General features: G+C 42.4%; 1 protein-coding gene and 1 long non-coding RNA gene across 6 annotated transcripts; one reads left to right on the top strand and one right to left on the bottom strand.

Annotated features, from left to right (window-relative positions):
- The first annotated feature begins 27,690 nt into the window (after positions 1-27,690).
- ARHGAP25 (Rho GTPase activating protein 25) lies at positions 27,691-121,518 on the top strand. 5 transcript variants are annotated; one of them, XM_021924898.2, is made up of 11 exons: positions 27,692-28,173; positions 67,093-67,292; positions 74,418-74,505; positions 80,196-80,312; positions 99,353-99,560; positions 105,357-105,489; positions 108,660-108,733; positions 110,254-110,375; positions 111,496-111,692; positions 114,721-115,253; positions 117,746-121,518. In XM_021924898.2, exons 1-11 carry the CDS (start codon positions 28,113-28,115, stop codon positions 117,951-117,953), a joined length of 1,941 nt encoding a protein of 646 aa, XP_021780590.2. In that variant the 5' UTR covers positions 27,692-28,112; the 3' UTR covers positions 117,954-121,518. The 5 variants fall into 5 exon arrangements, with proteins under 5 accessions (XP_031511102.1, XP_021780590.2, XP_031511101.1 ...); XM_031655241.1 differs by lacking the exon at positions 27,692-28,173 and adding an exon at positions 28,191-28,455; XM_031655242.1 differs by lacking the exon at positions 80,196-80,312 and having other exon boundaries at positions 27,691-28,173.
- Positions 35,134-36,860, bottom strand: LOC110741074. Its single transcript, XR_004178300.1, has 2 exons — positions 36,563-36,860; positions 35,134-36,414 (listed from the first exon to the last, which is right to left on the bottom strand). It is a non-coding gene; the product is annotated as an uncharacterized LOC110741074 (long non-coding RNA).
- Positions 121,519-121,896: the final 378 nt, after the last annotated feature.

Here is a 121,896-nt window from a genome sequence, read left to right on the forward strand (position 1 = left end):
CCCTGAAATGTATGATAGGCTGTAGAAGGGATGGTAAACTGCATATAATTAGGGTTCTGTTAGGAAAGAAGAAAGGAGGATTAAGAGGTTAGATAGTCAACACACAGCATCTGCATAGATTTTAAGGCAAAGTTTGAAGATCACATGGATTATGCCTGTATTCTATTTTCAATAGAAAACCTGGAACACTTTTCTTCTTAAAAAAATCTTCTTGACTTCAATATAAACCATCCATCCATCCATCCATCCATCCATCCGTCCATCCATCCATTCATCCATTTATCCATCCACCTATTTATCCATTTTTCCACTTGTATTGTTGTTTACACATGTTAATTGTCTTGATGCTGTGAATAGGCACAGAATCACCTAGACTCTGATTTATATGTATCTATTGTAAGTAGACTTTCATAGATGTTTCATTTTGTCACTAATCTTCTTTCAGATTCTGTGTCTAAGGGACCTGTCACACCAAGTGCAACTAATTTAGTTGTTGGAAGGCCATTCCTTTTCTCTGTGTGCCAATCCATTTAGTATCAGCATCCCTGCACGATACCGGCCAAGCAAAGTCAGACACTGGTGAAGCTTAGCCTCTTGATCAACCTGAAGGATAGCCCTGAATGCTCATATTAAGTAGGTAGCTTTAGAAGTTACCAAACATCCAAACTTAACAACTTGCTTTTAAAGAAGCGACATGTACAATTTGCCTACTTGATATTCCATCAATGACCTTATGGACTTTTCAAACTGAAAAGTCCAGGATGCAACTCTGGACCTCCACCCCTCCCCCACAAATGTGTTCCTCTTCCCAGTCTTCATCCTCTCAGTAAATGGCATTAAACACTTACTGCCCACTGTAAGAAAGGGGCAAGCATCTTATTCTCCTTCTTCCTCATCTTTATCTTTTAGTCCAACAGCAAGACCCATGACTCCTATTTCCAAAAATAGATCTGGAATCTGTCCCTCCATTCCTATTGCTGCCACTGTGGTCCCAGCCTCCAGGATCTCTCCCCTGAGTTACTGCAGTAGCTTCCTCAGTGGACTTTTTATACCTCTTCTTCTCTTCTTCCAGTGTATTCCCTTCACACCAATCAGGGTAATCTTTCAAACATGCAAATTAGGTAATGCTACTCTCTGCTTAAATCCCCTCCTGGCTATACAATACACTTTAAATAAACTTCAAACTCCTAATCACCTAGGAAGCCCTAAATGATCTGACATTTGCCCATCCCTACAAATCCATCTCAACCTGTATTCCCTTTAGCCAGCTGAAGTCTAGCATTGCTGGCCTTTTCTATTGGTCCATTTTCACACTGTGATAAGTGTGGGTAATTTATAAAGAAAAGAGGTTTAATTGACTCACAGTTCTGCATGGCTGGGGAGGCCTCAGGAAACTTACCATCATGGTGGAAGGCAAAGGAGAAGCAAGCACCTTCTTCACAAGGTGGCAGGAGAGAGAGAGAGAGCGAAAAAAGCCACACACTTTTAAACTATCAGATATTGAGAAAACTCACTCACTATCATGAGAACAGCAAGGGGGAAATCTGATCCCATGATCCAATTGGCTCCCACCACATCCCTACCCTGACACATGGGGATTACAATTCGACATGAGATTTGTGTGGGGACACTGAACCAAACCATATCCACCTTCTTCTCTCTTCCTAGAGCACATCAACTGATCTTCCAAGAACTCTGAGCATACCCTTCTCTTTGCCATTTTAACTAAGTCAGCTCCATTCCCACCCTCAGATCCACCTGTTGGACTCTTCCCCACAAAGTTTATAAGTGCATGACAGTGGGAGTTCATGCCCATGTTTTCTACCATTATATATCTAGTTCTAATACAATACCTGAAACCTAGAAGGTGTTCAATAAGGACCTCAAGGTCTTCATGTCAGTGTTTTCTGCTCTGAAGTACCCTTCCTCCACATCTTCACACCACTTGCTCCTTCATATCAGTTCCCTGGGCTCCTCTGCCCAGTCACCTCTTCCAAGAGACCTTCCCGTCACACTCACCCATAGCTCTCTTTACCCTTAGGTAAGCCTTCATTATGTGAACTATTTTATATATTCCCCTAAGGAACTTGAGCTCCATGAAGGCAGTGGCTTTGTTCATTGCTTTATCTCCAACACTGAAAGTAGCACTTAGAACATAGTGATACTTCACAAACATTTGTTGAATGAATGAATGTAGAAAGCCAGGGAAGGTAATGTTAAAATCCAAAATGAAATTGCTGTGAAGAAGACTAGAAAATAAGTTTGCATTCATTGCCAATTAAGCCCTAAACATTTGGGGATTTAGCCTCTTTGCTTACCCAGCTCCCGCTCTGTGCTACAGGAAGGGCAAAGGAAATGATCCATAGTGTCTCTCCTGAACTCCTTCTTAGTATCCAGTGTATTTGTATTTTAACAGCTTTGTATGTTGCATCCTTTGCATTGCCTTTTTTAGCTGTTGTGAGTGCGATATGAAGTGAGTGCAAGAATGGGCATTCAAATGAGCAAATATAGAGCATCACCAGTGCATACTTGAGGGTATGTATCAATTTTCACCTGGGAGAGTCACAGATGATGTGCCAAGCATTGTTGACATTATAAAGGAGAGTCTCCTACCTCTGGTGCATGGTGAACATTTGTTATATCTGTGATAATTTATTTAGTGAGACAGAGTCTTTCTCTGTCACCCAGGCTGGAGTGCAGTGGTGTGATATTGGCTCATTGCAGCCTCCACCTCCCTGGCTCAAGCAATTCTCCCACCTCAGCCTCCCAATCAGCTGGGACTGCAGGTGTGTGCCACTATGCCTGGCTAATTTTTGTATTCCTTTTTTGTAGAGACAGAGTTTTGCCATATTGCTCAGGCTGGTTTCAAACTCATGGGCTCAAGAAATCCACCTGTGTCGGCCTCCCAAAGTGCTGGGATTACAGGTGTGAGCCACTGCACCCAGCAATAAAAGTATTTTTTACAAAGAGGCATGCTTCTGAAAATCCCAGAGAGCTTTACTTACATTTAGCTTAGGGTTCTGTCTTCCACTTATTTTTTTGTTTGCTTGTTTTATTTTTAGATGGAGTCTTGCTCCATCACCAAGTCTGGGGTGCAGTGGCATGATCTCGGCTCACTGTGATCTCTGCCTTCCAGACTCAAGCTGTTTTTCTGCCTTAGCCTCCTGAGTACCTGGGACTACAGGTGTGCAGCACCACACTCAGCTAATTTTTGTATTTTTAGTAGAGACAGGGTTTCGCCATGTTGGCCAGGCTGGTCTTCAACTCCTGACCTCAAATGATCTGACCGCCTCGGCCTCCCAAAGTGCTGGGATTACAGGCGTGAGCCGCCACACCTAGCCTTCTTCCAATTATTGAAGCTAGATCATCTCAATATGTTGCCATTGGTATTTTTCAGATGACTACTCACAGGGGATTAAATTTGTGTTTGTGCATTGTGTCATTAATTGAATCTTTACAGATATTTTGAATTAATATTTACCAAAAATGAAACATTATTTTCAATAATCAAGGAACTTACCTTAAAAATGCTGATATGGTTTGACTGTGGCCCCACCCAAATCTCATCTTGAATTGTGGCTCCCATAATCCCCACGTGTCATGAGAGGGACCCTGTGGGAGGTAATGAAATCATAGGGGCAGGTTTTCCCCATGCTGTTCTCCTAATAGTGAAAAAGTCTCATGAGATCTGATGGTTTTATAAAGGGCCGTTCCCCTGCACATGCCCTCTTGCCTGTTGCCATGTAGGACATGTCTTTGCTCCTCTTTCACCTTCTGCCACGATTGTGAGGCCTCCCTAGCCATGTGGAACTGTGAGTCCATTAAACCTCTTTCCTGTTTAAATTACCCAGTCTCAGGTATGTCTTTATTAGTCTGTGAGAACAGACTAATACAAATGCAAACTCATTTTTCAAAAAACTCCCCTATTTAAAAATTATAGGCATATGTATAAATATATGTATATGTGTCCATATGTAGACACAGACACATAGTAACAAATTATAACAAACCAGTGTAACACATCAGCATGGTTTTGTAGTGTGACAGTTAATTGTAAAACAGTATTAACATGCTTTGTAAAGAATGAAGGGTTGTAGGAAGGTATTATATTATGTGTCTATAATATTTTCCTAGATAGAAAAAAACCATATAAATCTTTTGTTCCCTTGTCCTATGTGTGCTTTGACTGACCCATGACTATTTGGACAAATTTTGAACTGTTTCCCTTGGTAGGTAATAACCGAGACCATACATTTGTAAGGCATCTACCTGGCCAAGGCCATGGACATAGCCGAGAGCCTTGAAATCATTTTTCTTGGGGAGCTCTAACTAGGGTAAATAGAATTTGGGTGTAAATAATGCCCTGGCCAATGACAACCAACATTTTAGTCTCTGAATCAACATGACAAAATCTCTTCTTTTGCCGGGGGTAGGTTTGATCCATAGGCCTCAGGACTATGGGCTCAGTGTGCTCTGTGTGTCACTCAGCACTGTGCCCTGGCTTCCCAGCCATCACGCACAATGAATGGCTGTGAACAGATTGGGAGTTGTTGGGACAGGTTGGGAGTTGTTGGGAAGGGCTAAGACCTGTCTTCTCAGTTGATGTGGACTGGACTTTCCTACCAGCTCACATTTGGCAAGAAGGTGGCCCTCGATATGTACAAAGCTCAGATGTGATTTTGTCACTGGGTGAATGGGTAGCTGGCTGCTCACCAGCTTCAGAAAGAATGCAGTGAAACTAGGAAAATTTTTAGGGACAAGAAAAAAGAAAGCTCAAGATGAAAAAGGTGCAAGGTCTTTGGAAATTTGGGTATATTGCTGAAAAATCTCTTGGAACTGCTGTTATTGGTTCCTGAAAATCTTTCAGGAGGATAGGAACCATGAAGAAAAGATAATATAATTAATAACATTTTTGTTGTTGTTCGCTCAAGGAAGCAAAGCTATAGGTGCCATTTAAATAGCCAAGTATATTGGGTCAGGTTGATCAACTGTTCTCCATTTCTTTCCCTACCAAGCTTGAATAAGTGATATAGGTTTAAACTATGGCAGTCAGAGTTTGCATTAAACATAACACATAGCTTCAGGACCAGAGTAAACATGCCTGGGTGTCACCTCAGTCTTATTTCTTTGTGGGGTGGGCTGGAGAATCTGTGTTTGAATTTGGACTTGCCACGGGGAGGCCCCTCTTCCATTCTCATCTTTTGGATCACCAGGTTCCTTGAGAAGCTAAGACCTGTCTTCCTAGTTGATGTGGACCGGACTTTCCTATCAGCTCATATTTGGCCGGAAGCTGGCCCTGGATGTGTGCAAAGCTCAGGATGGGATCCTGAGGGGACAGGTGGTTTTCTGAAAGGCCAGCAGAGGGAGCTAAGAAACAAGAGTTTTTTCCTCTTGTCAACTAGTCCCAGTGGTTACCCGATGTGGAAAAACAGACTTTTCTCTACCAGATTATGATCTGGAACATATTAAACCAAGATCCAAACACCTCATAATTTGGCAAGTGAGTGTGCCTTGTGTTTCACTCCCACCGTGCCTCCCCGAGCCAGCCATGTGGTCTTTGTCTCTGAGTGCTAAGAGGACAAATGCAACATAGGCCAGCCCATGTGGACATCTGCACTGCTTTATGATCCTCCTGGGGTGCAGGCAAAGAGGGCAGAACCCAATCGTATTTTGGATTTTGAGACTATTTTGCCAATACATTTCTCCTCAATTTTTTTGTTCCAATAAAGAATGGTTTTCCTTAAGGTAATAGTGTTAACCTTTCAGAGAGATGCTTTATAGAAGAGTCTTATGGCAAGCTCTTCATAAAGGAAGCAGCCAATTACCCAGGGCAGATAGCATAAGGTTGATTTTATGTTAGGTCAGCAAATGGACCAATTAGGTAATTTACAAATTAAAAAAAAAAATGGCAAAAAAGGAAGGAAAAAAATGATACTTCAACCCAGAATTGCAATTGTAAAGAGAAAAAGAAATGCTTTTTTAAAAGAACATAAATTTGAATTCCGAAGAAATTCGTCCATGAACAGAATCCATTAAATCTCCAAGCAAATGGACTAATAACAATAATTTTGCACTAATGGAAGACCTTCAGATTATTTCCTGGGCATTAGTGGGGAATGATAACTAGAAGCAAATGGAACATAAGTATTATTTGAATCAGTCTTTATTCTTCAGATGTGAATGAAATAATGATTATGGACTGAATCAGGCTAAAAATAACTATAGAGCTTTTATTTATTTACTTACAGAGTCTCCTGCAATGATTCAGACTTGGCTTTTCTGACTTCTTCCATAGGTAAGCACTAGCCTAGGAGCTCTCAAAGTTGTTCCAGCTGAAGGACACACTCAGCTTTTGGTCTACAGTGACTTCCAGCCTAAGTGGCTCTGGACACTGCTGGAACCCCCCTGCTCCATCTCCCTCTATAAATATGTCTCTGTAGCAGATGAGTGACAGCCCCTTCTCAGAAGGTCAGAGTCCTCAGTCATCTGGCGATTTCACAGGGCTCAAATATTTGATCCCTGACATAAACTTGGTGGCTTTTTCTAGTTCCTGTATAACTGGGAGTCAGCTAGGGGGCTTCCTGCCACTTGAGATGGAGGTAAAATTGGCTTCAACTCTCTAATAAGTGGGCCTATGGAAAGTGAAAACCAAGATTTCTGCTACATCTCTCTAGTGTGGACTCACCTTAAATGGTTCTCAGAGTCTTTTCTGCCTCCTTGGATTTCCACTTCCTCCCTGGTTGTCTAGGTCATCCTATGTCAAACTTGAACTTGGCCTTTTTAGTTTCCACCACAACAAAATCATTCCTACAGAATGCAGCCCCGTCCCTCTCAATGGCACACATTTAACTTGCCTTCTTTTCTCTGCTGGATTTGCTGAGGAAATCCAACGTCTTCTCCTTTTATTTGTAGTACATTCAGCTCCTTTCTCTTCAGCCTCGGTACTGACCTTCATGAACATCCATGGTGCTGGTTGTGGTGGATGGGGGAGGCATGTAGGTGAACTTTTCCCCTAAGTCCTTCTCAAAATATTTCCAAAGGGGAAGAGTGACTTTGCTAAGATAAATTTTGGTGCAAGCCACAGGTTGATATTTTGCCAACCTCATTATGATGATTTTAACTCAATTATTAGTATTTATTTTTATTTTGAGATGGAGTCTCACTCTATCACCCAGGCTGGAGTGCAATGGCATGAATTATTAGTATTCTTGAAAGAATAGCTATTCCCACCTCCATTAAGCTTCATTCACAACCTCCATCTTCTTTTTTTTTTTTTTTTTTAATACTTTAATTTCTGGGATACATGTGCAGAACATGCAGGTTTGTTACATAGGTATACATGTGCCATGGTGGTTTGCTGCACCCACCAACCCGTCATTTACATTAGGTATTTCTCCTAATGCTATCCCTCCCCTAGCCCTCCACCCCCCGACAAGCCCCTGTGTGTGATGTTCCCCTCCCTGTGTCCATGTGTTCTCATTGTTCAACTTCCATTTATGAGTGAGAACATGCAGTGTTTGGTTTTCTGTTACTGTGTTAGTTTGCTGAGAATGATGGTTTCCAGCTTCATTCATGTCTCTTCAAAGGATATGAACTCATCCTTTTTCACGGATGAATAGTATTCCATGCTATATATGTGCCACATTTCTTTGTCCAGTCTATCATTGTGCATTTGGGTTGGTTCCAAGTCTTTGGTATTGTGAATAGTGCTGCAATAAACACATGTGTGCATGTGTCTTTACAGTAGAATGATTTATAATCCTTTGGGTATATACCTAGTAATGGGATTGCTGGGTCAAATGGTATTTCTGGTTCTAGATCCTTGAGGAATTTCCACACTGTCTTCCACAATGATTGAACTAATTTACACTTCCACCAATAGTGTAAAAGCATTCCTATTTCTCCACATCCTCTCCAGCACCTGTTGTTTCCTGACTTTTTAATGATCACCATTCTAACTGGCATGAGATGTGGTTTTGATTTTTATTTATCTAACGGCCAGTGATGATGAGCTTCTTTTCATATGTTTGTTGGCCGCATAAATGCCTTCTTTGGAGAAATGTCTGCTCATATTCTTCATCCACTTTTTGACGGGTTTCTTTCCTTATAAATTTGTTTAAGTTCTTCATAGATTTTGGATATTATCGCTTTGTCAGATGGATAGATTGAAAAAATTTTCTCCCATTCTGTAGGTTGCCTAATCACTCTGATGATAGTTTATTTCTCTGTACAGAAGCTCTTTAGTTTAATTAGATCCCATCTGTCTATTTTGGCTTTTGTTACCATTGCTTTTGGTATTTTAGTCATGAAGTCTTTGCCCATGCCTATGTCCTGAATGGTATTGCCTAGGTTTTCTACTAGGGTTTTTATGGTTTTAGGTCTTATGTTTAAGTTTTTAATCCATCTTGAGTTAATTTTTGTATAAAGTGTAAGGAAGGGGTCCAGTTTCAGTTTTCTGCATATGGCTGGCCAGTTTTCCCAAGACCATTTATTAAATAGGGAATCCTTTCCCCATTTCTTGTTTTTGTCAGGTTTGTCAAAGATCAGATGGTTGTAGATGTGTAGCCTTATTCCTGAGGCCTCTGTTCTGTTGCATTGGTCTATATACCTGTTTTGGCACCAGTACCATGCTGTTTTTGTTACTGTAGCCTTGTAGTATAATTTAAAGCCAGGTAGTACGATGCCTTCAGCTTTGTTCTTTTTGCTTAGGATTGTCTGGGCTATACAGGCTCTTTTTTGGTTCCATATGAAATTTAAAGGAGTTTTTTCTAATTCTGTAAAGAAAGGCAATGGTAGCTTGATGGGGATGGCATTGAATCTACAAATTACTTTGGACAGTATGGCCATTTTCACGATATTGATTCTTCCTTTCCATGAGCACAGAATGTTCTTCCATTTGTTTGTGTCCTCTTCTATTTCCTTGAGCAGTAGTTTGTAGTTTTCCTTGAAGAGGTCTTTCACATCCCTTGTAAGTTGTATTCCCAGGTATTTTATTCTCTTTGTAGCAATTGTGAATGGGAGTTCACTCATGATTTGGTCCTCTGTCTGTCATTGGTATATAGGAATGCTTGTGATTTTTGCACATGGATTTTATATCCTGAGACTTTGCTGAAGTTGCTTATCAGCTTAAGGAGATTTGGGGCTGAGATGATGGGGTTTTCTAAATATACAATCATGTCATTTGCAAACAGAGACAATTTGACTTCCTCTCTTCCTATTTGAATACGCTTTATTTTTTTCTCTTGCCTGATTGCCCTAGCCAGAACTTCCAACACTATGTTGAATAGGAGTGGTGAGAGAGGGCATCCCTGTCTTGTGCCAGTTTTCAAAGGGAATTTTTCCAGTTTTTGCCCATTCAGTATGATATTGGCTGTGGGTTTGTCATAAATAGTTCTTATTATTTTGAGATACATTCTATCAATACCTAGTTTATTGAGAGTTTTTAGCATGAAGGGCTGTTGAATTTTATTGAAGACCTTTTCTGCATCTATTGAGGTAGTCATGTGGTTTTTGTCATTTGTTCTGTTTAAGTGATGGATTAAGTTTATTGATTTGTTTATGTTGAACCAGCCTTGCATCCCAGGGATGAAGCCAACTTGATCGTGGTGGATAAGTTTTTTGATGTGCTGCTGGATTCGGTTTGCCAGTATTTTACTGAGGATTTTTGCACTGATGTTCATCAGGGATATTGGCCTGAAATTTTCTTTTTTTGTTGTGTTTCTGCCAGGTTTTGGTATCAGGATGATGCTGGCCTCATCAAATGAGTTAGGGAGGAGTCTCTCTTTTTGTATTGTTTGAAATAATTTCAGAAGGAATGGTACCAGCTCCTCTTCGTACCTCTGGTAGAATTTGGCTGTGAATCTGTCTGGTCCTTGGCTTTATTTTTTGTTAGGTAGACTATTAATTACTGCCTCAATTTCAGAACTTATTGGTCTATTCAGGGATTTGACTTCTTCCTGGTTTAGTCTTGGGATGGTGTATGTGTCCAGGAATTTATCCATTTCTTCTAAATTTTCTAGTTTATTTGTGTAGAGGTGTTTATAGTATTCTCTGATGGTAGTTTGTATTTCTGTGGGATCGGTGGTGATATCCCCTGCATCATTTTCTATTGCATCTATTTGATTCTTCTCTCTTTTATTCTTTATTTGTCTGGCTAGTGGTCTACCTATTTTGTTAATCTTTTCAAAAAACCAGCTCCTGGATTCACTGATTTTTTGAAGGGTTTTTCATGTATCTATCTCTCTCTTCTGCTCTGATCTTAGTTATTTCTTGTCTTCTGCTAGCTTTTGAATTTGTTTGTTCTTGCTTCTCTGTTCTTTTAATTGTGATGTTAGGGTGTCAATTTCAGATCTTTCCTGCTTTCTCCTGTGGGCATTTAGTGCTATAAATTTCCCTGTAAACACTACTTTATCCGTGTCCCAGATATTCTGGTATGTTGTGTCTTTGTTCTCTTTGGTTTCAAATAACTTATTTATTTCTGCCTTAATTTCGTTATTTACCCAGTAGTCATTCAGGAGCAGGCACAACCTTCATCTTGATACACAGAAATGCCTGATTGGAGAAGGGCAAAAAGTCGAGAATATTCTTTAGTAGAAAAAAAATGTGCACTAAAAAGTATTTTTTATTAAAGCAGTAATACAGAAGAAGAAAAAAATACAATGGGTTCAGATGGGCATATGCCAATAATAAAATGTCTCACTTCCCTTCCTCCCCTTCTTCTCTCCCAGCACTCCCCTGAGGTTGCCACTTTCCGACATTTCTGCTTTTAGCTCTTCTGGTGGTTAGAGTCATGACTTCCCTGACTGAGAGGCATGACTAGCCCTGAGCATGAGGGTGGGGCTTGTGCGCTGGAAGGCTTATCTTGAACCTTGTGAGCAGGAAGTTAGGCTAGAACCACTCCTAAAGTGCCTGGGGAGGATGGGCCTTTTCACTGTTGGTTGCTTCCTCAAATCCAGTGGTTTTCGAACTGGAACCCTCAGCATTGCCTGAAAAGTTGGTAGAAATGCAAATTCGTGGGCCCTGCCCCAGATTTATGGAATCAGAACCTTTGGAAGTGGCGCCCAGCAACCCATGTGCTATTTTAACAAATATTCCAGGCGATTTTGATGCCTGCTCAAGTTTGAGAAGCCCCGTTCTAAGACAGCCAATCAAACAACCAAACACCATCACCACCAACAACGAAGAGACAAAACTCATTTCTTCTTCCAGTGGTTGGTTTGGGGTGGGCACGTGACCCCGCTCTGGTTAACCTAGTGCAATGCGAGGCTTGTTTAGGGGATTCTGGGAGGAGGTCGTGCTCTTGAAAAAGATGCTTGGGAAGGGTAAGAGGCCTTGCACTGGGTGCGTTCCCGTGTAGGAGAGAGGCATGGGGCTGCTACTGCCATCTTGTGGACACACTGGGGAGGTGAACCGAGGGAAGACCCTGGATGCCTGATGAATGAATGCCAGAGCCCCAAGAGTAACCATCTTGGAGCCATCCTACTGTGGACTTCTTGTATGATATGTATTATTTTTTAAAGTTCAGAACATGTTGAATTTGGTTTAGCAGTCAGGCACCCAGAAACAGGTCCATTCTGGAACTGTACCTCCTCCCAGACATACAGATAAGTGGCTGTCAAGAACAGCTCTCTGGGTAGGCTGGGCCATAAAAGCCACTATTACAAGAACAGGTGAGCGGGGACGGAAGGAGAAATGAACCTACCTCACTCTTTATTCCATGGGTGTTTTCAGTAGTTTTCACACCTGCCATTTCTGAGTCCGGAGCCTTTCCGGCGCCCTGCCCTCACTCTTCCCTGGGCCATGTTCTGAGCTGTTGTTCCTTCTGCTAATGTTACTTCCTGAGTGTAATTCCACCCAGTGACGGGCTTCCAGAAGTTAATGAAAATCCTTGGCCTGCCCATCCTTTCCTGTGCCCACCTTTCCTCCTATCTTCCTTACTGCCATGTAGGTGGGATTTAGGGAGAGCAGAGAGATAAAGGAGTGTTTGGCTTGTCAACTTGAATTTGAAGGCCCAGATTGTTTCGTTGTTTGCTTTTACTGAGACTTGGTTATCATTGTCCCTTTTCAAAAGAAGAAAGAAAGAAATGAAATAGTGGAGGAGGAGAGCTGCCCAGCAAGATTACCTCTGGGACATCCATGTAACCCTCTTGGAACATACGCTAATGCTATGAAATGATTCTTAACTCTTCATTTCGTGACTCCTTCCAAAATGCAGACCATTCAAGGTAGACGGGGACACTGCGGTGAGTCCACTTGATGGGGAGGGCTCTCAGAGCTCCTGAGTTTGCCCTAGATTATGTCTATCCTTCACTGGAGCTTGGGTGGACATCTTTCCCTCTAAGAAGATGAAGAATATGAGTCCCTTTGCCTTCATAAGTCTGTGAAACTGAAATTTCAGTTGTCCAGCACAAGCAGATTGAGAATGTACATACACAGTTTTATTCAAACCTTCAACCACATGATGTTACCTTGAGGTAGCACTTACACTGGTGAGAAACCACCGTGGGATCTTAGGGTCATCTCAGATAGGCCTCCTTATTCTACTGTGTAAGTTTTCTCAACCAAACTTCCTTCATTGTGACGTGGTTTTGCCACAGCTGGTCTTTCTCTTTGATCCTGGTTGAATGATTCATGTAGATTCTATCTCTTTAAATGTCAGAATGTGACATTCAATATTTTTGGCAGTATTTGTTTTATGTGTATTCTTTAATGTTTCTGTTTTAGTTAAATACAGTCACACATCATTTAACAATGGAGATATGTTCTGAGAAATAGGTTGTTAGGTGATTTCATTGTTGTGCAAACATCATAGAATATACTTACACGAAACTAGGTGGTACACACCTAGGCCATATGGTACAGGCTGTTGCTCCTAGACTACAAATCTGTATAGCATGTTACTGTACTGTAGGCAATTGTAACACAATGGTAAGTATTTGTGCATCTAAACATATCTAAACATAGGAAAGGTACAGTAAAATACAGTATTATAATCTTATGAAACCACTATTGTATATGGGATCTGTCATCAACAGAAATGTCATTATGTGGCATGTGACTGAATACATTAAACCTTAGGTTCATTGCTGTGTGAATCAGGGACCCCTATGTTAAAGGCACAGTATGGCAGGAGCATTGTGATCTGGCCCAGGGTCAGGATGTTGAGGCTTTTACTGGCTCTTGAACTGAGTCAATTCACTCTTTTCTTTTTAAGCTTTAGACACTTCCTCTGCAAAAGACGATAAATTAATCACAGCCTCTGACAGGTTTGTGGAGTTGAGGCTTGACAAGAGTGTTAGGTAAAAACTGCAGTCTTGCCTATGTGAAGCCAAAGGTCTGAACTGCGAGCAAATCTATCATCACCGCTATTGAGTGACAGCAGTCACTCGGCCTTTCACATTCCAACTTAAAAAGCAGATGCATATTCCTATGGCTTTTCTTTGTATAAACACCATCCATAAAGCAGTGGCAGAAAAGTTCTGGTTTCTTTAAAGTGGGAGTGAAAGCTAAGACGTATTTTAAGGTGTTCCAAGTGTACAGGTTTTTATGAGTCCCCCTTCCACTTACCCACATGTGAATTGACATATTTTATGCCAATATAAATTTATTCTTCCTTTCCAAAGCCATTAACTTAATATTCATAGAGCTCTGTTTTTTCTTTTGTGCTCATATTTCATTGGGTTAAGTAACCCACTTTATCATATAATTAGAATAGTAAGTACAGTTCATATCACCTTGGAATGCATTAGCTGGGCAACAGATAATTCACTTGGTGGGAGTAGAAGTAAATGGTGTGCTACCAGCTGTGAACACTCAGCAGCTACTATGCACTCATCAAAGAGTGTTATGAAGGGTTACAGAGAATTGGGAACTTAGTTAAGGGCAGATTTGTTAAAAAAAAAAAAAAAAGTCTCTTCTTTGCCAATCAAATGTGTCCCCTCAAAGTGGACCTCTAAGGCCTGGCTACTCAGTCTGATCCAGTGACCAGCAGTATCACATCACATTTTCTTTTTCTGGAGGATCTAAGGGGAGAATCATTTTCTTACCTTTCCCAGCTCCTAGAGGCTTCCAGCATTCCTTGCCTCATGGCCCCTTTCTTGCACCTTTCTGATCTTTGTTTTGTACTCACATTTTCTACTTCTACAGTCAAATCTCTTCTTGCCTCCCTCTTATAAGGGCACACTTGGATAATCCAGCATGGCTTCCCCGTCTCAATATCCTTGACTTAATCCCATCTGCAAAGTACTTTTACCATGTTGTGAAATAATAAGAAATATATATATGTCTGTGTGTGTGTGTGTGTGTGTATAGATAGATGCCTAGACAGATAGGTAGATATATAGATAGATAGATAGATACACAGATAGATAGAGATGTTTGTCTCTGACCCTGGTTCCTGACATAGATTCCCTAAGAGGTACGGGTACTAGCAGCATCATTTGTTCTAACATTTGGTCTTTGAGTCCAGTTCCTGACACAGATCTCCTAAATTTCTTGGTATTTTCTGGGTGATAAGAGTGTCTTTTATTCAAATGAAGCAACTCTTGATGAGGCCTTGGATAGCTTTAGGATGGGGGCTTATCATTAGAAAGACAAAGCCTTGATTAGAAGCTTAGCACTTTTAATTCCCAACCCTCATTCTCTGGGCAGGACAGAGGAGCTAGAGATTGAGTTAGTAATAGATCAAGCCTACATGATGAAGCCTTCAAAAAAAAAAAAAAAAAAAATTCCCTGAAGTATGGGATTTGGAGAGCTCCGGGGTTGGTAAACACATCCATGTAGCAGAAGTGTAGTGCACCCCAGCTCCACAGGGATAGAAGCTCCTGCACTGGGAGCCCTTCCAGACCTCATCCTACGTACCTCTTTATGTCCTTAATTATAAAAGAAAATGGCAAACACAATAAGTGTCTCCCTGAGTTTTTAAAACTATTCTAGAAAATTATCAACCCCAAGAGAGGGTCATAGGAGCCCCAGTTTATGGCCGGTCTGTTAGAAGCACAAGTGAGAACCCTGGACTTTTGACTGGTGTCTGAAGTCGGGACAGTCTTGAAAGACTGAGCCCTTTGCCTGTGGGACCTGACGCTAACTCCAGGTAGATAGTGTCAGAAACAATCGAATTGTAGGACACCCAGCTGGTGTCAGGGAATTGGTCAATATGGCAAAAAAAAAAAAAAAAAACCCAAAACAAACAAACAAACAAAAAACCAACCCCCCCCCCACACAAAAACAAATGAACAAACAACAAAAACAAGAACAACACCCCCAACCACCCCCATCCCCCCACCATTTTGGTGACCAGCTGCAAAATGTTGAAAATGTAGAGGAAAAAAATAGCTTTTTTTCCCCTATATACATGTAAAGGAACCCATTCTCACGTTCTAGGGATTAGGATGTGGATATCCTCGGGGGCCATTATTCAGTCTACCACAACTTTGTCATTAGATACTGTTTTAAGGTAACTTAATGATTATTAACACTACTGTTTAACAAGTGCCTGCTATGACCCAGGCACTTTACATATACATGAAACCTACTTTTTATAAGAATACCTCACAGTAGATATGAACACCCTATCCATGTAGATGAGAAGTCTGGGGTTCAGAAATCACAGTGAGTAATGACAGAGCAGGCGTTGGCACCCAGAACCCCATGGGTCCCAGCCTCTGACCTTCTCTTGGTACCTGGCTCATGCCACCATCATAATCACCTGCTTTATTCCCAAACTCAGAATAAGGTACGTCTATGTCCAGGTTTGTCCAGTGACCTGTCATGTTCACTGATTTAAAGTCCATGCTTCTTTTGAAAAGGAATCTTTAATGTTATATAAAAACCAAATCGGTGGTTTCGGTAAAAAGCCAGAGCAACTTCCTGTGCGCTATCAGCTGACTGATCAGGGTTCTTTTCTAGAAATCACACACCCAGTTAGGGAAGGTCTCCATCTTTGAAATTACAGGAGTTAGACAGAAATGCTGTCCCGTGGCAGGAAGTGGCTTGAGAGATGCCGCTCTAATGGGCTTCCAGGATAAACTGTGCCTTAAGGGTTTAAGGGTTTAGTGGAGCCGAGGGATGAAACTGGGAAAAAACAGGAATCGCAGATATAGAAACATTTCAGTCAGGGGGGAAAAAAAAAAAGCTCCTATATTTGCTCTGGAAACTTTACTCTGTATGAAGATTAACTTCCTCTTAATTATGGAGCTATTATGTAGCATAATCATTTTGTTGTTGGTATCATCCAAAAGCACAAGTACTGGATGCATAATGGCCACCGTCTGTGTTTTGCCTTTTCTTCACCTCCCTGATTCCCAAAGTCCTACAGCAAGGTGGGCAAAAGTCTGTGTACTTTTAAAATTTGTAGGCTCTTTTCTAATAGACTTTCTCTACCCTAGATGTTTTGGGACATTTGAAGGTGATCCCAGTAGATTCCTCTGCTTGACCAAAATTATCTTTCAAAAGTGAAATAGATTTTCATCTGGGTGTCAGGATGATAACTCTCCCCTTTCCTACCTGCCCCTTCCCACAACACAACTTCCTTTCACCTGGTGTGTCTAAGCTGATCAAAGTGGTGTGCCATTGTTTGCACAGGTACTGGGCCACTGGGCAGGCAAGGAGGGGCTCCTTAAACCACACCAGACGTTTGTGGTCCAGAATTGGTCACCACCCTCAGCATGTCACCATGCAGTGCTTTGTGGACTGAAATCCATCTGTACTCACAGATGTGGCTGAATGCAGAAACACTCAAGGCACCCCCGGACTCCAAAGCCTTACTGTGGTATAATATCCTCATTGCTTTTTCCCTCCTTATGTACCTGGAGCTACACATGAAACTTCTTGGGGTAACTTCAACTAATGCCAACTTGATTAACATTGGAAATAGTTGTGTTTCAAATAAAAATGGTCACAAGTTTTAATTGCACTGGCTACTTCAAATTTTCTAAACAAGGCTTTTTTGCATAAGAGATAAAGGTTGGTGATGCCTTTTATGAAACTGGTCCAAACTCATCAGAACTAGCCATTGAAAATTAATTTCTCGTTTTATTTTGAATTTTATACTTTATTTTAACAATCGTATCGTATATTTCTGACCTGGAAGGGTGGCTTCCTTTCTTCCAGGGAGAAAGGCTCAGTCCCTCCTGGAATGGGCCCCAAACTCTCCACACTTCACACTGGACTGGGCCCCGAACTCTCCAGGTGTTAGGGAGTTGACATTTTCCTCCAACTCTCTAAACATCTGGTCCCTAAGCTTAGACTACCTGACACCCAAATCTATAACGTTTATTTATCCTGAGCAAAACCTCTCTCAAAGTAGCCCCTCCTGCAACAGCAGGCAGCTGCCTCACTGGGGAAGCTCTGCAGTGCATGACCTCTGTGGGATGCTAAGAGGATGGGGCCATAGCCACCTGCTGACCCTCAGGCCATTACCAATTGCATTTACTGATGTTCTTCCTGAGCCACTCTGAGTGACAAAAAATACTTAAGTTCGAGGAAAGAAGTCTTTTGACATTATTTAACTACGCTCCAATGGACCTCTGCCCTAAACACCAGACTCAGATCCAGCTGCCTACTGGGTGGCAGTAGGATCTCCATTTGGAGATGTTTACTGGGCATCTTTGGCCTAATGTGGGCCAGTCTCCAGCCTCTGTCCAGCCCGCTCCTTCCCTGTCTTTCCCATCTCAGTAAATGGGACCTTCTCCCTTCTATTTTCTCAGGCCATGCTCGACCTTGTCATTTCCCTTGACTTCTCTCATTCTGTCATGTCCGTCATCCAACCCGTTAGGAGAGCAGACAGGATTGATCCAGGATATACACAAAATATCAGCCACTTCTCACCACCTCCCTGGCTACCAGCAGAGCCTTTGCTGGTCTATATTGTGTTTCTTTTGTAAAATTTAGAAAAACACCACCCCCATGGCTGAATGGGTGGCAGAGCCTTTGAGTAGAGAACGATACTCCTTCCTTGGATGGCCGAAGCTCCACAGTTAGACTCTGGGCTGGTGCTCGGTGCCCTGACTAGACTCCAGCTCCACCTATCCATGAGGCTGGTGCCTTGCTCACTGCATCACCTGCACAACCATGCACAGTGAGCTGAGCAGGCCATGCTGGTGCAGACCTGCTGTCTCCCTCACCTTGAAACATTGCAGTCAGCTCTAAGGCCTCTGCTTTTGCCCTTGCCCTACCACCTCTCAGTCTATTCTCAATGCAGAGGCCACAGTGATCTTTTATTAGTTTATAATTCTTCTTATTATTATTGAAACAGAGTCTTTGTCTGCCACCCAGGCTGGAGTGCAGTGGTGCAATGTGGCTCACTGAAGCCTCAAACTCTTGGACTCACGCATTCCTCCCATCTCAGCCTCCTGAGTAGCTGTGGTTACAGGTGTGTGCCATCCTACCTGGCCAATATTTTTCTTTTCTTTTCTTTTAGAGATGGGGCCTCAACTATGTTGACAAAGCTGTTTAGAATTCCTGGGCTCAAGTGTTCCTCCTGCCTCAGTCTCCTAAAGTGCTGGGATTACAGGCATAAGCCACCATGCCCAGCCTGATTATTTAAAAGTATACATCAAATCAAGGCACTCCTCTGCTATAAATCTCACTCTAAGCAAAAGCCAAGGTCCCAGCAAGGTCCTATGAAGCCCCATACAATTCGTTCCCTATTACCTTGTTGACCCGTCTCTTGTTATCTTCCCCTTCCTCCCTTTGCTATGAACACAGGACCTCGCTGCTGTCTCTTGAATTCCTAGGCTTGCTCTCACCTCTGGCAGAGCTTTTTCACTCACACCTCCCTCTGCTGGAAGGTTCTTCCACATGGGTTTACCTGGCTCATTCTCAACCTGGCTCAGGTCTTTATACAAATGTCACTTACTCTGTGAAATGTCACCTTCACTTTCCAACTACTTAAAACTGCAATCTCCCTCCCCTCTCCCCTCAACCTGACACTTCTTTCACCCCTTCCCATAGCATGTTTTCTTTTTCTCCAGAGCACTTAACACCATCTAACACATTACATTTATTTCACTTATTTATTTTCTTGTCTCTTTCCTCATTAGAACAAGCTCCGCAAAAGCAGGCATTTTCATCTGTCTGGTTGTTGGCTGTGTTCTCAGCACCTAGAGCACTGCCTGATCCCTAAGAGGTGAGCGGTTCATTTTGTACATGTTGAATGAATGAGTGGCAGGAGGCAGAGTGGGCCTATTATGTGGAAATATATGAAATTGTTCTGGCCAGTCAAAAGCTGTCAAATATTGGCAGCTTCACGTGGCTCAAACTAATGTAATGTGATCCAGAACAATGGCCAAAAGGAGGTGTTATGTCAGGGACATTTGCTCCTGATTTGCTCAGTGTGCTCCTTCCTACTGGAAAACATGAGGTTCTTTTATAATCCCTTGGTAACGAATTTCCCGTTTAAATAGACATTTCCCTTCCTGACCTCCTGATTCACAGAGCAGCCTTCTTCCAGGTAGAGCCCCAGCAGCAATAATGCCAGTCTTGGCCTTCAGGCCTCCAGATATAAATTTTTTGGCTGTGGGACAATTTTTTTTTGGCTATGGGACACTTAGAAAAAATAAAGATCAATAGACTATCAAACTGTGGCCAGACATCAGATCCAATGCCAGGGACCTTGGCAAAGGTGACATCAGTGACGAGAGGGGGTGCGTCCAACTCACTGCTCAGGGCTGGGAGGAACAAGGCTCTGTGGTCTGAGCCCAGGAGCTTGCACCGCGTCGACTGGGCTCACACAGAGTGTTCAGAGCCCAGAAATCTCTTCCTCTGCCAGGTCTGCCTCTGCCGAGCTTGCAGCAAGGCATAGTCCCATTGCACAAATCTTTCTATTTTTTCTTTTTCTTTCTGGTTTTTTTTTTCCTATATACCCAAGAGAATGGGAATGAAACCTTGATTTTGTGCCTTGTAAATACAGCTTTTAAAAAGATACAGACTTAAAATCCAAATGAAAAAGAACTTTACATTTGGTGTCTCCAAATGCTACATGCCAGGATACACATGCTGAGGCATCTGTCAGTCAAGACCACAAGATGCAGCCATCCGGCCTATGCACTTAGTATTTGCTAAAAGCGTGGTTACTGGTTGAGTGCACCTGCAACACGGGGGCCCACATTCAAATGGCTGCACGAGCCAGGTGGGAAATACAAGCGAGTGAAACTGGCTGACTCACGGCCACAAAGAAATGTGTTTCCTCCCAACCTGCTTGACTTTAGGCCACCTTTTTTTCTCCTGACTTTTGGATAAGATGTGGGTACAAAAAGTATTATGCTTTTCTTCTTACATCTATTAGAAGGAAAATAACAATACAAGTGGGACTACAATAGCACCTGGCACAGTCCCCCAGGAATGTAAATGTTTGTGCCAATTTAGGGCACTTGATCTGCCTCAGAGGGTCTGCCTCTGCGGAGCTTCCATCTGCTGATTAACAGGACATCGCCCTACTGCACAAAGAACTATGTTCACAGAAACCTTCCCCAGCTTTGTGCCATGGCCAGGGACCTCCTGACAAAGGTCAACCCTCACATTCTGACTCTCCTGGAGTCTGTTCTTCACTCTGACCCAAACTGTGTCAAGTTCAGAAAACTGATCCCTGCTTCTCCCTCCATCCATTTCTCTGATGCTCATCAGTGAGGCAGCTGGAATAGGATTGCTCCATCCCCTGCCCAGGCATCATTTTAAATCCCTGCAGAAAACAACAGCTACAACCATCATGGTGATGAGGGATGACGGTGACAACCACAACCTGGAGTGCTCGATGGAGAAGGAGAGGGAGAGATCTGGTGACAAGTGACGCTCTCCAGCAGATCTAATCACTCCCAGAAAGATGTGACTGTCTTTTCATGCACAGCATCGCCTAAAAGTTCTAGAGAACTAGGCAAGGGGTAGGAGAAATGCAGCTGAAGTACATAGAAAAAAGTCTGCTGGAAATTTGAAATGATACTGAGTACAATGTACATTAGCAGGATTAAATGGAAATAAGACAAAAGTAGGAGAGTTTCAGTCAAAGTTGAAGGCTTGAGTTCTAGCCAGATGCGGTCTTGAGGAAATGCAGGTTCAGTGGGACTACATCATTGGATGTTTCACGAAGCAGGAATTCTGCTTTGGAAAACCAAACCAGCCAATAAGCAAATGAAAAGATGCTTAATATCATTAGTCATCAGGAAAATGCAAGTCAAAACCCCAACGAGATAATAACATTTCATCCTAAGCATTCACTAGAATGGCTAAAATAAAAAAGACTGATGATAACAAGTGTCGGGGAATATGTGGAAAAAACGAAACCCTCATACATTTCTGGTGGAAATGTAAAATGGTGCAGCTACTTTGTAAAACATTTTGGGAGTTCCTCAAAAGTTTAAATTCATAAAGTCACCATATAACCCAGAAATTCCACTGCTGTGTCCATACCCAAGAGAGATGATTTTTTAATAAAAAAATTATTTGCTTGTTCAATTGAAAATAATTTTCAATAAAAACAATGATAATGCCATTTTGTCAGGAAAAGATAACAGTTTATAAAACAGTTTATAAAACTTGTGCACAAGGCCAGTCATGGTGGCTCACACCTGTAATTCCAGCACTTTGAGAGGCTGAGGCAGGAGAATCACTTGAGCCCAGAAGTTTGAGACTAACCTGGGCAACATAGTGAGACTCCCATCTTTATAAAAACAAGTAAATAAATAAATAAATGAATACACAAAATTTTAAAAACTTGAGCACAAATGTTCATAGCATCATTTTTCTTAATAGCCAAAAGGTGGAAACAATGCAAATGTCCATCAATTAAATGAACAGATAAACAACATTTGATCTATCCACACAATGGAATATTATTTGGTCATGAAAAGAAATAAAGTTCTGATACATGCTGCAATATGAATGAAACTTCAAAACATGCAAAGGGAAAGAAGCCCTTCACAAAAGACCGTGAATTACAGTATATGATTTCATTATGTGATATGTCCAGAATAGACACTTTTGTCTATAGACGAATCTGTAGAGACATAAAGTGGTTGCCCAGCGCTGGGGAAAATGAGGAGGGTCTGCTAATGGGTATGGAGTTTCTTTTGTGGAAAATGAAAATGTTCTACAGTTGATTATGGCGATCATTGCACAACTCTGTGAATATACTAAATCACTGAATTGTACACTTTGATGGATGAATTGCATAGTATGTGAATTATGTATCAAAAAAGCTAGTAAAAAACAAGCAGTCAGGTGAAGTACAAACATGAGAAACTATCTTCAAATGAAGATGACAGTAACAGAGATGACAAAATGAAAGACAAGGAAGTGACAAAGTGGAGAGCTAACATGCAGATAACTGATGCTCCTGAAGAAGATCCTAGAGCCAGTGGGCTGAAAATCAGAAACAAAGATAGAAGAAACTCCCCCTGCACTGACTCCTTGCAAAATCACTCAGACACATCGACACCTAGACACATTCGACCCTTACAAATGACCAATAAAGCACATTAAAAAATAACTTTAGTTTCACTATTTAATAAAAAAAGATTTGCTTATTCAGCTGAAAATGATTTATAATAAAAGCAATGATAATGCTAACTGTGAGTGAGGTGCTGAGGGAACTGGGCTCTACATATATTGTTAAAGGAAACATGAATCGTAGAACTTTCTCGTGTTTGTTCTTCACCTGACTGCTTGGTTTTTTACGAGCTTTATTGATACATAATTCACATACCATGCAATTCACCCATCGAAGTGTACAATTCAGTGATTTAACAATTTGAGAGCACATAGCAAACCTTAGTAGAGTCTTATTCACTTTCCCAGCATTTATATCTCTAAGAATTCCCCCTGAGGGGAGAAAAGGACTAGATTTATCCAGATATTTAGCTATAAGAATATTATGAAAATTTATACATATCTCCAATGCTCAATGACACAGGCATTTGTTAAATTAATTTTGCTCTCATCATATAATTAAAAATCATGAGGCTACTGATGATGTTTTGGAAAAATGCTTAATGACAGATTCTTTTTCATGGCTTTTTTTTTTTTGTCAAGGGACGATAACAGTTTATAAAACAGCAGATGCACCATTTAAAATATTTACAATACATGCATACATACATTACATGTACAGATGAGTAGAAAGTGAGAGAGAAGTAGGAAACCAAGAATGGGAAAAGTTCTTATCACACATTAAGTGGTAACAATGATTTTTATTTTCTTTTTGCTTTTAAAAAACTTGTATGGTGATTTTGCACGGACTTCTGTAATGGTAAAAATAATAATGAAAGACGTTTCAAGAGTTCTCCAGGCCGGACACAGTGGATCATGTCTGTCATCTCAGCACTTTGGAGGCCAAGGTAGAAGGATCACTTGAACCCAGGGGTTTGAGACCAGCTTGGGCAACATAGTGAGACCCCTATCTCTACAAAATGAGTTTTTAAAAAATTAGCCAGGCATGGTAGTGAGCGCTTGTAGTCCCACCTGCTCCATAGGCCAAGGCGGGAGGATGGCTTAAGCCCAGGAGGTTGAGGCTGCAGTGAGCCATGATTGTGCCACTGTACTCCAGCCTGGTTGACAGAGTGAGACCCTGTCTCAAAAAAAAGGTTCTCCTCAGGCTAGAGTCCAACCCTTCAGCAAGTGCATGAGACCCTGGCCCCAGCAGCCCCTGCAACTTCTACTAGCAGGTATGGGGCTTCTTTGGGGGCCATACATCATTTGTGATACTTCCCTAAATGGGGGCTGTATTTGTGTTTTAACAACGATCTGCCATTTCATTTGCCTGGAGTGTTCTCCTTTCACTCCCCCGCCTGGCTTCCTGGCTATTCTCTCATGGGTCACCTTTCCTGGGAAGCCGCCTAAGCAGAGCTAACCATCTCCTGCTCTCACTTTACCCTGTGTATACACTATTTTCGTATCTTGCACGGCATTCCTATTATGTTTACACTTCTCTCTCATGACTCATTTGAGGATAAGGCCAGGTTCTTAATCATCCTTCTTGTTCAATCAGCATCCAACACCGGCCTGTATAAATGTTTACGGAGTAAACGAGTGAATGAATGAATGAGTCTGTCTGAGCTCTAGGTTCACATGAGCCTTGAGTGCAGAAGACCTGCACTCAAGTGCCCCTTGGATCCCTAAATCAACATGCCCAACATTTTCTCCCGGTTCCTCAATACTAATCCTCACTATTTTTGTGCGTGCACCATCTCTGTGATTAGAACTACACCCTTCCAGTGACAAGCCAGGATAGTGGGTGTCTCTTTTCTCTGGCATAATAATTCTCCTTTGGCTATCAATTCTGCCATTGACATGACTCCTGTGTTGTTTTCCATTTTTTCCATGCCCATGCTGCCGACCTCTCTCCCTCACTCTCCCTCTCCCTTAGATATCTGCCACAGCCTCCTCAATCCCTACCCTGCTGAAAACTCCCCAGTGACCTCTGTTTTCCCCAGGGCAAAGTCAGAACTCTTTGCCAAGGTTTACCTGCCCTGTGTGATCCAGCCCCGCTCAGCCCTGACTATCTCTCCAGCATCGCTTCTCCTCAACCCCACCCCTTTCATCCTTCTTAGGAGCAACCTGAAGAATTTTCTTGTCTCCGTGCCTCATTCATATTATATGTTTGGTCTGAAATCCTTTTTCCAACCCTCTTGCCTCCCTAACTCATTTGTCAAGCCTTACTTTAAAAGACACTTCTTCCAGGAAGCCTTCCTTCACTCCCCAAGTCCAGTTAGGCCCCTCCCATATGCACCCCCCTAGCTCCCTACACTTTCCCCAGCATAGCTCTCTCACATTGTATTTAATTGTTCACTTAATTGTTCTTCTCCTCCAACAGACTGTAAGAGACAACAGCCGGTGGCAGGGCGCTGAGGCAGGGAAGCAGAAACCAGGTCTGCTTGTTCATGAACATTCCTCCAATGTCCAGCAAAAATTTGGTCCTTAATAAAACCGCTCAGCATTCAACAAACCAATACAATAGATGGATGAATGTTTGCTTGTGCTACTGCAGATGCTAATTCAAACTTTGGGACCAGGCAAGGCATCTATCTGGCTCTTCTTTTTGTGAAGATCAGAGAGAGGGAGCAACAGTACCTAGTCGACTGACCGAGAGAGAGCTCTGTGGTGGGGGAAGGCTGCTGTGCTGGGCCCTTGCAGGGAGTGTGCTTTTCATCTGATTGCCTTTCCGCATATGCACAACTAACTTCCCCCATGGGTCACGAGTTTTTCCAAGACTGACAGGAACCTACCCTGAAAAGTAAAGGAAGTTCCCTGCGTGTTTCTTAATGCCACCTTCAAAATATTTTCAAAGTTCCTGGGTTTAAAGGTCCCAGGACTGAAATTTTAGATGGTGTCGAATTCCCCCGTGGAGATGCTGCTGGGCCTGGTCGGACAGCTGCCCCTCCCACACCCGCTTCATGAAGTCGGGATACGAAAAAGAGCAGTGGTGTTTGGGTTAGGCAGGCAGTAGCGCAAAGTCTCCAAGTGGCTGAGTCAAGTTCAGTGGAATCCAGCTCCCCGGGGAGGCTGGAGGGTAGCTGGGTAGACTGGGTGGGTGTGGTGGAGTCTTGATCAGCAAACACTCCGGCCCCTCTCCCACCCCTCCGCCCTTCTCCCTCCCTACTCCCGCTGAGGACTGAGTGTACCTCCGGCCTTACTAACTTTGAGCTTGGCCATGTGACCTGTGTTGGCCAATGGAATGCCAGCAGACAGGATGTGCGCAGAGGCGTTAAATGCACTTACAAGTTCTTCTTTCTTATGCTCCTTTCATGCTCCTTTCATTCTTGAAGAGAGGAGTACATCCCAGGTCACTACTGTTCCTTCAGCCTCCTTCTCTTGATATACAGTTTGGACACATTTAGTGTGAGATGGCTACTATAGATCTGAGCAGAGATCCATGTGATTCGGAGTTCAGGGGGTCTGAGCTGGAAATACACTTTGGAATCATCTGCAAATATGTGGCATTTAAAGCCTTGGGACAGACGAGCTCACTAAGGTGTGAGTGTGGATGGAAAAGGAGTCCAGTCGAGTGTTGGTTTCCTCCAATATTCAGAGGTCAGATAGATGAGAAGGAATCAGCAAGAAAACAGACACGGAAAAGCCAGAAAGGCAGGCAGATACGCAGGCCAACCGTGGGCCGTGGGAGCCCCAAGAACAGAGGCCTCAGAGTTGGAGAGAGCTATCAAATGTGTCCGTCATGGCGGATGGGCCTGCGAGATGAATATGAAGCACTGACCTGTGAGTTTAGTGACAGGGATGTCGTAGGTATCCTTGATAAGAATATATTTTGTGGGGTCATGGGGCAAAAACATCAGCTAAGGGATTCAGGAGAGAATAAGAGGAGAGATATTTGCAAGTTAGACAGTTCTTACCAAAGCTTGGTTCAGAAATGGAGAGAAATGGGACTCTAGCCCAAGGGGGTGGTGGCATCCAGAGAGTTTTTATGTGGGATAAAAAATAATAAATTTGAACGCTGACAAGAAGGATCCAAGAGAAAGAAGAAATTGATGATGCAACAGGGATGGGAGAGCGGTAACAGCCAGTTCACCCATTGTACCAAGAATAAGATTAGGGATACAGCTTGCATGCAGGTAGGTGAGCAGATAGAGTGAGGGAAACCTGGGGACATTCTCTCGCAGTTACATCGATTTTCTCAACGAAACGGGAACCCAGGTCGTCAGCAAGAGTAAGCAAGTGGCAGGTGAAGAAGAAAGTATAACAGAGTCATCTAGGAGAGTTGGAGAATAAATGGAGCAAGATGTGCAGCTTAGATGCTGGCTAACAGTGACTATTCTGAGCACTTTGTACTGGCTTTTCTACTAAAGCTTCACAACAGCCTGTGAAGTAAGCCCTATTATTTGCCCCATCTACAGATAAGAATTGAAGCACAAAGTGGTCAAGAAACTTGTCCATAGTCCCACAGCAAGAAAGCCAGGATTTGACTACCAGTGATCTGTTTCCAGGGCCCAAATGCTTAATCACTAGGTTAGGCTGACCCAGTTAAACATGAAAGCTTGTCACGTAACTGAACTAAATAGAAGAGAATAAAGGTTGAACTAATGTTTGTGGTGAAACCACTCTGTGTCAAGCTCTGCACTAGATGCCTTTGCAAAAACCCTTTGAGCTGTGGTTATTATCAACCCCATTTTACTGATGAGGACATTAAGGTCTGGAAAGATTCAGTTGCTTGTTAAAAAGTTGAAGAGCTAGCAAATGGAAGCCCACACACCTGATTCTAAAGCCCACACCCTGTGTACAATGCCAAAGAACCCTTATGATAAGTGAGTGGGTCGACCTAGCTTCAGTTGATTCATTAAAGCCAAATACATCAAAACCCTCCCTACATCAGGCTGAGATCACTTGCAAACTTTATCCTGAGCAGCTGGAGAGCTTGCGACATGGTCCTTAGAGCAGGAAGAATTTAAAAGAAGATAACTTTGGGGGAATGTTGGTTGTTTTTCTGACCATTTTTGGATGCTTGATCCATTAGGTGAGGAAGAGGAGAGCTTAGAGTTGAAGTAGATGATGGGAGTTTGAATATTTTCTTTTAATTAAAACTGTAGCCTTTTATAACAGAAGCAACCATTCTGGTTTTTCAAGCATTTCCAAAAACCATTTTCTCAAGAAAGGGTGCTCATAATGTATCATCTTTACTGAACGGCCACCCACTTCCTCAAATGCAAGGAAGCAGACAGTTAAACACACACACACACACACACACACACACACACACACACACACACAAAACCAAGAGGCAGCAGTTGTTTATCACGACCTCAACTCAGTGAGGCCTGAGATTCTTTCGAAAAGGAGTTTTGCTTCCCATGACGCAGAGGGAAGTGTCAATTGGGATATTTCTGGTAAAACTGAAAGCAAGAAAAGCAGGGTGCCAGCCCCTGTGGGACTGAGGGTGGAGGCTGGGGGAGTTTGGGTGCCATCCTCCAGTGACAGATGGATGGACCTTTCATCTAAGAGAAAGGAGGAGACACGTTGGCAAATCAATCTCAAGCCTAAGATTGCTTGTGAAGCAATCATAAGGAGCAACAAAAACAGACACAAAAACAGAGGGAAAGAGCGAAAAGACAAGAAGGGCGCAAACTGTGACAGACTCACCGCTTCACTAACTACTCACTTAAACTGGAAGCAAAATGTCCCTAAAATTGCCAAGGAACTGGGATTTCAACCTGAAAGTCGAGGCTGCGAAAATAGGTATGGTTGGTGTCTTTTCTTTGTTGCCTCTGTGATTCTTACGTATACTCGAGCACCATTTGCATGTTGGTCTGCAGGGAGCATAGTCTACTTAAAAATGGATATCGCAGCAAATCTGAGTTTGAGGGACCATTTGCATTTAAGTTGGCATGCCAGGTCCAAGTTCTAAAATGCTGGGAAGGGGTTCTCTTTCATTTGGACAAAACAGTGGGATGGAACTTCTTGGTGTACAGGATCTGGGGTACTTTGGATGATTTAAGGCTACAGATTACACACCAAACTGTGAGTTTTTAGCATATTCCATTTCCTTCCTGTTTGGAAACTCATCCATATTTTGAATGGTTCTGAACAGGAGCACAAAGACTAGAGTCTTTTGAGGTGCTCAATCTGTAAGTAAATTCAATGGGTGTTCTGTTTTGTGAGCCCAGAAGTCAAGGTGTATTATTTGTAGCAAAAGGTAGACAACAAAAACAAGACAGGAACATAAAAAAGTACTAAAGTATAATGAAGACCTTATGTAATAAAGATACAATTAAAGGAACAGAATGGGAGGGAATTCTTAGATGAATTGGAAAAGAGATGTATTTATTATTATTTTAAGGGAGACTGCATATTTTCTGAGATAGTCTGTCCTTTAATCCTCACCCTGTCCTTCTAATGATGATAGTGATACATTAAGTTTAATCTATATATTCTTTGTGAAGTTCTTTACATTGATTTCTTCTATTGCTAAATTGGTCACAGTAATTCACGGTAGAGCAACTGGGCTGAAAACGATTGCCTACATTTATGTATCTCGGCCATATATGAGATAACTTCCTTGATATTAGACATAGATAAGTATTAAGGTGTTTCTAACAGCTTGGAGGAATTCTGCTTGAACAAGTTTTAGATTTGAACCTCTAAAGGGGTTAAGTGTGCTACTAAAATAAGTGCTCCATTGAAAAGTCACAAGCGGAGCATTAATGATGTAGGTCTGAGAAAGGATTTGAAAGAAAACAGAGTAATCAGAGAAGCCATTTATCTTGATAACCAGGGGAGACTAGTGTTCCCTAATCAAGCTATGAATGATTGTATGCTGAGGTCAGTTCAGAGAAAAGATAGTGTTCGTACCTCTTACATAAGCAAGAGATTTTCCTCCTAACTATCATTGATACCAATGTATTTGGCTAATGTTCAATGTATGTCATACAAATTATACGGTTCTGTTCCTTTGAAAGTGTCCTACTTCTACATAAATAAGGTCATTCTGCCCCCTCTCCACCTGTGTTTGAACACAGGTTATTAGGGTCTTACACTCTTTTGTTTTAAAAAATGAGAAAGTTGAGACAATTAATAGTTAAATGATTTTTTTTCCACAGATATAGGAAATTACCACACTACAGCTCAAGACTGTGTATACTCAGGTCTGGGATTTGATTGAATGAATTTCATGATTTTTACCAATGTTTCTTAAAGCATGGTCCCATAGATAACCTATATCAGACTCACATCAAGTGCTGGCTAAAAATGCAGATTTCTTGGCACCATCCTTACAAAATCAGAATCTCTGGAGGAAGGCCCAGGATCCTGCATTTCAACAAGCACCCCCCACTTTCATCCTCACCCAAGGAAGAACTCCTGCTGTAGGTACTGTGGTCTGTGTTCACTAGCCCCAGCAGACAGTTATCACCCATTTAGTACAGAGCACAGTGCTTGGACTTAACTGGACACGCAATAAATATTTGTTGCCTGAATGAATGTTTCAGCCAACAAAAACAGGGAGATGGTGTTATTTAGTATTACTTAATGAAAAAATAATAATAAGGACATAATGAAATACAGAGGAGCCCTTGTCATTATCCATGCTATCTACAAGTTTGTTACCCTGAAGGACTGGGCTACGGTAGGATGCATTTATAAGTGTCACATGAACTAGAATTCAGATCATAAGCTGAGTCCTCTGATGGGGGAGAGCCCCTGACTCAGTCACAGGACTTCCAATCCCCTCTCCAGTATCCTGTGTCCAGGTGTAACTATAGGAACTGGCTTACCAATATATCAAAGAAACTTACCTCCGTTGGGAAGACCTGTGGAACTGGGAGTTATGTCAGGAAAGCTGACAATCTGTGGTTTTAGTGTTTTCTCAACCTAGAGACGATTAACATTTTGGGTTGGATGGTTTTTTGTTGTGGGGCCTGTCCTGTGGATTATAGGATATTTAGCAGAATCCTTGGCCTCTACCTACTAGGAGATGGTAACACCCCCCTACCACTACCAGTTGTGACAAATAAAACTGTCTTTACATATAGCCAAGTGTTCCTTGGGGAGGGTAATATCTTTTCTAATTGAGAACTCCTGGAGTAGATGATCACCAAAAGGGTGGAATATAAGGTCACTTGGGACTAGAACCCAAATATTAACTCATGATTCACTCTGTAGCTCAATTTTTTGGAGGCTGTTATTGAGATCTGTCCTCAGGGAGCCAGGCCATAGCTTAGGAAGGACACTAGAATGGGCACTTGGTGAAATAGAAGACACTGCCACAGAATGTGACCCAGGAAAGGGGCCCTAGCTTTTTTTTGATGAGCTATGCTTCCAGTTTCCGCAGAATCTTGTGAGCTGGAGTGAAAGTGAAAGTCTCTGAGAGTGAGGGGCAGGACTCTCCACTGTACTTTCATCTCAGAGCTGAAGAGGGTCTTGCTGGATGGCAGACTCACCTGAGTCTACTACCATGAGTCTGACAGATATTCATGCAGTGATGAAAAAAAGTCACAGACCTTCCTGCATCTGACCTATTGATCCTGGTGGGAATAGGGGTTGGAAGAAAAAGGAAAATGCAGAGCAAAACAGTCTTGACTTGAGGTGGAGCCAAGAGCACACACTTCTTCCTTTGATCCTTTATCATCTTCAATTTTAGAATTATGACAGCTTTTCACTGCCTTCACGCAGTTACTCAAATATTTTGCTTGTTAATTTATGTAACTTTTTAACTGAATTGTCATCACTGGAGGACAGGTCCAGACTTTCTGGACCTCCAGTCCCAGGTTACAGGGCTTTCTTGAAAGAGTTACATGGCTTCCCAATTACCAGGCCAGTCTACTTGAGCACATTTTGTGCCTTATTTGAACACTGAAATGCAGGTTCCCCAGGTTGGGGAATCCTGAAACTATATAGCCCATGGTGAACTGATTTGTGCTTGTTTGACGTTCAGCTTTCTGAACATCAGAAAGCGGTGAGAGCTTTCTTTACAATTCATTACCAAACTTACCATATGCTAAGCAGACCAGCCTGGGTTATGGACTGAATGTGGTCTGTTTGCTGTGCCCAAAGTCTTTGCTTTCCATGAGTAGCCCCCAACTGGTAAAGATCCCCACACATGCAAGTAGAGTCGCTGCTACAAATACAAACAATTAGCTGGGCATGGTAGTGGGCACCTGTAATCCCAGCTACTTGGGAGGCTGAGGCAGGAGAATTGCTTGAACCTGGGAGGCGGAGGTTGTAGTGAGCCACGATCATGCCACTGCACTCCATCTTGGGCGACAGAGCAAGACTCCGTCTCAAGAAAAAAAAAAAAAAAAAAAGAATATGAACACGGCCTTCCTTAGACACTGAACAGCTACACAAGGGAGCTGCTCCTTCCAGGGCCCACTCTGTTTTTATGCAGAAGTTATATTGCTATTGGTTGTTTAAGTAAAAATGTCTATCCATATGTTGCTGTTGACTTAACATTTAGGCATAAATTAAATTCTCTCCACCAAGTGCATGCTTCCTGCTGCCCAGGCCAACAGCCTTCTGGCCATTTGAAGAAAATGGACTGATGTCACCTCTGGGCCTTCTGCAGCAGCAGCAGAGTGGGGACCAACCTAAGTGGTGATGGGACGATAGGACCTGGTTTTATACCCACTCATGCACAAAATTGTCTCTATACATTCCAGACGAGGTCAACTTAGATTCTGTACTTTGTCTGAGACTGTGCACTTGGATTGGCAGAGGCTAACTCGGTGGTTCTTGGTGCCTATGTGTCTGAAACTAGGCCAGGGTTGAGATGCCCAATGGCCCTGGCGTGGGTGTACATCACTATAAGTCACTTCATTAATGGTAGTGCTGCCATCTCCCTGTCTCACACCTCACAGTTATGCAGCATCTTCATATAGCATCCAATGGGAGAACTCTATGGGGACTCCACCAGCTGGAATGTGGTCCTTTTGAGTAAGGCCCACTGTGGAGGTGCTGGAAAGATGCTCGGACCAACTGAGAGAAATCAGTTGATGAAAATGGTCCTATCACACACAAGACAGCTTGAGGAAAGAATCTTGCATGAAGGTGCACCCAGGTCGAGTGGTCTGAACTTGTATTAAGATACAAGAGATGGGAGGGAGGAAAGAGTAGAAGCAAAGTCCCACTTGTGGCCACAGCAAATGAGACCAAATAGTACCTGGAAGAGCATGACGGAGAGCCAAAGTGAGGCACAGGCAGATTGTGGGGATTCTGTCTCAGAGGATGGCATGGAAATTTTGTAGAGTCCCCAGACAGGAACTGAGATACAAAAGTTACAAAGAGAGAAAATAATTGACATTTCGTGTGTTAGGCTTTACTCATCATCCTTTTTCTCTTTGAAAGCTTGTTTAAAAACCAAAAGTCACTTTGCAAAGAAAAAAAAAATGATACCCATAGGCCTGCCAGATCTAGAATATAACTTTGTCTTCTTTGAGGGACTGCAGTGCTTCCTCCTTTCTAGTAAGACAGGAGTGCAACTTGCTGTGTTCTCCTCTTTGTCTTGGCTGCCAGGAAGCTGAGCTAAATATGAAATATGAAGATAGTCCTGCAGGGCGTACTGTTCAGTGGGGGCAGAGACAACTGCAAAGTGGTGAGAGAGGTGCTGTGATGAGAACAACTATGGGAGCCCCAGATAGTGCCTAAGAGGAATTCTGACCCCACACCCCTGTTCCCATCACTGCCATTCACCTTCCTTGAGATCTAGGTGCAGATGTTCTTGAGGGCGCCCCAGACTTGCCGTCTTTCTCACAGTGATTTTCCTGCACATCGTGTCTGCTTTTTTGGAGAAGCAGAAGGCTTTTTACTATGTACAGACCCTCTGCATGAAGGAATTAAATAGAGTCTTTATGATCTGGCCCTGCTTACCCACCCACCTCTCTCTTGTGACCTTCCCTTCCCCTGCTGCATACCGGAGACTTCAGCCATGTCCTCCCTTCTGCAGCTTCCAGCTCTTTCTCATCTGCCTGGAGCCCTCTCTCCATCCGGGTCTCTCTTACCGCCACCCAGTTCCTACCCATGCTTTGGTCGCAGTGTAAACATCTTGTCCACGGGGAGTCTCTAGTTCTTCTGATCACTAAAAAGAGAGTATAATAATCCTTTCCCAGGCCATTTAAACAGAGAAGTTTACAGCTCTCAATACTATGGACTTCCTTTGAGATAAGAGCCATGAACATTTCTGAACATGGAGATATGAGTCAACCCCACAACTAACTGATCCTTTGGCTTTTGAACAAAATGAGTTATTCTTAATAAGGTATGTAACACCAGCACTCTAGGCCCTCACTGGGGAGAATAACCTCAAATTGCCCAAAGAAAGGGGCTAAATTGTCCATTGACTCTTCCTGATAAAATTGTGAAAGAAAGGAGGACGTATGATATAGGAAAGTGTGCATGAACTTGGGACTCTGCTTTAAACAGCAGTGAATCTGGGGCAAGTTGCTTAGCTTCTACAAATGAGACTAGTAACACATATGCTGAGAGGAAGAAAATATTTCATGCATATGACATATGTTAGGTGCTCAGCAAACATCTGTTTCCTTTCTTTAAGACAGTCTCATTTCCAACCTCAGATCAGACTAGAAGCTGTACTTGGATTACATTATCTTGCTATGCTCACAGAATAGGGTTCACTGAGTTGTCTTTTAATGTTAGATCCTCAGTTTATAGCTTTCCTGCAAGTAATGATTTCATGAAATCTGCTCCTAATTGTACTGGAAACATGAGAAGGAAGAATGGACAATGCCAGCGGCTTCTATGTATAACTCTATGTGAGAAAGTTGCTTGGGAATTCAGTGCTCAGAAAATAACTTTGTCTTCTTTGAGGGACTGCAGTGCTTCCTCCTTTCTAGTAAGACAGGAGTGCAACTTGCTGTGTTCTCCTCTTTGTCTTGGCTGCCAAGAAGCTCAGTCACAACTTCTAACGCTCATTTGATTAGCATACTTTTCAACTTTGCCTTTGATCAGAGTTTATGTGTTCATTACAAATAATTTCCATACTTAAAAAAATTTTATTATTTAAAAATACAGATGGGGGAGTCTCACTATGTTGCCCAGGCTGGTCTCGAACTCCTGGGCCCAAGCAGTCCTCCTGCCTCAGCCTCCCAAAGTGCTGGGATTACAGGCATGAGCCACCACACTCAGCTTCAGATTTTATACTTTTTAGTAGTGACTGAGCATTGCAATTTATCTAAGAAGGGTTCAAGGAATATTAAAATGTTAAAAGTTATTTCTTTTAGTTCATAAAGTAAAACGCAATCCCATAACCACTCATATTCTTTCCCTAGAGTTACATAAAACTATGGAATCTTCAGTACATTCAGACCAGTCATTTCATTTCGTTCACTCATTGATTTACTCATCATAAAACATGTGTTTGCTCACCTGTATGTGATAGGTACTTAAGCAGCATTGCCCTGCTGTGCCTGTCATGCTGTGAGCACCCCTCACCACCCCTCCACCTTTCTAAAAGTGATGCTCAACTTTGCTACCACCATCTATTCTCCTTAAGCTGCTGCACTGTCTCCTTTCCACACCATACTACCCATCCACCCCCAAAACATGCACACATGGATCTCAGCTCTGGATGGGGCTGGCCATACCCCACTGCTGGAATTTTGGCCTATGGTGGCTGAACCATTTGCTTCCTTATTGGATTGGAGTTTCAAAGTGAAAGAGGAAGCAGTACGATATAGAGTTCCTGAGTCTGATGTGAATACTTTTTAATATTTTAAAATAATTTTATAAAGTTTACAAAAAGAATTTTCTGGCAAAGTGTAAACTAACCATAATGGAATGAGCCAGCTATCACACAGTGGTTAAAAAGCTGGCTTGGGGGCCAGATTGTCTGAATTTGAATCCCAGTATCATCAGTCGGTCACTGTGTGACGTTGGTCCTCAGGTTTTCCAACTGTAAAATGAGTGCAATCCTAGTGCTAACTCATGCACTTATTGTGAGGATAAGAGAAGATGATCTATGTCAAACTTTAGCATAAGAGCTGGTATCTAGTAAGTGCATTATAAACACTAGTAATTATCATTTTATCATTATTGTAATGGACATCAGCTATAATGGAGATCTGATATCAACTCCTTTGAATTAAGTCATTGGTGAAAAGCACAGCCAGCAGTGCCAGCGTGTTGTCTGTCTTGGTTAAGTTTAGTTCTTCATTCTTTTCTTTAGACATACGGTCTTTACAACATCTGCAGATATCTCCTTTCCTGCCCAGTGTCTTTTCCTGGCTCACAGCACACATACTGATCTGCAGTTGACTGGCATGTTCTGTTTCTTACTCTTTATGCTTCCAAATACCACATATTCACTTCCTTCTCAATTTGCATGACTTGCGTCAATTTTGTCTGCATGGCTATTCTTGTTTTCTTCCTTTTTGCTTTATTTTGTTTGTCTGTTTTTGCCAGTTCTTTTCTAAATCAGTAAAATGCCTGAGTTGTGACTTTCTAATAAAGATAATGATGGCTTCTGGTAAGTTTCCTGCAGAATGCCTGCTGTAGAAGTGTCATTGTCTCTGTGCTATGACAGGAGCAGTTCCTCAAACTTTCCTTGCTTTGGGTAGGCAAAGGGACTCTAAGTTGTTTGCTGTGTGGAAGACCCTCCTTCATGACTTAGTGCTTCCTCCTCCAGAGCTGTCGACCATCTCCTACTGTCATGTGTACCTCTGGCCACTGAAGTGAGGTTGGAAGTTGTTTGTTTGGGCTTCAGGGGCTCAGTGTTTAACTGCTTGTGATCACTTACATGTGGGTTACAGCAGTGGCAGAGCAGTTTTTCCTATTAGCTGTAAGAGGCCTGTACCTGTCGTACCAGTCTCTTTCAGATCATTATTTGTAGATATAATTGTGGGGGGAAGAGCAGGACCTTCAAAATGAGGCTCCCGTCTTTCTTGTCCTCAATTCTGCTGATGCTACCCAAAGATTCTTGTGCATGCATTCTTCCCCTTTGACGGTCATTCTGCATTTGATTCCATGCACCTGGTCATTCAGAAACCAGAAATACACTTTACTAGTGGGTAAGGAATTTTCTTATGCAGACAACTCAGAGTAAAGATGATAGCAGATATAGAGCTGTCACCTCCAGTCCATTCTCAGCCCAGCCCTTGTGCTCCGTCCTGAGACCAACCTGTTTGATCTTGATTTTGGCACTGATCTTCTTCCTCTGAGCGGTCTGCATTCTCCTTCCCAGGTAGAGTGACAGCTGGCCTGATTTGTCTGGGACTCAGGCTGTTCCTGGGACATGGAACTCAGTGTGAAAACCAGGAAAGTAAACCTAGAATCAGCTCTCTAGGCCCAGGGAAACAAAGCTGTAATTGTGATAGGTGCTCTGTATGTTTCTTGAACTGAATTTCCTGAGAAGCCACACAATTTATGGCAAAAATTGATTTAGGAGAAAATATCTTTAAACCTGGAGTCATTGTTCTTTCTTTTTAGTACTCATGGTTAGAAGTCCTTCCAAATTCATTTTTCAGCCTCCTTGAAACTGTCATGCTAGCTTCCTCCATCTGTTTTTATGAAATCTGTTAGTCTTGCTCACATTTTCTCCAGAAAGATCAGGAGCCACATCTGTCAGTGTATTGCAAGGTACTTCTTTCTAGAATCACACAAAAATTCCTACCTTTGTGGGTTCTGTGTCGGGCCCCTAAGTTTGCTATTCTGCTTTCTGGATTTTTTTTTTCCAACTCTACCCCTCCCTCCCCATTACTATGGCCAGCACCCAACTCCTCCTGGGAAGGCTCCCTGAATTACCCAGGGGTAATTAGTCCCTCTCCCTTCTGTGACACTGTACTGTTTTGCTCATTTTTCTTCTATTCTGATTGACACATATTTATTGGACACTTACTATGTGCTGGACACTTTACTAGGCTCAGAATGTCAGAAGATGGAAAAGATTAGGATTCTGACAGTCTCATTAGAGACACTCTGAGGAAGCGGGGCTGGCCCACTAAAGGGAATTAGACATATGCAGCGTGACTGTGACTGTGACATTTAAAAAGCTGACACAGGGTTTGTTCTGTAACAAAAGCTTTTCTTGCCCCACTTGAGCCACAGCCCCTAGATATCTACAAGGGGCAAGCTATTACATGTTCATTCAAGTCTATATGCTCCTTCCAAAAAGCCACAAATCAAGCTTCTAATCCCACATTGTCATTCTGGTTTAGAGCCAGTAGAGAGTGCCCGCAGACAATGCAGTTGCCTTTCCACTAATAAATGTGGTCTATTTTCATTATTTCTCCCCAGAAAACCCTGAATTTAACCGGCTTTCTGGCCAGCACAAAATTATCCCAATCTCATTCTTCTGTGGCCTGAAATGCCCAGCATGGTAATGAAAGTGATTGATACTGTAGTAACTTTGTGTCTTCACAGATAAAAAGTAAGATTCCAGATAAAAATCATTTCCTGAAAGAAAAACAAAAAAGGACACTTGACTTAACCACGAAGCCATACCTGAGTGTAGGAGGCAGTCTCTGAGAGTGAGGCCTCTAAAGGCAGATGAGCCTGGGTTTGATTTCCAGCTCAACCTTTCCTCACTTCTTTGACTGTGGGCAAGTCACTTCAATGTCTCCGTGTCTCAGTTTTCTCATCTGAAAAATGGGGCCGGTAGTTCCACCTCCTTTGCAGAGTTGTTAGATAATACTTCCTCCAACCAGCTCAGCCACTCATAGTCATAAATAAACCACGTCACCCCCGTAATTGTACCACCTCTGAAATCTCACTTTCAGACTTCCCACTCTGTGCCCACCACATCCTATGTGCCCAGCTCACCCACTCCAGCAATTCTCTGACATTACCTCAGTGAGCCACCATTCCATTGGTCCCATTTTTTCACTATCAGTCACCGCATTAGGTCCTCCTTACCACAGATTCATAACTAGCATGAAATCTACTACTGAACATGCAGCCTTAAATGATCTGGCCATTTCTCCTCATCATAACCCCTAACCCTATTTAAACCCAATAATCCACCTTCTCAGTGCCTGTACCTGGACAGCTGAACATCACTGGAGAAAATCACCCCTGAGCTGCCTGGATTCACTTTGAATTTATGACCAGTCATCTGAGGTGGGCACTCGACATAGCCAGGCCAACTTACCACACCTACTGTCTTAGTCCACTAGTGCTGCTGTAACTAAATGCCTGAGACTGGATAATTTATACAGAACAGACATTTATTTATCACAGTTCTGGAGGCTGGCAAGTCCAAGATCAAGGTGCTTTCAAGAGCAGTGTCTGGTGAAGGCTCATTCCTTGTGGATGATGCTGTCTCGGTGGTCTCACATGGCAGAAAGGGATGGAAGGGCAAAAGGGAGGAGTGCTGTGACCTCACATGAGGGAAGGGCAGAAGAGGGTGAACGCACTCCCTCAAGCCCTTTTATGAGGATCCTAATGCCATCCATCAGAGCAGAGCTGCCATGACCTAATCACCTCCCAAGGGCCACAGCTCTTACTACTGTTGCATTGGAGATGAAGTTTCATCATGAATTTTGGAGGAGACGCCATCATTTAAACTATAGCACATACCTAGTAAATTCACTTTCATTTTCCCCAAAACGTTTATGCCTACTTTTAAATTTTCCCCTCAAGGCCTTAACACTTCCTTCTGCCGTCACTCTCGCTGATAACATTCATAGAGAAAAATATATACAACTAAGTGAGAATTACTCAATTTTCCTACCACAAAAAGCTTTCGTCTACCCACATCTTCATCTCCAGTATAGCCCATAGGCCTGGACAACAGGGGCCTCCATTGGAGACATGTATTTTAGAGGGTCCTGCTCTTTTCTTGCACCATCTGTACTCCTTCCTCCCCACAGTGCAAAGAGTCTGGTTAAGGGGATATGCACACCTAGACCCTGAACCCTGCCTGCCTTCTAGACCATCTGAGATTGTGAAATTCCCTACGCAGATGGCCAGGAGCTGCAAGAATGTTTTCCTAGGTCCTCCCAGTGGTTTTTCTGCAGACGGTTGATTGCAGCGAGGCCCAGAACAAAGTTCGGATGTCTGGGCTGGGGTGTCCACATCCATGTGTGTGAGGCCCCTGACTGTGAAAAATGGAGCTGGAGATGGAGGGAGAAGGGGCATAGGTTTAAAGACAGGGACCTCCCCAGGGCCGGACGCGGTGACGCACGCCTGTAATCCTAGCACTTTGGGAGGCCAAGGCAGGCGGATCACCTGAGGTTGGGAGTTCGAGACCAGACTGAGCAACACAGAGAAACCCTGTCTCTACTAAAAATACAAAAAATTACCTGGACATGGTGATGCATACCTGTAATCCCAGCTACTCGGGAGGCTGAGGCAGGAGAATTGTTTGAACCTGGGAGGCAGAGGTTGTGGTGAGCTGAGATTGGGCCACTGTACTCCAGCCTGGGCAACAAGAGCAAAACTCCATCTCAAAAAAAAAAAAAAAAAAAAAAAAGACAGGTACCCCCATGTAGACATCTTCTTGACATAGGCTTTCAAATATAAGTGATAGATCTGATTCCTTCTTCCTCAGCAGTCAGCCCAGTTAAGCACTGGTGCATGCTACTCCACTAGGAAGGTTCCAATCAAAGTCCCTAATAATCCACACCTTGCTAAGCCAAGAGTGAATCCTCTGTCCTTGTCTTACTCAACTGTCCTGCAGCATTTGACACCATCAGGCATTTTCTCCTTGAAAAAAAATTTTTAGACTTCCTTGACACCATGCCCCCTGGCTTTCCCTTACCTCGTTAGTTATTCTTTCTGAGTCTGCTTTCATGAAGTCTTCTTCTCTACCAGATCTCTTAACAATGAAGTATCCCAAGCAGGACTGGCCACATCATTTGTGGAGCCCAGTACAAAATGAAAGCGTGGGATCCCTTGATCAAAAATTATTAAGAATTTCAAGATAGTGACAGCAAATCATTAAACCATGTGCAGGGACCATCTAAGCATGGAGCCCTTTATGACTGTACAGGTTTTCTGTGAAACTGGCCCCGGTCCCAGGGCTCAGTCCACCTGTCCTCTTATCCAACCTTAAAACCTTTAAAGCTCTTTCCATGGCTTTAAATCCTACCCTAACTTTCATACATTAGCTCGAACTTCTTTTCTGGATTCTGGATGGCCCCACATCTCCACCTGAATATCTCACAGGCTTCGCTCCCCCAGTGTGTCCAGCACAGAATTCTGAATCATCCCTCTTCCCACCCCTCCACACCCAGTTCACCTGCCCTTTGCAAAAGGCTCTACTATTCACAGAGCTGCTCAGGCTAAAAACCTAGAGTCATCTTCCATTCATGTTTTCCCCTTCCACTCCTGATCTAATCCACCAGAAAAGACTCCTGGATTCACCACCAATTTATGTCCTTAATCTGACTATTTCCATTATCTCCAATGCTGTAAACACCACCATTTCTTGCCTGGTCTAGGAAATAGTTAGCTGACTTGGCTTCCTGCCTCCACTCTTGTCCTGGACCATGTATTTTCTGCATGGTGGCCAGACTCAACATCTTTTAAAAGTGGAAATCAAATACGTCAGTTCCTCATTAAAATTTTCGGTATACTTAGGATTAAATTCAGACTCATGATCCCTGCCCATGGGATCAGGCCCCTGCCTCTCTCTGTCCACCCACCTTTAGTCCTCTGCTCCTCCCACTCTGTGTCCCAGCCACACTCTCCTTCTGTTAACAGTTTTCTGAACACCCAGTGCTCACAGATACCATCTCAAGGCCTGTCTGCTGTTCTTCCTGAAATGTGCTTCCCAGATCTTACCATGGCCTTTCCTCCACTCCATCCAGTTTTAGTTCAAACATTATCTCTTCAAAGACATCTTTCCTGACCCTAGCATCTAGTATAATTAGCTATAATTAGCCCCTGCAACTCCAAGCTCTCTTTATCCCATTATCTTACATTTTTTCTTTATACTGTTATTTGTGCCTGAAACGATCTCATTCCTTTGCATGTTTGCACTAGATCGTAAGCTTCTGAAGGCAAGGCTTTGCCTGTTTCATGCACTTTTAGATAATCACTGCCAAGGACGGTTTCCAGCACATTACAGGTATCAAAGAGATTTTTGTGGAATAGCCTGTCTGTGGCCTGTTAACTTTTCTCCAGCCCAGTGAAATTAAGTAACTTAAAATGAGTCCGAAGCATTTCTTTTTTCCTGTCCTTATTAGTGATTGAACAACAGTTTGGTCCAGAGAGATATTTCTGACTTTTTTATGGAGAGGGAAGTGGGGCTTTCGGTTTCTGAAGCTAATTTGGAACAGCATGTGGGTGACTGAGCATTTAGCTATCCCCGAGGGCGGTCAGGGCTTAAGTCATTAAGGCTTAGACTGCTGAACAGAGCTACAAGGGGTATGTCTTTCTCCTATAATCAAAGTCTTCTTGATGACTGAAACTCAAGTGTGGGCAAAGAAATCCTTCAGACTCAGCGGCCCCAGGAAAAGCAGCCCTACTCAGGAATCCAAACATGAAAGTTAAACCTCAGTTTTGTAGTGTGGGCAGTTAGGTTAAGTGGGTAACTGTGATTAGAGGTGAGGATGGGCAAAGGAGAGGAAGAAAGAAAGACAGAGAAGCTTAGAGAGAAAGGGAGAGACACCAGCATACAGGGGTGAGGGAGAGGCAGATGGAAGGAAGAAGGAGGAGGAACAAGCGGAAGATGGTGTGGGTGGAAAAGAGGACCAATTGCATTGGGCCCTATGCTTAGAAGGGCTCCATGCTGAATCTGATGTTTTGTTGTGACCATTCTAAAATTCTTAATGGGTTTTGAACAAGGGGCTCTACATTTTCGTTTTGCACTGGGCTCTGCAAAGTACGTAGCTGACTGACATTCTGCCACCTTGTTTCCCAGGAACTAGGTCACCTTTGAGCCGTCCCGTGGCCTCATGACTTCCCTCTACCCCAACTGACTGCACCATCAATCCTGTCCACCTCCTACGTGGATTTCACATTCATCCACTTCTCTTATCTCCCTTTCAAGCCCAGATTCCACTGTAAGCCTCTTAACCATTTCCCATCTTGCAGTTTTCATGGCCTTTAATTTCTTCTCTGTGAGCACCCCAGTGCTTGCGAGTGTCGATAGTTTTATTGATCAGAGCAGTCACCCTGGGGCCAAAGGGAATCATGCAAAGGCAGCCTCAGTGCTTCAGCTGAACATTCTCAACTCCTCCACTAAGTTAGTGGTTACCAAATGTGGCTGTCCTGGGGAGGTTTAAAAAATTCTCCAGACCCAGGTTCCACTCCAGAGACACTGATTTAAATAACAAGGGCTGTGGTCTAGGTATTCGAACTTTTCTAAGCTCCCAAGTGACTGGATATGCAGCAAAGTTTGTGATCTGCTGCCATAAGTGTTGCTAAGACCCAGAGAAACAGCACAATGGCAACACATTCACAAAATGTTTGCAGTTGTGTTACTTTATTGTAGTGGTTTTGAGTTTTGCAAAATTTTCTTTTCTAAAAATATACATTAAGACATTATTTAATATTCCAGAGTTCAGCTTTGAGTAAAGTAACAGTCCATGAGGTAAAGTGATGTGTTAGGGGGTTACTGAAACCAAAAGTGAAAGCTTCTTGCTTATAATGTGAGTAGTGGGGAGGAGGTGCTAGTAATAGTTTTTAATGCCGCTTGTCAACAGACCCATGGAAAATAGAACAATACATCCTTTCCCTCCCAGCAATTCCAGCTGACGTTTATTTCACCCGCTTTAAGCCTGAATTACCTATGGACTATCTTAGAAGGACTTGTTTTTGGAATGACATTGCAGACTCCAAAAATTGTGTACTGCTTCTGACTGTTTCAGTGTCTTTCACTTGTACACAGTGTCTCATTCCATCCTAAGAGGGGTTAAAGGATGCTCGTCCTCACGCTGAGCCAGGGAGGGTGCAAGACTTGCTAACTCACCCAGCCAATAGGGGGTGCTAGCCTAATCCCAGGAAGTCTTCTCACTCCCAACCCAAACCTATTGTTGGTCCACCAGCAACTTTGGATGGAAACCAGAGGAGAATAGGAAGCCCCAGGAAAAACTCAGGCATGTAAAAAAGGAACCAATTTTAAGGGTGGAAAGCTAAGGTGGAGATACATGGCATGTATAAATACAACTAAAGAGCCATGGACATTTGCCACATTTTAGAAGACAGTAAGACTCTTACTATCCTCCAGGTAGCAGTAGATTTCCTCCTTTTCTCACATCTGCCCTTGCCATTTTCCCTTTCTGTTCCAAACGACTTCAGAATGGCTTACAAGTACACCAAGCTAACATATGTATCAGGTTTATATTCAGTGTCTTTCCCTTTGTGTCCATGGATTGGCTTTAGTAAGCCTATAACCCTCTAGAAATTGTATGAAAAATTATATATGCATATAGGCAGATTCTCAAAGGGGCCTGTAATCTCACAAAGATTAAAACCATTGCTTTATGTTTCCAAGTACAGAAAAGCTCCTTATTAAGTAATCCTGTAATAATTAGTCTTCCTGGTCTGGACCAATCCAAGCGCGACAACTAACCGGGAAATTCCTAGAATGGCCCGCTGAACGCTGGTCCTGGCCAGCCACAGGCCCGCATCCTGTTCATTGAGAGGTGTAAACTAACGCTGGCAGTGGCCACTAGATGGCGGCAAACTCAGCCAAGTTTGGGATGGGCTTCGTTTGGCGCTACCCACTGGCAAGCAGTGCAGGTTCCTGGCAGCCATTTCATTAGCTTCAAAATAACGCGACCATGAATAGTTGATTGAATTATAGACCCCACGTAAAATCCTTTTGGACCCCACTTATTGTGCTGGGGCAGGGATTTACTGTTCTTTGAATTCACTTGGTCTTTAAAGCGTAGAGGGCAGGCAGCAAAATTACCCTCCACGTCCTGACGTCTCTAAGGGAATAAAGTTTGGGACTGCTATAAATAAAGAAAACTTGTTAAAGTTCATGAAATCAGCTATGGAAATTGTGGAAGATAAGTCATGGTTCCATTTGTTTTATAGAAGTGTAACAAATGAAATCTGTTCTTCAAGATAGAAAAAAAAAGAGAGAAATATTATGAATTTCATTTAAAGGAGACACCTGCCATTTCTGTTTCCAAGTTCCCCTGGGGCCCACAGCCTTTTATTTGATAGTAGGCTTCCAGAGGAGCAGTGGCATTATTGGTACCTTACAGATAAATGTAATGGGCTGTTTTCCCAACTCCACCTCTCTAAGGGCTCCTGACCCAGTCTCCAAGGATGGCCACTGGCTTGAACTTTGGCTTGAACACTCCCTCTTGGACATAGCCAACTAGAGTAGAATGAACAGCTGCCTCAAGCTGTGTCTTTCTCATTTCCCCTCAGTCTGAGGTTCACAGAGAATGGGCATTTGTAAGTGAGTCCTGGAAATCAGAGTGTACTAAGAGGAAGGCCTTTGAACTCTGTTGAGAACTCAAAACCTGCAAAATCTGCCTTGATTTCTACTCTTCCTGTGCGATGAGTTCCAACCCCCCAAATTTCCCTAGATTTTGTGAAATAATATACTATGCTTTAAAAATTACAGACACATAAATATTATATACATAGTATATATACAAAGAGAGAGAGATACATACATACATACATACATACATACATACATACATACATATATACATACATAGATATCAGGGTTTCCCAACCTCATCACTATTTTGATCCAGATAATTCTTTATTGTTGGGGGCCATCCTATGCATTGTAGGATAGTCCCTGGACTTTGCCCAACTGATGATAGTATCAATCCTCCCAGACATGAAAACCAAAAATACCTCCGGACATAGCCAAATGTCCACTTGGGGTGGATGGGTAGGTGATAAAACCACCGCCCAGTTGAGAACTATTAGCTATCTATCTTTCTATTTATCTGTATCTAGGTTAAACCAACTTGACTTGGTATCTGTTTCTTGCAACCAAGATATTAACTAAGACAATGGGAAAATAAAGACCTAGAGAAATCATGTGAAATGCTCATATAGTAGCACAGCAAGTTACTGTATGGCAGAATCAAGACTAGATCCCAGAGCTCCTGAACATTAGTGGACTTTCTGCTACTTTCCACAAGAGAGCTCCTGTGCAGGGTCTCTAACCACACCAACTTGCCCAGCATCTTGCTTTCCTTTCTATCAAAACCCAGTGCTACTTGAATTATGGAAGGAAAACACTACTGGCTACATTTTCTTATTTGTTCAGGACACCAAAATAAATAATGTGGGTGGGGATCATGGTAGGGCTTTCTTCGCAGGAAGTTGAAGCAGTGTGGGCTTGTTGGCATCGCATGGCTTTCCCTAGCACCTGCGAAAAGAGCAAGCTAAATGAAGGGGTGCTATCAGCCCACTCTGAAATGTTACTCCCTGATCGCTGGGGTAGATTTAGCTTGATGTTGCTCTTGAATGTAGTCTTTCCCACATTCCCATGTTTTTTCAGGTTACTTACCTCAACAAGTCACTATAGAATAGTAAACATCACTTTATTTTTTTCATTCAGAACTTGCCTTATCTGTGGAAACATTTGAAGGTCAGGAGGAGGTGAGAATGTCAGCTCTGTGTAACAAATGTGCAACAAATGTGAGCAAATGAAAACAATGTTTCTAAATTGTCATCTAGTAAAATGTATTCATTTTGATCTGCAATTAGATGGGTTTTGTTAAATACATACAGCCAGGTAACAACCACCACAATCAAGAGTTCCATCACTATAAAAAATTTCCTCCTCCCATCTATTTCTAATCAGCCCTCTCACCCATTCCAAACCTTGGACAGCCACTCATCTGTTATTTGCATGCTTTTGCTTTTTTCGAAATGTCATATAAATGAAACTATATTGTGTGTTTTTTGAAACCTAGTTGCTTTTATTCAACATAATGCATTTGAGATTCATCCATATTATTACTTGTATAGATAGTTTTGTCCTTTTTATTTTTCAGTGGTATTCTATTGTATGAATGTATCTATTCATCACTTGAAAGATATTGGGATTGTCTCTAATTTTTAGACATTATGAATAAACTGCTGTAAATATTTGCTTATAAGTTTGTGTGAGCATAATGTTTTATCTCTTTTGGGTAAATATTGAGGAGTGCTACTGCTGGATCATATGATAGGTATATATTTAACTTTATGAGAAGCTACCAAATTGTTTCCCAAAGGGGCTGTGTCATTTTTTGTTCCTACTGGCCACTTACAGAAATTTCAGCTGTTTCTAATTCTCACTGATCCTTGATATTGTTAGTTTTTTAAAAATTTATGTTAATTATTCTAATATATTTGTAGTAGTATCTCATTGTGATTTCAATTTACATTTTCTTAATGACTAATGCTGTTTGGCATCATCTCACTTGGTAAAGTCTCAGATCAAATATTTTGCTCATTAAAAAATTTTCTTTTTTTCTTATTGTTGAGTTTTGTCCCTTTTCAGACACATGATCTGCAAATATTTTCTCCCAACCTGTGGCTTGCTTTTCACTCTCTTAGGGCTTGCTTTTCATTATCTTAGTTTTAATTTTGATGAAATCAAATATCACATTTTTCTTTTATGGATTGTGCTTTTGGTGTCAAGAGTTGTTTTTGATAACCTCAATCCAGTATATTCTGTAAATATTGAATACATTTCATAAATATTACAGACTCTTTGAGTCTTTTGTTCAACTCCTGCCTGCAATGGTTTGCATGCGTTTTCTTTTATTTTTTCTCTCCAGCACTGCCCACAGGAACACACCCACACACTTAAGCATTATAAACACAGATTTCCTGTGTTACTCTGAACTCTCAACCCTCCTTTTCCAGGCCTCCTCCCAAAGATCATAAAAGCCACATTTTCCAAAATATCTTTTATCACTCAGAGAAAAGTGCTGGAAGATTGTAATGACCAGTGCTATTTTTATGGCAGAACACTCAAAAAAAAAAAAAAATGTATCATACTGAATTCTCTTTTTCAAAATTATGCAAGTTATTTCAAAATGGCATTCTGAAAACTCACCCCCCGCCAATCCATCAATTCCAGGTATAACATAGTAAGTGCTATGTATTAGTTGAATTTAATGTTAAAGTCAATTAATTAGCTACATTTATCTATTTGTATTTTGAAACCTCTTTTCATATATTAAAAGGAACAGAACTTTTTGCATGCTTTTTCTTGAGTCTGAGTAAAACTTCTACCTACCTCTCTTGGGTCTGATTTTAAGTAGGCTCGTTTCACAGTTGATACAATAAGAAAATGCCAAGAAAGAGGAGTGGGGGTAATGGTTGAGTTAAAAAGTTGAAAGAGGAAAAATTTGATTTCATTCTTGAGCACACAGAGCAACTCTCTTTCTTTAGTTTCTACAATTATACATTAAGATATTTACTATTTCTTTTCTTAATGTGCCCTAAACCAGCTTATTATAAAACATGTTATTTTATGTTTGATGAATCACTGTTTGGTATATGCATTAAATTTAATGAAATTATACCCTTAAAACATAGCCCATAGAGAATTATGTGAAGATGGCTGAATCTGTCCCCCTACCTAGACAACAATTACTCTTTCCAAGTCTGTCTGATGTATCTATTTTGGAACCCTGGTGTCTAATCAAAACTGGCAGCTTCCAGAAAGAGGCTTGGACAGTGAGTTGTACTTAATTTCAGTGAGTTTCAGCTCTTAACACAATAGTGGCTACACATCATCTACCCCAGTCTTGTGGCAGGCTTTCCAGATGTGCATACATTCCAGTAGCAGCTTGTGCTCAACATGCAGGAGCCAGAATGGGAAAAATGAACCCTGTCCTACTAATAACAGGGATCTATGTTGTGATCACTGATTCCTGCCTCTGATAACAGAGGTACAGACAAAGAAATGGCAACACATGGTAACTTCCAGGGGATTTAAAGAACATGTGCCTTTTCCCATGTCTCCTTCATTTTTCTCCTTTTCCCTTTTTGGGAACCAGACATTGAAGACTAAGATATTCAAAAGCAACCACATATATGGGGTAAGTTGGAAAGACATTGTACTTGCCCAGGGGAAGGTGCAGGCTCAGAAAAGACCTAAGAAGACTCCAAGTTTGCAGCTCGGGCTGATCCTTGGCAATCTACAACAATTACAACAAACAAACAAAATCCAGCAAATACTTGAGGAAGGGAGACAATCTGATTTCCAGAGTTACCATATCATTAGATTCAGATATCCAGTTTTTAGCAAAAAATTATGAGGCATAAAAAGAAACCAAAAAGTATGGCCCTCTCAAGGGAAAAAAACAAAGACCAACAGAAACTGTTCCTGACAAAGACCTGGTGGCACATCTACTAGACAAAGACTTTTTAAAAAATCTTAAAGATGCTTAAAAAACTGAAGGAAAATATGGAGAAAGTCAAGAAAATGATGTATGCATTAAATGAAAATATCAAAAAAGAGATAAAAAATATAAGAAAGAAACCAAAAAGAGAATATTTGAAGAAATAATGATGGAAAACTTCCCAAATTTGATGAAAGACATGAATATAAACATCCAAGAAGTTCAATGACAGCTGATGAACTCAAAGAGACCCACATCGAGACACATTATAATCAAACTATCAAAAGTCAAAGACAAAGAGGGAATTTTGAAAGCAGTGAAGGAAAGCTGATTTGTCTCATACAAGGGATTTTCAATAAGATTATGAGCAAATTTATCATCAGAAACTTTGAAGGCCAGAAGGTAGTGATCTGATATAGTTAAAGTGCTATTTTTTTGGCTTTCAACTAGAAATTTTATACCTAGAAAAAATATTCTCCAAAAGTGAGGGAGAAATTAAGACATTCTCAGATAAACAGAAGCTGAAGGAGTTTTTACCTGTCTTTGCAGTAAATGCTAAAGGGAGTCCTTCCTGCAGGTTGATATACAAGGGCACTAAACAACAAATTGATGCCATATGAAGGAAAAAAAAAACATCTCAGCAAAGGTAAATACATCTACAATTATAAAAGGCAGAATTACTATAATGATGGTATTTAACTCCACCTTTGGTTTTCTGCATGATTTAAGGGTCAAATCATTTTAAAAACAATTATTAGTCTAGAAGCTAGCATTATTGTCAGTCTGGTTTGTAATTTCACATTTCGTTTACTATACAATTGTGGAGACATGAAAAATTATTAGTGTATAAAGGTGTAATTTTGAGACATTTACAACTTAAAGGTGTGGGGTGCAGAGATGTTAAAGGAGCAGAGTATTTGTATGTTATTAAAGTTAAGTTTATATAAATTTAAAGTAGAATATCATCACTTTAGGATATTAAATGTAATCCCAATTGTAAACAAAAGAAAATAGCTAAATAATATATACGAACACACACACGAAGGAAGAAAGTTAAAGCTTTCACTACAAAAAAATCAACTAAGACAAAAGAAGATAGTAATGCAGGGAATGGAGGCCAAAAAAAGCTGCAAGGTATGTAGAAAATAAATAGCAAATTACAGAAGTAAGTTGCTCTTTGTCAGTAATTACATTAAATGTAATTTAGACTAAGCTCACCATTAAAAAGACAAAGATTGGCAGAATGGATAAGAAAACAGCCCAACTATATGCTGTCTACAAGAGACTCACTTTAGATCCAAAGATACAAATAGATTGAAAGTGAAGATAGAAAAGGATATTTCATGCAAATAGTAACCAAAAGAGAATGAGTGACTATACTAATATCAAACAAAATGAATTTTAAATTTAAAAAATGCTACAAGAAACAAAGAAAAACATTATACATTCATAGATTGCTCAGTACAGTGGGAAGATATAACAATAATAAACATTTACACATCTGATAACAGACCATAAAAATATATAAAGCACGCATTGATAAAATTGAAGGGAGAAATTGACAGTTCTATAATAATGTTGGAGACATCAACACTCCACTCCAATGATGAATAGAACAACCAGACAGAAGATAAGTGAAGAAATAGAGGACTTGAACAACACAATAAACCAACTAGATTTAAGAGACGTATACAGAACACTCCATCCACCAACAAAATACACATTCTTGTCAAGTGCACATGAATATTTTCTAGGATAGACCATATATTAGGACACAGTTTAAGTCTCAATAGATTTTAAAAGGTAGGTATCATACAGAGTATCTTCTGCAGCCACAATGGGATAAAGTTAGAAATTAGTAAGAGAAGGAGAACTAGAAAATTCTCAAAATTGTGGAAGTTAAACAATACACTATTAAACAATAGATCAAGGAAGAAATCACAAGTATGGTTAGAAAATACTTAGAGGTGAATAAAAAAAAAACACTACATGTCAAAACTATGGAAAACAGAGAAAGCAGGAGTAAGAGGGAAATTGATAGATTTAAATACTTACATTAAAAAGAAGAAAGATCCCAAATCAACAATGAACTTCATAATTTAAGAAACTAGAAAAAGACAGGAAAAACTAACCCAGAGCTAGCAGAAGGAAGGAAATAATAAAGATCAGAACAGAGATAAATGAAATGTAGAATAAAAAAATAATAGAGAAAGTTAACAAAATCAAAACTTGCCTCTTCAAAAAAGTCAACAAAATTTACAAAGCTTTAGGTAGATAGATAATGAAAAAAAAAAGAAGATTCAAATTACTAAATTCAGAAATGAAAATGAGGGTATTGCCACCTATTCTATAGAAATAAAAAAGAATTATAAAAGTACTATAAGCAATTGTACACCAACAAGTTTGATAACCTAGATTCAATGGAAAAATTCTTAGAAAGGCAAAACCTATCAAGCCTAAAGTAAAATAATAGTTTTCGTTTAGAAAAGAATAAAATTTGAATATACCTCTAACCATGGCAATTTAGTCAATAATAAAAAATCTCCTAATGAAGTAAAGACCTGATGTCTTCACCAGTGTGTTCCACCAAACATCTAAAGAAGAACTAATACCAGTCTCTTTGAAACTTCTCAAAAGAATTGAAACACACGGGAAACTTCCTAACTCATTCTACATTACCTTGATATTAAAGCCAGACAACAACATTTCTAAAGAAGAACTAACACCAGTCTCTTTGAAACTTTTCAAAATAATTGAAAAACAGGGGAAACTTCCTAACTCATTCTACATTACCGTGATATTAAAGCCAGACAATATTACAAGAAAACTGCAGACCAATATCCCTTATAACATTGATGCAAAAATCCTCCACAAAATGCTACAATAGAAAACTGACTGCAACTGCACGTTTAAAGATTATACATCAAGACCAAATGGGATTTATTCTTGGAATGCAAGGGTGATCCAACATAGAAAAATCAATCAATTTCATTAATACATCTCATTAACAGAATGAAGGGGAAAAACATATGATCATCTCAAATGATAGTCATGTGTTTGACAAGATTCAACATTCTTTCATGATAAAAATGCTCAATAAACCAAGAATAGAAGGACTCTACCTCAATATAATAAAAGTCATATTTAAATAACCCACAGTGAACATCATACTCAATGTTGAAAGACTCGAAGCTTTTACTCTGAGATCAGGAACAGGGCAAGGATGCCCACTTTTGCAACTTCTATGCAGTGTAATACTTGAAGCCCTAGACAGAACAACTAGGTAAAGGAGAGAAATAAAAAGCATCCACATTAGAAATGAAAAAGTACACTTACCTCTGTTTAGAGATAATATAATCTTATATGTAGAAAATCCTAAGGATTCGACCAAAAAGCTGTTAGAACTAATAAACCCAGCAAAGTAGCAGGATACAAAGTCAAAGCTCAAAAATCAGTTGCACTTCTATACACTAACAGTGATCAATCTGAAAAGAAAATTAAGAGAACAGTTTCATTTACAATACCATCAAAAAGAATAAATTAATTAGGAATTAACTTAACCAGGAGGTGAAATACTTGCACTACAAAACTGCAAAAACTACAAAACATTTCTGAAAGAAATTAAAGAAGAATAGAATAATGGGAAGACATCCCAGGCTCCCTAGGTTGGAAGACTTAATAGTATCCAAACCAACCTATAGATTTAATGCAATTCCTATCAAAACCCCAATAACTTTTTTTTGTAGAAATAGAAAAACTCATCCTAAAGTTCATACGGAATCTCAAGGAATCCTGAATAGCAAAAAAATTTTGAAAAAGAACATTGCTGGATAACTCACATTTCCTGCTTTCAAAAATTATATGATTACTTATAAAACTTAGAGTAAACCAAAACAGTGTAGTAATGGCATAAAGACAGAAACAGATGAATTGAATAGAATAGAGCGTCTAGAAATAAACCCTCACATATATGTGTGTAGTCAAATAATTTTCAACAAGGGTGCCAAGATGATTTAATGGGGAAAATATTATCTTTTCAAAAATGGTGCTAGGAAAACTGGATATTCACATGCAAAATAATAAAGTTAGGCCTTTAACTCATACCATATACAAAAATTAACTCAAAGTGGACCCATGAACTAAATTCAAGACCCAAAACTGTAAAACTCTTAGAAGAAGACATAGGGCAAAAACTTCACAACATTGAATTTGGCAATTATTTCTTGGCTTCAACACCAAAGGCACAGGTAACAGAAGAAAAAATAGTCAAGTTAGACTTCTGAAAATTTAAAAAATTATGTATCAAAAGATACTACAAACAGAGTAAAAAATCAACAGAGTAGGAGAAAATATTTGCAAATCATATATCTAACAAGGAATTAATATCCAGAATATATAAGGAGTTCCTAAACTCTACAAAAAAAAAAAACCTCACAAAAAAACTCAGTTAAAAAATGGGCAAAGGACTCGAATAGACCTTTCTCCAAAGAAGATATGCAAATGGACAATAAATGAAATAATGCTATCAATATTAGTAATCATTAGGGAAATGCAACCCAAACTACAGTGAGACAGCAACTCACACCCATTATGATGGCTGCTATTAAAAAACTGAAAGATAACAAATGTTGGTAAGGATGTGGAGATATTGAAACCCTTTTGCACTGTTGGTGGAAATGTTAAATGTTACAGCTACTACGGAAAACAGTATAGCAGTTCCTCAAAAAATTAAAAATAGAATAACTACCTGATCCCACAATTCCACATCTAAATATATACTCAAAGAATTGAAAACAGAGTCTTGAAGAGATATTTGTACATCACGTTCATAGCAGTATCATCTGTAATAACTAAAACATGGAGACAATCTAGGTGTCCATTGACAAATGAATCGACAAACAAAATGTCTATTGTATATATATATTCAATAGAATATTATTCAGCCTTAAAAAGGAAGGACATTCTGCAACATGCTATAACATGGATGAATCTTGAGGACATTATGCTAAGTGAAATAAGCCGCTTCAAAAAAGACAAATACTGTATAATTCCACTTACATGGGGTGCTTAGAGTAGACAAATTCTTAGAGACAGAAAATAGAATGGTGGTTACCAGGGGATAGAGGAAGAAGGAAAATTCTTTAATGGGTACAGAATTTCAGTTTTTCAAGATGAAAAGAGTTCTGAAAATGGATGGTGATGGTTGCGCAATAATGTGAATCTACTTAATACTACTGAACTATACACTCAAAAATAGTTAAGATAGTAAATTTTATGTGTGTTTTACTGCAATAACAATAATTGGGAAAAAATAAATCAAATCGCACAAGTTATAATTGGAGAAAAATAGCCCAAGTCAAATATTACAACTCAGTTTTCACCTTCAAAAGATCTCGTATGCTATTAGATGTGCTAAGCCAGAGGGATTTGGAATTGGGACTGCATCCTGGGGTCCTGGTGTTAGCCTGTTGAGTCACCCCCTCATGGTTCTCCTTCTTTTACCTCCTGTTTGTGCATCTCTGGACCCTGCTTCTTTAACCTCTGCACAAAAGCTTAGTTGATCCTTCAGTGACTATTGGCTAAAAACAAACAGAGAAAGCAAAAAGAAACAAAAGTGGTATTCTTCTAATTCTTCCATAAGAACTGTGAAGGAGTGGCCAGCCAAAAAGAAATGTCAAACAGAGGCTAGTGTGTGGGCCAAGAAAGCCCAGGTCAGACAGAAACACTACAGTTGCTCACAGATACATACAAAATAAGTCCTGACATTTTTGTGAGGACCTTGGGTGATAAAAGGGAAACCCCCTAAAGCATTTTTCAGGCAGCTGATAATGTTTGACAGCTTTGAAGAGGAAACAGAACTGCCAGATGTCAGTGGCTGAATCACGGGGAAAATACTGCATTCTGCAAAGCCTTACTCAAGTACCATGAAGTGTAGCCCAAAGTTGATAGAAATGCTGGTAAATAATACAATTTTATGAAAAAGTAAAATCTCGATACTTTTTCACGAGTCACTAGCTGTAACCAAGACAGTGATGTTGGTTGTTTTGTATTTTTTCATCTTTCATGAATTTTAGAATGCTTTCTTTATCAAACTCTAAAACATCTTTAACAAAATTGCAAAGTGTCACAGCAGTGAAAATTTTCATAAACTTCACAGCTCTTAATTATATGACACAGTAGAAGCATCAGAAATGTTCTGCTGTGTCATTTTCTGTTTCTTTGAAGATTCTCCTTTGTATTTCATCATTTTTCCATATACAGTTAAAACACCAAGCAAATATTTGACCTGAATCCTAAAAATGTTTAATTCTTCCAATTTTCTGTAGTTGAATTTTCAGCAGTATAGAGCATTCCTTCAATTCTCCCCTCCCCTTTTTTTGGTTTGAAATACTCTTTAACACCTAAGAATGTGATCTTTTGTTCTTTATAGCTAACATTTAATATAAACTAATGTTGAATTTATCAAAAGCAAGTTCATAATCTTTGAAAACATACAACTTTTTAAATTATTGATGGGCTGAACCATTTATTAGTTTTTTAAATATTGAGGTATTCTTGCATTCCTGGAATATTCTAGACATTTGAGTGGCAAAACAGGCAAAAATCTCTAACTGGCATGTTTCTGGCATGTTTCACTGCATAAAAGGTGTAGAAAATTATTCTCATTTTTTCTCTGCAGAGACTGTTCTACTCGTCACTGTTTCCATGGTGGTTTTTTTGTGTGTATGGCAGTTATATATATTATTTAGTTTCTAATCTTTCTTTTAAAAACTTTATTGAGGTATAATTTATATGCCATAAAATTCCTTCATTGTAAGTGTATGATTCAATGATTTTTAGTAAATTTATAAAGTTGTGTGATCATTATCACAATCCAGTTTTAGGACATTTTTATTACCCCAAAATGTTCTCTCCAGCTGTTTTGCAATCAATCCCTGCTCTCACCTTCAGTCCTGGCAACCACTGACTCTATAGAATTGCCTTTTCTGGATATTTCTTATGCGTGGACTCATATAATTTGTTGTCTGTTGCATTTGGGTTCTTTCACTTAGCTGAGTGTTTTCGAGGTTCATTGTGCGGCATGAATCAGTCCTTTGCTCCTTGGTGTTGCTGAGTAGTAGTGCTTTATTTGGCTTTCCCACATTTTGTTTATCCAGTTACCTGTTGATGGCTTCTGGATTGTTTTCAGTTTTGACCATCATCTATAATACTGCTGGAAACATTCACATACAAAAACTGTTATGGACATGTGCCTTCACATCCCCTGAATAGATTCCCAGCAGTGGAACTGCTGGGTGCTATGGCAAGCTTATGTGTAACTTTTTAAGATGCATCTAGTTAAGGGGTTAAAAAAGCTCCCCTCTCTGTTGAAGGAAAAGTTCATTTTCTTCTTGTTTTTCTTCTTGTGTAGCTCCAGGTTAGTTGGAAAGGCACCCTCTGTTCTCACTGATATTGTGACCTGGTTGAGGAGCCAACAGGACAGAGCTGTTACTTTTTGTCTGGCCTGACTTTGGGCACCCAGGGTAAACTGGAAATAACATGCCCCAGCCAGGTCTCTGTGCACACTTGGAAGTAGCTCTCAGGTCTCCCTCTGTTCCCTGCTTCCATGCTGCTGCTGTTCCTCTCCAGGCGTTGTTAGTGCAGGTTTTTCTTGGGCCCCTTCCACAGCCTCTGGGGCAGGCTGTTCCATATGCATTGAGTTGTGGGACCAACAGCTGTCTTCAGTTCAGCCTTGCCTATCCTACATCTTGCAGAAATCCCTCTTCCCCCAAAATGACATGCAGATAGCATCCTTCTTTACTTTTACTTTCATTTTAGATTTCCCCTTATTATTACTGAACTAGTCCCTTTGTCATTTTAATGGAAATTTGGAAATGGAAGCTCTTGCCATGAGGTCACCTAGAATTCTAGGTGGTCATTCCTTCCTAAGTTCCCTTGCAGACCACCCTCGGGCTCCCTCGGGTTTCTACTGCCCTTTCTCCCTCTCTGCCAGTAAGTGTTGGGGTAATAGCTGACTTTACAGGACATACTATCCGTACTGGCTGCCTCAGTAAGTCCCTCGGTTCTTCCCATTCATCAGCTGATAAAGTGACAGTGCAGGGGGATGGAGGCGGATCTGTCTGGGAGGGAATGTGTATGTGAGTGGTGTAACATCTGTGCAGTGTCATTCTGCTGTGCTCTGAGGAGTAACAGGTCTGAAATGCAGACCTTGGAAAATGGACAAGTTGAAGTTTAGAGCAATAGTTGACGTGTAAAAAAAAAAAAAAAAAAAAAAACAAGCCTAGTGAATTTATTTTTAAGCCTAATAGAATCTTGAAAAAAGCCATTTATTATATCAACATTCCAAACATCAACAGAGCAAATATAAGGAACCCCCATGGAGAACCACTATTGAAATGCAACACAAGATTTTGTCACATTGTTTTATCTATCCTTTTCTTTTTCTTTTATTCCCTTTTATGCTAAGATATTTTAAAACGAATCCTAGACACATTTTCCCCATGCTTAAGTATGCATCCTTAAAAAATATGGAAATTTTATTTTCTAACCACATTGTCCTGATCACGCCTAACAAAACTAATCAATAATTCGTTGATATCATCTATCCTCTATCCATGATCAAATTGTCTCCGTTTTTAATGGAATCTTTTTATCAGGTTGTAGAATAGGAGAAACACATTATGGCTTGTTTCCTGGGCCCACCCCACTGCTAGTATTGTTCATTGATCACTTTAACTCTCAGTAGAGTTAAAGTTTAAAATCACTGTTCCCTAAGAGCTGTAGAGGCCCCAGAAACTGACTGGAGTGACTCCTGTTAGGATGTAAGGGCTTGTGGCCTCCCCGAGGGCCAGTGCTTGATGGTAGTTGCCAGTACTTGAGCATTGTCCTGGGAGGGTCCTTCCTGTGAATTACTCAGGCCGTGTAATTCATCCATGCTTATGCAATACAAATATTTCAAGCATCCTAACGCACTTATTTATTTATGAATGCTAGTGACCAGTGAACCAAAACCTCTTACCTAAAATAAATGACTAGCTTTGACAATGGAGGGGTCCGTACTTCGATTGCTATTCCTAATTTAACACACCAGTAGGGTGCTGGGCAGAGCTTACTGCACTAATTATCCTGCAATCTTACCTGATGAGAATTGTTCTTCCTTTACACTCATGCCTGGGAAAGCAGGTAGCTTGCATATGCAGTTAAGCAGCTACAGTGTCACCCCAGAGAAATCTGCCCTCTGATTGCCAAATCTCCACTTTGCCTTGTGCTGAGGAAGAGGCAGCTCTGGGGCAGTGTTCAGTAGGAAACGTTCATGATTCCGCAAGCTTCTTGTTTTTACACGTGGCTTCCTGTTATGCAGAGATAGGCAGAGAGGGCCGGGTAAGGTGTTGCAACTGATGGAGACACGCAGACCCACAAGAGGCAACTGCACTCTAAATTCCTAAGAAACATGAAAGCCACAAAACATGAACACTGGAGGGGTGGCCCTGGAGAGGCATCCTAGGTCAAACAAATTTGCTGGAGTGCAGAAAAACCTTGCAATATTTGTTCCTGGCTCAGGTTTCCAGAGCTGCTGATGAGAAAGAAGAAACAGAAAGCCAGTACTCCTCTCTCTGTCCCTTTCTCTCACTCTCTGTCATTCTCTTTCCTCTCTCCCTCTCTCTTTCTTTCTCTCTTTCTCGTTCTCACTCTCTGTCATTCTCTCTCCCTCTCTCTTTCTCTCTCTCTCACACACACAAAGATAATGTCCCTCTCTCTGTCTCATATTGCTACCAAGACAGCATTTTTTACCTCTTCCTGCAGAAGACATAGCTATTGGTGCCAAGCCACTTTCCAAAGCAGAATTTTTTCCTTTAGGTTGACATAGTCGCTTGTCAAACAATAAAGGGCATTTCTAGAATCCATAGAACATGGGAAAATTAAATCTGCCCAATTCCAGAGTATTGAGGCAGGCATTTAGGGAATGACTTTTAGATATTTCTATGAATTAGGTTATACAAATTTGTCTCAAGGGTGAGTGCCCTGGGAATACCCGTGTGATTTAATTTCAGGGTACAGAGAGAAGGCTCCTTTGCTGTTATCAGTCTCACATTAAGATGCCTTTTGAAGGGGCAATGCTTTTCATACTAAAATTAACAATGAAACTCAAAAGAATGATGGGTGCTTTTCGATGGGGGGCCATTGGCTTTGAAGACAGAAAAGGGATACAGAAAATGAGCCTGAAGTTTCTGAAGTCAAACATCCTAATTTCCTTCTGGATGGAAACTGAGGGCCATCATCCCACAGTCTGACAACAGGATAGGTGGGGGGTCTGCATGTGTGTGTGTGTGAATGTGGTAGGGGCTTTGCATGTGTGTATGTGTGCAGGGTGTGGGCAGGAACGTATGAATCTGTTTATCATTTTCAGGTGGTAGTGATGCCAGGTCTGCTGTTTCAGAGAGCTCTCCAGCAGGCTCCCTCCTCAGCTGTGGTGTGGGCCTGACTGCCAGCCCACAGTAGCTTAGCTCAGTCTCTCTCCCTCCCATGCTTTGGCCACACCGGGCCTTGCTCAGAATCCCTAGGTCTCTTCACATGAGCTTGAGTAGCAGCTGGTAGGATTACCTAATATGTCCATTTTCCTGTTGGAGTGTCAGCACAGCCTCAGTGGTGGGCTTGAGGTTTCAGTACCATTTATCTGTCACCGTTTTTTCAAGGCCAACTGAGCCTTGCAGAGCATACGCTGGCGGAAATAGCACAAAATTGTGCACAATCTACAGGCAAAATGGGTGGGGCTGAGGCAGCTGCTTCACATGATAGGTTAGGAACAGTGGCTTTGTTCCCAGTTCAGTGAAGGGTGGCATGGTCTCTCCTGTCCACTTCACTTTGGGTTCTTTAACCCTGTGAATTACTAGACATGGATTCCATCTCCAATGTGGATGCCTCTCTTTACCACAAGAATACATGCTCCTTTCTGGGCTGTGGCTTAGGTATGGATCTTGGGCTTTGAAATCAGATTTCTAGTTGTTAACTGGAGCAGATCATTTCACCTCTGCGAGCTTTGGTTCCTTGTCTGAAAAATGAGGGTGAAAATATGGTGCTTACCCTAAGGAGCATGAGCATTAAATGACACAGCTGTATAAAGTGCTTGCACTGTGACTGGCTCATGGTAAGTACGCAACACATAAGTAACTATTGATATTCATCATTGTTAGATCAGGGATTATATCTTCCATCAGCCACTCTGCTCAAGTAAGTACAGTGAATATATCCAGAAATCCCACCAATAGGTAAATTGGCCAATATTTCTTGCAAATACAAAATGCCTGCATGGTGGCTCACATTTCGTTCTAAAACATTTATTTTATCAACTCAGCAAATATTTATCAAGATGCTTCAACTGCCAGATGCTTTTCTAGGAGGTGTGGAGTTTTACTAAAAATCCCGAGGAAAACAGTACCCTTTTCTGTCTTGCATCTCGGTTTATCCCCATAGCCTCAAGTTAGAAATGCTTCCTTCTGTGCTGGTTTCCTCTATGCCATCTTTTCTTTGGTTTCTGAACATCTATGCAAATAACTTTTCTGGTCTGAGATTTTCATGTCACTCAAATCTCCTGGCTTTCACTTGCACCTCTTTTCTCCCCCTAATCTCTTTCTTAATTCATAAGCCTTACTTATCAAAACCAAAACTCTTGGGAAGCTTGAAGCTCTCAGTCCCCGCTCACACTTTATCATGTCCAGACCTGGACTCACCCAACTGTTCAAACTGGCCTTGTTCTCTGATTTCCTTCCTTGCTTCCATGAATGGGTCTCCTAGATCTGTCAGGGCCGTGTCTGATTGATGTCATATCCTCAGGACCCGAAATGGTTCTGGTGCATGTCAAGTCCGCAATCTTGAATGAATGAATGGGGAAAGCTGCCTTACCTGAGCCACTCAAACCCCAAACCTCACAAATATCTTTGTCTCCTGCTCCTCCTTGTTCAGCAGGTGGCTGAGTCCTCTCGGTATTAGCCTCTCATATTGTTTCCTCTTCCATCCTAATCCAGGCTTCTGACTTTGCATCTGGGATATTGTGCAATGTCCAGCTAATCTCCCTCTATTCAATCTCTCTCCCTCTTTTCATCCCTCCCTTCCTTAATATTTTATTTCTTTTCTCTCATTTAGAATAAAATTGAGTCCATACTATAATAATAATGTTAATAATAATAGCTTTCATTTAATGTCCATGTTTTAAGAAGCAGGCACTGGCTGGGACCTGTCCACTTATCCTTACTAATCCCTATGGATTTATCACCTCACGAGATACATGTTATTATCACAGTTTAACAGAGGAGGAAACTGGCCCTCAGAGATAGACTATGGCTTACCCAAGGCTGTGTATGTAGAAGCCTGTGCACTTCTGCTACTTTCTCCTTCCTTCTCTCTGTTAGGCACTGCGCTAGGTGCAGGATACAAGGATGAGCAAGGCCAAACATCAGGGCAGTACCCCTGTCTTCTTAGAGTGCGAGTGGAGAGGGAAGACAGGGAAAGAAAAAAGTACCAAGCAAAGTGATGAAGGCTATGATGCACATGTGTCCCCAGTGACAAGGGTCCAGAGCCAGGGAGCAACTAAGTCTGGCAGGGCCGGGAAGGCTTCTCACAGCAAGTGGGGCCTGAAGGGATTCTTGAAGGACAAGTAAGAGTTTTCCAAGAGGTCAAATTGTATGTAGGTGGGGGCGGGGGGGGAGGACATTCCAGCAGAGAGAATGGCACGCTGTCCTGGATGAAGTGCAGGATGGGTATGGAGAAAGAGCAGGAAATGCAGCAGAAAAAGCCACGAAGGACTCCAACTCCATGGTAGTTTAGCCTTCATCTTTTAGGAGGGAGGTGTTGGGGGTCATCAGAGGCTTTTAGGCAGGAAAGTAACATGATTAGAATTCTGTTTTAGAAGGCTCACGTCATAAGCAATGCTGTCTGTGTTGAATATAAGGAACAGGCAGCCTTCTGTGCTGATTGGTTGGCTGGGAGAATGTCACTCAAGTACATCAGAGAGACCAGCGGAGGTAAAGCAGGTTTGGGCGTGTGTGTCAGTGTTAGCAGGAGGAATGGTAGAGGTGAGAAGGGGAAAGGTAGTAAGTTTGATGAGGTGGTAAGCATGATGAGCTTGACATTCTCACGGAGGTGGGTTAGGAAGCTGGATGGATGGGTCTACAGCTCAGAAGAGAGGGCTGGGGGAAGCCATGCAAATTCTACTCCCTTTTTCAAATCCATTTAAACATGGTTCCCAAACTAATGCATGGCTCATATCAACATACTGAGAAAATACCTGAAATTGTTTCCCCAGCTCTGAAAGAACTATTCACACCTCGCCCACACATTTACAGCCATCCAAAGTAGAATCTAGACTGAGTCAGAATTGAGAGCAGATTATTTTGAGGGTTCAGTGGCAGAAGATGAAGAAAGGAAGTGATAACGTTTCTCAGCTGACTTCTCTGTTCATACTTCCTTCTTTAATTTTCCCTTGCCCCATCTTGGGGCAAAAAACAGCTAACTTCTACTGCAGAAACGACATCCCTAGGCATGTGGCACTTCTTCTATTTCTCTTCTTTCCCTTCCAGTACTGTCTCTCACCTGCAGACTAAAATTCAACACGAACAGTCCAGTCATACAACTGTATTTTATCATGGGCATCCCTTGCTCAGGAATATGAAATAGCTCCCTACCACCTCTCTAATCAAGGTTGAATGCCTCAGTCTGTCACCTAAAGCATCTTCTTCTCTGGGCCTTCCAGCTTGATTTCTCTATTTGATAAAATGCTGCCTCACCTTTATGGCCCATTTCCACCCCACGCTTTGTAATGATAACACTCAGGTTCTGGCAAGCGCTGACCGGCAGAACTGTCTGTGATAATGGAAATATTCTCTATCTGTGTGTCCAGTACTGTAGCCAAAAAACACACAGGCTTACCAAGTACTTAAAACATGGTTAGTATGACAGAGAAAGTCAATTTTAACTTAATGTAACCTATTTAATTCATTTAAATGTACACAGCCACTCATGATTAGTGGCTACTATACTAGACAGTGCAGTGCTAGGGGCTTTCTCATCCTCTCTCTACTAGAGTAAGGTGAGGTTTCTAACCTCATTGAGGTCCTCATTTCTCACTTGCCCCGGGGTGTTCAGTAAACACTGAGCAACTGCCTTCCCACCTTCCCCCCTGCCGCCCTGGTCTGCCTGCAGCCCCCTCTCCAACCCTCAGCCTGGTTCAGGCCTCCTTCCTGAAGGGCTGGGAACGTGCACTTGGGGTACAATGACTGGCTCACAAGTGAAGCTTATCATGGTTATTATTTTCATTATGAGAAACAGCTCCATTAATAGTAACAGATCTCTTTGTTTACTTTATCCGGAACGAGTCACACCCACAAAGAAGAGAGACTGTTCAAAGAACCTAACAAGAAAAGTTAATCAAAACCAAGACAAACTCAAGGCCCCCAGACTTTCTTCTCAGTTATTTTAATCATCTCATGCTAGGCCTGGCTGGTGAGCAACACTGTGGACTAAGGAGGGAAATGGCTCTGCACATGGGATGGAAAGTGCCCCTGCTTAATCCCTAGCTCATCTGAGACCCCAGCTCTCTCCCTACCCCTAGGGTTTGGGCCTAATTCCAGCAGTGTGGAAGTTTGTACTGAGCTATCCCCACTCTCTAACTTGTAACAGGTGGCTCATTGCCCATAGTTATATCAAGTATGGTGGGATGTTAACAGGCACTGAAGAAACACTGGTTGGATGTAGAGTGAGTGGTATCATTTATGGATATAAAACATGACCAGGCAGAGCCTTGATCAGATGTAGGCAGACAAGGTGGTTGCCTTCTGCCACAAGGGCATCAAAGGTTTTCTTGGCCAGGTCTGGGAACATAAGATCCTCACACTTATTCCTGCCTTTGCCAGGTCATTCTTGCAATGCACACGTGCTCCTAGGAGGGTTTTTTGTTTGTTTGTTTTTGTTATAGCTGTTTTTGCCACAACAAAGCATGAAACATTTCACAAAACTATGAACAAAATACCAGCAACTAATGTCTTCTATGCTGAGTGAATTCTCTCCAATCTGTAGTATCTTTTTTTCTTCTCCTAACCCCCTCCCACTTCTTCAATGCTGTTGGAGACTTTCAGTTACACCTAACCCCCACTGTGGTCCTAACGATGTCTGTGGGCCTCTGGGGGTGGCCCAAGGGGCCTGAGTCCTTCTAGCCACCATGTGGCACCTCCCTGTTTTCCCCCACTCCTGAGTTGGCTCCATTTGATAGCATCACCCCAGAAGCCAAGTAAAGGTTCCTTATATGCCACTGCTAGAGGGGGATCCTCCCTCTCATATCTGATGTTGCTTCAGTTGGATGATCACAAAAGCCACACTGGGATGGACTTCACTGAGGTTATTGAGGTGGGGGAGAATGCCTCTGCATCTGCTGGAATAAATCACTCTTTGATTTTCTCCAAAAGTTTTGCGTGTAAACTACCTTTTTCATTTTTGCCTACTGTCTGCCCTCTTTCTAGGACAGATAAGAGTCCTTGCAAGGTACAGTCTCTGACTTACAAAGATACAGAGCTGTATACAGTCCATCAAATTTCCTCCTCCACGTTGTATTCTGCCAAAATCTTTCTGTAGTTCCCTTGGGATCATTTCCACAGCCTTAGAGCAAGTGATCAGCCCACAGTGGCTGCTCTTTAATTACAGATAGAAGGCCTTGAAGATAGCAAGTAACTGAGGAGCAAGATCTCAGATAAAGTTCTTAACTGGGCTGCTAAGACACCCTGATATAAAGCAAATCCTTTGTAAGCAAGCTACGAAATTGTCATCAAAATATCAAATTACTTTTTCTACATCTGAGTATAAGCACTCTTATGACGATGTCTGTCCAATGGGATGCTGAATCAAATACGTCTTGCAACCTGGGATACAACCTAGTATGACCTCACCAGGTCGCTGGTGGGAGGTAAGAAGTGACTGCCAGATGGAAACAGGTATAAGGGTGTATTACGGGAACTCAGACCCCTTGTGAGGGTCAAGGGAGCCCAGTTACAGTGGAGTCCTCTTCAGACAGCAATATTGGACAGAAGGGCGAAATGTGGAAATAGGGTGATAACTCTAGACACAATTGGAGATAGCTACGGAAAGACTCTGTAATACCATATAAAACTCTGGTGTTTGAAAGTATGCCATGACTATAAAGACTGAGAATCACAGGCGTAGAAAGAGATAGAAATAATGGAATCAGAAAGAATGAAATTCCGTCCTTTGCAGCAACATGGATGGAGCTGGAGGCTATTTATCCTAACTAACTCAGAAACAGAAAATCAAATATCCCATGTTCTTATTTATAAGTGGGAGCTAAACAATAGGTAAACACGGATATAAAGATGGGAATAATAGGCACTGAGGACTCCAAAAGTGGGGAAGGCAGGAGGGAGGTAAGGACTGAAAAATTACCTGTTGGTTACAATGTTCAATATTTGGGCGATGGGTACACTAGAAACCCAATCCCCACCATTATGCAATGGACTCATGTAACAAACCAGCATATGTACCTGCTGAATATATTTTTCAAAATCAGTGAGGAGGTGTTGGCAATTTAATGCATTAAAGATAGGAAAGAAGAAAGAGAGGAAGCTTGATGATGGAATGACATTTTCAAGTGAAGAGAGAAGTTGAAGAAGTTCTCAGTGATGACCCCCATCCTTTTAGTAGGAAGTAAAGTCATCTGTTGATAAAAATAGTAAGAGTAGCATATACTTACCTTTGACCAGGGACTGTGCTAAGTGGTTTGCATATGTTTGTTTAATCTCTACAACAATTCCATAAACTAGGAAGTATTATTATCCTAATTTAGCAAGTGAGGAAGCCGAGGCTCAGAGAAGCATAATCTATCCACTGTCAAAAAGTCAGGAAAGGGGCCGGGCGCGGTGGCTCAAGCCTGTAATCCCAGCACTTTGGGAGGCCGAGACGGGCGGATCACGAGGTCAGGAGATCGAGACCATCCTGGCGAACACGGTGAAACCCCGTCTCTACTAAAAAATACAAAAAACTAGCCGGGCGCGGTGGCGGGCGCCTGTAGTCCCAGCTACTCCGGAGGCTGAGGCAGGAGAATGGCGTAAACCCAGTAGGCGGAGCTTGCAGTGAGCTGAGATCCGGCCACTGCACTCCAGCCTGGGCCACAGAGCGAGACTCCTTGTCAAAAAAAAAAAAAAAAAAAAGTCAGGAAAGGTAGAACTAGTCTCCAATCAGGTGAAATGAAATGGGGTGAGAGTAGATTTTATGGCTTAGTTTAGCTGTGTCGTGAGTGGTCCAGGGACGGACAAAACCTGAAAAAGGGGGTTGGAAGATGGAGCCTTCCTCCAGCAACACTTGGCAGAAGTAGAGGGGTGCAGACACTGGGTATTAGCAAGTGTGGAGGGCAGCACAGTCCAAGGAGACAAGGGCATCGTTGAACTGGCTGGGAAAGAAGGAAGGTGGGGCTCAGAAGGAAGTGTTGAATGGGGACCAGGATGATCGATGGAGCGCTGGGTAGGGACGGAAAGGAGAGAGTGGCCCTGGGTGGGAGTTACCATGGAGACAAGATGTGGAGGTACAGGCTGCACTTAATCAAATGACAGGCAGACTTCCTGTGTGAAAATAAAAGCCAATTATACCATGCAGCAGGTTCAAGGGGCTCTGGCTTCAAATCCTGCTTCTGAGTTCTATTGGCAGTGACAACCTAACTGTAAAGGTAATGGGAAGGCAGCAGCAGCGAGCTGCTTGTACCGCATAAAGGGCTGGGATACTCTCCGTGGACAGGGGACAGAATGGCACTGGGCAGGAGAATTCAGAAGGTGCCAACTCCCTGCAGTCTGGCCCTGTGGCCGGGGGCTGGGGTTTGAGTGGGGTCCGCTGGAGGAGGCCTGCATTCGACAGTGAGGTGGGAGCTAGCACAGCTTGTGGCGTGTGGCCCCTCCTCTAGCCGGCCGCTGTGGAAGAGTGCCCGGGCAGCTTCCGGCGGCCTCTGCAGCTGCGTGGGACTCACCCCGAGCCTTCAGAGTGAGGCATTATTTTCTCCTCTCTCTTGTCAGATACTGACTCCCACGCAGGAAAAAGGAAGCACCTTTTGTCAGATGCTGTGGCCACTTCCTCTTCAGAAGTCTCCAGCCAACCTTTCGCTTTGCAGAATGACGGGGCCCGCCGCGGTGCCGGACTGCCTGTGTACCAGGCCACTGGCCGCTGCCTGGGTTTTGTTCTTAGCCTGGCCCTGACCGGGAGCTGGCCCCTCGGCTGCTTCTCTGGCTCAGGGGGAACTTTCTCTGGCTCAGATCCGGACCCCTGAACTGGACCTGGCTGTCGTGCCCCCCTCGCTCCTCAGCCCCTCTGGAGTTCCTCCCTCCTCTGCGCCCACTCTTTGCTCACTGCCCCATGTCCCTCAGTCAGTCGGCCTGTCTTTTCCTCTCTATAGCTCGGTCAAGGAGTGTGATGACTGGCGAGCAGATGGCGGCCTTCCATCCATCGTCCACCCCCAACCCGCTGGAGAGGCCCATCAAGATGGGCTGGCTGAAGAAGCAGAGGTCCATCGTGAAGAACTGGCAGCAGAGGTACTTTGTGCTGAGGGCACAGCAGCTCTACTACTACAAGGATGAAGAGGACACGAAGCCCCAGGTACCAGCCAGGCTGTTTGTCCCGTTCATAAGGCACGGAGGAGGCGGGCCTGGAGTCCGCTGGGATTGCATTTAAACTCACTTCTTAATAGGACCAGACACACCCATTGGAAAGGAAATTGCTTTTTCCTTTATACCATTTTCTAGATACGTAAACTGAGTTGCAAAGATGACAGAGTGGTCCTCTAGGAAGTCCCAGGATGGGCATTGTGGAGTTTCCTACACGTGGCTCTAAGTCAAGACCGGCAACAGGGCGGTGATGGTGGTGACACTCAGTCAAGGGTTCAAGAGAAAGTGGATTTGGGTTCAGGAAAACCGATTGTGGGACTCATTGATTTGTTTGTTCAGTAAGTATTTACTGAGCATTTATTATATGCCAGACACTGTTCTAAGTACTTGAAATAAACTATGAGCAAAACAGATAAAAATCTCTACCACACACAACTTAGAATATGGAGGAAAAGACACATAAGCATAACAAATAAGAAAAGTATGTAATTTGTTAGGAAAAAGATTAGTTCTGTGAGGAAAAAATAGGATGAGCTAGCAGGTGTCAATAGTTAAGGGAAGATGTAATTTTTAAAAGGATGGTCAAATGACCTCATGAAGCAGGTGACACTGGGATCAAAACTACAGAGGAGAGGGAATAAGCTGGGTAGATCTCTGGGGGAAAGAGTGTTACAGGCAGAGAGAGAACAGCTGGTGCCAAGGCCCCAGAGGGAGCATGTCTGGCCTGGATGGGGAATTGCAAGGAGGGCACTGTGGTAGGAGCAGAACTAGCAGGTAGGAATCAGAGGGGATGAGGTCTGAGAAGCAAGAGGGCAGTCAGGGGTCAGGGGCACAGACTGCTGGGGCACTGCAAGCCACTGTAAGGACCTGAGCATTCACACTGAGGGCCACAGGGAGGCATTGCAGGGCTCTGAGCAGAGAGTGACAGTTTTTGGTTTAAGTTGTAAAAAGACAGCTCTAGCTACTGTGTTCAAAAATAGAGCAGGGGGGAGACTCAAGTAATCTAGGTAAGGGGTTATGATGTTTAGGGGCTCAGTGGGAGTTGTGGGCTGGAGGAAAATGGTCAGCTTCTGGATATACTTTGAAAGTAGAGCAAACAGGATTTCCTGATGCAGTGGATAAGGCTGTGAGAATGGGCTTTAATCCTAAATCTTGGGCCTAGGTCTCTTCGGCCAACCTCATTGCTTTTCTGGCCATGGTGGTGTGCGAGAATAAAAGAGGATGCTCTGAACAATTACCCCAGGATCCCAGGTGCAAACTGGATGTCTCAGGACATCCAGCACAGCTGGTCACCCACCTAGAACTCATGTCTGTGGAGATGGAAGTATGGGCTTGGCCAGAAGGAGCTTATTCGGGAAGACTGACTCTAGAACCTTCTGGAGTCAGAACAAAATCCCGAGAAAGGTGAGGACAAGAAGTGTGTAGATATTGGGGGTGGATGGGACCAAAGTGAAAAGGTCATTTTGGAAGAGGACAGTTTTCTTTTTTTTTTTTTTTTTTTTTTTTTGAGACGGGGTTTTTGTTTTGTCGCCCAGGCTGGAGTGCAGTGGCCCGATCTCAGCTCACTACAAGCTCCGCCTCCCGGGTTCCCGCCATTCTCCTGCCTCAGCCTCCCGAGTAGCTGGGACTACAGGCGCCGCCACCTCGCCCGGCTAGTTTTTTGTATTTTTTAGTAGAGACGGGGTTTCACTGTGTTAGCCAGGATGGCCTTGATCTCCTGACCTCGTGATCCGCCCGTCTCGGCCTCCCAAAGTGCTGGGATTACAGGCTTGAGCCACCGCGCCCGGCCCGAGGACAGTTTTCTTTAAGGGCAGGCTTGAGAATCCATTACACATCAGCAGGACTCGGTTAACCAGTTCCTCCACTTAAGGGCTCTGAATTCTGAGTGTCTGTCACTGTAGAGGCTGGAGGAGGATCACAGGGATCCCACCACAGACTGGGCTCTTGCCTAGTGTTCTGTCCATGGTAACCAGCCTTCCTTCTCTTTATAAACACCCCAGACCTTATTAAAGCCAAGCAATTCCAGGCTAAGATGGCAGTTGATGTCTTAAGACGATGGAGGAAGCCTTCCTATCTGCAGAGTGTAAGGGAGACGGCAGTAAGGTGTGGCCACCCCACATCAGTGAAAGGGGCAGCTGAGTGTGTTTCCATGAAGTGTAGAGGGTGAGACGCACTTTATATCAAAGGACGTGTTCTTTTCCTGGCTCCACCACTGTTTGGCCCTGTAATTATTTAATTTTTCTGAACCCCTCTTTATTCTTTTATAAAATCAGACAATACTACCTGGCCTGCATTTGTCACAGGATCAAATGATATAAAGCAGGTGTAAAAAACTGTTTTGTAAAAACATAAACTCATGTCAAAGGGTAAAATAAATATCTGAAGGTTCTTGCTTCTCCTCTTTACTTCTGGGAGGAAGAAACCCAAAGCCTTCTCAGGACTAAATTAGCCTGAGATAATTAGGTAACACTTCTAGGATGACAAGGATAATTTATTTTGAGGAGATCTATTGATGTAATACATCAGATCAATAGGTCAAGTAAGCAAAACCACACAACCCTTCAATAGATGGCTGAAAAATGCGTTGATAAAATCCAACACTCATTTCAGATATGAAAAATAGAAAAATAAAACCTTTAGGAATAAAATAATAATTTCTTAGAAAGAATAGTGTAGTTTACTGCATGTTGATATGTATAGTTTGATTACAAAAGCTTTAAAAGTTATTCACAATCCCATCAGTAAGAAATAGCCACCTACATCCCCTCTACTTTCAACCTTCCCTATATGTATGTATTTAGGAACTCATCTATTGTAAATGCAAAATTAGTATAATAAATATTATTTAATGAAAAAATTAAAAATCCTTCATGAATATTGGCCCCAACACTAAATATGACTCTATAATATAATTCTTAGTTATGTCAAAACAATCTATTATATGAATGCTCTATAATTTATTTAATGAATTTTCCACTGTTAGGAATTTGGGCTGATGTCTATACTATTATTACAAGCAATAATTAAGTAGATTCCCCACAGCATTGTTTATATTAGTGATATGACAGCAATGCCCAGTGGTAGGGGCTAACTTATATTAGGCTACATTTACATGTCTATACAATAAAATACAATTCAGACATTGATGCTCCTAATTAATACTTTTTGATATAGAAAGGTGTCCATAATATTGTCTTCAAAAAGCACTTTACAACAGAAGGTGATGTGTATACTAATCCCATTCTTGGAAAAAATATCATGAATCTGTATTTATAGAAAAAGGTCTAGAAAGACATACACAGAAGTATTAACGGTGGTTATCTCTGAATACTGGGGTTACACATACAATTTTTAATGTTTCTTTAAAAATATTTTTATAATTTAAGTGTAATAGTTGTAAATTTAAAAAGAATGCACACAAACATCCTATCCCCCAAGATACCAAAAAACAGAAACATCCCAAGAATCTTGGAAGCATCAGGCGTAAGGGCCCCCACTTACACTGGTGATGTGTGGGTCGGTTGGTACAACCTTTCTAGAAAGTCATTTGGCCAGATTTACTAAACACAAAAAATTGTCATACCCTTAGACACAGTGATTCTGGGTCTATGAAGTTCCAAAAGAAATAATAAGAATATTAAATGCTATTTATAATGAGAAACATTGGACCTAGCGTCTGACAAAGGAGAATGTAAATAAATTATGGAACTGTGTATGATAGACTTTCCTGTATGTGCTTTTGGGGAATCCTGTGGCCCTATAGAAGGCAGTCTGTGCATTTTTTCTTTGAGTTCTCAGAAAGATCCTGTCCGGTTTTAACAGTATAAGGCTGTGTAAGTCCATCAACTAGCTTTATATAAACCATTCTAGAAAGTTCTTTGTCAGAGAAATTGTTTCGAACAGAATCTCAGCTTATTGCCCTCAAGTTTCTGTTGCAATGATGGTCTCAGACAATCCTAGTAGTAGGGTAGACCCGTGGTCCCATGGTCTCATCTGTCTGTTTTCTGAGGCATCGCCACAAGTGGTTGTCTATCAGCGGCGTGCCGGTAAATAGTTAACAATGGGCCCTCTGATGGGAGAGTTGATTGAAGTGCAACATTTGCTAATTTCTGTGCAGCAGATGCTCCCATCATGACTGATGCAAGCTACCAACGTGATATCACTGAACTCAGAGTTGAGAAGAGACATACTATAGAACCACATTGTATAGGATTTCCACTACACAGATAGAATAGATGGAAGTAACCACAACGGCAGAAATGATAGCAAAATATAGTAAAGAATCAGAAAGTTGTAAAATTTAAGTATCTTCACCTTTTTAGTAGAAAATATTTCATTGTAAGCTTATAGAATTTAAATTTTAGTAATAGCTGTATTTAAGTGGCTTAAAATGTAACAGTTAAGTTCTCATGAGCCAATATAAACATTTTGAAAAATGCTTTAACAAGGAGTTGGGCTAAAATGTAGTTCTACCTGAATTTATAATAGATTTAAAAGTTATAGCTAGAGAATTCTAGATATTCTGGCACCTCACTGCCATAGCTGTCTCCATTGCTTTACTGTTGAAGGACTTGTGGCCTCCTGCATAAACCTTTCCGTCCTTCCATCTTTATACAGAGTTCACCCCAGTCAACTTGCTAAGTACATGAAAGTGGCTCTGGGCAACTTGGGCCCTTCCCTTCCTCGAACAATTCTTCCTTCCCCATTAGTGTCCCCATCTTCACCCCTACTGGTGTCTCTTCCTCTTACTTGCCTTCCTCTTGCCATTTATGAAGTTCAAGGCTCTCATGCTGAGTGCGAGGAATTAGTCATTTACACCTTGGTGTGAACATGTTTAACTCTGATTGTTACTTCTCTCAGCAAGTGGGACTTGTAAGTGAAACCTTATTTATAATTCTGGAATCACACTGACCGAGGCTGGAATCATAGATTTCGTATTATCTAGCTTTTGTGATCCTGGGTCAGCTAATTAACTTCTTTGAGCTTTGCTTCTTCCTTTCTCCAATGGGGGAGAATAAGAGTCCTTCCCTCCTAGACTTCTTATGAAGATTAGATATGCTGATATATTCAGGGCAATTAGCATAGAGTTAGACACTTTAGGACTGCTCAATACATGGCATGTATATTTTTAGTATTTTATTGTTACGATTTCTGATGAAATGATTTTGGGTACCAAATGACAGTTTAGAGGGGTACTTAGGGGAGGCAGACACCTCTGCGATTGCCCTTTCCTTCTCTCCTTACCAGACAGTGCTCTGTCCTGTCTTAAAGCAACAAGGCCTTTTATTCTGGCACCATAACTCATCCAAAGTAGCTCAGCAGCACAACCTCAGGGTCGTTTTTTCTGAAGGCATTGATGTGATTTATTAAAGATGGTGAGGACCATGTAGGTGGAGGTTATTTTTAAATAATAAAATTAGAGGAATGTAGAGGAATTGCAGAATTCCATTTTCTAGACCGATTTGCTTTTTCTTCTCCTCCTTCCCCTTCCCCCTTCTCCCCTTCCTTGTCTTTCATCCTCATTCTCCTCCCATTTGTTCTTTCTCTTCTTCCTTCTCCTGCCCTTTCTGTTCCTTCCCCTCCTCCTCCTCTTCCTTTTTGTCTTGTTCTCTCTCAGTCTTAGGCATTTTTATTTCTAGATCCTCAAGAAACATTTATTCTCTTAGGCTCCTGAGTGGATCTTACTTCTGAGATATCCTTAAGACTCTTTTGCCTTTATAGTGTTCTCTGCCACCAATCGTCTCCATCCGTACTTTGTTTTGAAATAAAGACATGTGTGTTTACTCAACTCAGAACCAGGCCTGCTACCTTCAACAGCCAGTGAGGTATAAATTTTGAATAACTAGATCCAGTGCACATTAACTATCTCACTTTGTGCAGTAATTTAGACATTCAAAGTGTCAATTTCCTCATCTGCAAAGTGGCCGTGATAAATCTTGCTGTGCTCTGGATATGGAGCTGTTGTGGGGGTCTAATGAATTATCTCAACTGGGCCAGGCGAGGTGGCTCACGCCTGTAATCCCAGAACTTTGGGAGGCTGAGGTGGGCGGATCACGAGGTCAGGAGATCGAGACCATCCTGGCTAACACTGTGAAACCCCGTCTCCACTAAAAAAAATACAAAAAATTAGCCAGACATGATGGCAGGCGCCTATAGTGCCAGATACTCAAGAGACTGAGACAGGAGAATCACTTGAACCAGGAGGCAGAGGTTGCAGTGAGCTGAGATCATGCCACTGCACTCCAGCCTGGGCAACAGAGCGAGACTCCATCTCAAAAAAAAAAAAAAAATTATCCCAAGTGAAATGCACTGTAAGTGATAAAGCACCATGCACACACATGGTGGAAGTGGCTTGTTTTTCTGATAATATATCCGTGTATAAGAGGTCACAAATCCTATTAAACCCTCAGTCACCCTTCATAGATCTGGACTTGGTGGTGGGACCATTTCCCACCACCTCAGCTTTGATGGTGAAGAGAGCTGGCTTTGGACTGACTTCTGAGATCAACTACTATTCTGGCATTTACTAGCTCTATGACTTTGGGTAGATTACAAAGCTTTCTGATCCTTTTCCTCACCTATAAAATGTGCATAATGATACTTTGCTTGGAGGCCTGCTGGAAGGACTAAATGAATAATACATTCGAGGTGGTTAGTGAAGATGCAGGCACCTGCTACTCAATACCCCATCCCCTCAAATGGTGACCTGAGTGGTTCAGTCCTCCCTGAACCCCTCTGGCAGCCTGGCAGGCAGTATGGTCTCCCCAGCCTCAGCGTTGCCTTCACAAAGACCAAGTGTCTCGTTTGACCGTGCAGTTGGGTCCTTGGAAAAGTGGGAGAGGCAAGTACTGGTGATGGAACTCTCTTAGCTTATTCTTATATCAGAACCTTGTCTTTCTCTGGGCATCTGGTTTGCTCTGGAATAGCTGCCCTTTAATTTGCCCGAGGCCTGAGCAGCAGAAGGGGCCCCATTAAAACTGGGAGGCTAGCTTCCTGTGTCCCTACCCTCCTACTCTCCACCCCATCCCATCATTATCCTATCTGTTCTCCAACTCAATTTTAGTTTATAGGCGTTAAATTGCTGCTTATCCTTAAGGCCTGACTTTTCATCTTTCAGGGCTGCATGCATCTACCAGGAAGTACAATTAAGGAGATCGCCACAAACCCAGAAGAAGCTGGGAAGTTTGTCTTTGAAATCATTCCAGGTAGGCCACAACAGGTAGGACAGAGGTGCAATGCAGAAGTAAAATTCCCATTTTACTTCTGGATTCTAGAAGTCAAAGCTATATTTGGAGACTCATTCAACTAACTAACCAACCAGCCTATTGAGAACCCACAGTGGTTCTGTATACAGTTAATGAAGCTATTGCAGTTTATTAACTAGTATCAAGTGCTTGAATAATGCCCACGAAATAAGTAGGTAAGCATTTTGTTCAACTCTGTAAGCATTTCATGAGTGTGTGCTAGGAGCCAGGTACTGTACAAGGCACTGAGCCACTGACATGAAAAGTGCACCTTCTCTACTCACTAAAATGAACTCAGTCTAGAAGGTGAGTAGGTCATTAAATTTAACAGTTAAAATGTAAATGGAACCATGTGAAATTGCCATTTCGAAGGGTCAAAAATTATAAAAAGTCAACAGCCTCAGATGGTTCCACCCATTGCATCTCACCATTGCACACATGATTGGCACATTGGAGAGTGCCTCTTTCAAATCAAGAGTTTCCTTCCTCGAATGCATTTGGAACAAGGGGAGTTTGGGTCATGCTCCTGAATCTGCCATGCTGAGATGCTTCCAACCTTCTCCCTGTCTCTTGCTCCTATGCTAGCCCTAGCCCTGCCAGGGGCTCTGGGACTAGAGGTTAATCTGACTGTGTAGCCTTGCTGCTACTGTTGTACTGACCACAGCAGGGGAGGCCACGTGGCCCCTGAGTGCCTCTTTTCTTCCCCCTCTCCTTCCCACTCACACAAGGTGACTGTGTGCTTAAGAAAGTTGATGGAGAAGGCAGCATAGCATAGAGGTTAGAAGTGTCCAGTCTGGAGCCAGCCTGCCCTGACCCTGGCACTTACTATTTGTGTAAGAGGTTACTTAATTTCTCCTTGCCTCTGATTTTTTGTCTATAAAATGGGGATAATAATGATGATAGTGAGGATTAAATAAGGAAATCAATGTGAAGCATTTGATACAGTGCATGTCATATCAGTGTTTGATATTTGGGAATAATCTAGAGATAATTATAATGCAGGAAAAAAATCCTAAACTTGGCTATGACCATTTATAGAATACAAATAAAAAAATTTTTAAGTTCCTAGATGGTCCCCTCATGGGCACTGTCTTGCTTGTTTTTTTTGTTTTGTTTTGTTTTTGTTTTTGTTTTTTTGAAGTGGGGACAGAGTCTTGCTCTGTTGCCCTGGCTGGAGGGCAGTGGTGCGATCTGGGCTCACTGCAGCCTCTGCCTCCCCAGTTCAAGCAATTCTCCTGCCTCAGCCTCCCGAGTAGCTGGAACTAGAGGTGCATGCCATTATGCCCAGTTAATTTTTGTATTTTTAGTGGAGACAGGGTTTCACGTGTTGGCCAGGCTGCTCTCAAACTCCTGACCTCAGGCAATCCACCTGCTTCAGCCTCCTGAAGCGCTGGGATTACAGATGTGAGACACTGTTCCCATCCTCCCTTGCTTTTTAATCTGAAGGTCTATCTTCCTCTCTTTCTCTTCAGAGGAAAAGCAGGAAAGCCTGCTTTTCAATCTAGAGTAACCCTACTGAGAGATCCAGCTGAAGATTCACTGTGGGCTTTGCACCAAAAATACCTACTCTTCAAATTGCTATACCAGTGCAGGAGGAAGATTTGTTCTCTCATTATCATTCATGTTTGCAACAGTCTCCTGGCCTGCTAGAGGAATTCAGATTCTTTCTCTCTCTCTCTCTCTCTCTCTCTCTCTCTTTTTTTTTTTTTTTTTAACAGAGTATTGCTCTGTCGCCCAGGCCGGAGTGCAGTGGTGCACTCTTGGCTCACTGCAAGCTCCGCCTCCCGGGTTCATGCCATGCTCCTGCCTCAGCCTCCCCAGCAGCTGGGACTACAGGCGCACACTGCCACGCCTGGATAAATTTTTGTATTTTTAGTAGATACGGGGTTTCGCCGTGTTAGCCAGGATGGTCTCCATCTCCTGACCTTGTGATCTACCTGCCTCAGCCTCCCAGAGTGTTGGGATTACAAGCGTGAGCCACCACACCCGACCTCTCTCTCTCTCTTACACACACACACACACCTCACACACATCTCATAAGGACAAATAATTCTAAAGTAATAATAAGATAGGAAACCATTTTCATAAAGATACCATCATCTTCCAAGGTTCCACCCAACCCTAAAGTGAGACATCCTTCATGTTATAACAGAGAATTTTGAGTTCCTCTTTTTATCATCCTCTTTTGCAGGATGATTCTCCGCAGCTAATGCTGGTATAAGAAATGGGTTTCCTAGATAGGATTCTGTCTCTGTGATCACCAGTTTTATTTGCACAAACACCACACAGAAACTTTTAATTGTAGTCATGCTAGTTTTTTTTTTTTTTTTTAATTGAGGGTAGGCAACAATTTAGGGTAGGCTTCCCTCTCGCTACTGACCTTTCATAGAATAACTATCTATTCTCCTCCCACCCCAGGGAATCACTAGGGATAAGAGGTTGTTCCTTCTGTTGCATATGCTATCTCATTTAGTTCTCATACCACTTTATGATCTGTTGTCACTCATTTATACAACAACTTCACTGAGCATCTCCTATGAGCCAAGTACTATTGCAGGACTGGGAATGTGGCAAAGAACTAAGCAGCCTGCATGCACCTTATGTGGGAAGAGACTAGCAGCAAACCAAATATATGGGCAAATTATGTAGTTTTTCTGATAGGATAACAATTATGCGGAAAATTAAACCAAAGAGAGAGAAGGTGCTGGCTGAGACGGTTGACTGGTTATTGTGAACAGAGCCGGCAGAGTTTGTGTCATTAAGAAGGTAACCTTTGGGCACAGATCTGAAGGCAATGAGGGAGTCAGCTAAGAGCACAGCTGGAGGAAGAGCATTCCAGGAAGTGGAAATTGCCAGTGCAAAGTCTCTGAGTCTATTTCATATGTTCAAGGAAGGTCAAGGAGGCCAGTGTGGTTAGAGTGAAGTGATGGCAGGAGACAAAAATAGGACATTTGCTCAGGGGTGGGCACAGATTTCATAGATAGTTGTAGGCAATGTGAGAACTTTAGCTTTTCTGCTAGAAGGATGGGAAGCCACTGGAACGTTTTGAGCAGAGGTGTGACATGACATAACTCATGTTTTAAAATTCTTTTGAATTGAAAATAAAAGTAAGTAGTGGGGGCAAGGGCAGAGCAAGGAGGTTAGTGAGGAGGCTTTTGCAAGAATCCAAGTCAGAGATAGCAATGATGAAGGGCTGTGAAGTAGGCAATTTCTGATCACATTTTGAAGGTAGGGAGGGCTTCATTTGCTAATTAATTGGATGTAGGAAAAAGAAATCAACATTGACTCCAAAGTTTTGGCCTAAACAGTGGAAAATATGGATTTTCTGAGATTTGTGCACGTAGCAAGTTTTTTCAGGGTATGGGGGATAAGGGCATCAGTTTTGGACATATTAAATAATATCTCCATTGCACCTGTAAGGAAACTATTGCTCAAGACAATTTAGCTACTGCAGTGATGGAGGTAAGAACAAGATATTAAGGGATAATAGAATAAGGACTCCCCACTCAACTTGGAGTAGGGGGAAGAAAGGTCCCTAAAAAAGGTAACATTTGAGTTGGGTTTTAAAGAATGGACAGGAGTTCCTCAGGCAGATTAAGAAAAGAAGAGATGCCCATTTCCAACAAGAGAAACAGCCCAATGGGTAACACATGTCGAACAAGCTGTGTTTAAGTCAGATAAATTGTGCCTGAGGTCAGAGTTGCTGTTCATGAACTTTGTATTAATGTCAGTCAATTCCTCTTAATGAAAGTCTGTCCTAGCACCCCAATTATGCCCAAATACAACAGAAACCTTTCCAACCCCCTTTGGTTCTTGTCTCTTGGACCTATCTTAATGTCATCAAGCTTCACATTATTTCACCCTTTGGTACAACCTGATTCTCAATCATCCTGTCATCAGGTCATCAGCTCTCCTAACCAGAAGAATTAGTCCATGGAAGTCCTCTTCATTCAGGAACACCTTGAGACCTGGGTGTTTCCCAGTGGGGTTGCTCATGACAGAACAAAAGGACCTCCCAGGACTCAGGGTAAACTGAGAAGGCATGTTTTAACAACATATTGACTGGAGTTGAGGCATGGTGGAGAGAGAGGGGAAAAAGACACCAGATAAATTTTGTCCAAGGTCAAACTTAGAAGCAATATGGGCCAGTGGAATCTTTCATGGGAGTAAGGAGACCGACGGACTTGCCCTACATTTGGCAGCAACTCACTGGATACTGATGGACTGGTGCTTTTGCATCCCTGGGATTCAGTTCTATTATCAAAAATGGAAATAATACTAACTCCTTATTCTATTTCAAAGGGATATTGCAATTCCTAGAGGGTCTTTTCATTCTTCCCTGAGTATTTTTAACTTACCATTTTACTTCTGAAAACACCCAGTTCTCAGGATACTCTCAATGCCTAGGGTTTTAATGGACTGAGCCTTCCAGTCAGAAAAGCTGATGACCCAATGACAAGATGGATTCAGAATCAGGTTATCCCAAAGGGTGAAGGAAGGTGAGGCTCAGTGATGTTAAGATAGGTCCAAGAGACCAGAACCAAAGGGGATTTGAAAGTCTTTTCCTGCCCTGCAGGGAAATACAGGTTTAGGCACAACTACTCAGCTAGAACAAGCTCTCTGAGGGAGATGGCCTGCCATTGTGAGAAGAATGGGTTGATGCTTACAAAGGCACTTTGAAATTTAATAGTATCCCATAATTGAAAGGGATCACTATTATTTTCTTGTCCCCGCTAAGACCTTTTTATTTTAACCAACTAAAGAAAATCCCAACTTTGAGGATTTCCATTTGTAAGCAGGTCCATGGATGAAGTTAGAGTTCAAGTCTCAGATCTGACTAACTAACTTCATGGTCTAAGACCTGTATTTGGTACTCTTCTTTTCCCTCTCTTGCTTCTTTCTCCCTAGTTTTCACTTTCCCACATTCTTTCCCTTCATCTCCTTCTCCCTGCTCTCTGTTGCCTTCAATTTCCCCCACCTTTTTTGTCCATTTGAGAACACCAACCGAGGAAACACTACACCTATCTATAATCTTAGGTTTGAAGTGAAAATGGTAAAGAAAGTTCTAACAAGTTTCATGTATCCATTAACTGAGTATTGAGAACTTACATTTGCAAGGTCTTGTGTGGTCAGGAGAGCAGAAATATGAACACCAAGCACGAATTTTGTGAAAAAAGCACACATGTACTCACTGTCACTCCCACCTGAGGTTGTCATCTCCTACCCTACCCCTGCAACTGAGCTCAAGGCTAGCTTAGGAAAGTATCCGTGACTGGCGTGATGATCTAAGGTCTTCTAACTTTTATGGGCTGAATTGTCTCCTCCATGTGAAACTGCACCACGAACTTCCTTTTCCTTTTGGCAGGAAATGACTTCTGTCCTCTTAATGAAAGCAGCCCTCAGCCCCAGCTACGCCAATTGCAAACCATTGTGTTAAATGATTTGTCCGTAGAGTTAGAGCTTCAGCAAAAACAGTAAGAGTGCCCGGATATCCAGGTCCACTGAGGATAATTAGACAACACATTTGTGTTGTTTGGCTGGTAGTGATTCACTGAACCAAGAAATCAATTTAGGTCTTGTTCCCTTCCCTTCCCCTTGCTCTCATACCCTTATCACTCTAAGACCTTCACAAGTGCTACTTCTTCCTCCAGCCTCATGGGACCAGAATCGCATGGGACAGGACTCCTATGTCCTCATGGCCAGCTCCCAGGCAGAGATGGAGGAGTGGGTTAAATTCCTCAGGAGAGTTGCTGGCACACCCTGTGGAGGTAAGGACCCCTGCAGGCTTTCCTGGGCAGGTGCCTATGACATCTCAGGGAGTAGGAAGTAGCTCCAGATGTGATAGCTCCTTGAGCAGTGCTCAAGGGAGACAACCAGAAAACAGTTATCTGCATGCCCATGGCCAAGTCCTCTGTCAAATGTGGAGGAAAAGTGGGCTCAGAGCTTCTAGCTTCCCACCCCCTGCACCACCCAGGTCATCTCAAAGAGCCATCTCCAAATTAAATGGACGGAAGGCAAGTCTTTTGCACTGAGTAAATGTGTATGATATCTGGAGGTAGTCCTTTCTCCTCTCTGGGTCAAAGTACTCTCATCTGTAAAATGAATGGGTTAGATGAGCTGACCCTGCGTCCCCAGCAGCACTGGCTCACGCAGCACCACGAGTCGGCCTGGTTCTGGGAACTGATGGCGAGAGCTATGCTGAAAGCGTAAGTTAGGCTGCGTAAGTCAGCGCAGGAAAATAAAGCTGCTGTCCAAAAGAAGGATGATCAGACTGGGGAAAGGTTCAGGAATTGTGTCTCAAGTCTTGCAGGTGTACAGTGAATTCAGCATTCAACACTTTTCTGGGTTTCACAACTCAAGAATTAGAGCTCTCTGGGAACCCTGGTGATGTTTCCACATTTGAGGAGGATCCTGACTAAAGAAAACAGATGCAAAAACCATCTGAAATTAACAAACATATGAATCTAGTATGTTTCCCTCCTTTTACAAAAATATGAAAAAAACTGACAGTTCTCAAGTTAACATTTTCCTTCAACTTTTTAGGAGCACGCCTACTTGTGTCAACTCCAGATAACCTTAAATATATAATTATGTATTGACTGTGTGGTCTGTTATTTTGGAAATCATTTAGGGAGGCTTTCTTAGTTTGAATATTAAATATTTATTTCATTGGCCAACAGCTTATTTCAGAAATTTCAAGAATACCACAATAATTCTGTGGAGAGTAAAGAAAAAATACTCCACCAGAGGCATTTTTGTGTTTTGCTTTCATCTGCTCTTTACATCTACACACTTTTTTCAGAATGACACACTTAAAATTTATATGCAATTTAGTACCTTTGATTTTATGACTTAATCATTTTCCCCAAGTTGCTATGGAATGTTAATTGATACATGTCAGAGTTTATTTGGTTACAAATAGAAATTGTATCCAATGATGTTAAACAACCAAGAGAGATTTGCTGGTTAAACACATTAGCTTCTCAAAGAAACCAAGAGCAGGAGCTACCAAGAGGTTTTATAAGAGTCTGGGACCAAGAAAGGGAACATTAGCATTGATTTTACCCTGTCTGTTTTCTCTGGGAGCACATGACCTGCAGGTACGTAATTAACCAACATGCTGGAAAATCTTAGCTGTGACCATCCTTATTGTGCTGGATTATGAGATTGTGAGCCACCCTTTTCTGTTTTCTCCAGTCCAGTGTTTAAGCTATCTGCATAGACAAGGATAGTGGATGTTGCCTAATCATGCACCTGCTCTCTGAGTCAAAATGGTATCCGTGTACTTTCACTAGGTTCTGTGACTACTGTGATGCTCGACTGAGCCTTGCCATAGTGAACTGCTGTACTCTGTCATGATACACATGGGGATTTCACCCTCGCCGCACCCCAAGACCACCACCTGAGGAGCAAGTCAAGCATAAGTCCTGTAGGCGGTGGAAAGTCCAGAGAAGGGGAAATCAGAGTGCAACACCACTTACTTTTCAAAGAACAGTGTTGCCTCTGATGCAGCATCTCAGATGATTGTTATTATTATTATTTTTGAGATGGAGTCTCATTCTGTCTCCCAGACTGGAGTGCAGTGGCACGATCTCAGCTCACTGCAACCTCCCCGCCTCCCGGGTTTGAGCGATTCTCCTACCTCAGCCTTCTGAGCTGCTGGGATCACAGGCATGTGCCACCACACTCAGCTAATTTTTGTATATTTAGTAAAGATGGAGTTTCACCTTGTTTTGGCCAGGCTGGCCTCGAACTCCCGACCTTAGGCGATCCACCCGCCTCGGCTTCCCAAAGTGCTGGGATTATAGGCATGAGCCACTGTGCCCAGCCGTGTTTAAAGTTACTATCCAAAATCATAGATCCTAGAACGTGAGGGCATTTTTAAGACAGTATAGAGTCTCATTTGAGGCCACTGGGCAAATCAGAAATGTGTTCTTACTATTTGTAAGTTAGGGATGTTGGTCTTAAAGGGACAAACGACCTGTCCCATGGGTCCGCTCCTTTGCCACAGCACATTGCCACTTGGAAAGAACCTCTAACATGGCTTGACTAGATGGTCATGCCTCCCAAATACTGTGAAGTCACTAAGACATGTTGCTGCCACCTCTTTCTAGCCCTTTGTGAAATTATCTATGGCCTTTTCCACCCAGAGCCTGCTCCCTTCCCACCACCTTCATCACTACCAACCCGAAGGAGATGGAATCCTTTCTTGTCAAATTACAGCACTAGCCTTGAAACTCATCTCCACATGTTCACCCCCACCTTCTTACAAAATGTTTTCAACAGAGTGGCCAGAGTGAGCCCGTTAAACCTGTCATATCAAGATTCCTCTCAGTTCAGCATTCTCCAATAGCTTCCTTTCTCACTCAGAGTAAAAGTCAAAGCCTTATAATGATCTTATAGTGCACAGTCTGCCCGCCGCCCCCACTCCCGCATTTCCCCTCTGACCTTGTTTTCTAGAACCCTCTTTTATGCTCATTTCACTCTAGCTTCACCAGCCCCCTCAAACATCCTACCCGTGTTCCTGCCTTCAGGTCCTTGCACTTGCTGTTTCCTTTGCCTGGAATCCTCTTTCCCCAGGCAGCTGCATGGCTTGGTCCCTTACTGTCTTCAAGTCTTTGCTCAAACATCACCTCAGTAAGCCTTCCTCTATCATTCTGTTTAACACTGAATCCCTTCCTTACCCCTCAGTTCTGCCTTGCTTTGCTCCTTGGCACATACCCTCTTCTAATGTGCTAAATATTTTACTCGTTTGTTTTGTTCCTAGCTAGACTCCCCTCACTGGAAGGAGAGCTTCAATCTACTTGGCAGGAATTGTTTTTCTCCTTTTTTGTACAGTACCGTATACCAGAATCTAAACAGTGCTCAATAGAGGTTTATTAATCTAATAGGTGAAAGAATGACGTCATTTTCCCATAGCAGCACTATGTTCTGCTCCCTCAGTAGGCTCTCCTCTGTTAGATGATGATCAACTTATCTGAGAAGTTATTCAGTAAATGGGTTGTACCCTCTAGAATTATACTATCTTTCTCCAAGTATGTCAGTGGTGAGTCTTGGTGAAGCTCTTTATGGTACAAAGACCCCCCTTGGAGAATCTGATGAAAGCTATAGAAACTCTCCCCAGAAAAATACCTAGACACAAACAATTTTGCTTTTGACAGCAAAATATTTTCAGACATCTGTAGCCCATCTGTACACCCTAGGGAATGAATCCCAATTTTAAATTTTAGAAGTTACTCTGGTGACAGTTGTGCAGAGCTGATACCTCTTCTGGCTTGCATCCCCTTTTGGGCTTCTTTTCTCCCTTGACTGGAGAGATGGTCTACATGGTCTTCGTGGCATTCCCAACTTCTTCCTCAGGGCTTCTCCTGCCTGTAGCTGGCTCTGAGTGTTCCTCTCACCTTAGAGGGCAGCACGCTGGTGTTTCAGCCTTTTTCTTATCAGTGGACTAATTTCTTGCCACCCTTTCCTAAGGGCTTGTGACTTCTGAAAACTCATTCTCAGCTTACTCTTGCCCATTTCCTCCAAACTACTCCCTCCTTTTAGTAAGACAGGCATGCCTTCTCTGGATCTCCACACTGAAACCTGGTCCTTGTCCCATCTCCAGGGAGCAAGGAGTCCAAATTGCAAATCGTCACTCTGTCCAGACCTGCTTTTGTCCTGTTCCTCCGGAGATGAGTCATCTGAGGTTTTGCTCAGGCTATTGCTGAGCCAGGAAACAATGCATTACATTTTCTCCTTTACCCAACCCAATTTTAAGGTCCTGAAACAGGTCCTGTGTTTTTCAAATTATTATTATTAGTATAAATTTATGGAGTACAGGTGCAATTTTGTTACATGCATAGATTGTGTAGTAGTGGCCAGGTCTTTTAGGGTACCCATCAACCAGATAACTCATATTGTACCTATTAAGTAATTTCTCATCATACACCCTCTTCCATCCTCTCATCCTTCTGAGTTTCTGTTGTCCGTAATTCCATACTCTATGTCTGTGTGTACACGTTACTCAGCTCCCACTTATAAGTCAGAACGTGTGATATCTGTCTTCTTGTGTCTGCCTTGTTTCACTTAAAAATGACTTCTAGTTCCATTGATGTTACTGCAAAAGACATGATTTCATTCTTTGAAATGTCATATTTACTATTACTTGGCTGAACAGTAAGTATTCCATTGTGTATATATACCATATTTTCTTTATCCAATCATCTGTTGATGGACAGTTAGGTTGATTCCATATCTTTGCTATTGTAATAATCATGTGAGAAACATACAAGTGAAGGCATCTTTTTGTTATAATGATTTTCTTTCCTTAGGGTATATATCCAGTAGTGGGATTGCTGGATCAAATGATAGTTTTATTTTTAGTTTTCTGAGAAATCTCCATACTGTTTTCCATAGAGGTTGAACTAATTTACATTCCCACCAACAGTGTATATGTTCCCTTTTCTCTGCATCTTGACTGACATCTGTTATTTTTTTACTTTTTGATAATTGCCATTCAGACTGGTGTAAGATGCTACCTCATTGTGGGTTTTATTTGCATTTCTCTGATGATTATTAATGTTGAGGATTTTTTCATATGCATGTTGGCCATTTGTATGTCTTCTTTTGCAAAATGTCTGCTCATGTCCTTCACCCACTTTTTAATGGGATTATTTGGTTTTATTATTGTTGAGTTATTTGAGCTCCTTGTAAATTCTAGATATTAGTCCTTTATCATATGCATACTTTGCAGTTATTTTCTCCCATTTAGTAGATTGTCTGTTCACTCTGTTGATTCTTTTGCTGTACAGAAGCTTTTTAGCTTAATTAAGTCCTATCTGTCTATTTTTATTTTTGTGGCCTGTGCTTTTGAGGCCTTAGTCATGAATTCTTTGCCTAGACCAATGTCCAGAAGAGTTTTCCCTTGGTTTTATTCTAGCATTTTTATAGTTTCAGATCTTACATTTAAGTTTTTCATCATCTTGAATTTATTTTTGTATATGGTGAGAGACAGGGCTCCAGTTTCAGTCTTCAGCGTTTGGCAATCAGATTTTCCCGGCACCACTTATTGAAAAGGATGTCTTTTCTCCAGGGTGTGTTCTTATAGACTTTGTCAAAGATCAGTTGACTATACATATGTGGCTTTACTTCAGGGTTCTCTGTTCTGTTCCATTGATCTATGTGTCTGTTTTTATACCAGTGACATGCTGTTTTGGTTACCACAACCTTGTAGTATAATTTGAAGTCAAGTTATATGATGCCTCCAGCCTTGTTCTTTTTGCTTAGGGTTGCTTTGGCTATTTGAGCCCTTTTTTGGTTAAATATAAATTTTAGAATTTTTTTTCTAGTTCTGTGAAGAAATGGCATTGGTATTTTGATAGGAATTGCATTGAATCTGTAGATTGCTTTGGGTAGTATGATTATTTTAATGATATTGATTTTTCCAATGCATGAGCATGGAATTTTTTTATTTGTTTGTGTCATTTACAATTTCTTTTGTTAGTATTTTGCAGTTTTCCTTGTAGAGATCTTTCATCTCCTTGGTTAAATATATTCCTAGGTATTTTATTTTTTATAGCTATTGTAAATCAGAATGCCTTCTAGATTTTGTTTTCAGCTAGATCATTATTGCTGTATAGAAATGCTACTGATTTTTGTATGTTGATTTTGTATCCTGAAACTTTACTGAATGCATTTATCAAATCTAAGAGTTTTTTGGTGGAGTCTTTAGGTTTTTCTAGATATAAGATCACATCATCAGCAAGTAGGGATAATTTTACCTCCTCTTTTTCAATCTGGTTGCCTCTTATTCCTTTCTCTTGCCTAATTACTCTGGGTAGCACTTGCAGTACTCTATTGAGTAGGAATGGTGAAAGTTGGCATCCCTCTTTTGTTCCAGTTCTTAGAGGGAATACTTTCGACTTTCTCCCATTTAGTATGATGTTGGCTGTGCATTTGTTGCATGTGACCTATATTATTTTGAGGCATGTTCCTCCGATGCCTAGTTTGTTGAGAGTTTTTATTCTGAACAGATGCTGAATTTTATCATATGCTTTCTCTGTGTCTGTTGAGATGATCATATGGTTTTTACCTTAATTCTGTTTGTGTGATGTATCATTTATTGATTTGTGTATATTGAATCGTATACATATAGACTTTGTCAAAGATTCCTGATATAAAACTTATTTGATCATGGTGTATTATTTTTTTGATGTGCTGTTGGATTTGGTTTGTTAGTATTTTGTTGAGGATTTTTGATCCTATATTCATCAGGGATATTGGTCTGTAGTTTTCTTTTTGGTTGTTCTTATGTCCTTGTCTGGTTTTGGTATCAGATTGATAATGACCCTGTAGAGTGAGTTAGGGAGAATTCTCTCCTTCTTGGTTTTTTGGAACAGTTTCAGGAGGGTTGGTATTAGATTGTCTTTGTATGTTTGGTAGAATTCAACTGTAAATCCATCTGGTTCTGGGTTTTTCTTTTTTGGAAGATTTATTATTACTGATTCGATCTCACTACTCATTGTTGGTCTCTTCAGACTTTCTATTTCTTCCTGCTTCGATCTTGGGAAGTATATGTTTCTAGGAATTTATTCATTTCCTTTAGGTTTTCTAGTTTGTGGGCATCTGGTTGCTAATAATAATCTCTGATGATCTTTTGTATTTCGATGGTATTAGTTGTAATGTCTCCTTTTTCATTTCTGATTTTGTTTGTTTGGATCTCTTTTTTTCTTGGTTAGTCTAACTAGAAGTTTAACAATTTTGTTTATCTTTTTGAAAAGCCAACTTTTCATTTTGTTGATCCCTTGTATTGTTTCTTTGGTTTCTATTTCATTTAGTTCTGCTCTGATCTTTGTTATTTCTTTTCTTCTGCTAATTTTGAGTTTGGTCTGTTGTTGTTTAGTTTCTAGTTTCTTGAGATTTGAAATTAGGTTGTTAATTTGTACTCTTTCTACTTTTTGATGTAGGCATTTAATGCTATTAGCATCCCTCTTTGCACTGCTTTTGCTGTAGCTTACAGGTTTTGGTATGTTTTTGTATTTTCATTTGTTTAAAAAATTTTTAGATTTCTATCTTAATTTCTTCATTGACCCAATGATCATTCGGTAGCATGTTGTTTAGCTTCCATGTATTTGTATAGTTTTCGAAGTTCCTCTTGGTATTGATTTCTAGTTTTATTCCACTGTGGTCTGAGAAGATTCTTGATTTCAGTTTTTAAAAATTTGCCAAGACTTGTTTTGTGGCCTGACATATGGCCTGTTTTGGAGAATGTTCCCTGTGTTGTTGAGAAGAATGTATATTTTGCAATTGTTGTATAGAATGTTCTGTAAATGTCTATTTGTCCCATTTGGTGTAAAGTCTAATTTAAGACTTTTTAATTGACTTTCAGTCTAGATGATCTGGGTAATGCTGAGAATGGGGTGTTGAGTCCCCACTATTATTGTGTTGCTGTCAATCTGTTTTTCAGTTTTAGGTCAGTAATACTTGTTGCATGCATCTGGGTGCTCCAGTGTTGAGTGCATATGTATTTAGAATTGTTATATCAGTTGGTTTATGTAGTTGCAAATGACTCACTTTGTTCATTCATTTTAATTCTTTTTTCTTATTTTTGCCTGGCTGAGTTATTTAAAAATACTTGTATTCGAGTTCAGAAATTCTGCCTTTTGCTTGGTCTAGTCTACTGTTGTAGCTTTTGAATGTTTTCTGTAATTCCTTCCATAAATGTATTTTTGTTCCAGAATTCCTGTTTAGATTTTTAAAAAGGTATCTATCTTCTTGGTAAATGTATCATTCATATCCTGAATTGATTTTCTGATTCCTTCGTATTGATTTTAGATTTCTCATGCATCTAATTAGGCTTCCTTAAAATCAATATTTTGAATTCTTTATCTGGCATTTTGAGTTTTTTTGGTTAGGAGCTATTGCTAGAGAATTATTGTTTTCCTTTGAGGGTGTTGTATTACATTGCTTTTTCGTGCTTCCTGCCTTGTTACACTGATTTCTGCACATCTGAAGCAATAGTCACTTCCTCTTATTTTTGAATTTACATTCATTATGGGGTGGGGACATTTTTTCTTGAAGATGTGACTATGATGTTGGTTGGGTAGGGCCGTTTGGCTTTGCTTCTTAGTGTGTGCAGTGGTGAAGATGCTGTATGATTTCCTTGGTCATAAATAGCCTTAGTGGTATCTGGATTCCTTAGTGTGTTAGGATGCAGTTATTGGTTACTTTTTCAGGTTTCAGTGGTAGCAGTGGTGGGCCAAGTGTGTTTCCTTGTGACCTCAGGCAGCATATGCTGGCACCTGTACTGGCAGTTCCAGGCAGGCCGATTTTTGGGCCTGTGGGTGGGTTTTTTTGGATGCTGATTGTAGTAGTGGTATACAGGGCAGGTGAGTGGGCTTTTGACCTTTTGGGCAGTGAGGATGATGGGGGCAGTGGGCGTAGCAGTGGTCATGAAGTGTTCTTCTAGTTCTCAAGCTCCGTGCTTTTGTGTTAGCAGTTGTTTCAATGGGCTGCGTGGGCCAGCCTCCAGGCTAGTAGATAGTGTTTGCAGGTAAGAACCAGTTGTGGGGGTAGCATGGAGATTTATGCCTGACCTCTGTTCCCCAGGAGAGGTATTGGGGTAACCCAGGTGGTAGTTGGGTGGTGGAACATCCAGGAGCCTGGATCCCACACTCTGTCTTAGAGTAGGGGACAAAGTTGGGCAGAACTGGACCAAGCAAGCTTGTACTCAGGCCCTCCAATGGCATATGCATGCACCAGCCTTGATTAGGGGGTAGAGGAAGTCCTTAGGCCCCTTGTGAAATGCTTGGTGAGGGGCAACCTTTGCTGTCCTAAAGTCTTAGGATAGGGAGGATAGGGCTGTCCCAGTGGCCACTGTTTGGCCCACAGGAATGAGACTTGCGTTCGTCTCACACCCTAGTCCCAGCAGAGTTCCCTCCTCCATCCTGGCTATGGCAGCCACCTTGGCCACCCAGTCAGTCCTGGCAGGCTGCATCTAGTCCACAACTCAGCCCTAGGCCATAGGCGATGCCACTCAGCAAGCCTCCACAACAACTCTCCTTTTGCTTAGGACCTGGGATGGTGGTGTGCCCAGTTCCAATGCCAGTGACTGGAGCCCACTCCACACTTGCTTCTCAGAACTGGCTGCAGGGGTTCATCCCCCACTCAAGCCCCAGTCCTGCAAGCACCACCCACGTTCCCCCATGCACAGTCTGTAAGAGCTCGGATCCAGAATGTTGTCCCACAGCAGTCAGTTAGGTTTCAAAAAGGGTGTAGGACATTCCCTGGAGCAGTTCCTCATCATAGTCTTCTTGCCACTCCCTAAGTTAGATTCGTGGTGTGGGAGGGTCAAGGTGTTCTCCTACGGCCTGGATTGTATAATTCCCCAGTGGGAAAGTGGACAGCAGAAAGGCACTCACTCACCCTTTCCCATTTGGGGGATTCACTCCCCTTTCCCAGCTGGCCTCAGCCACACAGCCTTCCTGTTTCCTTCTTCCTGGATTTCAAAGCTTCCTCTCACTTTTTTGCTGAACTCCCAAGTTCCTTCTTGAACACTGCATTTAAATGAGTGTGGAGTCAGATGAGTCCGTGATTCCTGGCCCATGAATGAATGGAGAATAAACACTGGGTTGGCAGCATGAGACAGCACACTAGCTTGGTTCCTCTAAGTGGATGAGATTACTGGAAATGCTCGTAGTCAGCCATCTTGAAAAAGAAGATCTCGTGTTTTAAGCATCATTGCGTGTTTGCCAACAGGAGGTATACGGTATGTAAATATTGAATTGTTATGTACCTTGGATTTCTTTTCTCCTTTCATTCTTTTAAGTTCTCTGCACCCTTCCGAGCATGATTTCACAATCCATAGCACAATTTAGCCTGGAGGGGTGTGCAGTCATTGTTATTCCACGTGTTCTGGTCTTTCTCACCAGCTACATTCGATATTAAAAGAGATGATATTTACTTATTTCCATGAATTCCCTCATCTCCCCTGCCCCCAGCTCCTAACAACAGACAGATACTTATTTTTTCATTTGGTCAACAACTCTTTCTTTAATATGTGCCATGTCCCCAGATCTATGCTAACACTGGGGCACGACCGTGAGAAAGAGAGAGAGAGAGGAGAGAAAAAAAGCCAAAATCTTTTCTCTCAAGGAGCTCACAAACTAGGAGAAGACACAGCAATTACTTTTAAAGAGCCAAGGGAAAACATAGTTACAACTGTGAAAAGAGCCATGTGGGAAAAACACATGACGCCATATGGGGAAAAAATATCTTTGTCAAGTAGGTCAGGGAAGGCTTCCTTGAAATAGTGATGATTAAGCTTAACTCTGTAAGGCCAGCAGAAGCTAACTAGACAGAGAAGGGGGAAGCAGAATGGTGTCTTCGTCACAGGGAATAGCATGTGCAAAGGTCCTGTGACAGAAAGAAGAACAGGCTCTGGAGTAAGGGGAGGGTAATAAAAGCGGAGATCGCTTTGTTAAGGATGTTTGTCTTCATCCTAACAGCTAATAGGTAGTCACTGGGGCTTTCAAGCAAGAAGGTGAAAACAATCAGATTCTATTTAAAAGATCATTCTAGTTGCTGTATGGAAAATGGATTGGGCTGGAGGTGGCAGATCAGAATGAAAGCAGGAGACCAGATATGAAACTCAAGCCATTGTCCAGGCAGAAAGGACAGATGGTGGGTTGGACACTGGTGGTGGCAGTGGAGATGCAGAAAAGCACACAGGTTTGTACAATGTTTTGGAGGTAACATTGCCAGGATGTGGGAGTGAATATGACATGCAGACAGAATGTGGAGTCAGACGAGTCTGCGATTCCTGGCCTATGAATGAATGGAGAATAAACACTGGGTTGGCAGCATGAGACAGCCCCAGGGCCCTTCCTGACAACCTTGACCGTTTCCCCATAATGCTGAGAGCCCATTTGCCTTCTCCTGGGCATGTCTGATAGGGTTGCTGCACTATTTACTATATGTACTCATCAGGAGGACAAAATCATCTCAGTCTACCCAACAACCAACCTTCAAGATCATTATCTCTGAAGGCCCCCACGGAGCCATGTGCAACTCTGAAAGCATTTCCAGGGAATGGTGGGCTGGCTTCATAAACGCTAAGTGAAATTCTGTGTTTCTGCCAGACACTTTGATATATGGAACAATGCTGGTAAGGGTTCCTGCATGGGATTTTTTTTAACCCGCCTTGGAGGTATCCCCTGAATGGCAGTTGACAATTAGCTGCTAAGTAAAAGGAGGCACTTATTTTTATTGCGGGCCTTGACAGCTTTATGTTCACTGTTTAAAAGCTGGAGAGTCCTGTGTGTAAAGGTGAGTGGGGAGGGGAAGTGCGGGGGAAAGGAGGGCCGGGAGGGCTGGGGCAGGTGCGGACAGATCCCATGGTTTCCTTTTTGGAGTCAGAACTGAGCAGTATTTGCAAGCATGTGGTGATCTGGAAGTGAGAGAAGAGGGTTCTTCCAGTCTGGGGAGGAGGGAAGGCCTGAGGCTGGCTCCTTAGAGGCGTGAGTCTTCGGCCCGCCATGCCTCACATCCCCAGGATGCCGCGGTGGGAACTGGGCTGTGGCTTTCCTGCCCTGGCACTGCTTGTTTGCTGGGATTTCAGGAGGAAAACCCCCAAGCTCCGAAAGAAAGGTATTTCTTTTTTATTTTGTGATTCACTTGTTCCACTAAAAGACTCATTTCCCAGAGCCTCTTCCCTCTCCTGTCAGGGGTGGGGAGCGCTTCTGGAACTGAGCCCCTGGGAAGCAGGTATGGGAGGGCAGGTGCAGTGTGTATGGGGGTGGGGTACTCTCCTGCAGGCCTGGGTTGGGCTAGAGGCAGGGTGGGGAGGGGCTTTTGTCTTGATCCTAGGAGTGTTTGAGTGATGACAAAGGAGGACCAAGGTGGGGAGGGAGGTGACAGTTGCTCTTTCTATTTCCACTTTCCCAAACCAACCCAGTTTCCTGGAGTTTTCCAGCAAATCTAAGGAAGGGGTTGAGGGGTAAGGGGTGGAAGATGGACTGTGGGAAGAGCCAGGGCAATTACTAGTGTGGTAGTAAGGTCTCACCCTTCTGTGATTGCTCAGGATGGGGTCCAAAATTTTAGGTCTGGGGACTGGAGACGAGGTGAACATGGTCTGAGGGGAGGTGGGGCTGGCATGGGCTGGCATAGTCTGGCATTAGAGGACTCCCCTTGAGACTTTATGATCTCTGAACTTTTATTCCATTAGCTTTAAACTTTAAAAGGAATTAAAGCCCTGAATATAGAATCACAGGGTAAATATGACCTCAGAAAAATTCCTGATTCAAATCTCAGTTTTCTTATCTGTAAAATGGAACAGTAATACTTACTTTGTAGAGTTCTCATGAGGACTAAATGAGATAGCACATGTGAAAGTATCAGGGATCGGTTCTCAGCATAAAATTAATGTAATTAATTATATTGGTTAATAGTTATAATTATCATATACATATAATTACATTATGGTAATTATATTACATACAATTATTATAATAAATTCATGAACATTTATACCTATTAAGATGGAACTGCTCTGCTAATGGCCAAAAGGGTGACAATTAGGACCCAGAGGTCAGACATTGGTAGAACTCAGGACCAGGTCTTTGGAGTTCCAGGGATGTTTCTGACTCCAAACTCCTCATGTGATCTGAGATTAAGAGTGACAAAACCTGACCTAGCCAAGCTAAAAAAAAAAAAAAAAAAAGGATTTTTCTCTCATGTAAGAAGTGACACTGTTGGTCCTGATGTCTCCAGAGCATCCAGTGGTTGGTTCTTGTTGAGAGAATAGCTTTGACTGATTTCTAGGCTGCAGATGACAAGTTCAAAGTCTTCATCATATGGGTGATATTTAAAGTGGTGAGACTATGAGAAAGTGTGCAGATGAGGAAGCGAGGCCCTGGGACCCTCAAACATTTAGAGGACAGCAAGAAAAGGAAGAATCCTCAGAGGAGGCTAAAAGCATCTGATGAGACACATGGAGAACCAAGAGAGACTGGTGTACCAAAGGCCACGTGAGAAGGTGTCCCAAGAAGGAGGGGGTGACTTGCTGTGTCACATGCTGCTGATAGAGCAGTTAAGATGAAGACAGAGAATTTCACCTCAGATTTTAAAATGTAAAGGCCATTGGTCTCCTTGACAAGAGTAGGTTTGGGGAAGTACTGAGTGCAGAAAAGGGCCAGAGAATGGGAGGAATGTAGGCAGCAGGTAGTGACAGCTCTCTGAGGTCCATCATATACCAGGTTCTGAAAATAGATGCTGAGCCAGATAGACTGTCTGCCTTTGAGGGGTCCACAGTCCAGTGGAAGAGAGGGATGTTTAAAAGAATCATCATAAAATTACATGAGAAGTGATAACATCAAGAAACACACAGGGAGCTCTATGAGTAGAGGAAAGAGTGACCAGTTTTCTCTGAGAAGACATCCAAATTCAGAAGACTGGGTTTCCAGGTGGAGAGTAGGAGGAAGGGCATTCTCTTGAGAATTTTTAAAAGCAAAGACCATTTTTCATTCATCCTATCATACTCTTTAGCTATCAAAGAGCCTGGCCCACAGCAAATGCTCAGCCTACATTTGTTGAATGACTTTGTGAATTCTGGTGGAAGGAATTTGCAAGAAATGGAGTTGCAAAAGAAACCATTATAATGATATAGCCAACAGCAGTGAGAATAGGGAGCTTGTTTAAAGCATATTTAGAATGTACCATTCTAGGCTGGGTGCGGTGGCTCATGCCTGTAATCCCAGCACTTTGGGAAGCCGAGGTGGGTGGATCGCGACGTCAGGAAATTGAGACCTTCCTGGCTAACACAGTGAAACCCCGTCTGTATTAAAACTACAAAAAATCAGCTGAGCATGGTGGCAGGCGCCTGTAGTCCCAGCTACTCGGGAGGCTTAGGCAGGAGAATTGCTTGAACCCGGGAGAAGGAGGTTGCAGTGAGCTGAGATCACGCCAGTGCACTCCATCCTGGCAACAAAGCGAGACTCCATCTCAAAAAAAAAAAAGAAGAAGAAGAAGAAGAATGTACTAACCTATTTGGAGAGAGTGAAGAGTGTTGCAGATAATTCTAATGCTCACAATTTTGCTAATTGGATTAGTTAAGTTCAGGTACCTTGTATTAATGGCTTTGCATTTTCAGTGCCTAGGAGAGTACCTGGTGCTTGAGTGGTGGAATGAATGCTATTGCCTTTGAGGAAGGCTACAGGAGAAGCAGTGATTTAGGGATGGGATGATAGTGAGATTAGAGAAGATACTGGGAGAATTGCCATTAGTCATTGAACTTATGGTTATAGAGGAGAAAGAGAGAGAGAAAAAGAGAGAGAGAGAGAAAAGATGGAAATAGATATGATATAGCAACATCTATAAAGGTAAAATAAAACACATTTTTCTATGAGTATAATAGTAAAGAGAGGAAAGCAAATGTTGATCATTTGCATGAGAGCCGAGGTGGAGGATTATTCTTTCATAAATTATATCTATCTATCCATGTGTGTGTGTATATATATATACACACACATATATCCATATATACACATATGTATATTGTGTGTGTGTGTGTGTGTGTGTGTGTGTATATATATATATAGAGAGAGAGAGAGAGAGAGATCTGGACCAGATATGCAGATTAATAAGTTATAAGTTTATAGGTGATATCTAAATGTGTGAAATCATATGCACTTTCCTAAGGAGAATACTAGAGTGAGAAGAAAAGAAGCTTGAGTTGGAATCCCAGGAAATGATGCACCAAAGGAGCAAGTGGAAGATGGAGCACAGTCAAAGACACTGAAAGGAGTCATCAGTGACATGAGAATAGAACAAGAATGGTTGGATTTATTGCAATGTAGGGAGAAAGTATTGAAGAGGAAGGAGAAGTAACATCAGTCTTCCGAGAAGATCAGTAAGTAGGGTGTGGAATGAACATTAGGAGAGCACTAGAAATCTTAGTGAGCAGATTTAGTGAAGAAGTGCAGGCTAATGAAACAAGATTGTGATGGGTTGAGAGGCTGAGTAGTGAGTGATAAGTGAGGAAGTGGGGCAGACATCTCTCTAGAAGTAGACACAATTTTTTACAAGTATATGGTAAAGAGAAGGAAAGCAAATGTTGGTTGTTTGCATGCGAGCTGAGGTGGGAGATTATTCTTTCATAAATGGCAAAGACCTAGACTCACGTGGGATCTTTCAATTGAAAGAGAAAATTTTAAGATACAAAGAGAAAGAGTAAGTACTGGAAGAGGTGGAAAGAATGGAACCCACAGTTCAGGAAAGCATCATCCTAGATGAAAGATAGGGCCCTTTTCTTCCTGTGGGAGAAAACAGGAACACAGAGGAGAAAGGATGGGAAAGGCAGGGACTGGAGATGAGGGAGTTCACTCATAACCCTCCGTTTGGTAATGGAAGGAAAGAGGAGCCAAGATCACCTGTTGAGACAGAGAAGGGAGGGAATGGGTGGGGAGCTCAAGAGGAGTGGTGAAAATTTGGAACCAATGTCTTGCAGAGATTGGAAGGATAAATTTCCACAATGTGTTATGCGTGGTCTCTTGTAGCTCTCAATGGCCTGATGAAGGCATGCAGAGGGTAGTAGGAAGCAGCAGGGTGGGGATGTTGAAGAAAAAAAGTATGAGTGAGATTAATATCAAAAGGGCTGCATTTGAGGTGTGAGAGGAATAGAGGATGAAGGCAGGACAAGGCTGATAGACTGGGATGAGGAGAAAAGCTAGAGGACTAGACACACATTAAGGTGTAAGAAGGAGCTTGGCTCCAAATCACCTGCAAGGTGGAGCATCTGCTATAAGACCTCAGAAATGGAGCTTGAATCTGAAAGCTTTGACTTCTCTGTGCACATCCTTACACTGTGTTTGTGCTATCTTTCCCCATCAAGTCCAGTGGACCTCTGGAGCCTGAGTTTCAACTGCTGCAGGAGACATCTGCCTCTCCCATTGAAGGGCCCCTCTCTGGACCTCTCAAAGAGAACTTCCCAGATGCTATGTGGTCTGTTTTAAGTCAGATTATTTCAGTCATGTCCTATCAATTTGGTGAAAAGATGTGTCCAGCTCCTTTTACAGACAAATAGAAACCTAATTCCATATGGCTATTGAAATTTTCTAATTGTTTCTCACTACGTTTTGTGTGACCCCTCAAAGGCAGACAGTCCATCTGTTATGTTATTTTCATAACTGGATGGCAAACTCATTAAAAGCATGAACCAGGTCTTCCATGCCCCTTGTATGTACAACCCATTCCATGGAGCCTGGTGCTGGCACATGGCAGGGCACTCAATGCATGCTAGCGTGAAACTGAATTCATATACCAGGAGATTCCTATTAGTGTTTAAACTAAAGAAATGCCGAATAACCATTAGTCATGGAAAATACTTGCTTAAAGACACATTGATTCATTAAATCCTTCAGCAAAAGTCATTGACTGTCTACCTTTTGCCAGGGGTTATGCTAGACATTGGGGATGAAAACAGCCCTTCCTCCTATTCCCAGTAGTGGGGGGCTTACAATCATGCAGACGACACAGGTACATACAAATCATGATCACAGAGTATGGAAAGGATTGGGATATTCAAGAAGCAATCTGGTGCACAGAGTAGGATGTAGTCTCTCCATCTAGGTGTCAGTAAGGCATGGCAGATATGATGGTATTTGAGAGGGGCCAAGGAGGACAAAGAGAATTGGCGCCGCCAGGGAAGGGGGAGAGCAGACTGGACAGGGAGAAGAGACTGTTCAAGGACATGGAGACTGCAGAGCATTATGTTTTGGAAACGTCAGGGTGAGATGCCTCTCGGGGCATGGCAGGACATCAGGCCAGGAAAGCAGGTGGGTGCCAAGCCTTGAGGAATGCCAGCCTTGATTCTCAAACTTTAGCCACAGAAGTATTTAATCACAGTCTCACTGCAGTGCAATAAGTGAAACGAACAACAGCCAAGCAGATTTGGTGGTAGTGGGGAACACAGAGGCCCCCTATTCAGCTCCGTCTAGATTCCACTCTCTCCTCCCAACACCTGATGTGATGAAAGAGGAGGCCCTGACAAACTGCCAGGGCTTTACGTGTCTATTTGAAAAACATCACGGAGGCAATTGGGGGAGAAGCAGATGACTACTGAAAACCAAGAGAAGGGCACTCAAGCAGAGCGGTGCTCTAGAAAGGCAAGCAGCAGGAGGGTTTCGAACATGATAGAGAGAAGAGACTGCAGCAGTTACAGGTGAGAGAGGAGGCTGGCCTAGCCTGGGTAGTGGGTGGGAGCGGAAAAGAACATGCAAGTCAAGAGCCTGGTACAGCTCTATACAGGTGGAATCCACAGGAACTTGAGATGGGATGGAGAGGACCAACCTGAGAGAGAGAATCATGGGGAGAGTCAAGTGACTTTGCAAACGGATGTCCTAGCGATTGAAGTGCCGGGTGCAGCAGAGCCCTGATTATGGCAGAGGGAAAGCAGGACAGGACAGAAGCCACAGTCTGTCTTCTGAACCTCCGAGGCATGGAAGCCTGGTGGGAGAATGGGTAGGCAGTGGTGGTCCTGATTTGTAAACTCGTGTCCTCACACTGCTGGGGTGGGGAGACTGTGGAGCAAAGTTTCTCCACTCGGACAGAGCTGGGGTGGAACTGGCCCACACTTGCTTTGCTGGAGGCAGGGTAATTTGGGAAAATATTTTTGGAAAGCAATTTGCATACCATCAAGTTATAAAAATGTTCAAACCTCTTGACCCAGTAATTCTACACATGGGAATTTGTCCTGAGGAAATAGTTCAAAAGAATGAAACGCTTTTGTTCATGCATCCAAATGTTAATTAATTAGAAATTATGCATTGAACGGCATACATTCCAGGATCTCTGCCAGGTGAATGAACATGTCTGCTGTGGCAATGTTTATAATTAGGACATAGTAAACAACCTAAATTATTTTAAATTCCACAGTGGTTTAGTGCTATGAGACATCTATGTGATAGACTACAGTAGGCCCTCTTTATCCTTGGGGGATATGTTTCCAGACCGCAGTGGATGCCTGAGATCTCAGATAGTCCTGAGCCCTATATACGCTGTGTCTTTTCGGTCTTATAACTGAGACAACTACTAAGTATAACTGAGACAACTACTATGTGACTCCTGGGCAAGCAGTGTATGCAAAGTGGATACACTAAACAAAGAGATGATTCACATCTCAGGCTGGACTGAGCGGGACCGCGAGAAATTTCATCATGCTACTCAGAATGACGTGCAATTTAAAACTTATGAATTGTTTGTTTCTGGAATTTCGCATTTAATATTTTCAGACTGCAGTTGACTGTGGCTAAGGGGGGATGCCTTACTGTGTTATGCTTTACTACTCTCTGACGCAAGTGGACACAAAGCGGCCTGCTTGCTGCCGTGGTTAAGGCACATTGCTGGGAGTTCACTGCCTAGGCCTGAATCCCAACTGTGCCATGCTGTGAGCTGCTTGACCTTGGCAAGTGTCTAAGGATCAGTGTCTTTAACAGTAAGGTGAGTGTGACATTAATACCACCTCATAGAGTTGCTGTCAAGATTAAAGGACAAAAAGTGTGAAATTCCCAGCAAAAAGTATTCAGTAAAAGCCAGTCGTTATTTTAAATATGTAAGAAATGTGGGTCAATATAAAAAGACTGACAAAGACTGCCTCGAATTTACAGGCCCGTATTTATAGTTTCAGGAAATATTATGAGTGATTTGTCTCCCACATTTTGTCTAGTATCATTGCAATAAAACCTGTGAAGTCACAGGTGACACAGAAAGTCAAGAAATAGTTCATCCAAGGAAGCACAGAATGACGGGCTGGTTCTGTTTGCTCTGTCCTCAGCGGTGTTTGGCCAGCGCTTGGATGAGACTGTGGCCTATGAACAGAAATTCGGCCCCCATCTGGTGCCCATCCTGGTGGAGAAATGTGCAGAGTTCATCCTGGAGCATGGCCGGAATGAAGAGGGCATCTTCCGTCTGCCTGGGCAGGACAACCTGGTGAAGCAGCTGAGAGATGCCTTTGATGCTGGGGAGCGGCCCTCCTTTGACAGGTACATTGCCCTGCTGGCAGTGTCCCAGCTCTGCCCTCCCCTCTGCCTGGCTTGGCTGGGAGGGCCTCTCCATTCCAGTTGAGCTATGGGACTTGCATAGATACTTCTAAGAGCCCTGGCTTGCAACAGAGAGAGCCTTTGTTTTGCTCATGATTGGGATTTTGGGAGACTGGAGCACAGTTAGGAGAGTATGCAGATAGTTTATGTGACAGATCATGTGAACCAGAACTGGAATCCTGCTGGGCAGATTCAGGTGATGTTTAGGGCACAGGAGAAGGGGTCGTGCAGAGGAGGGGAGAAAGATGGGACCTAACCTGAGGCCCACCCTTCAGGACAGATGAGGAACATGGAAGAGTGGAGCTGGCTGTACAAACACTTGGTGTGGTGGAGAATGCACCAGATCCATATCCAAGGGCACCAGCGACTTTCGTTAGCATTCCAGAAGTGGCCATAACCAGGACTTCTTGTTAGTTTCCAAGATCACAGTACCACGTGATTCTGACTCAGTTCTGAGCCCTTTTGCAGGAGCATATCCTGATATCTTGGCAGCCTGGCGTGCCTAAGTCTTCTGTGTGGAGGTCTCCCAGCCCTGTTTGGGGCATATGAGGCATAGTGACATTTCCTCTCACCACCCGCTTCCTCCCTACCTTCTCCAGTCACTCAGCTGAGGTTTCCTTCTCTGCCACACTCAGCTAGTAAAATCCCCACCTGATGTTGTGCAGTCTCTTACCCAGTTGCCTGCGTGAACTTGTCCTGCTGGCATAAGTTTGACTGCTATTTCCAAATTAGGAGCCCATAAACCAAGGTTTAGTAAGATGGGCCTGAACTCTATCCAGTTTCCAAAAACGAAAGTTGCCAAGCTTATTTTGGACAATGGGGTTGGGTTGATTCTGAGAAAATTGTGAAGCCCTAAGTGTCATCTTGTGTAGAAGCTCCCTCACCCCTCACTCTAATCACCAACGCTGCCTGTTTTTCCTCCAAAGCTTCTCTGGGATCTATTTGTTTCTCTCCACGCTTATGGCCACGGTTGTAGTTTGGACAACCACAGGGGTGTCTTTCCTACCCTTAATAAGTAATAAGCTAATTTCCCACAGGTGCTATATTTTAGCACCCTAGGAAGCAAGAGATGGGGTTCTTATTGGAACAATACCCCATTATGGGCATCAAACACGGGGACTTTCAGCAGCACCATCAACTGCGTTTTGATATCAGGTGCTTGTTCCATTGTGCTCACCACCTTTATATTCAGTTTCTTTTTATGTTTTTGGTTAGCCTTGGCCTGGTGAAAGATACAGGGGGGTTGTTGCTAGAAAAATGCCATACAATGTGCCAAAAGGAATAGAGGTGATTGCTAGGATTTGCCATATAACTGCCTTAGGCTGTAGCCTATGCACTATAGAGTAGGCGTGGGTGTTGGTGTGGGAATTTTTGATTATTTTGAAATATTTGGGACTGGAAGGAGGAAAATTACCTTACCTTGTGACATCTCCACACCTAGAAGTGAGGGGTAGAGTTTACACATCCAGAAATAGGAAGAGTCATTGGGGGCTTTTCAGGGGCTTCGCAGGGGCAACTCTTAGGTCCACAAAACCCTTGAGAGGACAAGTCTGATTTGAAAGGTGTGACTGGCTCTTATTTGATTCTTATTATTTAGTTACATTTGAGCATATTTAGGAGAGACCAGGTCTTCTCTCTCCTATTCCACTCATGATTCTGAAAACCCTCTTTTTCCCCTTTTCCTGCCCTCTCTCCACCCCCTTTTATACTCCCCCACTTCTCATTCCATGGTGTGTTTTGGTGTTGAGGGCTGTGCCCTGCAAGGGACAGAGCATAGAATGCCAGATGCATAGGACAGGGAAAGGAGGGGAGGGCTTACAGGGATCAGCCTGACTTTGGAATCATAGAATTGACAAAGCCAGTAACTCAAGAGAGGTCAACAAAACTGGCAAATTAACTCTGAAGTGAAAGGGACCAGTGTTAGATGATTTCCTGAGAGTGAATCTGGCCTGGGAGTGGGAGAGGAAGAGACCAACCTTGAGACAGTGTTAACCTGAATTGTGTGTGGGAGTTCAGCAGAGGGGCAGTGTGAAAGCGGGTGGAAAGAGGGCAGGAAAGGGGGAAAGGGAGGGTTTTCAGAGTCACGAGCAGACCAGGAGAGAGAAGCTACGGTTGTAACTTTTTCTGCCTCCTATAAAAGGAATTGTAGGAGTCAGTGGGTGGAAGAAGGGGTATTTGGAGAGCAAGGAGCCCCCTCCTGGTGTCCCCAACTTCACGGCTATGGGAACTCACCCAGATCCTCTGCATTGGTTATGTGCTGGGTTCCACCCCAAGATGCCCCCATTACCTCACTAGAATGAAGGTGAGCAAAGGATCTGTTTGGTGAGACTAGTGCAGGTCTATCTGGTCTCCTTAGACACAAAAATGTGAACTTTAAAATCTCCTTGCCAAGTTTCTACCAGGATGGACACTGCCTAGCTACAAAGCCAACACATTTCTCACCCCTATGTGTCTGTGAGAAATGCACCTACAGACATGCCACATTACAAGCATCAATGCCTCCAGGGAAGGGCTGGCAGAACCATCTGAGGAGTCTTGGGTAATCCCTAGTGTATCAGTTGTTGAACCCAGAAGCCACCTGGCTCCTGACCTACTCTTAGCCCTTGATTTAAAAAAAAAAAAAAGAATAATTTAAGGGTGTTCTGTTGGGTTAGAGGAACAGCAAACTCCGAAAAAATAATGTTACAAATTTAGACCATAAAATAGACGTCTGAGTTAGCCCTAGTACAATGGGGTGCTCACAGTAAAACAAAAATTTATAGAAATAATTGTATAAGTTCCATGGTGTTGAGTGCTAAAAAGGAAACTCAATACTATGAAAACTTAGAACAGGGGCTTTTCACATGGTCTGGTGTATTTAGGGAGGTCCCCAAGAAAATGACATTTAAGCTGAGACCCAATAAACAAGAATGAGGAGTTAGCTAGGCCCGGCAGTGGGCATGGCTTGTCAGATTTATTTTTGGTGAAATGAACTGGGAAGCTTTCTGTAAGTTTCAGTGTTGTAAGATGATTTATATAGCTAATTGTGTTCTTTTATTATTACTTTGAAGTATCCATGCTGTAGCTATATTTATAACCACTTTCTCTTTTCTAATGATGGATGTTTTTGCTGTCTAAATTTCTCCTGATTAAACTGTCTAGGTGTCTTTTTTATTGTTGTTGTCTCTCTTCAAAAGATTCAGTTTCTTTTTTTTTTTTTTTTTTTTCCGAGATCAAGTCTCACTTTGTCACCCAGGCTAGAGTGCAGTGGTGTGATCTTGGCTCACTGCAACCTCCGCCTCCTTGGTTCAAGTTATTCTCCTGCCTTAGCCTCCTGAGTAGCTGGGATTACAGGCACCTGCCACCAGGCCCAGCCAATTTTTGTATTTTTAGTAGAGACAGCGTTTTGCCATGTTGGCCAGGCTGGTCTTGAACTCCCGACCTCAAGTGATCCACCCACCTCAGCCTCCCAAAGTGCTGAGACTACAGACGTAAGTCACTGTTCCCAGCCAGGATCCAGTTTCTTGACTTACCATTTATGCTGTTTTTTCCATTTCAAACTCTGTTTTCTTCACTCATTCCGTTGGTGTGTTTTGGTGTTCAGGGCTGTGCCCTAGAGTGGGCAGAGCATAGAATCTGGAGGCATAGGGCAGTGAAAGGAGGGGAGGGGCTTACAAGCATCAGCGTGACTTTAGGAGAATAGGTTTGAAGGGATTTGGAAGACTGGTTGGATGGGGGTGAAGGAGAGGTCCCAATCAAATGGGAGTCCCAGGATGCTGATAGAGACAAATGGATGGACTGCAGTGTAGGGACTTGAGGAGGATGCAACCTTTGGACTTTGGGAGAATTCTGCTCCTGCAAATTGTCAGCTGACTGTCTCGCTGCCACTTTCTCAAGAACTTCTCATAACATATTTTGACAAAAGTACTTTTCCTAGCCTGGCTTTGCGTCAGGTATTTTGGGCAGTGACTCAGCAGGGAAGGATTCTCCAGAATCCCCATGTTAAATGAACGGTTCCTACTCCAGATTTCCTGAGGTCAGCCATGGAGCATAGAGCAGACTCTGTGCCAGCCCGTGTTCTCCTATTGAGGTACAGTTCACAGGCTGCAAAGAGGGGAGCCTTTTCAGAAGACAGCTCCACAAACTGGCTGTCAAAACCAAAATAAAATGCACACAGAGCACCAAGACAGAGCTTTACAATCAAGCCCAGTATTCTTGCTTCTGTTGCCTCAGATGCCTCCCTTCTCCTCCTCTTGTCCAGATCCACCCCTCCCCTCCCTCCTAGGACCAGGAGACATGTCCTCCAGCCTATTCTATATTTCTCATCACTGAAATCAAGGACATTCCAAAGTTATTCTGGACCTCTTGCCACATCACAGCTTTTCACAATGCTACCGAGGCTGCTACCTAAGAATGCCAGGTTTTATCAATATGAAATAAACAAACATTTCTTCAATAATCCACTTCAGGAATATGGTAGCGAATCTTATTTTCTCTTGCAGCACTGCAGAATCAATGCAACCGCCTTGTAAGCCAGGGGTCAACAAACTTTTCTTAATGGGCCACATATTAAATATTTAGGCTTTGCAGGCCAGATGGCCTTTACCGCAACTATAATACTCTGCTCAGTACATAAATGAACAAGTGTGGTGGTGTTATTCTATAATTTTACTTACGGATGCTGACATCTGAATTTCCTACAATTTTTACATCATGACACACTCTTCTTCTTGTGAGTGTTTTTTTCCCCCAGCTATTTAAAAATGTAAAAATAATTCTTAGCTCCCAGGCTGTACAAACAGAGGTAGTGGGACAGATTTGGCTCCTGGCCCATGACTTACTAAGCCCTCCTGTAAATGGAGAAGCCGAACTGAAGAGCCATGCCTCTTTCAGTCAGTCAGGCCCATGGCGAGGCCTCCTCTCCTCATGCTCCAGGCTGACACACAGGCTGCCTGCCTCATACCCTAACTCCTCACTGCCTTTCAGAGCTCATCTGAGGTACTCTTTCATCTGAGAAGTCATCTATGTGTTCCCATCTCTGCCTTGGGTGTTCGTTTCCCACACTTCCATAGGATCCTGAGTCTTGGGCTTCCCATATCATGGCATTAACCACACAGTATTGTAAGGACCTTATAATGCTTGAGTCTCCACAGCTTTGTGACTCGATGGGGCCAGGGCTCCATCCCTGGACTGGATGGCTACTGATGTCTTTGGGATTGGCGACTGAAATCCCAGTGCTTGACAAGTATCTTGCAGTATCTTGCACCTAATAGATTTTCTCAATGCTTATTGATTGAGTGAATTATTGAGCAAATACGTGAGTGAACCTCAGAACTATTTTAAGCACTCTGGAAGTTTAAAGAGATGAATGGACCAAGGATATAAAGGAGTTAACATAAGCAATATTAGAGACTAATTAGACAATGCTAATTGAGAGGCACTAAAATGGCTTGAAGAAAGAAGAAAGCAATAAAGATGAAAATCATTAAGGAAGGTTTGGTAAAAATGTAGACCTTGAACTTACCTTTGAGGTAGTTGGGTGGAAGAGATGGAGGAACATGTATTCAGCATTGTTGTTCCAGAAGGGTGAATTAGCAACGATGTTTTGGTCTGATTCTTCTTTATCAGACTCTACTCCTCTGCAAAATTTCCCTTTGTAATTTATGGTTCTAGTCACTGAATCATCAGGATGGAAGTGACGAACATCCTAAAGTTTTTCTTTCAAAGAGGTTTCAAAGAGCATTGCTTCTTTTCTTCCAGAGACACAGATGTGCACACTGTGGCTTCCCTGCTAAAGCTCTACCTACGAGACCTCCCAGAGCCCGTGGTTCCCTGGAGCCAGTACGAAGGGTTCCTGCTCTGTGGACAGCTCACGAATGCGGACGAGGCAAAGGTTTGCATCTTAGAGTTAGTTGTCCTGCTTTAGAAGAAAGTGATTGGTTTTCTGGACACTATTCCAGTAGACAACAGTGGGTCAAGGGGCCCATACTTTGGTAAGATAGTCAAAATGCAACTTCCTCAGCAACAAAAGGCATATGAACTCAATCATGATGACTGGCAAACCACAGCCTTCATGAGATGTAATAATCCAGTAAAGAATTGGACCATAATCAAATACTGCTGGGTCACATTAAAAGTAGGGAGAAAAGGAGGATACATCGGAGGAGGGTTTTAAGCCCGATGACCTTGCTGAGACTTGCTGGGACACAACGACAGGCTGGAAGGCAGGTGCGAGGTCACATAGTTCAAGCTCCACAGCAACTTGAGTGTCAGGTGTGGTCATCCAAGGAATGCATGTCCCAGGGAGAAGAAGGATAGGGAAGGTTTTTTGATTGTTGTTCTTTTTAGCCATAGCTGCCTGTAGGGTCTGTAACCACCATCTGCAATATGCTTGTGAGAGTGCACAAGTTCACCAGCAGGATTTTTGATCCTGTGTAAGTTATTTCTAGAGAGGCCTTGTAGTCAACAGGGATCACACTGTATTCATGTTATTGTAATCAACCAACCAACCAAAGAAACTGATGAAAGCCAACCAACAACAATAAACCTCGATGATTTTTAAACAAGATTTTCAAATCCAAGTGATCCATGAAGAAGTTTATGTTTATATCAATGACTATGTTAAAAGCCCTCTCTGGCAAAGTGGTGCACAGAAAAATCTATAATGAAGACCTAGATTTAACTTTGATTTTTCCATTATACAGATTATACGTCTTTTATAAGACTCAGTTTATTTACTTTGACCAATAGAACTTTCTATGGTAATGGAACTTTTATATATCTGCACCTTTCAATATGGTAACCACCAGCCACACATGGCTATTGGGCATCTAAAATGTGGTTACTGCACCTGGGAAGCCAAATTCCTAATTTTATTTAATTTTGATTTAAATTTAAGTAGCTACATGTGGCAAGTAACTGCTATATTGAACAGCATAAACTTAGATAATTTTCATGATAATATCATACCATGCCTAGGATTGTTTTGAGGACCCAGGGATATGATACTGGTGGGTGACTTTAACATTTTTTTCAATATAAGGGAAGGTTTATTATCTTCCATACTTCAGAATGTATGAGATAGCCTGCTTCATAGAATATATTTATTTAAAATGAATGAAGAAATAGCACCCTAGCCCTGTAAGAAAACACAGCTGTGAGAACTTCCATCCCTGACTGAGGATGGGGGGAGCATCATGATTTGAATAGATCCTGACATAAGAGGAAAGCTGACTTTATATTTCAGGGAAGGAAGAGAACAATAATGATGTGGCTAACATGATACAGGTTTTGTAGCTCTTTTCCAAACAAAAATTAGATTGCATGGATCTGAGGCACGATATTTTGTGCATAACTTAAGAATTTTATTGGGGGAGGGAGAAGGGGATATGAAAAGTCTTAACTTATACTGGTGTGTCTGCTCACTATTGTGAAAGTAATAAAATTTTATGGAATAATGTTTAAAAGGCAGCTAAAAAGATAAATGTTTCAGATTGCATCTCACCCCTGGGTTCTGGGAAAAGCAAAGGAAGCACCTAGATGCCGTTCTGACAGTAAGATTCCCACCCCTGCACTCACTTTAGACTTGCATCTCCCAGCTTTTCTCAACCTCAGCATCTCTGAGAGTTTCCACATCTGTGGCAATGCATGTCTACACACAGGGACCAACGCCCTTCTCACTGGTGAAAACATGGCAGAGGTGGCAGCTAGGAGGGGTGAGTCTGTAGCAACCTTTGCAATGAATTTACTTGACTCAACTGACAAAGGGATCTTAGCATGAAGCTGACGCTACGCTAAGAAGGTCAACATCTACAGAAGCTGCTCCGTGTAGGCTGACAAGGCTGGAGGGTGCGTTTTCTGCAGGAGAGCCGCTCAGGTTTGAGGAGTGCCTGCATACCACATGTGAATTGTGTACTCTCTCTATTTTTTTTTTTTTTTTTTGAGATGGAGTTTTGCTCTTTCACCCAGGCTGGAGTGCAGTGGCGCGTTCTCCGGTCACTGCAATCTCTGCCTTCTGGTTTCAAGCGATTCTCCTGCCTCAGCCTCCCGAGTAGCTTGGATTACAGGTGCACATCACCATGTCCGGCTAGTGAATTGTGTACTCTCACAAGCACCATGTTGCATATGGTGACTACAGACCCTACAGGCAGCTGTGGTTGAAAAGAACACGGAAAAGCTCACTGTCCCTCTTCTCTTTGGCTCGTGCATTCCTGGTAGACCTTGTCTGACATCCATGGTCATCCATTGCAGAGCTTGAACAGTCTGACCTTGCACCGTCCTCCAGCCTGGTCTGCCTGTCTCTGTGAGCCAGCAGGTCTCAGCTAGGCCATAGTGCTTGAAATCCTTCTCAGAAGAATCCTCTATTTCTCACCAGTCTTAAAGTGATTCTGAGATATCTTATTGTGGTCTTATTCTTTATTGGATTGTTACATCTCAAGCATTCTTAAGCAAACAATTAACGTATGATTTGTTCAACAGTCCTTCCTTAGAGTAGCTCACAGTCAAAGGTGGGGTGCAGTGTCATAGTTACAGATAAATAAAAAGTATACATAACAAAAACTGGCCGGGCGCGGTGGCTCAAGCCTGTAATCCCAGCACTTTGGGAGGCCGAGACGGGCGGATCACGAGGTCAGGAGATTGAGACCATCCTGGCTAACACAGTGAAACCCTGTCTCTACTAAAAAATACAAAAAACTAGCTGGGCGAGGTGGCGGGCGCCTGTAGTCCCAGCTACTCGAGAGGCTGAGGCAGGAGAACGGCGTGAACCCAGGAGGCGGAGGTCAGAGTGAGCTGAGATCCGGCCACTGCACTCCAGCCTGGGCGACAGCGGGAGACTCCTTGTCAAAAAAAAAAAAAAAAAACTATGACCCTTTTAAAAAAATTATAAGAGAATTTAGAGTTATTTCCATTTTTTTTTTAAACCCACAAAACTACAGGGACAGGAATGACTGCCAAAGTGTTGTTTCTTCACAGATACACCAATTCTGTTCCAGGGTCTCCTTGCTCGCATGTGGGCAGGCTCATTTACTGGTAAATGATTTACTGGTGTAAATCTCTTCCCAGGCTCAGCAGGAGTTGATGAAGCAGCTCTCCATCCTTCCTCGTGACAACTATAGTCTCCTGAGCTACATCTGCAGGTGAGAGGCCCCTGGTATCAACTCTACAGTTTTCAACCCCATCAGAAAGAAGCTCCTAGTTAGAAGAGGAGGGACCACCTCTGTGAACACAGAGATTCTGGTCCAGCACTTTGGAAGATCAGCTGTATTCACGTAGCACTGAAGTAGCTTCCTGTATAATTTCAAGGATTCTGAAAACCTGGTTGACCCAAAAAATGAACGTGCTCCCCCCTTTAGGCCTGCCTCAGCACTGCTCAGAGTCCTGGGACATGCAAGAGAACCCAGAATCCTTATAATGATTCTAGAATGATCTCCCATCTTTGTGACTCTGAGCCATAGCTTAGCTCCAGGGAGACAGTCATTCTGGGCCACGCTGGTTATTTTCCTTCAGCCCTTTCTGGGGACCTGCTGTGCACCACCCCTGTGGCAACTCTAGCTGTGGATTGACCCAGATCTGGCTGGGCTGGGCTGGGAACTGGGATCTTCATCCCAGACTGATCTGAATTTTGTCTTTTATTTTTAAAAAGTAATTTGTTGTAGTTCCTAGATAATAAAAGTCATACTTGCTTGACTTGGAAACCAGGAAGATACAGCAAACGGTAAATGAGAAATAAAAAGGACCCACAATCCCTTCACCAGCAATAAGTACTGTTAACACTCAGGCATTTTCCCGTCTGGGTGTTTTCTCTCCATGATAGATCTTTTCACACCTTAATATAAATATAGGGGAATAATATTTTATTCTAAATCAAAATTATATAAAGGATTGTATCCTGCTTTTTTGGTTTAATGTTTTATTATGAGCATTTCTCTATGTCATAAAATTGGATTATGAATAACTTCGTAATATTTCATAATGTTTCATCATTTGGACACATCACCATTTATTTAATAATTGCTCTGTATTTGAAATTGTGTTGCTTCATTCTATCCATTTTAAAATGGTTTTTAGAGAGTGTATTTAGAAATTCCCTATTTTTACAGTGAATCTGAGAGCTTTGTGCCTCAAAAGGAGTAGAATTTTAGCAAAAATTCAGTATCAGTTATGGAGCACCTGCTGAGAATTAGCAATGCTTGTGCTCTAATCAGAGGATGAGAACAAGGAGGCACCATGGATTCCCTGGCCCTGAAATTGTCTTACCAATAAAGTTTTCCTCTCTGGAGACTTGGGTGGGAAGGGTGCTGAGAGCTGGGAGATAAGCCTATCAGGGCAAGACAGGGGTATGGTCAGATACCCATTTTACCTTTTCTAGTCCACTCTGAGGTCCTGGAAGTGGATCTTGTCTCTTGCTTATGTGATTCCACCCACCTCCCACAACCCCCACCCCAGCAGCTGGGCAGGACCCCCCTGGTTTCTCTTCCTTCCTTGGTCTTGGGTCTTTCAGGATGAGGCTAAATTCTTGTGGGCAAAGCAGGCTGGTCTCATTCCTGAGACTGGGAGGAAAGTGTTAGATCCATCCCTGAGTTCTCGCTGGAACCCTGTAGTGCTTCTTCCTGGCTACTTCCTGCTTTCTACCATGGGATTTCTTGGCTGCCTGCAGGTTCCTACATGAAATACAGCTGAACTGTGCTGTTAACAAGATGAGCGTGGACAACCTGGCTACTGTGATTGGTGTGAATCTCATCAGGTCGAAGGTCGAAGACCCTGCCGTGATCATGAGAGGTATGGCTGGTCCCATAGTGAAAGCAGGTACACAGGAAGTAACAATTACAACACTCCCCCTGATATTTGTGCACTGCTCTGCAGTTTGCCAAGCATTTTCAGCTGGTTATCTATCTCATCTGAATCATGCAATAGCCTTGTGAGGTAGGCGGGGCAGGAATTGTGTCTATTTTTCAGATCACAACAAAGGACAGAGGTCAAGGGTTTGCCCAACGGTCCCACAGTACAGTAGACTAGTACAAAAATAGCTAGCCAGTGTTTCTTAGTCTTTTATTACTTTTACATACCCTAAGCCAGATTGAGCAAGCAGGTTTCATTTTATTTTATTTTTTTTTTATTTATTGAGTTGGAGCCTCACTCTGTTGCCTAGGCTGGAGTGCAGTGGTGCGACCTTAGCTCACTATAACCTCTGCCTCCTGGGTTCCAGTGATTCTCCTGCCTCAGCCTCTCGAGTAGCTGGGACTACAGGCATACACCCCCACACCCAGATAATTTTTGTAATTTTAGTAGAGACAGAGTTTCACCATGTTGGCCAGGCTGGTTTCAAGCTCCTGACCTCAAGTGATCTTCCCGCCTTGGCCTCCCAAAGTGCTGAGATTACAGGTGTGAGCCACCATGCCCAGCCAGGTTTCATTTTATGAGCCAGCCCACAAAAAGGCTGCTTATAAAGCTGTGCTGTGCAGACTTCTGAAGCTGTGTCCAGACACAGAGTACCGATATCTGCCATGGGCGTGGGGGAAGAAAACCTGGCACATATTTGCTGTGTGTCTGATGAGAAACCATAGATCATATTGAAGACCACATCAGGAGAGAAAGATGTCTTTATTTTCTCTGCTGTTTTATTGCCTACTTTCCTGATCAAAAACTAATCCAGTGGACTATTGGCTCCCTCTGAAACAGCTCCCTTTTTCATTCTTCTCCCATGTCCTTGTATTCCATCCCTTTCAACGTAATCTCCAACTCCAAGCAATTAAAAAGGGTCTTTTGAGAAGAAAAATGAGGCCCTTCTGGGCCTTGTAGTTTTAGAACCGAGTTTGGAGACATCCACGGGTGGGGATCCTTGAGGACTGACTACCTGCCTCCTACACTACACTATAGATCTTTTTCTTCTTTCTTTCAGGGACTCCTCAGATCCAAAGAGTGATGACTATGATGATCAGAGACCATGAAGTCCTCTTCCCCAAGTCCAAGGATGTACCCCTATCACCCCCTGCCCAGAAAAACGACCCCAAGAAAGCTCCAGTGGCCCGAAGCTCTGTGGGCTGGGATGCCACTGAAGACCTCCGAATTTCTAGGACAGACAGCTTCAGTAGCATGGTAAGGCACAGAGAACCTTTCTGCTTCCATTGGGTTCTTCCTTTAGTCCAGGCCATCCCACGTAAGGTCCGCTCTGGGATGGCAATTTGGGGAGTTTTAGGTGATGCAGTGTCAGTGGGCACAGCTGGTACAGACTCATCTGAACATACCTTGAAAGCCTGGCCTCTTTCCAAATCTAGTTTCTACTGGCATCTTTGAGGGGGGTGAGTGACAAGTGTGCCAATCGCCCAATAACTGAGCAATGAGGGTCCTCACTGAAGCCCACTCTAAAAGAAAGGCTCAAATACAGTCCAGAGAAGTTGAATGGGAAAAAATGTATACTACATTGTAAATGTTTTGGTGGGAATTGTTGAAAATTCCGGGTGAATGTCCAGAGAAAACTGGTTTCCTGCTAACCCATGAAACGTGATTCCTTTCTCAGAGTATGTGATGTGTTTGTGTAATATTTCTCATTCCTCGATAAGCAGTCTCAGCCATGTCAGCCCCCACGTTTGTGCTGAAGGGTTGAAACTCACGTTCCCAATGTCCAAAAGCTCTGCTGACTCTGAAATGTAGACTATGTGAGGGCAATAATTTACAAAGGTCAAATATTTTTATATATTTATAGGAACAAATAGTTTTACAAAGAACATGTGGACTTTATATAGTAGCTTGATCTTTATGTGTGGCCAAAAAATGGATTTCAGATTTCTAGTTGACCAGATGATGCAAATTACCTACAGTACTGTTAACCCTGAAGATTTGTTTAAAAGGCAGGTAGTGGGTGGTAGTTGTGATTTTTCTTAGGATAGGTCTTTCTGGATGCAATGCATTCTACTAACACTCTAAAACTAAAATAAAATTTAAAAACGCTCATACTTCATGTAACAAGATCATCCCACAGTCCTTGAGAATAGCTATTATTGTACTCATTTAATAGGCTTCTGCCATTTATTGATTTCTGTGGGTAGGCACTATGCTGGGAAATTTACACTGCTCACCTCTAGAGTCCTCATGTTACATAACATTGTAAGGCAGAATTTGTCATTCGTATTGTGTTACTGAGGAGCAGAAACTCAGAGAGGTTGAGAAGCTGGCCCAGTGTAGTAGCACTAGCTTGTTATAGAGGAGGACTCAGATCCAGTTCTCCCTTCAGGACCCAGGTGCCTCTAACTCCAGGTGGGGTTTCTGAAGCAAGTGATTGGCTACAAAGGTAAAGGGAGGGCTTGAACCCAATTGTCTGATTTTATGTTTAGGTCTCACTTGATCTTAGCCAAAAGGCCAACAAGTGATTGATTTTATGTTTAGGTCTCATATTCTGTCTCCTTTTTCTTTATAATTTCATTAAAAATATATATAAGCACATAGTTCAAGTAATCAAAAAGATAGGAAAAGGTATACGTTGAGAAGTTCTGCTCCCTCCCACCCACCCCATCCCTCTCTGCCTTAGTTTCTTATTTATCCTTCCAATGTTCCTTTATGAAAATATAAGAAGACATGAGTATAAATTATTTACCTCTTTTTTTACACAAAATGTATTATAATTCTCTCTCTCTCTACAGTCACACACATACACATACAGTCATATACACACTCTTACACACAACTCTGTATCTTGCATTTTTGTACTTAGCAGTGTATCCTGGAGACTTTTTCATGTCAATACAGAGACAGCTACCTCATATGACCTCATGTTTTCGGGAGGTGTATTGTGTCCCATTCTGTAGATGTACCAGTCCCTATAGATGAACAGACTGCCTTCGGTTCTTTTCTTTTCTTTTTCTTTTTCTTTTTCTTTTTTCTTTTTTCTTTTCTTTTTTTTTTTTTTGAGACAGGGTCTCACTTTACTGCGTAAGCTGGAGTGCAGTGGTATGATCACAATTTACTGCAGCTTTGACCTCCTGCTGAGGCAATCCTTCGGCCTTAGTTTCCCAAGTAGCTGGGACTACAGGTGCATACTACCATGCTGGGCTAATTTTTTTGACATATTTTTTGTAGAGACAGGGTTTCACCATGTTGCCCAGACTGGCCTCAAACTCCTGAGCTCAAGCGATCCACCCTCCTCAGCCTCCCAAAGTGCTGGGATTACAGGCGTCAGCCACTGCACCCAGCCTTTCAGTTCTTCATACTACAAACAAAGCTGTAATAAATAACCTTGGGACCTCCTTTTGTACTCAGGCAGATGTATTTCTCAAATAAATTTTCAGAAGTGGGCTTGATGGGTCAGAAGGTAAATAGATTTGATTGTGTGATTTTGAAACAAATTATTGGAGTTTGTGTCTTTTTACACTTCCAGAAGCAATGCATGAAAGAGCTGTTTTCCTACAGTTTCACCAACAGAGTGTGTTGTCAAATTTTGGGGGTTTGCTCATCTAATAAGTGAGAACTGGCATTTCAGTAATTTTAATTTTAATTTGAGTTTCTCTTATTATTAGAGAGGCTGAACATCTTTTCTTATGTACAAGGACTAGCTTCATTTTTTCCTCTGTGAACTGCCTGATCTTGCCCTTTGCCCATAATTATATTGCTTGTTGATCTCTTCCGTCACAACTTTTATGAAGTTTATCTATTAAGGAGAGTAACCAATTGTCTGATATGCATAGCAAATACTTTTTGCCAGTTTTTTTTTTTTTTTTTTTGGTTTGGTATGTGGTGATTTGTTACTTTGTTTTTATTTTTGTTCTTTTTAATTTTTTAGGTCATGGAAATCAAAAGGTCAAATTTATCAATCTTTTATGGCTTCCGGGTTTTTAGTCATAGTTACAGAGACCACCCATTCTAAGATTACATAAGGATCCTGCTTTAGGACTCTTTAACCACAAAGAAACACTTGATTTTGGTGAGCACTTCATCTCTAGAACATGGTTCCTTTAGTGCAATATCCTTTTGGAAAAAAATGCCAGTGCAGATAATCAACTAATGTGATACATTAAGAATTTCATAGGTATGCTCCCAGGGAACATTTGTTTTGGGGTCTCTAATCCTTACCTTGGGAGCATGACACACAGAGTGAAAACCCATGTGACATCCATGTCTGTTTCTTTTCTAGACAAGCGACTCTGATACAACCAGCCCCACCGGACAGCAGCCAAGCGATGGATTTCCGGAGGACAGCAGCAAAGTACCCAGGGAGAAGCCAGGAGATTGGAAGATGCAGCCTCGTAAAAGGACTCAAACACTCCCTAACCGGAAATGTTTCTTGACATCAGCTTTTCAAGGTGCCAATAGCAGCAAAATGGAGATCTTTAAAAATGAATTCTGGTCGCCTTCCTCAGAGGCTAAGGCAGGGGAAGGGCACAGGAGAACGATGTCTCAAGACTTGCGCCAACTTTCTGACTCCCAGCGGACTTCCACCTACGATAATGTCCCTTCCCTGCCAGGATCCCCTCGGGAGGAAGCCAGTGCACTCTCTTCCCAAGCCTGTGATTCCAAGGGAGATACTCTTGCCAGTCCAAACGCTGAAACTGGGCCTGGAAAAAAGAACTCTGGAGAAGAGGAACTTCATTCTTTGCAGAGGACGGTCCAAGAGCTACGAAAGGAAATAGAAACACAGAAGCAAATGTATGAAGAACAGATTAAAAAGTAAGTCAGACAGAGGGACACTGAGAGGCACTTGGCTTCCATCTTTAGAGATAAGAGGGATTGTTCCCACCCGCCAGAGAAATCACATCATAAAGCTTCAGTGTGGGGAAGACAGTAATCTATAGCAGGTCTAGGAAGGAAAGAGTAAAGGGAACAATGAGATGACTAAGTTGGTGCACACTCTAAACTTTAGACTAGATTTAGGAAATGTCAATATCTAGCTTAAGTAGCTTAATCAATAATTTCCAAACAGTGGTTCTTTAAGAATCAACATGCTTTAATTACTTTAAAGGAAATAATTTTTTTTATGTTAAGGTCATTCGTGGATTCTGCAAACATTCCTCGAGCCCCTCCTCTGTGCCAGGCACATTCTAGTTGTTAGGGTATAGCACTGAACAAAAGAGACAAAAGTCCCTGCACTTACAGAACTTCTTCTAGTGGAGACAGATGGACAATACAAATATATAATAAAATATATGTTATGTCAGCTGATGGCAAGTGCTGTGGAGAAAAATAAAGTGGGTCAGGAGGTTGGAAAGTTCAAGGAACGGGTTCCAATGTAAAATAGGGGGATCAGGGAAGGCCTCCCTGAGAAGGCAGCAGGTGAGTAAAGGCCTGAAGGAGATGAGGAGCAAGTCAGGTGTGGAGATGGGAGATGATTATGGCCACTGCTGAGGCTGTGAGAAAGGAGCAGGCCCCCATGGTCCCACCCAGGAAGAACGGAAGCCGCCTGAGGCCAGGGAGAGTGATTAGCAGATGAGAGTGGAGAAGTACAGGAGGCCAGGATGCTGTAGGGATTTGTCAGCCACTGGAAAGCCTGAGTCTGGATGGTTTCAACCTGGTTTATGCTTCATTGGCTCACTGGCTTCCCACTGAGCACTGGCTGCAGGGGGCAAACAGAGGTGGGAGGCCAGTTAGGCAGCTATTGCCTCTGTCACATGCAAATTCCCAAGATCCGTGCACACAATTTGTTCTCTTGGGTAAGTAGAGTATTTTCTTGAAATATTTTTCACACTACTGATTGGCCAGCAAATTTGTTTTCAGGAGAGAAAACCTTGATCCAGTTGTGCCCATATCAGCACTAGTCATGAGGCAGTGAAATGTGAATTCATGGGCTCTTAGATTTATGGCTACGTCTTAGTCCATGCAGACTCGGGTATCTGAAGGGAAGGCTTCTGTGAGCCCTCATTCATTGTTCCACACAGAGAGCTGCCATCCAGAAGCAAAATGTAGCTTGTTTATCTAAGAACCTGAAACCAATCATTTGTAGAATTAAAGACTTCTGTGACATCTCAGCAGTGATCAAAGCAGTCCCATAGAAAACTCATGCTGCACTCAAACATGAGTATCTTCAACAGGGTAGGAAAAGAACTGGCTGCCACAGAGGTGGCTGCTCCTTCTGAATGGAACAGAGTCCTCTGAATCCACCAGTCGAGGAAGCCTCCCATCCCAGGCTCCTGAGCCCACACAGATTCCACCTCCCACTGGAACCCATGGTCAGGATCTAGCACAGTGCCTTACTTGGAATTTCTTCCAGAACCAGAGGGGTTCAGAGAACTTGGAGAAGAAAAGTAGATTTGTAATGAGAGGGTCAGAAGGAATGAGACCAATTTAGCTTTAAGAAGAGATAGGCGGGGGTAGGCAAAGTTGTGAAGATGGATTGTTACCCACAGAATAGACCAAAGCCCTTGAAGGTAGAACCCAAGTTTTGGGCTCACATGGGAGCTCAAGTCTCCCTTGTGCAAATGGGCAGGCCATTTGGAGAGAAGGGAGGCACACTCTACAGAATGAAATTCTGAAACAGATTTCCAGTCACACAATCAGCATATGTATACTCATTGCTAAGAGTTAATTCAGCACAGCCTGGCAGGGGGCCACTACATTAGGATTTTGGCCAGTAACGATGAAAATCCTGGCAATTCAGGAATCCCGCAGATTTTTCACCTGGCGTGGGATTCAGAAGAGAGGGTGAGACTGCCAGGATCACGGCTCCCCAAAGGGCAGTTCTCTCTGTTTCTCCAAATCTTGGTCCCCAGAAGATCCTTAATAAGACAGGGTGCTGGTCTGTGCTCCCCATTGACACAGGATGAGGAGGCACTCATGAAAAAGAGGTGTGAGAAATCTGGAATATGGATGGGGCTTCCAGGATTGATACAAGGTGCTATGGGAGTGAATATGTAGATCTATTAGAGCTGGTCTCTTCTTTCAAAGACTTTGTTATCCGGTTGAAGATACAAAACAAAATGACATGAAAAAAAAACCAAAACACAATAGATGTCACAAGATGGTGTTAAATGACAAAGGAGGGGCTCAGAAGTGCTGTGGGGATTCAGGTTTCCTGGGACATCTTCATCATCGGGACATAGCTGAGAGGTTGGATAAGGGTCTTGTGATTTGAAAAGTAAAATGAACAGCAGGTTGTAAGCAAGGGGGAGGGAAGAGCCTAGAATGAATTGCCATATTCTTTCATTCTTTTCTTTCCTTCCCTGTAGCCTTGAGAAGGAGAATTATGACGTTTGGGCTAAGGTGGTGAGGCTCAATGAAGAACTGGAGAATGAAAAGAAGAAGTTTGCAGCCCTAGAGATCAGCCTCCGCAACATGGAGCGCTCCCGGGAGGATGTTGAGAAGAGGAACAAGGCCTTGGAAGAAGAAGTCAAGGAATTTGTCAAATCCATGAAGGAACCCAAGACCGAGGCTTAAGGATCCCAGGAGTACTGCAAGGACAGCCCGAGAGAGGCCTAACTCTGACCCCTTTCTCAGTGCTACCTGATGACGGCGATACAAAATTACTCTCTGAGAGGGAAAGGATATTTTGAGGGAAACATTAAATTTCTCCATAAATAAATGAATAGAGTTTGCAGGAAGGTGAGGGTGAACAGAGATGTGTGTGGACATCTCTGACCGTCCATCGCTGTATTCAAATGGATTTTGTTATTCCACTCCAGTCTCAGGCATGACCATGTCCAACGAAGACATTCAAGGCAGCACATTTCAGGACCCAGGCAATAGACTGGCCCCAACACGGGCTGAGCTGAGGTGTGATTAATTCTTTGTTTTTTGTGTGGAACAGCTTGCCTTGTCAGACAGCCTCAGGGCATCTCTGAGACACAGGGGCAGAAAATGACATTCATCTTTTGAGTCCTCATCCACGGAGTGCTGTGTTTGGGGGGATACATCTGCTGAAGCGAGAACCCCATTTTTCCACCCCACCATGATGCCCGTTCTCCAGGTCTTCTCCAACTTATTATTAGGCTAAACCAGAACAAGCAACAAACTGTATTTATACAAGCAAAATTGATGAGAAAATTATATTCAAATAAAGCAAAAATTAAAAAGCAAGGCTATTGCTAATCCATACAGCACCTTTGTGAGAATTAGCACAAGACACTGCTCCCCTGGGGTAGATGGCTTGCTGAGCAGGGCATGGGCTGCATTTCAGTCCCGACTTGCCTTTCAAGGACAGGTGTTTCTATACTTCCTGAGCCCCCATTTCTTCTGTATTTCACACAATTGCTGTGGGGATTACATGAGAAGATACAATCTAGTCCCTACTTGCTTTTTAATTGTGGATGGAGGGCCTGGGAACAAAGGCTTCCTACTATAATACGATTTGTTGTGGGTTTGGACATTAATTGTCATGATAATAGTTTCTTTTTTCCTGTTTCACCAAAATGCAAATGATTTTACCCTTCAAAGGGACAACAGGCACTGGATGATGGTGGGAGAGGGGCTTTCCCAGTGGACAGTTGATTCTTCCCCTTCTATGTCAAGCCAGCCTGGCAGAGGCCCTGGTCAGGCCCCGGACCTCTAGGTAGGTTGGTTGAGTCCTTTTTTGTTGTTACCATTCTAATTAGATGGTCTCCAAGCTCTTTTGACTGGGTACCTCATCAACAGAAAATGTTTGAGCATACACCCAGCAATATATTTATTTATAAATTATATACATGTACTACTATAGTACTCCATAATGTATATTATAAAACACACAGAACAGGAATTGAATAATAATGAGATAAAAACAAAGATCAATAGATATTCCCAAGTGTGCTTTCAGCTCTGGAGACCCCTGACCCAGTTGCCCAGCAGGTATTACCTGTATCAAATTTACGTCTTTCATCCCATTGCTCCCATAAATGTGCTTGAACTCTTGAAGCCCCATGGCTTAATTAGTGGTTTGGAATCTATGGTTGCCTCAGTGAGAGTTTAGCCTTCCCCAGCACGTGGGCCTCCTCTGTCATTCCTTTTTCTGTCTTCTTCATTCTGGTTAGTCCTGCCTTCCTATGGCCATGACTTATTACCCACAGAGTGAAAGTACAGACAGGAGCATCAGTGTTTCTTGGTCCCACTACTCAAGGCCTGCTCCACCAACGCCAGCCCCTTTGAGGACCAGATTGATGGAGAGGGTGGGTGACTCTTACAGCATTCCCATCTAGGCTTGCTTGCAGAAGATTGAGGGGAAATTCATCTACAACATTCGTAAGAAAAGCAATAAAGTGTTGGGATTCCTGAGCTGTAGGTGTTTTAAAATTACAGAATAGCAAGCACGGAAACACTTACTGACCACCTGATTGACGTTAGTGAGTGCCTGCATTTCTGCCAGGCACATCTCCTTGTGTTCTCGCACGGATTCCTCACACTGACTCTTTGGGAGCTAAAACAGAGTTGGATATGGAAGTGGCTGCTGTCACAATTTCCAAAGGAAACATTTGTCTGAAGATACAAAGAGGAGGCTCTCAAGTCTGTTTTGAGGCCCATATCATTGGACCTTGCTGGGTCCGGAAGCCAGAGTTCATGCTGAGTGGAAGTGCCACGTTTGAATTCCAACTACCTCCTCATCTGGCAATGTCTCTCTTTCTATTTTTTTCCACCAGTATTATGAGGCGACAAAGCAGATGTTGGCCTCAGAAGCACTAGACAACCTGCAAGTGTCAATCCCTCTTCACAATCAAGAGCAGAGTCTGGCTCGCTTCAGTTGCCACTATTTGCTCCTGTGCCACCTTGCATACAAGGAGAAGACGAGAAACGGGGTGTTTTAGGACCCTGGGACCTTATGAGTGCAAGGGTCACACAAACCCCTTCATCCTGCTGGAAAAGGCTGGAAGGAGGGAACCCCTGAGGGCCAGAAAAGAAGATCTGGAGTCTGTTTTAATGCCCTCAAAAGGCATGCATGTGATTGCGTGACCGGGTAGCTCCAGGCCTCAGCTGGACCAAAGGGCCAGGTTCTAGAAGGCAATACCTGGAGATTGACCTGTGTCGGGTGTGCTGTTGGACTCTGCAGCAACTACCTGTACTTTCAGAGCCCTTCCATGGAAAGGACTCCATCAAATCTGCCTTTTTCCCAGCCACACCCTCACCTCTATGTTACCCACTCTCCTCTTTGCTCATGGGCTGAGAACCTAGAAAGGTCTTCAATGTGCATTTGAAAACCTGTTGCCCTCTTCCCTCCAAAACTCCTTTTCTGTCAGAGCCTCAAGCCTGTCCCTTATCAGGGTACTCTTATCTTAAGTTTGGGGCAGATGTGATGCTTTTCCAGTAAGTCTGTACACTGGATAGGACAATTTGTACTAGGCTATTGGCTGGGATGATTCCCCTTCCAGTGGATTCTGGTCAGAGCCCGCAGTCTGGAGAGACCACGTGTGGCACTCTTAGTGCAGAGACAGCTGCATAGGATGTAAACTATAAACATTTTGTTGTTGTTGCTGTTTTGACCAACTTCCTAAAACTCTGCTCAAAGGCCTGTCCCTTCAGAAAAGCACGAAGCGGGAGACTCCCAGGCTGCCCAAGGCCGCTGAGAGGAGGCCAGAGAACACAGTGGCACAGCAACAGCTGGCTGGATTCCACAGGCTCTGGACCAGAAGATGTGTGTACACGAACGCCCTGTAAACTTCCACATTCCACCACTTCCTTTCCAGATAGCAGCAGTGGTCAGGTCACGTGCTTGCCGGAGAGCAGAAAAAACACTTGGAGGCTGCTTCTGCAATTAAAATAGGCTGCATTTACAAGAATTACACAAAACCTTTCATCCTGCCAGAGAAAGCTGGGAGGGAGGACCTGAGGGTGGAGCTCCAGCTGCCACTCAGAAGCTCAGGCTGGCATCTGGCCGGCGGCGGCGGAGAAGCTGGAGCCAGGGGGCTTGTAGCTCAGAGGATGTCCCAGGGCAACTGGGAATAAGCAGAGAATATCAACACAGCTGTGTAACTGTAGCTTGTTTTCCTTCTGATGCTGGAAACTCTCTTAGAATCACAGGATAAAAACTGGAAAACGCTCCGATTGTATTTAATTCAACCAGTTTATTTAACGGACAGGGGAACCGAGGGCCAGAAACATAAATTAAATGGCCAGTGCTCACACAGAAATTAGGAAGAAGATTGAAGGAGGTGATTTTGGAGGGCTCCTCTAACCCATGATTCAGTGATTCCTGTGATTCTTGCTTTCTCTCCAAGGGTTCTTTCCCCTAAACTGCAACCATGGTGTGAACCCCATTGAACCCCTTTGCTGAGTACTTCCAGAATATAGAGCTCTCCTCAGCTCATGATCACAACCAAGACCCATCTAATATGATGCCAGTTTTTCAGCTACTGTGTATTCCCAATACTAGTGTAAAACACTGGTTTTCAGTCTTGGTGGCACAAGAGAATTACCT

The sequence above is a fragment of the Papio anubis genome, chromosome 14 (assembly GCF_008728515.1).
Source record: "Papio anubis isolate 15944 chromosome 14, Panubis1.0, whole genome shotgun sequence".
NCBI classification, from domain to species: domain Eukaryota; kingdom Metazoa; phylum Chordata; class Mammalia; order Primates; family Cercopithecidae; genus Papio; species Papio anubis.

Bases quoted from the DNA above. Each gene is read 5' to 3' on its own strand.
- ARHGAP25 (XM_021924898.2), top strand. From the start codon at position 28,113: ATGTCCCTAAAATTGCCAAGGAACTGGGATTTCAACCTGAAAGTCGAG. The intron at 28,174-67,092 runs GTATGGTTGGTG...TCCTCTCTATAG, and splicing joins AGTCGAGGCTGCGAAAATAG to CTCGGTCAAGGAGTGTGATG. The intron at 108,734-110,253 runs GTGAGAGGCCCC...GGCTGCCTGCAG, and splicing joins CTCCTGAGCTACATCTGCAG to GTTCCTACATGAAATACAGC.